This window comes from Cetorhinus maximus, chromosome 27 (assembly GCF_964194155.1).
Source record: "Cetorhinus maximus chromosome 27, sCetMax3.hap1.1, whole genome shotgun sequence".
Taxonomy (NCBI): domain Eukaryota; kingdom Metazoa; phylum Chordata; class Chondrichthyes; order Lamniformes; family Cetorhinidae; genus Cetorhinus; species Cetorhinus maximus.
In genome coordinates, this window is record NC_135905.1 from 7,170,511 (window position 1) to 7,311,361 (window position 140,851).

At 47.1% G+C, this 140,851-nt stretch overlaps 1 protein-coding gene across 2 annotated transcripts; it reads right to left on the bottom strand.

Annotated features, from left to right (window-relative positions):
• Positions 1 to 29,874: 29,874 nt before the first annotated feature.
• On the bottom strand, positions 29,875 to 93,480 carry LOC144668517 (uncharacterized). Of its 2 annotated transcripts, XM_078530611.1 has the most exons (7): positions 93,414 to 93,480; positions 59,545 to 59,595; positions 46,116 to 46,195; positions 44,385 to 45,218; positions 38,691 to 38,871; positions 35,696 to 35,843; positions 29,875 to 32,288 (listed from the first exon to the last, which is right to left on the bottom strand). In XM_078530611.1, exons 1-7 carry the CDS (start codon positions 93,441 to 93,443, stop codon positions 31,984 to 31,986), a joined length of 1,629 nt encoding a protein of 542 aa, XP_078386737.1. In that variant the 5' UTR covers positions 93,444 to 93,480; the 3' UTR covers positions 29,875 to 31,983. The 2 variants fall into 2 exon arrangements, with proteins under 2 accessions (XP_078386737.1, XP_078386738.1); XM_078530612.1 differs by lacking the exon at positions 59,545 to 59,595.
• Between the last annotated feature and the right edge of the window lie 47,371 nt (positions 93,481 to 140,851).

Consider the following 140,851-nt stretch of genomic DNA (forward strand, 5'->3'; position numbering starts at 1 on the left):
AATTTACCCCACAAACAGCATCACTAAAAAATAGATTATCTGTTCATTGCTGTTTGTGGGAGCTTGCTGTGCGCAAATTGGCTGCCAGCCGTGGCTACACTTCAAAAGTGCGTTCGTTGGCTGGCAAATGCTTTGAGACGTCCTGGAGGTTGGGAACAGCGCTATCGAAATGCAAGTTCACTCTAGCAAACCAACACCTTCCCTTTCAAACCTTCTATTCAAGTACAGGAAAGGTCACCACGTAGCCAGATTTGCAAGGATGCAGCCAAAGAAAACACCAACTCCTTCCAGGATTGGACCTTATCTCTTCCCCCTGGTCATGTGCAGGGCTCCTGCCCTCGGAGCTCAGCATTGCAGAGGGTGGGGTTGTCAATATCCAGCCGCCATTGGAAGCCTAGGCCCCACCACTGTTTGCTCATCATACCTGGCCGCACCCCAAGGAAACCTGCCCTTGTAGAAACCACAAGTAGGAAAGGATTTTTTTTGGGTGCAGTTTTCTCTACAGATAATGCATCAACCACAAGGTGCTGTAACTTGTTTCCTTTGTACTAAAATAATATTTATAAACCAATTTGATATTTAGCCCTTATGGCCGTGAGCGAGTTAGTCAGTCAACTGTTGTAAGTGGTTTCCATAGTGATCAGAAATCAGACCTCTAGGCCAAGCAGATTTGAGGCCTGTCACCATGTCCTAGGCCTGTGACCAGTCATAGAATCATAGAATGAGGCAGCACAGAATGAGGCTGTTCAGCCCATTTAGAAGTGTAATCCAATTAGCCCCACTCCCCTGCTCAATCGCCATGTTTTTTTTTTCAACTTTTGCTTTACTTGGCCGACTCCCTTTTGAAAGTTATCACCGGATCTGCTTCCACCCATCCTCACAGGCAGCGCATTCCAGATCGTAACAAGCCGCTGGGTTTTAAAAAAAAAAGATTCTCGGGTCTCGTTTGTATTCCCCGAGACTGGTTCCAACCTGTCGTCATCGGGAGTGAAGCCAATCCCTGTGGAGAATGGCAGGAGGTTATGCTGCTTCCGGTGAGAGGGGTAGCGGGGAGCCAGATTTGAGAGGCCAGGATGGGGGGGTAAAAGGTGGGGTGTAGCCTGCCCACCACCTTCCCCCCTCATGACCTGCCTCCTGTTTTATGCAGGGGGGGTGCGGGGAGCAAGGCATTGGGCAGCCCCCCTGCCCTTGGATAATTTGAGGCCTTTAAGTTACCAATTACTAGCCACTTAAGTGCTTCATCCTGTCCCATTGCTATTTGACCAGGGGAGGCCCACACTAAACGGGCAGCCTGGCAGCTGTTACTGGGCTAGCTGGTGTCAGCCAAGGGGAGGGGACACCTCTGTTGGGGGTCCCCTACGCCCAAGATCATACCCCCCACCCCCAACTACTTTTAACCATCCTACACTGGCCCTCTCAAAACCTGCCCAGCCGCCACCCCTCCTCACCCCCCCACCAGCTCTCTGGGGTTTGCCATCCAGGTCCTGCCTATACCCCAGACTTACCTTCACTCCAGCCTCCATAACCTCCTCTTCTTCAGGGATCAGCTGCAGTCCCAGCAGTGACCACCCGGCCAGCAGTTCTTTGAGGTGGAGCTTCATCCCTGAGCCAAGGGGCACCTTGCTGAGCGTGAAATAGCTGCGGTGTAGCCAGCTTTGCCGTGGGCCTGCTCCCAGCTGACCTTTTAGTCAGCGTGGGAGAAAGGGGCCTCTGAAAATCCAGCGCATGGATTCAACGCCCACCCCAGTAGCTGGGGGAATTTAACTTCCATCAAATAAACCCGGAATTAAAACACTAGCCTCAGTAATGGTGACCATGAAACTACTGGATTTTATTGTATCACCGAATCGCAGAATCTTAACAGCACAGAAGGAGGCCATTCGGCCCATCATGTCTGCACCGGCTCTCCAAATGAGCATTATGACCTAGTGCCATTGCCCTGCCTTTTCCCCGTACCCCTGCACATTGTCTCTATTCAAATAATCATCTAATGCCCTCTTGAATGCCTCGATTGAACCTGCCTCCACCACACTTCCAGGCAGTGCATCCCAGACCCGAACCACTCATGTGGAAAAGTTTTTTCTCACGTCACACTTGTTTCTTTTGCAAATCACTTCAAATCTGTGCCCTCTCGTTCTTGATCCTTTTACAGGTGGGAACAGCTTCTCCCTATCTGCTCTGTCCAGCCCCCTTGTGATTTTGAACATGTCTATCAAATCTCCTCTTAGCCTTCTTCTCTCCAAGGAGAACGGTCCCAACCTCTCCAATCTATCCTCAGCTGAAGTTTCTCATCCCTGGAACCATTCTTGTAAACCCCTTCCGCACTCTCTCCAATGTGTTCACATTCTTCCTATGATGTGGCACCCAGAACTGTACACAACATTCCAGCTGAGATCTAACAAGTGTCTTATATAAATTCAGTATAACCTCCCTACTCTTGTACTCTATGCCCCTGTTAATAAAGCCCAGGGTACAAACACTTTATTAACTGCTCTCTCCACCTGTCCTGCCACTTTCAATGATCTATGCACATATACACCCAGGTCTTTCTGCTCCTGCACCCCCTTCAAAATTTCACTCCTTATTTTGTACTGTATCCTTTCTATCAAAATGCATCACCTCACACTTCTCCACATTGAACTTCCTCTGCCACCTATCTGCCCACTCCACCAACTTGTCTCTGTCTGCTTGAAGTTCCTCACCGTCCTCCTCAGAGTTCACAAAACTCCAAAGCTTCATATTATCTGCAAACTTTAAAATTGTCCATTACTCTCTGTTTCCTATTTTTCAGTCAATTTTGTATCCACATTGCTATTGTCCCTTTTAAAAGCAATAACTTTTCTCACCAGTCTGTTGTGTGGCACTGTGTCAAATGCCTTTTGAAAGCCCATGTACACAACATCAACAGCATTACCCTTATCGACCTTTTCTGTTACCTCTTCAAAAAAACTCCAGCAAGTTAGTTAAACAAGATTTCCCCTTTAGAAATCTGTGCTGGCTCTTCCTTATCAACCCATATTTTTCCATGTGACTACTAACTCTGTCCCGAATAATTGTTGTTGGAATCTTGCCCATCACTGAAGTTAAACTGACTAATCTGTAATTATTGAGCTTATCTTTACAATCTTGTTTGATCAAGGACATAATGTTTACAATTCACCAGTCCTCTGGCACCACACCCAAGTCTAAGGAAGACTAAAAGATTATGGCCAGCACCCCTGCAATTTCTAATCTCGCTTCCTCTGCTATCCTTGGATGCACCTCATCCGGTCCCGGTGCCTTGTCAGCTTTAAGTACCGACAGTCTGTTCAACACTTCCTCCTTATCAATTTTGAACAATTTTGACAGAGTTTCCTTGTCTGTCACCATGGCCTGGGCAGCATCTACCTCCTTGGTAAAGACAGATGCAAAGTATTCACTTAATACCTCAGCCATGGCCCCTTCGTCCATGTGTAAATTCCCTTTTAGGCCCCTAATCAGCCCTACTCCTCCTTTTACCACCTTTTTACTATTTATATGCCTATAGAAGACTTTGGGATTCCCCTTTATGTTGGCTGCCAGTCTTTTCTCATAATCCCTCTTCACTTCTCTAATATGCTTTTTCACCTCCCCTCTGAACCTTCTGTATATCTCTCGGTTCTCAATTGTATTTTCTACCTTACACCTGTCGATAAGCGCACTTTTTCTTCTTTATCTTAACTTCAATCTCCTTTTTCATCCAGGGGGTTCTGGATTTGTTTGCCCTGCCTTTCCCTTTCAATGGAATGTACCTTGACTGTGCCCGAACCAATTCTTTGTTGAAGGTAGCCCATTGTTCAGTTACAGTCTTTCCTGCCAATCTTGCATTCCAGCCTATTTGGCCCAGCTCCGTTCTTGCCCAATCAAAGTCAGCACTTGCCCAGTTAATTATTCTTAACTCTTTTCTATCATCATCTTAAAACATACAATACAATGATCACTGTCTCCTAAATATTCCCCCATTGACACTTGACCTACTTGGCCCACCTCATTTCCAAGAACCAGGGAGAATGGGGTTGAGAAACTTATCAGCCATGATCGAATGGCGGAGCAGACTCGATGGGCCGAATGGCCTAATTTCTGCTCCCATGTCTTATGGTCTTATGGTCCAACAGTGCGTCTTTTCTTGTTAGGTTGGATTTGGATTGGATTCATAAAAGGCCACCTGTTTCACTAATGCTCCTAAGGGAAGGAAACCTGCCGTCCTGACCTGGTCTGGCCTACATGTGACTCCAGACCCACAACAATGTGGTTGGCTGCTCCTAACAAGGTTGGCTCCCCCATCATCTTCTCAAGGGCAATTAAGGACGGATAAAAAAATGCTGACCCTGCCCGGTGATGCCCAAATCCCAGTAAACTTTGTGTTAGCTGGCACTCTACCAACCAGACTTCTCCGCTAAATGGAATTTCTGATGCTCCCCTAATTCTTTACAAACTGGAAGCAATTCCAAAGTTACCTGGAACCTGTACTTGTATACTTTAGTTTATGTCTCAATGTGCAGTTGAAGATTAGAAGTAAAAATGATGCTGTTCTCTACTCCCTGAGTAATTGCATGTTAGTTCATGCTACAAGTATTGTGCTGTGTCCCACTGGTAAACGGAACTCACCGGGAAGGATTTTCGGTTCGGTGAGCAGGGGGCGGGGCCTGCCGCTGACGTGTAAAATGACGCGGGGTGATGTCGGGCGGGCGTCACCGTGCGTCATGTAGATTTTCGGCACGCCCGCCAAACTGTCAAAGGCCTATTAAGGTCTGTTAAAAACTAATTGAATGAATAAAACGAGCTGCCTGTCCAACCTGAAGGTTGGCCGGGGTTGGGGGGGATGGTGGGGGGGGCAGGCGAGGAGCCCAGGCGGCCTTCGCATTTTTCATGGAACCTCATCTATGGGCGGGATGAGGTTTCGTGGAGCGTTTAAAAATTCAATAACAAATTTTTTTTAATTCATTCGCCATGTCCCAACTCACGTGACACATGTTTTAAAAGTTTTTAATTTCTTTATTTCGATGTTGGTCAGAAAGCGAGAAAGCGCAGGCCACGACACAGGGAATACCCGCACCCACACAGGGAGCGCTCAGCACTTCCGGGCACGGGACACCCTGGGCAAGCCTTAATTGGCCCGCCCCACGTAAAATGGCAGCGTGGACCCGATCGGGGAGGCCAATCAGGTTTGTGCCCACTCCTTGGGGGTAAAATTCTGCCCACCATTTTTTAAAATTCTATCACAGGATGCGGACATCACTGGCTAGGCAATGATGCCCATCCCTAATTGCCCTTGAGAAGGTGGTGGTGAGCCGCATTGTTGAACCGCTGCAGTCCATGTGGTGTAGGTACACCCACCGTGCTGGGAGTTCCAGGATTTTGACCCAGTGACAGTGAAGGAACAGCCGATATATTTCCAAGTCAGGTTGGTCAGTGTCTTGGAGGGGAACTTCCAGGTGGTGGTGTTCCCATGTGTCTGCTAACCTTATCCTTCTAGATGGTAGAGATCATGGGTTTGGAAGGTGCTGTCGAAGGAGCCTTGGTGAGTTGCTGCAGTGCATCTTGTAGATGGTACACACTGCTGCTACTGTGTGTCGGTGGTGGAGGGAGTGGATGTTGAAGGTGGTGGATGGGGTGCCAATCAAGCAGGCTGCTTGGCCTTCATTGACGTCAAGCTTCTTGAGTGTTGTTGGAGCTGCACTCATCCAGGCAAGTGGGGAGTGTTCCATCACACTCCTGACTTGTGCCTTGTAGATGGTGGACAGGCTTTGGGGGGTCAGGACAGGAGTTACTCATTTCAGAATTCCCAGCCTCTGACCTGCTCTTGTAGTCACTGCATTTATATGGCTGGGCCAGTTCAGTGGTTGGTCAATGGTAACCCCCAGGATGTTGACAGTGAGGGATTCAGTGATGGTAATGCCATTAAGCGTCAATGTTAACCGGCATTTTTGATTAACCGGCACCACTCATTCCCCACACATACCGGATAATAAATATTTTACTGTATTTTTTTTTAAATCCGTTTTTGGGAGTCAAGACTCAGCTCATTGTCTGGTAGTTATTAGTTTGGCTCTGTCCTTACAGCCAGATGAGATGGGAGAACTTAATCCCAGCGTTGTGAACTGGATTCGAACCCTCTGGTTGGAAAGCCAGCATCAAACACAATCTTGTTTAATCTGAGGGTCATAGGGCTCAGAATGGAGTACACAGTAAACAGATTTACAACACCAAAGTTAATTCAAGCCTTTAACCTCCTAAACATCCACCTTATCATCATCAATAAAGCTGTACATTGATTAAAATCTAGCACGTTCATCTAGCAGTGCAGAGGTACAAAGTAACACAGTGCACACGGGACATGCGTTTTGAACATTGTTTAATCACCCAGAATTATTTAAAGGCTCCGCTTCTACAGCAACAGAACAGCAAACTCACCAATTCAGTTTTAGCTTCTGCTTTTTTTTAATAAAATAGGCTTACCGTGCAATAAAGGGTGGTGAACGCAGATTTAATAGTGACATCAAAATGGGCTTTGACAGAAGAATAGGGACGTTCAATCATGCCTGAGTTGGCAGCACTCTGCCCTCTGAGTCAGAAGGTTCCAGGTTCAAGCCCCACCCTTCTCACTTGAAGTCAAAACCAGCCCTGGTTGACCATCCGGTGCAGTACTGAGGGAGTGCTGCACTGTGAAAGGCGTTGCCTCTCAGATGAGATTTTTAACGAAGACCCATCACATCCTCTTTGGTTGAATGTAAAAAATCCCAAGGGCATTCCACTAAACAAGAGCAGGGGAGTTAACCCTAGCGCCCTGGCTAACGCTTACCCCTGAGTCAACATCGCAACAACAGGTTATCTGGTCATTGCTGTTTGTGGGAGCTTGCTGTGCACAAATTGGCTACTGCATTTCCTACATTACAACATTGATTACACCTTAAAAGTACTTCATTGGCTGAACCTGGTTACTGTAGCCGCAGTTCAGTTTACCATAAATTCAGGGTTCTTGAATGCAGCCAAGGCAAAGAGAATGCAGCTGACTAACTGAGTGAAGACTTGGAGTTTGGTGAGAGGGGGAGTTCGGTGAAGGTGGGGGGGAAGGAGGTGCTGGTTTCCTTTTCCTATCTTTCTCACCCCATAGGAATTGCTTCTTGCTCTACTACAGGGAAAGTATGTACAGGTGAGTTTCTGGTAAGTGGGTAAGTTCTATTCTATCCCTAAGGTTTAAAATAGTACATAAATTGGTGGCAAAGTTAATAAAATATATAAGAAAGCAACATAAATAAGTGATTAATATAAGTGAGCAATTATTTCAAACACATTAAGGATGGCAGAGCAAGTGATGTGTCAAGGCTGCAGCGTATGGGAGCTCCTGGATAACATGGTGATCCAGGGCAAACCCATCTGCAGTAAGTGTCTGTGGCTTGAGGAACTGCGGCTCAGAGTCATTGAGCTGGAGGCTGAGCTGCAGACACTGCGACACATCAGGGAGGGGGAAAGCTATCTGGACACTTTATTCCAGGAGGCAGTCACACCACTTAGGATGGGGTTTTCAGATTTGGTCAGTGGTTAGGGACAGGTGGGTGTGACTGAGAGTAAGGCAGGTAAGGGGACCCAGAGGGCAGGAGTGTGAGCCTCTGCAATCGTCCAATAGATTTGAAGGTCTCTCAGGTTGTTTGGGTGAGAGTGGGGGCTGCAGGGTGGATGAGCAAGCTGACCATGACACCGAGGTACAGGAAGCCATCCAAGTGGGGAGAGAAAAAGGAATGTGGTGATTGTAGGGGACAGTATTGACACTGTTCTCTTTAGCAAAGAGCGAGAGTCCAGGTGGCTGCGTTGCCTGTCCGGTGCCAGGATTCAGGACATCGGCTCAGGGCTGGAGAGGAACTTGCAGTGGGAGGGGAAGGACCCAGTGGTCCTGGTCCATTTAAGTGCCAACAACATAGGCAGGATGAGGAAGGAGGCTATGCATAGTCAATATGAGGAGTTAGACACCAAATTAAGAAGCAGAACCTCAAAGGTAATAATTTCTGGATTATTATCTGAGCCAGCTGCAAAATGACAAAGGACAAATAAGATTGGGGAAATGAATGCATGGCTCAAAGACTGGCGTGGGAGAAATGGGTTCTGGTTTGTGGGGCACCAGCACCAGTATTGGGCAAAGTGGGATCTGTACTGTTGGGATGGTCTACACCTGAACTGTGCTGGGGCTGGTGTCCTCACGAGCTGCCTAACCAGGGAAGTAGAGAGGGTTTTAAACTGAATAGTGGGGGAAAGGGATCAAATTTGGGAAAAGGTGATAAACCAAAGAGTAGAGAGATGGCAAGAGAGAAAGATATTAATATGGGGAATGATAAACAGACCATGACAGGAAGGGACAGAGAGAACAAATCTAAGAGTAAATCAGCAGGTAAGGCTAGGAACTACAAAAATAATAAAAGGACAAAACTAAAAACTCTGTATCTAAATGCACGTAGCATTCAAAACAAGGCAGAAATAAATAAGTACAATCTGATAGCCATTAGAGGGACATGGCTGCAGGATGACATAGATTGGAACCTGAATATTGAAGGGTATGTGACATTTAGGAAGGACAGGAAGTTAGAAAAAGGTGGAGGGGTGGCCCTGATGATTACTGATGGTATTAGCACATTAGAGAGGGATGAGCTAAGATCAGGAAACCAGGATAGAAGCAGTTTGGAATTGAGATGAGAAATGATAAAGGCAAGAAGTCACTTGTGAGAGAGGTGTACAAGCCCCCTAACTGTAACTACACAGTAGGACAGAGTATAAAAGAAGAGGTAAAGGGAGCTTGTCAGAAAGGTACAGGAATAATCATGGGCGGTTTTAACCTACATATAGACTGGAAAAATCAGATGGGCAAAGGTAGTATAGATGAGGAGTTCATAGAATGTTTTCAGGATAGTTTCTTAGAACAGCACGTTCTGGAGCCAACCAGAGAGCAGGCTGGTATTGAGCAACAAGATAGGATTAATTGATAACCTCATAGTGAAGGCTGCCCTAGGTAGCAGCGATCATAATATGATTGAATTTTTCATTCATTTTGAGGGAGAAACGAGTGTGTCCAAGACTAGTATTTTAAACTTAAATAAGGGCAATTATGAGGGCATGAAAGCAAAGCTATCTGAAGTGGACTGGCAAATGAGGTTAAGGGATATGTCAATAGAAGTTCAGCGGCAGACATTTAAAGGGATATTTCGGAATATACAGAATATATACATTCCAATGAGAAAGAAAAATTCCTAGTGGAGGGCCGACCATCCGTGGTTAACTAAAAAATTTAAAGACAGTATCAAACTTAAAGAAAAAGCATATGATTACGCAAAGACGGGTGACAGGTCAGAAGATTGGAAAGAATATAAACAACAACAAAGAAGGACAAAAAGATTAATAAGGAGGGAAAAACTAGAATATGAGAGAAAGCTAGCTAGTAATATACAGACAGATAGTAAGAGTTTCTATAGGCATTTAAATAAGAAAAGAGTTAACAAAGTGAGCGTTGGTCCTATAGAAAGTGTGTCTGGGGAATTGATAATTTAGCGTAGGGAGATGGCAGATGAATTAAACAGATATTTAGCTTCGGTCTGCACTATAGAGGACACAAGTAACATCCTGGAAATAGCTGTAAATCAGGGAATGGAAGGGAGGGAGGAACTCGGGAAAATTGCAATCACCAGGGAAGTGGTACTGAGCAAATTGTTAGGGCTGTGGGCCTGACAAATCCCCAGGTCCAGATGGACTTCACCCTAAAGTTTTGAGAGAAGTGGCTAGTGAGTTAGTTGATGCATTGGTTTTAATTTTCCAAACTTCTCTACATTCAGGGAAAGTTCCATTAGATTTAACAAAATCAATACCAACATCAAAGTCTTTATTCAAAAAGGGAGGGAGACAGAAAGTAAGAAACTACAGGCCAATTAGCCTAACATTTGTCACAGGGAAAATGTTGGAAGCTATTATTAAAGATGCTATGGCAGGGCATTTCGAAAAATCCAAGGCAATCAGGCAGAGTCAACATGGTTTTGTGAAAGGGAAATCATGTTTAACCAATTTATTGGAGTTCTTTGAAGGAGTCACATGTGCTGTGGATAAAGGGGAACCAGTGGATGTACTGTACTTAGATTTCCAGAAGGCGTTTGATAAAGTGCCACATCAAAGGTTATTGCGGAAAATAAAAGCTCATGGTGTAGGGGGTATTATATTGGCATGGATAGAACATTGGCCGGCTAATAGGAAACAGGGAGTAGGCATAAATGGGTCTTTTTCTGGTTGGCAGGATGTGCCCCAGGGATCAGTGCTGGGGTCTCAACTTTTTACAATTCATTCCTTCGGCCCCTTGGATGAAGGGATCAAAGGAATGGTGGCTAAATTTGCTGATGACACAAAGATATATAGGAAAGTAAATTGCGAAGAGGATGTATGGAGGCTACAAAGTGGTATAGAAAGGTTAAGTGAGTGGGCAAAGATCTGGGGAATGGAGTATAATGTGGGCCAAAGTGAAATTGTTCATTTTGGCCAGAAAAATAAAAAAGAAGCTTATTATTTAAATGGTGAGAGATTGCAGAGCTCTGAGATTCAGAGGGGTTGGGATGTCCTAGTGCATGAATCACAAAAGGCTAATATGCAGGTACAGCAAGTAATTAGGAGAGCTATTAGAATATTATAATTTATTGTGAGGGGAACTGATTACAAAAGTCGGGAGGTTACGCTTAAATTATACAGGGCATTGGTGAGGCCACATCTGGAGTACTGTGTACAGTATTGGTCTCCTTATTTAAGGAAAGATGTAAATGCTTCAGAAGCAGTTCAGAGAATATTTACTAGACTATTAGCAGGAATGGGCAGATTGTCTTATGATGAAATGTTAGACAGGTTAGGCTTGTATCCACTGGAGTTTAGAAGAGTAAGAGGCGACTTGATTGAAACCTTTAAGATCCTGAGGGGTCTTGACAGGGTGGATGTGGAGAGGATGTTTCCTCTCGTGGGAGAATCTAGAACTAGAACTGTTTAAAAATAAGGGGTCACTCATTTAAGACAGAGATGAGGAGAAAGTTTTTCTCACAGAGGGTGGTGAGTCTTTGGAACTCTCTTCCTCAAAAGGCAGTGGAAGCAGAGCTTGAATATTTTTAAGGCAGAGCTAGATAGTTTTTTGTTTAACAAGGTTATTGGGGGTGGGCAGGAATGTGGGGTCGAGGTTACAATCAGATCTTATTGAATGGTGGAGCAGGCTTGAGGGGCCGAGTGGTCTACTCCTGCTCCTAATTCGTATGTTCCTATATATTGGCTGTAAAGTACTTCGAGATGTCTAGCGATTAAGAAAAGGGCTATATAAATGCAAGTTTTTCTTTACTAATTGGACAGCTCTTTCATGATGGGCTGAATGGCCTCATTCCATGCTGTAAATTCCTATAATTTCATGTGAAAATCAGGGCCTGCTAAATCCAGGATATAAGAGGGCGATGGGTGTGGTACTGGGTGAATAATCCAGAGATTGAGAATTCAAATCATACCAGGATAACTATGGAAGTTGAATTCAATAAACCTGGTCACTTGTGAGCCAATGAGAGGTGCCATATTGTGGTAGTGGACATCACTGCCCTCCTTCAGAGGTACCCCTTACCTGGTCTGGTCTATACGTGAGTGCAGTCTGTGTTCAGTGTTTGGTTGCTAGTTGCGCTCTGCTGAATCGCTCAATTGTGGGATCAGTCACTGAGGGTGAAGGCTTGCCCGCACATTCCCCAGGTAACTAGGCCTGGACAATAAACGTAGCCGTGCTGGAAAACTGGGAACAAAATTAAAAATGTGTCAGGGATGTCGCTGTGCGTTTCATCCCAGTCATGAACGCTCCTGCAGTTCACATTCCCACTGGGATCTCCCTAAGCGGCTGCCTGCATGGGGACAGCAGGCCATGGGGCACAAAACGGCTGCCTCTAGTTACCCTGCTGGGAGCGGGATGCCAAATGGGGACTGAGGCCTCCTTTTCTGTCAGGTGCAACTTTGAATCTGATGGCAAGGGAGCTGCCAGAGGCAGTTTTCCAGTGCAAATGACCTGGGACCAGTGTTTGTAAAAAGGGCGGACAACTGCTATCTGCACACGTAAGTGCCGTCAGCGTTGGCAGTGCAGGCAATTAAGGAATGATCTAACTGAGGTGTTTAAGATGATTAATGGAGCTGAAAGGATAGCTGGGGAGCCCAGGACAAGGAGGCATAACCTTAAAATTAGTGCCACGCCATTTAGGATGATGTCAGGAAGCAATTCTTCACGCAAATGGTGGTGAAAACCTTAAACTCTTAAACTGGAAATCTTCAAAACGGAGATTGTTAGGCAAGGATATTAAGGATTATGAAACCAAAATGGCATTAAGGTACAGACCAACCGGGGGTCTGATTGAATGGCTGAACGGGTTGGTGGGGCTTAATGGTCTCCTCATGTTCCTGCATCAACTCTGCACTTGGATCGTGTTATCTATCTTGATGCTGTGTGAGGATGTGCGTAGCTCACCAGTGCTGGGTCAAGGGAAGGGGAGGGGGAGGGGGGAGGGTCAGGAAATTCACAGCATGAATTGCAAAGATAGAAATTACACTTTGCAACAGCTGCTCAGGTGTAATCTACTTGAAGATAACAGGGACAAGGGAGATACTAGAAGGTAGAGGTAGCCCCATTATAAAATTTACGAACATTGTGGCAGACTGCAATGTTTCTTCAGTCACACATCTCATTAAATTTCTTCAAATGGAGATCAGTATTTAACCACACCTTGAAACTGATGATCCACTCGATGACTCCTTAACCCAATTATAAATTAAACAGTCATTTTTACCTTAACAGTAACCATGTAACTCCCATAACGATCAAATTGCATCGAATGGAAGCGCATTGTGATTGGAACACAGGGAAGTGAGAATGAAACAGAAATATATAGGGCTGAATTTAGTGTGGGGTGACCGGCAGCTCCCTGGTCCCAGCAGCGCCACCAGGAGCTGTGGCCGCTGCCGGGACTGCAGCAAGTCCCAGAGGGAAGCAAGCCGCGATGGAGCCGGGTTTGAAAGTAAGTCCCCGGGTCTCACCAGAGCCGGGCTGACCCGCCCCGGTGAGGGGGCGATGGGGCCGTGGTGAATAGGGGGAAGGGGAAATTCATGGCCGTTGGGGATACGGTGCGGGGGAGGGTGCCTCTGATTGGCACAGAGGGCCTGAAAAGGAGACACCCGCCCCTTGCCTGACCACTTGGCACCGGCCGCCCTCCCCACGACAGGTGTGGTGGAAGAAGGCCCTTAAGTGGACATGAATTAAAGGCTCTCAATTGTCCCAACATCTCCCCCGATGCTGGTAAAATCGCAGTGGGGGATGGCAGAGGCGGGTAGGGGTGGCAATGGCACCGCTGGCCTGGTGCCCAGTTTTACAGAATATCCCCATCTGCCCTCCCACCCATGGGTGTTGGGGGAGGGGGGCCACAAAATTCCAGCCATAGTAAGACTGACATCATTGAGGAGGCCGTATGGCACACTTCATGCCCATAAAGAGCATCCAGCCTCAGCCCATTTTCCAACTCTTAATCCACAGCCCTGTAGGATACAGCACCTCAAACGCATATCCAAGTAGTTTTTAAATGCGATGAGGGTTTCTGCCTCTACCGCCCCCTTCAGGCAGGGAGTTCCAGATCCCCACCACCCTCCGGGTGAAAAGATTTCTCCCCTAATCCTTCCAGTGATTACTTTAAACCCCTGCCGCCCGGTTTATTGACCTCTCCTCTAAGGGAAATAGGTCCTCATCCACACTATCTAGGCGCCTCACAGTTTTATACGCCACAATTAAATCTCACCGCCCCCCACCCCCCCACCCCAGCCTCCGCTGTTCCAAATAAACCCACCCCAGCCTCTCCAACCTTTCCTCATCGCTAAAAGTCACCATTCCTGCCAACATCCTGTGTCAATCTCTTCCGTACCCTCTCTAGCGCGATCATGTCCTTCCTGTAACGCGGTGACCAGACATGTGCGCAGTACTCCAGCTGTGCCTGACTCTTATTTTATACAGTTCCAACGTAACCTCCCTGCTCTTATATTCAGTGCCCCAGCTCGTAAAGGAAATTATCCACCTTACCGACCTGTCCTGTTACATTCAGGGGTCTGTGGGCATTTACTCCAAGCTCTGTCTGTTCCTCTGCACTTCACAGTCTACTTGTTTGGGAGTACAGAACTTGAGTATTGCTGAAAAAAGAGAGATGTTGAAGCTTTCCATCTTGCACTCATCAGGTATTTTGGTAATTGTTGCAAAGTGTCCTGATGAGTGCCAAGTGAAAAGCTTCAACATGTCTCTCCTTTCAGCAATACTTCCCAGTCTCCTACCACAGAACGATTCCAGCAAAGTAGGAGGCCATTCAGCCCTGTGCTGGCTCTCCAAAGGAGCCATTCACCTAGTGCCATCCCCCTGCCTTCTCCCCGTAACCCTGCCCATTCTTCCTTTTCAGGTGATAATCCAACTCCCTCTTGAAACGCCGCGATTGAATCAGCCTCCACCACACTCTCAGGCAGCGTATACCCAACCCAAACCACTGGCAATTTCTCCTCACGTCGCCGTTGCTTCTTTTACCAATTGCTTTAAGTCTGTGCCCTCTTGTTCATGATCGTTCCGCCAGTGGGAACTCTGCCCCGACCCCTCATGGTTTGAAACCCCTCTGTCAAATCTGCTCTCAGCCTTCTCTTCTCCAAGGAGAACAGACACTCTGTTCACTCTGAAGAAGGGTCATACGGACTAGAAACGTTAAGTCTGTTTCTCTCCCCACAGCTGCTGCCAGACCTGCTGAGTTTTTCTGTTTTTGTTTGAAAACAGTCACTTATTTTGTGTCCCCTTGCCATGTCTGCCCCTTCCAAACGCATTATCTCAGACTTGTCCAAATGATATCCCATTGGCTACTTTTCTGCTGGGCTGATCAGTCCATTTATACCTTTCTTCAGTCTCCAGCTTCCTTCCCCATTATCAACCACGCGGCCAATTTTTGTATCATCTGCAAACTTAAAAATCACGCCCCTCGCGTTTTAGTCTAAATCACTGAGACAAACCATGAAAGCGAGAGACCCGGTACGGAGTCTTGCAGGACCCCCACTGGGAAATGAAGGCAGGCCAACTGACCGATCCCCACGCTGAACAACATTGAGCAGGCAGGATGGGGCGTGTGTGAGGCAGGGATTGTGGGCAGGGGGCAGCATGAGGGCATGGAGTGTGGGCAAGGGGCAGGCTGTGGAGAGGGTGGGAGGTCTGCCCGTCTGTTAATGAATTTACGTCCTTCGGTGTCTGTTGTTTGTTTCAGGTGGAAACATCTTGTGCTGCAGAATGAAGCATGACCGTTGCCTCCGATGCCCAAACCCACTGAAGAATGGAGGTAATGGTGAAAACCAATAGGAACCATCTCAGGGTAGTGTCCTCGGCCCAACCATCTTCAGCTGCTTCATCAATGATCTTCCTTTCATCATAAGGTCAGAATTGGGGACGTTCGTTAATGATTGCACAATGTTCAGCGCCATTCACTCCTCAGATACTGAAGCAGTCCATGTCCAACTGTAGCAAGACCTGGACAATATCCAGGCTTGGGCTGACAAGTGGTAAGTATCATTCATGCCGCACAAGTGTCAGGCATTGGCCATCTCCAATAAGAAAGAATCCAACCATCACCCCTTGGCATTCAATGGCATTACCATCACTGAATCCCCCGCTATCAACATCCTGGGGGTTACCATTGACCAGAAGCTGAACTGGACTAGCCATATAAATACTGTGGCTACAAGAGCAGGTCAGAGGCTGGGGATCCTGCGGGGAGTAACTCACTTCATGACTCCCCAAAGCCTGTCCACCATCTACAAGGTACAAGTCAAGAGTGTGATGGAATACTCTCCACTTGCCTGGATGAGTGCAGCTCCAACAACATTTGAGAAGTTTGACACTGTCCAGGACAAAGCAGCCCACTTGATTAGCACCCCATCCACAAACATTCACTCCCCCCACCACCAATGCACAATGCAGCAGAGTGTACCATCTACAAGATGCACTGCAGGAATTCACCAAGGCTCCTTAGACAGCACCTTCCAAACCCACAACCACTACCATCTAGAAGGACAAGGGCAGCAGATAGATGGGAACACCACCACCTGGAAATTCCCCTCCAAGTCACTCACCATCCTGAGTTGGAAATATATCATCATTCCTTCACTGTCACTGGGTCATAATCCTGGAACTCCCTCCGTAACAGCACTGTGGGTGTACCTACACCACATGGACTGCAGCAGTTCAAGAAGGCAGCTCACTACCACCTTCTCAAAGGCAATTAGGGATGGGCAATAAATGATGGCCTAGCCAGCAGCACCCACATCCCGTGAATTAATTTTTACATAATTATGCACAGCCTGGACTCTGCGAGAACCAATGGTAAGCCAGTTCAATGATTTGTTGAGACTGACACATTCCGTTTCCTTGACAAGTTAGAGGGCTGGTAGATGGGGCGAGGGGGTCAGGGGCCAATACATTGGGGGTTGGGGGTCAAAGATTAGACATGTGAGGGGGTCAGATGCCAACCACCTCAGAAGTCAGATCCCAGTGGGAATGTGAACTGCATTTGGACATGGACTGCTTCAGTATCTGAGGAGTCGCGAATGGTGCTGAACATTGTGCAATCATCAGCGAACATCCCCACTTCTGAGCTTATGATGGAGGGAAGGTCATTGATGAAGCAGCTGAAGATGGTTTTGCCAAGGACACTACCCTAAGGAACTGTTGCAGTGATGTCCGGATTTACAACCAGCTGACCAAATATTAAGAGAAAGAGAGAGAGGCTTCACTCCAATGCAGGATGTTAATGAGCCAGTTGAGTAACCTGATTTTTTCAAATTTAAGCCTATCTCTTGCAGAGTTGGGATTCCAACTCCTAATTGTTGAATTACTAATCTGGTGGAGCAGCCACTCGAGCCTTGAGCACTCACTTCCCTCCCCCCCCCCACCTCCACCCCCCCCCCCAACCCCCTCCACCCGCCCCCCCCTCCTCCTCCACCCCCTCCCCCCCCTCCTCCTCCACCCCCTCCCCCCCCCACCCCCCCTCCTCCACCCCCACCCCCCCCACCCCCACCCCGCCCACCACCCCCCTCCTCCACCCCCACCACCCCCCCCTCCTCCACCCCCACCACCCCCCCCCCACCCCCCCACTCCCCCCCAATCCCCCCACCCCCCCACCCCCCCCACCCCCCCCTCCACCCCCTCCCCCCCCACCCCCTCTCCCCCCCCCACCCCCCCGCCCCCTCCCCCACCCCCACCCCCCCTCCCCCCCCCACCCCCCCTCCCCCCCCCCCCACCCCCCCTTCCCCCCCCCCCCCCCACCCCCACCCCCACCCCCTGTACCCTCCCCAAGGCATTGACGTACATCTTCCCTGAAAGGATAGGGAGGTGTCAGCTGTGGCTCAGTTCATAGCACCCTCGCCTTTGAATCGGAGGGTTGTGGGTTCATGTCCCACTCCCGGAAAACCAAGAACTGTGATTGTACTCGAAAGAGTTGCAATCTGTGACTGTTGGTAACTCGAAAGAGTTTCCCTGAAAGGATGTCCAAACTCAACAGGCTGATTCCTGCATTTCGTACCCAAGCCAGCAGATGGAGCACTTTGCAAACTCTTCACCCACGAATGCAATTTTCCCCCCCCCCCAACGATTGAGTCTGATTTTATATGCAGTCATTCATTTAAGTACGTGAAGGAGATTAAGCTTTTAAGGATAACAAAGCACTCAGGACATTAGGAGATAAGATGCCTCTCCCCGTGAATCCTATGCGCTTGTCATCTTGGCTCATTTCCTGGCTCCTAAGTAGAATCAAGAATGTTTGCGATGCCACTTGGATCCGGCCTAGTGCCGCTGACAAAGACCATTGGCTCCGACTCAGCAGCACCACCACCAGTCACTCCTCAGTACTGCGGCCACGTCACCAACATATTAAAAAAAAAGCAGCCAAGAATGATTCGAAAAGCTTACAATTAAAAAGATCATCAAAGCCTCGGTGTTTTAATAACCGGTTTCTGTTTCCCTCACTTTTAAAATTCTCATGACTCTCACGATGAAATCCCTCCATAACTTCGCCACTCCCTTTCTCTGCATTATCCCTTTTTCCCAGTTTCCAATCCTCTGAGAGCTCTGTGTTTACATATTGTATAGGGTTACGTAGGATATGTAGCACAGAAACAGAACATTCAGCGCAGCCGGTGTTTATGTTCCACTCAAGCCTCCTCCCATCTTTCCTCATCCAAACCTATCGTTGTAACCCTCTACTCCCTTCTCCCTCGCTTGCTTGTCTACGTTTCCCTTAAATGCACCCATACTATTCACTTCAACGACACCCTGCAGTAACGAGTTTTGTGTATTATGCCTTGGAGATATGCGGAGATGATACCCTGGTTTCTATCTGTGCAGGGGTTTTATTCAATGCCTTTCAAAGTCTGCGTTGTCATGTTTACAGCTGCTTGCCTCATCTTATTTTCTTTTCCTAAGTCTTCCACACCCAGTCTTAAATAATCATACACAGCGCAAATAAGAGTCAACAGACACACAGAATCAAACACCAAACAATTGAACACTACATTGAGTTACACGTTCTCGCCACTCTTTGGCTAAAGCAGTTTCTTCTGAATTCCTCGTTGGATTTCTTGAGCATCTTATACTGATGGCCTCTATAACATCCCTCCAATTTTGGCCATTGTCCATCCCCCAATTTCCTTCACCCCTGATCCCATGCCTTCAGCGGTCTGGACCCTAAATCCATCCCTAAATCACTCAACCTCACCAATCTCTTTCTTCCACCCCTGTTCCTTGAAAACTAGCTGTATCCTAATACCTCCATCTTTAGTTCGGTGTCCACTCATGTCTGATAATGCCCCTTCAGAAGTGTCCAGGGATGCTTGAAGCTGTTAAAGGCGCTATATAAATGCAAGTTTTTATTCAACAGTCTGTGTTTGAAATATGGACAAAAATACTTCAATGAAACACTGTAAAGAAAATCAGTTTGAGTACACTAACACTTGAGTCCTTAAATGAAATGCCAGAAGGCACTTTACACAGATTGAATTGTGTTTGAAGTGCTGTTAAAATGAACAAATACAACAGCTGATACATGTTTGTATATTAGTTAACAGCGGGATGCATAGAGCCACAGAGCTGTAGCGAGGCTGTGTCAAATCCAATTGCTGGCAAGTACAGAATGCACTACAAAACTGTACTAGGCTACAAGCAGGAGATCATAGGTGTCACAATGTTCAAGTCCCATTAGTTCGGCCACAGACGGGTGGAAGTGGATTTCTATGTCACTGGCATTTTTTTTAACACACCATCCCACATTGGAGGTTAGGATGGAGACAAGGTCCATTTGCACCCACAGTGCTATTAGGTTGGAAGCTCCAGGATTTTGGCCCAGTGACAGTGAAGGAACGGCGATATATTTCCAAGTCAGGTTGGTGAGTGGCTCGGAGGGGAACTTGCAGGTGGTGGTGTTCCCATGTGTCTGCTGCCCTTGTCCTTCTAGGTGGTAGAGTTCATGGGGTTGGAAGGTGCAGTCTAAGGAGGCCGGGTGAGTTTCTGCAGTGCATCTTGTAGACGGTACACTTTGCTGTCACTCTGCACCGGCAGTGGGAGGGAGTGAATGTTTAAGGTGGTGGATGTGGTGCCAATCAAACGGGGCTGCTTTGTTCTGGATTGTGTCGAGCTCCTTGACTTCTTGTTCGAGCTGCACTGGGTGGGAGGGGGGAGGGAGCAGGGGTGTGAAATTTTGTTTAAAATGTTACTAGCAGCCCCCAAACAGGGATTGTGACCCTATGGGCAGCCTCACACCCTTTTGAGCGGGGAAAGGGCGAGTGGGAGGATGAAGGCAAGTGCCCTCACCATCCACTGCTAGTCAATTTGCAACAAACTTTGCAACCATTTTCAAAAAGGGGGTCCTTCCCCCTCCTCCCAATCCTTGCCGCTCTCACGCACACTCCAGCAATTTTGGGGCCTATTTCTCAGAGTTAGCAATGCAACGATTGGCAAGAAGTCAAAAACAGCAGATGTGACCACCGCTGCATCACCCATTGGTTTCAATGGTGCGATGGGTGTAAGAGTAGCTTTGATTCCAAGCTAAGCCTCCCAGTACAGGGAAGGCTCAAGCTTAGGTCCCAGGCCCATTCTACAGCCGATCCAACTTTATGCTTCAGTTGTGTGTGAAATTGGACAGGGTGTAAGAAAGGAGTGCAGGGTAGGTGAAAATCAGGGCTACTGTGCCAACTGGAGGTAGATCATTGCTAAACCCATATGGCAAGGCTCACATTATGTGGGTCCAAGGTTGAAAAGAGCAGGAAGGAAGCCAAAGCAAAGACCAAAGTAAGGACTGGATGTTAAACTCTGGACTGCAGGGGTAGTCTGAAGACTACCTCAAGACTGAAAGAAATAATAACAGTTTTGAAGCCCTGTTAAATAAGAATTCAAGGGCAACCAATTGTTTTATTCTTTATCCTGTGTTAGATTCTTCAGTCACTGTCTTGAGTAGAGGAGGGGCTGCAACATCCCAGGGGGCAAAGTTTCTTTCCTGACCTCTCTCTTGCTTCTCTTGCAGTAAAGTCTCCAAGGCACAAGAAGTTGTTGCAAAGGTGCAAGCAGTGTTTGAACGGGAAAGGTCACGAAGCGCCCTCAAAGACGTGGTCCCCAATGATACCGCTGCCTGGAGTTTAGGGTGGAGGGCACTTGGAAATCAGCACGAATAACCCGCTGAAGAAAAGCTCACAAATCGTTCCAAGTAAACACCCACTGTCAGAAATATATCTCTATTTTTTATAACACTGCAAACTTAATCCCTAACTCAACACCATGCTTTGCAAGCAGATAGCAAGTCTCACTTTAACAGTTGGTGTTCATTATTCTCAATCCATAGCATCATCGCCATTTGCCTGGATGACCTGTCCATCCTGCTTTCCGTGGGAACTGTTACATCTGATAATTGGACAGTTTGAACAAATGACCTATTCGCAGCCCAGAAACTCGTTCTAAAGGCTCTGTGTGGACGTCTATGCTCCACACGGCTCTCCTCCCGCCCCTATTTCATCTCACCCCATCCACATACCCCTTCCATTCATCTTTTTCTTTCCCCTCGTGAACTTCCTGCTTCTCCTGGTTTGTGATTCATCTTCCGACATTACAAGGGACTGCGGGGGAGGGAGCGTGAATTCAGAATTGTCCATCGTAACCAATTCAGTGTTTCACCAGGTTTACTCGAGGGTTAGCTGCCGGGGACATCTGCCCAGCAATGGAGTAAAGGCCTGGAAACTTCACAAATGTGAAGAGGGTGGCAAAATTGAGACCTAATTCCCCCGCTCACTTTGGACCTCCTGAAATGCAGATGTTAAATCATGACAGTTTTTTAATGAATCTACCATTGCTGGCAAAGCAAAAACCAAAACTTAAACCATGTCCTTCTCCTGATCTATCTGGATTCCGCTTCACCCTCCCTTGCCAGTTGCCCATTTACGTTGGTGGTTGTGGTCGTGAAATGATTACGTCTACCAGTCCAGTGGAAGAGCGAGTCCGATCCTGGTAGGAATCTTCCATCATTCCTTTCATGATCCGCTGGTCAAGCGGCTGCATTCTGCTGACCTCCATTACAGACCAGAAAGGGAGCTGTGGCGATCCCGAGTGATCTTGGGTTGAAAGCTCTGTGATGGGGGCTCCCCGTGACCCTGTGGGGAGGGGGTGTGGTGGGGGGGTGGGGGTGGGCTGGGTGGTCAGATTCCAGGCCAGGGAGTGTGTCCGATTCCCCATATCAGGCAGAACTGAGGAGCCCCGTGACTGGGCCTGAAATGCTCATCTCCCTGGGGGCTTATCATCCTATCGCCAGGGCTTAAACGCCCAGAACATTAGCTCCACAGCTTGCCCATGAACGTAACAAGACGCGCTCATTTCCACATCCTCTGGGAACACATTCCGATCTCGAGAACAAACTGCACTGGTGATTCCACAAAGCAAGCAGGGGGCACAGGCACAACAATGTAACAATGCCATAGCAATGATATATTTCCATTCTGAATGGGTCTGTTTCTGTAGCTGCAGTGTGCATCTGTGATTAATGGCTGTGTATGTGCTTTCAAACTGAGTGTTTGATTCTTTAATTAAATACATTTACCCTTCGCATGTTGCCCTTTCTGACAAGTTGCGTCTTTTCAAGGGAAATCGCTCGCAACAAAGTGCCTCAAAGTTTGAGCGACTCTCTCAGCCTCTGCCAAGGGCAAACTCCAGCTCCAATAACCAGTAGGAAACCCACTGTATCAGCCTCCAGTCAAGTTACATGTTAGGAGTGAAGAAGGGGGTGGGGCGGCACATCATCTAAAGGGCAGATGCGCTGTGGAGTGGGTTACTAAGGACAATCATTGAAATTCAGGTTCAATGGACCCAGCTACTTATGCAAGAAAAGAAAATATATTCTTTTCTTCATTCTTGTCACTGGCTGGACCAGCATTCATTGCCCATCCCTAACTGCCCTTGAGAAGGTGAACTGCCTTCTTGAACTACTACAGTCCATTTGGTACAGGTACACCCAGTGTCTTTTATTCCTGTAATGGTTTGATACAATTGAATGGCTTGCTAGGCCATTTCAGAATCAACCGTATAGATGTGGATATCATGTATAGGCCAGACCAGTTAAGGGCAGCAGGTTCCCTCCCCTAAAGGTCATTATGACAACCTAGAGTAGTATGTATTCCAGATTTAGTAATTGAATTTAAACTTCCACAGTGCGGTGGTGAGATTTGAACTCATGGCTTCAGTTCAGGCCTTTGGGCTATTAACACAGTAGCATTACTGCCACGCTACCATCCCCTTCAAGGGGTTATAGAATTGACCAGTTTATTACAAGGGTTAGCTTTTCCTAGACAGGTATATTGACATGAAGGTGGGTGGGAGTTAGGGCCTCAGGAGAAGGGCTCACAATGTCCCAGCTAAGAGTGTGAGGAATCTTTATTAGAACAGCGGTTTTATATGTTCGCTTATGTATGAGGAGATGTAAAGATCAAGTTGAAACACAACAATGACTTGTTGGGGCTAATAAACTTTCTCTATCAATCCTTCCAGCAGGGGTCTTGTGGGTAGCACTCCCAGCTAGAAGCTCCAGCGTCAAGTCCCACTCCCAGGGCTTGATGAGCACAGAAGTGCCCGCTCAAATGTGGCCAAACAGGTTGAGTATTAACCTGAAAATCAAGCCAATGGCAGGCAGTAAGATCAGGAGAGATTCAGCTGGTCAACCATGTGATGGAAAGAAATTTGGAGCCTCTACCACAATGGTGGACAGCACATGGCCCTTCAGGGCTCTGAGTACAGCCCATGAGACATGTTGATGACTGTTGCCCACACGTGCAGGTTTGCCAGATTCTGCTGCTTTCCATCTGCATAGTTCTTGCCCTACCAGTATTACTAAAGTGTTACACACACAAAGCAAGGGTACATGAAGTGAGGGGCGTGCTGATCGCACACAACATTGACTGTGAGAGCCGTGCACTCCCTCTGTGTCCAATCAAAGCGCTGCTATGGTTCAATTGACACACCGGGCAAGAAAGCTTGTGGAGGACAGATCCAACCAGAAGTCACACTAAGTATGATGTAAGGGAATCGTAAATATTTCTTTTGTTTTTACCATTTGAAGTTGATGACGGTTCTATTAATATACGAAGGATTAAGCATTTTCTATAACTCCTTACGAAATATTCGGCGTGTATTAAATGTACTTAATCTTATTCATGGGGTCATGGTTAGTGCACATGCCCGATTTCAGTCTTGCGGCCCACTGAGGTGAAGGAGAGGGGCCACTCAAGCGGCCGAATCACTGGCCTAGGTTGTCCATCACTGCTCCACCATCATGACCCATAACTGCAGGTTACAAAACGAATGTAAAAGTGCATCAGGCACAGCAAGGAGCTCTTCCTGTGTGGTCTGTAACACACCACCACCACCACCAATCTCTCTATCATTTTCTTACCCCAACCTTGAGGTTTGTGCGCACAAATAGCCCTTCAACTATCAAGAGGAAATCCAGGTGAGAAGCGTGGGTTTTATTTGCAAGTACAGGAAGACATTAGTAAACTTAGCAGAAAGGGCATCTCATTGGCAAATAAATGTCAATACAAGTGTATGTGAGGTGGCACATTTAGGTAGGCGGGACATACTGCTTAGAGAATGTGTCAAAATAAGGAAAGCGAGATAAAGAAACACAGGGATATAGATACACAGGTCACTAAAAATAGAAACAGGTTAAATAGGTCATTTACAAAAGGAAACAAGCCAAGCACTGACGTTAATCCCTAAAATGGATAGCACTGAAAAACAGAAAAGTTATTAAACTTCTAGAGGACCTCGGTTAGACCACACTTGGCGTACTATGCACAGTTCTGGTCTCCAAGGAGCAACACTGAAGAATCTGCAGACGAGATTCACAAGAGCTAAGAGATTATACTAATCGGGGGAAATTAAACAGGCGGGGTTTATTTCCTCCAGAAAAGACAAGGCTGGCGGGCGAGCTGATCGAGGCCGAGGTCTCTTAAGATTTTGAGAAGGATTTGAGGGGACAGACATCGGGAAGATGGGGTGAAATTGGCCTAGGTAGACCCCCTACTTTGGGTGCTCTGAATGCCCTTAAGGTTCCAAAACGGCATCCACAGCCCAACGTACACTTCCAATGCGAAGCCAGCTAGGCCCACCTTAGTAAAGCGATTAGCACACACGCACTGACCACCCTCCAGAATTACGCAGAGCCGGCAGATCTGGTAAAGTTAATCAGCAGCAATCGGCCACGAAACGTACACAAAGGAAATGCATGAGGGTGATTAGTTTCATCTCGTACTCAATGGCCTAGATTTTCGCTCCAGGATCGGGAGCGCAGAGTCGAGACATTTTCCGGCTCCATAAACCCGACCCAGGAGGAGGTACCCGGGGAAGGCCGGATCTCCGTTTCCGGGGTGGGCAGGCTTCTCTGGGAGTCAGGCCGGATTCCCCCGGGACGGGTGTAGAGGTTGCCGGGTGCGAAGGCAGGCTGGGTGGAAGGCCTGTCTCTGTGCTCCAGCACTGAGTCCAAGATTTTTTAAAAGTAATAAAACAAAAAACAGCCCTCCAGCTCTCTCACTCTCCTGCCCCCACACATTCCCCATTCATGCCAACTCATGCCCTCTAATCACCCCATGGCCCCCATGCCATCTATGCCAACCTATGCCCACCCTCCATGGACCCTCACACCTATGCTCCTTTACTCAATCCCCATGGCCCTCTATAGCCCCTATGCCAATTTAGTGCCAACTCATCCTCCCCCCCCACCCATCACTCTTTGCCCTTACACCTACCATGCCAACTCACCCAGTCTTCACCATGGGAAGACCTCAGGACCCATTCTGAGATTAAAAATAAAGCGTCAAGTGTCTACTGCAGAGTTTATTTAAAAAAAAACACTGATAAAACCCATTCACTACATTTACATTCCTTCAACTACATCCTTATAAAAACAAACATTGAAATTCATAATCCCACTTTAAAGAGTCTATATTTGCTTGGACCTGTCAATCAAACTGTGAAATGGAAGGCACCCTACTGTGATAAGCAAAGGTTGTGAAATCAGTCACACAGCACTAAGCTTATGTCAATAGACAGAGTGAAATAACAAGCAGGGAGTTTTTTTTAAACACTCCAGACATTTTTATTTTCAAATAGTTAAAGGGCAGGAGTTTAAAATGCCTTGACATCTTTATAGTTACCTTTTGACAGTTCATTTTGACACTTTAGACGGTACCAATGAGCTTGACAGTTAATGAGGTTATGTACTTTTTATATACATTCATGCCTATTTTCAACAACCCCAAGGGGCACCTTACCACTCCCAAGGGCCACCTGACTTCACTCAAAGGGCACCTGAACTACCCCAAAGGTATCCTGGGACTACATTCAAAGGGGTACTTCACCTCTCCAAAAGGACTCCACAAAGTTCAGGCCTGGTCCGAGCAGGTCTAACCTGTGCACTTTATATTTCACACACCTGGGTCACCAAACTTTAGACATGAGTGGAGGTTGCTGCTGATCCATATAGGCTGCTGCCACCACAAAACTCTTATGCACCCATCCCAACCCAGGCCCATTCCAGCTCCCTGCAAAAATTGGGGGGGATGGTGCAGTGTGCGGGGGCGGGATTTCTGATTTCCAACCTCTTCTGCCATTTTTGCAATGATGGAGAGCCTCTATATGGCTGTGAAAATCAAGGCCAATGTTTTAGTTTATAAATTTGGTTTGGAACGTGTGTTTTGTATTGACCATAATTAATGCATTGTGGCCAATATGATGGTCAGTGACAGAGCGAGGGTAAGAGGTGTGGGGCTATTGGGGAATGGGGAATTGGAGTTGAGGTCACTGATATTGCAGTCCTCACATTCAGCCTGGAGGAAAGGGACTGGTTAGGTTCATCTTCCTCCTTCCGCTCATGCGCCTGCTCCTCAGTTTCTCACCTGATAGGTGGTGGCAAGGAGTGTTCCCTCATAGTGGACAGTTTGTGCGGTGTGCACAATATGACCAGAAACCCTGAGACACGCTTAGCTGTGGCCCCTGTTCCAGAGCAGCGCCAGGCAGTGGAAGTGTTGCTTCAAGGTGCCAAGGCTTGCTCTGTTAGACCTTTTTGTGTGCCAGGGTGGTCCTTATTGTCGGCCTGCTGTGTTTGCCTTGCGAGTAATGAGCCATATCAACAGCAGGTAGCCCTTTAACCACCTTTGCTGTGGTGTCTGAAAAACAGATGAAACAGTGAACTACCACAGGATTAAGGCATTCTGATTTCTAGGTTGCCAGGCATTGACCCACATGGCCCACTACCTATAGCCACATAGTTGATGGAGTAGAATCCCTTTCAGTTCCGGTTGACGTGCAGAAACGCCAGAGCAAGTGGACTCTAACTGGTAGGGGCATTCTTCATGGCAATGTCCCTACCAATCAGAGACCACTTGCCAACCAATCAGCACTCTCTTCTCCAACAGTATACAGTTGTTGCTTTCTCTGGCGTTGGTATTCTTGAGGCTGTCCTGATGAGTGCAAGACAAAAAGCTTCAACAAAATGTGTTTTTTCAGCAATAATCCAGAGGGCCAAGTTAACGCTCTGGGGGCATGGGTTCAAATCCCACCACAGCAGTTGGTGGAATTTAAATTTAATTAATAAAACCTGGGGTTAAAAGCTAACCTCAACAATGGTAACAATGGAACCATTGTCGACTGCTGTAAAAACCATCTGGTTTTCCAATGCCCTTTAGGGAAGGAAGGAAATCTGCCTGGTCTGGTCTACATATCCACAGCAATGTGGTTGACTCTTAACTGCCCTCTGAAATGGCCTAGCAAACCACTCAGTTCAAGGGCAGTGAGGGATGGGAAATAAATGTTGGTCTTGACAGTGATGCTCACATCCCATGAAAAGAATAAATTTTTTTAAATACCAGTAATTTTTGGTGAACTCCTATTTCTAACACTTTTATTTCATTTCTTTGGTCCGGTTTTTTTTTACATTATTCATTCTCAGGGTGTGGGTTTTACTGGAAACCTTGGCATTTTCTTCACATACACTTCTTTCCGTCTGGGGAATGGTGGGGGTTGGAAGGATTCCTGGGCCAATTATCAGCCCATTGAACCGTGTCACAAACGCTCCTTCCTTGGCCAACAAGTCCTGGTGCCGGACTTGAGCCCAGAGCTTCTGGCTCAGAGGTAGAAACGCTACCACTGATCAACAAGACCTCCTACATCCTGGCTTTTTTTGCCCATATTGCTTTGACAAGGTGATGGTGGCCACCTTCTTGAACCAATCATAGTGGGTTGTATGACTGAGTGGATTAATGGGCCATTTTAGAGGACAAATTAAGAATCAACCACACTGGGTTTGGCCTAGGGTCACTATTTTTGGTTGGATCTATTCCAGGAGACACCTGTCCTCATGCCATCCAACCCTGTGACATATATGCCCATATATCCGATCACATTGGGCAGGAATTTTATGGCTCCAGGGTGGTGGACTGGGAAGCAGCGGGCCAAGAAAATAGCCGGGACCCGCGTGGGGACAGCATCCCAGCGCAGTCCCACTACTGGGCAAGTATCCTAGAGGTGGGTCCTTAATGTCTTCAGCGAAGGCAATCCTGCCAACCTTAGCCGATCATGCCTATTATGAATCCTGACCCACACCAACATGCTCTCAGTTGCTCTCTGCAATGGCCTAACAAAAGCAGGGGAACCTGGGATGGACAATAAATGTCGGTCTTGACAGTGACACCCACATCCCAAAAAACGGGAGAGGGCGCTTGCTTACTCTGGGTGTGTGTAGCATAACATCCACTCCACAATATCCACTCCACAATAGTCCCAGTACCAATACCAAAAGCGCCTGTACAAACTGCTAGCCCTAACTCAGTTCCCCTTCACCAAATCGTCAATGACTTGGGGGTAAGAGCAGCTTCTTCAAGCCCATCCCCCATATAAACAAATTACCCTCATCCTGACCATAAATGTGGCCAAAGCGATTGGTACAGTTTTAATGAGGCTGCAACAAGAGGCCTGAGGATGTACGTACACAAGTAAACAAGGTGGCAGGACAAGTTGAGAAAACTGCTATAAAAACCATACGGGGTTTATTCAAAGGTACTAGAGTACAAAGGCAAAGTTGTGTCAAACCTTTATAAAACACTGGTTAGGTTTCAGGTGGAGTGTTTAATTTTTAGCGTTGCACTCTAGGAAGGGATGTCAAAGCCATGGAGAGGGTGAAGAGGAGATTTACTAGAGGGGGTAGCAGGAATGAGGGGGAATCGAGCTACGTGGAGAGATTGGGATTATTCTCCTTAGAGCAGATTTGGTAGCGATGTTCAAATTTTTGAACATTTTTGATAGTCAATAAGGAGCTTCCAGTGGCAAGTAGGTCAGTAACCACAGTGGACAGATTTAAGGTGATTGGCAAAAGAACCAGAAGCAACATGAGGAAACCTTTTTCCTTAAGAATGTTGCGATCTGGAATGCACTGCCTGAAAGGGTGATGGAAGCAGAGTCAATAATAACTTTCAAAAGAGACTTGGACAAATTCTTGAAAGGGAAATAATTCCAGGGGTAGAGCAGGGGGAGTGGGATTAATGGATAGATTTAGCAAAGGGTCAGCACATTTTTTTTTAAATTCTTTCATGGGATGTGGGTGTCATTTTTATTACACATCCCTCATTGCCCTTGAGAAGGTGGTAGTGAGCTGCAGTCCATGTGGTGTAGGTACACCCACAGTGCTGTTAGGGAGGGAGTTCCAGGACTTTGGCCCAGCGACAGTGAAGGAATGACGATATAGTTTCAGGATGGTGGCTGACTTGGAGGGGAAATTCGAGGCTGTGGTGTTCCCATGTGTCTGCTACCCTTGTCCTTCTAGATGGCAGCAGTCTTGGGTTTGGAAGGTGCTGCCTAAGGAGCCTGCATCCTGGGCCAAAATGCCTCTTTCTGTGCTGTATGATTCTATGATGATCTCTCCTCGCCCCATCGGATTGGTTAGCGATTGGCCAACCAATGAGGGCACAGGGATAGACCACCTTAGTGTGATACAGGATAGCTGCAGTGTAGCACTATCCTCAGGGCCCTTCCACTGGGTGGGGAGGGGGAAGGAACGTGGAAGCCAATTTCCAATCACCATCCACTGACTTGTACCAGAAAGTGAACATATCGATGTCAGGGTGAGCACAGGATGGTGATGCCAACCCCCCAACTATGAAGGCAGCCCCCTCCTTATTCCACACTGATTTCTTCAGCCATCTCGATTCAGAACATCAACTCGAATTCTCCAACCAAGACCTTGGATTAATCACTCACGTACAAAGTCAAAGTTTATTGGGAAACTATGCAACAATGTAGTAGGCTATACATTTAATACTGTACTGTGAAAAAAACACAATGAAATACAAAACTATACATTTTAAATACAGTATGAGTGACTGTACCAAGAAATTCCTTTCACCCAACTAATTAACTAGGGGGAGTCTCTGATCCCTATGTGGCACTGACCACTCCTCGAACAGCCGTGGGTATCCACTCACAAAGAGTCTCAAATTTAAACTTCTTTTTTGAAAAAAGAAAATGAACACAGAATTGCCAAGTGCAGGCTAGTGCCATTTGTGATGTTCCCAAAAAGACAAGATTGTCGTTTGGTCTCTGGACAATAGTCACAGTTAAACTTAAAAACAAAAAAGAAACAAAATGTTAAGAATATTTTTTTGACGAGTATTTTCTCCATTGTAACAAGAGCAGGTTATTTTTGCCCTGTTAAAAATGTATCATTTTCTTTTAAAAAGTAAATTTTGTTGTGTGTTCGTGAGAAAAGGGGGTTCGCTAACCAACAGGACCACTAACTCACGGTCGTCATGGCAAAACCCAATCCCTGCTTTAAAAAAATATATAAATAAACCACACGCGGTCATAATTCCAGGAACCCCCGGCAACAAAACGGAGTTTGGCTTTCGTCACCAGAGCAAAGCGGGCCTGGCGATAACGTGGCCATTTTGGATGCACGGCCTGCCCGACGGGTGCTGGGCCTCGAGTTCAAAGGTCAGTGGTAACGTGGCCATTTTGGATGCACGGCCTGCCCGACGGGTGCTGGGCCTCGAGTTCAAAGGTCAGTGGTAACGTGGCCATTTTGGATGCACGGCCTGCCCGACGGGTGCTAGGCCTCGAGTTCAAAGGTCAGTGGTAACGTGGCCATTTTGGATGCACAGCCTGCCCGACAGGTACTGGGCCTCGAGTTCAAAGGTCAGTGGTAAGTGGCCATACTGTGCCCTCTATTTTAAAGATTGGTAGGGAGCAGGAATACAAATTTAGAAACTTTAGGTCAAAAAAGCTCCTACGTTTGTAAACAAATAGAAATAAATGATATCTTAAAATTTATATTAATAACTTATAGAAGTAGTAATTGTTTCCCTTCCTCTGCTGCTTAAACAATAACTAAATAACAAACCTGCATATAAAAGGAAAGATTCTGGTCCCAGACTTTCCAAGTGCATCATTTTATACATTTATTTTTCCAATAAATAATTATCCAAAAAAACAAAGGAAAGAAAAAAAAAAAGAGCTAGTTTCTAAAAACAGAAACATCGGAAAATTAGGGGGAAGAAAAAAAAACAATTTAACAAAAAAACAGGGAATAATTGCACTTCGAGATATAGCCAGTGAGACTATCTTGGTAAAATCTTTGTCAAGGACCCTCTGAAAGAATAACCGAAAATAATAAATCCTGACTGACTTGTGGCTTAATTGTCCTGGTCCGAAGATATTGCAACTTTCTTCGAAAACTTTTCGTTAAAATTTCTTCGAGTGTGAAATAAAAATATCGGGACGGCAATTTTCATATAACCAGATTTACACTTAAAACATATTTTACTGTCACAGAACACATAACTTCGGAACAAAACAAAAAACCTGTTCAAAGTGCTGATTTGCTACTAAACTTGGTATTTCTGGGGTTTTGGGGGGTAGGGGGGAGTTTTTTGCGAAGTCACTGGCAAAATGGAGTCTTTGTCTGAGATTTGCAGCGCTGCAATCAAGCAACCACCTCAGTAGTTCATGCGCTCTTGAAGTCTCAATCTAAAGAATGTGTTTACAAATATCAGAAGCCCGTCTCGCCCTGTGCCACTGGCAGTAACAAGACTTTACGGGGGTCACAGAGAAAAAAGAGAGAGAGAGAGACAGAGACAAAGAGAGAGAGAGAGAGTGTGGGGGACAATTTTAACCTATTATGTCAGGAGAGACGCCCCCAAGTACAGATTGGAACTGTGCACTCTGCCCAATATTCTTCTACACTTCCAGTGGAGGTTAAAAATCGGGCCCAGGTGTAAATCCGGTGTTGCACGTGATCTCAGCAGTTTCCTAATGGGCACGTTTGGTTAAAATTGCCCCCTTGTAGGAGAGTCCGTGTAGTGTAAACTCTAGACATTCAGTATCCCCACACCACAATCCTCAGACTCGGTGCAATGCAGAGAGTTAATCCCCAGCCGCTGAACTGAAGGGGGCTCCTTGTTCTCCAAATTCTGCTCGGTCAGCGGTGGCTTCTCCGCTACGCATTTCCTGCTGGTCTCTGGGCAGTTCTGTACGTAAATGACCCTGTTGTACGCCTTCAGTCTCTTCCACAGCTGCACGTACACTTTGCACTGCACGTACATGAACACAAGTCCCCCAGTGAACCCGATGGCCACAACCACCAGCTTAGTCCAAAACGGCCACTCCAAAATACCTGCAGAGACAGATTAAAAAGGCTTTATTAATACCCAGTCATCATTGTGCTTCTTAGAGTTGATAAGCAAATGTGTGGGGCGTTGGGGAAACATCAAATTATTCCTTCTGGTATGCGACATGCTTCTTTAGTACCACATTCCTCACCTCAGTATCTCAGTCGCTCAGCCCCCGCCTCACTGCCACTGCAATCGTGAGGCCTTAGCTAGGCTAATGGCACCTCCATATCCAATTTCTCAACCCCCATGTTACCCTCTTTGGCTCTCACTGGTGCCCCCTATCCTATCCGACACTTTGTCCCACTTACCCGGAGCCAATCCTGGGCAACTGAGGCCATCTCCCTCCTCCCGCTGAGCACCCCCAATCGCGAACTCCTGTAGGCCCTCAGGCCCACCCTACCTCCAGGACCTGCTACTGTCCTCTTCTGAGCACCTCACTCCTCCACTCCAGGCTTGCTTCTATTCCAATCCACCATCAGTAGCAAAAAGTCCAGCTCTGTCGGTCCCACACCTTTATAACCACTCCCTCTCTCATCATTTTCCCCTGCCTATCAGGCCACCCCTTTGGTCAAATCCCCAGTGTTATAGTGACAGACCTGCCCCCACCAGCACTGCACACTGGTGTTATACAGTGACAGGCCTGTCTCCACCAGTACTGTACCCCAGTGTTATACAGTGTCAGACCCGTCTCCACCAGTACTGTACCCCAGTGTTATACAGTGACAGACCTGTCCCCACCAGCACTGTACCCCAGTGTTATACAGTGACAGACCCGTCCCCACCAGTACTGTACCCCAGTGTTATACAGTGACAGACCTGTCCCCACCAGCACTGTACCCCAGTGTTATACAGTGTCAGACCCGTCTCCACCAGTACTGTACCCCAGTGTTATACAGTGACAGACCTGTCCCCACCAGCACTGTACCCCAGTGTTATACAGTGACAGACCTGTCCCCACCAGCACTGTACCCCAGTGTTATACAGTGACAGACCCGTCCCCACCAGTACTGTATCCCAGTGTTATACAGTGACAGACCCGTCCCCACCAGTACTGTACCCCAGTGTTATATAGTGACAGACCTGTCCCCACCAGTACTGCACCCCAGTGTTATACAGGGACAGACCTGTCCCCACCAGTACTGTACCCCAGTGTTATACAGTGACAGACCCGTCCCCACCAGTACTGTACCCCAGTGTTATACAGTGACAGACCTGTCCCCACCAGCACTGTACCCCAGTGTTATACAGTGACAGACCTGTCCCCACCAGCACTGTACCCAGTGTTATATAGTGACAGACCTGTCCCCACCAGTACTGTACCCCAGTGTTACAGTGACAGACCTGTCCCCACCAGCACTGTAACCAGTGTTATACAGAGACAGACCTGTCCTCACCAGCACTGTACCCAGTGTTATACAGCGACAGACCTGTCCCCACCAGTACTGTACCCCAGTGTTTCACAGTGACAGACCTGTCCCCACGAGTACTGTACCCCAGTGTTATACAGTGACAGACCCATCCCCACCAGTACTGCACCCCAGTGTTATACAGTGACAGACCCATCCCCACCAGTACTGCACCCCAGTGTTATACAGGGACAGACCTGTCCCCACCAGTACTGTACCCCAGTGTTATACAGTGACAGATCTGTCCCCACCAGTACTGTACCCCAGTGTTATACAGTGACAGACCTGTCCCCACCAGTACTGTACCCCAGTGTTATACAGTGACAGATCTGTCCCCACCTGTACAGTGCCCCAGTGTTATACAGTGACAGACCTGTCCCCACCAGTACTGCACCCCAGTGTTATACAGTGACAGACCCGTCCCCACCTGTACAGTGCCCCAGTGTTATACAGTGACAGACCTGTCCCCACCAGTACTGTACCCCAGTGTTATACAGTGACAGACCTGTCCCCACCAGTACTGTACCCCAGTGTTATACAGTGACAGACCCGTCCCCACCTGTACAGTGCCCCAGTGTTATACAGTGACAGACTTGTCCCCACCAGTACTGTACCCCAGTGTTATACAGTGACAGACCTGTCCCCACTAGCACTGCACACCGGTGTTATACAGTGACAGACCCGTCCCCACCAGCACTGTACCCCAGTGTTATACAGTGACAGACCTGTCCCCACCAGCACTGTACCCCAGTGTTATACAGTGACAGACCCGTCCCCACCAGCACTGTACCCCAGTGTTATACAGTGACAGACCCGTCCCCACCAGCACTGTACTCCAGTGTTATACAGTGACAGACCCGTCCCCACCAGCACTGTACCCCAGTGTTATACAGTGACAGACCCGTCCCCACCAGCACTGTACTCCAGTGTTATACAGTGACAGACCCGTCCCCACCAGCACTGTACTCCAGTGTTATACAGTGACAGACCCGTCCCCACCAGCACTGTACTCCAGTGTTATACAGTGACAGACCCGTCCCCACCAGCACTGTACTCCAGTGTTATACAGTGACAGACCCGTCCCCACCAGCACTGTACCCCAGTGTTATACAGTGACAGACCCGTCCCCACCAGTACTGTACTCCAGTGTTATACAGTGACAGACCTGTCCCCACCAGCACTGTACCCCAGTGTTATACAGTGACAGACCCGTCCTCACCAGCACTGTACTCCAGTGTTATACAGTGACAGACCCGTCCCCACCAGCACTGTACTCCAGTGTTATACAGTATTTACCCAGGTTTCTTATTTGGCCTGGAGGCACGAGGAACTGGCAGTTCCCAATTTTGGCAGTCCAACCGAGAAAGCAGCAAGAAAGCCACCGACAGCCAGTGGAGACCTTCCTCACAAGTGCAGCCAACTGCAGTTTAACTCAGCAGGTTAGATTTACTCCAGGTGCAGAAAGCAGAGAAAGTGGATCAGGGCCAGAAGCGGCCAAAATAAAAAAATACGCTTTCCAAAAAAAAAGCATTGCTATTAGGACTTGGAAGAGGAGGAATTCTACAACTGAACCCCTCAAGGAACGGGTCAAGACCTCCTCCGCTGGCTGAGTGCCACCCTCGTCTCTTCCTGAGTGCCAGGCCCAGGCCAGGCAGCTAGAGCAGCCGATTCTGTCTCCTTCCTGGTCTCAGCACCTCCTCCACCTCCCCCCTGGCCCAGAATGGGCAAGATGTTCAGCGGGTTGCTGGGGAGAGTGGGGTGGGGGGGAGGTGGGGACATATTAAAACACCCTGGGCCACGTCTCTGGGGCAGCAGGCGAGATTCTACCCCACACCCCCTTTACTCAGCCACTGAGAACAGGCCCAGAGTTGAATCTTCTGAGAGGAATTACTTTAAATTCATGCGCCTGGGGAGAGAGAGAGGTTTCTGAATGTTTAAAAAAAAAGAGACTGTGAGACAATCAGTTGTATGGGCCAAGAGGAGGAGGAGAGAGGTGGACGTACCACTGGTCTGGCCTTGTTTAATCTCCTCAGCTGTCCTATCAATCAGGACGTATAGTGACCACACCACACACGTAATGGCAATGATATGGAACGTCACCGAGCACAGTATCTTTCTCCTCTCGCTGGACGTCATCTGCAACTTCTCCCACTGTGTAAGGAAGGGGACATCCATTAGACTTTTAATACTAACCGGCCCTCAAAAAGCACACACTCCACCCAACTTCACATTTCTTCCCCTCAATACGGCGAGAGGGCACACGCTCCAACACCGACGGGCAGCCTGGTTCAGTCGGCAGCTCGCTTGCCTGCGCCCAGAAGCTCATGGGTTCAAGCCCGGCTCCCGGACTCGAACACAGAATCTAGGCTGACCCTTCAGGGCTGGCCTGGGCTGGGCCAGGGCTGGGGGGTCACATCAAGGCCCTACCGATCTGTTCAGGCTGATGCAAAAAGATCCCACCCTACTGTTACCAATCCCAGGCATCTTGGCCAATCTTTAACCTTCAACCATCACCGCCAAAACAGATTATCTGGCCGTTTGTCTCAGTTGTGCGCGGGATCCTGCTGTGCACAAATCGGCCGGTAGGTTTGCTTCGGATGTGCTTCATCAGCTCTGCAGCGCATTGAGCAGTCCTGAACATGCAGCTGACTGTAATTTACACTGAGCAGGTTATAGTCCCTCTGGGCTGTACAAAGCAGAGGGAGTGCAGCAAAAAACAAAAAAAGGTTCCTGATTAGGACCTGGAAGAGGGGGATGGGGGGAGGTGGTTGTTCTCCATTTGGAACCTACAAGGGATACCTAGGCCTCCCACCACAGGCTAACGGTGCGACAGACGGACGGAGGAAAGTCGATCCGATCCTTGACCCACTCGGTTCGGGACCCGAACTGCGGAAAGTGGGAGGTACTGTCGGGTACGCGATGCAACGTTTGCCTGTCCCTGTGGCCAGAACGATTCTCCCTGTTCCAAGGGCAGGGATTCCTCCCACACACTGTGCAGGAGAAAACTAAAAGAACAGAAGTGAACCAAGGCAAAAAGGAAAGAAGTTACATTTGTGTGGCGCCTTCCACAGCGTCAGGGCTTCCCAAAGGGCTGCACGGCCAATCAGTACTTTTGGAAGGGCAGCCCGTTGCTGCGGTGCAGGGGCGTGCAGCCAATTTGCACACAGCAAGATCCCACAATGTGATAACGTGCGGGGAATCTGTGTCTTAGAGGTGTTGGTTGAGGGATGAATATTGGCCTTGCCACGGGGCCGAACTCCCCTGTTCTTCTTCAAAATCATGCCAGGGGCCCTTCCCCTGCTCAGGACATTACCAGGGCCAACCAAGGCAGAGATTAGGGCAGTGCCCAGTTGCTGTGGGTTGTTACCCTGTTGGCCCTGTGCCAGCTGGAGTGGCCGGTGTTTCTTGTGCCCACACCCTTTCATGGTGGTGCCAAAATACAGAGGTAAGACTGGCAGGACAATGCCCCCCTAGAATTCCTGAGAGTGCACATTCTGATTCACCCTGCTTCATGCAGACATACATTAATGTGGGAGTTTGGGAAGTGGGGCTGCGGGAAGGGGTGGTGGGGGCAGAATTAGGGAGGAAAAGACTCTTTCTTTCTGGAGAAGGCCCATTTTCTTCCCCAACATCCTTCAGCCTCTGACCAGACCTATGGACATCGACCCCAGCAACTGTCTAACGCTGCTATTTTCACACTCCCCTCCCTGATCCAACAGGCCCCTCCCCTGCCCATTACCCCCACCCCAATGCCTTAATGGCATGAGCACCTACTGAATTTATAGCCTGACCCCCATGAACTCTGATAGGGTCAAGTGCTCGAAGGTTAGCAGAGAGGAAACCCCGCTCCGTGATCAAGCCCCCAGTATGGAGTAGGTTCAGCCCCTGTTTAAATAAACACCTTCGACAGCATTTGCCATCTTCGTAGAGGTTTTTCAAATGACAGCCCTTTATTGAGTAAGCTTATATTAATCTTCTCTACTTAACATTCTGGGATAAACTTTTGGATGATAAAGAGATTGCATCAAGTTGACAGACACCCTGGGACAGGCCATTGGGCCCATCAGGCCCCTGCGCTAAATGAACCTTCTCCCACCCCTCTTCATCTCACCCTATCAGCATATACTTCTATTCCTTTCTCCCTCGGACACTTATCTATCTTCCCCTTAATACGTCTAGGCTAATTGACTCCACCAATTCGGGGGAGATGGTGGTGTAGTGGTAACACTACAGAGCACAGCAGATCACCACAATATGCGAGAACTAGCTGGGGTGTAGTGAAGGGATCCACCAGACCTCTCCAGGTATCTGAACCTCATCTTCAGAAGCACTATGGTCTGCTCAATGGATGATCACATTGTCCTTTGGCTGTGGCTGGTGTTGTATCCCTCCTCTGCATCTGTATTTGGCTGCTGTACAGGTGTAAGTAGTCACATCTTCAGTGAGTATCCCTTATCACCTAGTACTCAGCCTTGAGGGCTATCCAGAGGCCCAGACTAATCCTCTGGGGACACGAGTTCAAATCCCACCAAGGCAGCTGGTGGAATTTAAATTCAATTAACAAAAAGTCCGGAACTGAAAACTCCTTTCGGTAATGGTAACCATGAAACTATGGTTAATGGTTGTAAAAACTCATGTTTGTTTTAATTAATGTCCTTCAGAGAAGGAAATCCGCCATCCTTACCCAGTCTGGCCTACATGTGACTCCAGACCCACAGCAATGGGGGGTTGACCCTTAACTGCCCTTTAAAATGGCCTACTCAGTTCAAAGGGCAATTAGGGATGGGCAACAAATGCTGGCCTTGCCAGCGACGCCCACATCCCAGGAAGGAGTAAATTTTTAGAACCATCTTCTGAATTTCCCTATTCAGTTTCTTGTTGACTATCTTATGTTAATGGTCCCCATATTTGGACTGCAAGTGGAAGATATGGTGGAGATCTAGCTACCTCTGATTAGCTCCCCCATTTACTCAGCAATGTGCTTCATTTCATACATACTTTCCTCAGTGGTTTTAATTTGGTTTCCATGATGAACTCATATTTGCAGAGCTCACAACAGCGGGTATCTGAACTCTTGATCCACTGCTGCAGACAGGTTTGGTGTACATATCGGAGGCTCCCAGTGCAGTGACAGGGCGTAATGAGGGGGCCTTCATCATCTCCTTCACAGTGACATATTCTGAATAAAAATAAAGCCAATTAGTCACAATCTGCAGCAAGCCAAAGATGCACCAGAATTAAAATTGGCTTCACTAATTAACCAAAGTAGCAGCTTCTCAGGTCAGCCAGCACTACACATCGATTTCCCCTAAACATAGCTTCATCTATCTCGGCTATAACAGGAGCACAAACTATAACCTGCAGGGATAGCATAGTGGCAAGTACTGGGCAATCTTTATCTACAAGAGCTTTTGGGAAAAGTGGTCAATTTTTCAAAATGAATATTCCACGGTCTCGTTACACGGTCTCCAAATTGGTTTCGTACAAGTTTTGGAAACGGACTTAAAGCAAGAGTTGAGTCATTGTTTTTTGCGGAACTGAACTCACTGAGGAATATGGTGTAGTTGCAACTTACGGTGGAAGAGATTGAGATCGGGAGGGAAGAATAAAGGGAGGGGGTGTGTGAAAAGGGGGAAGGGGGCTTCCCTCAGAACAAATCAAATGGCCTCACCCAAAAGTGCAGGCCAGGGGGTTCAAAGCACACAGCCAACCCACGACTACCACATGCTACATCACGGTTTTCCTGTCCCACTGTTCCGATTTCCCTGGAGGACTTCCTTTCTGGGTGAAGTCGTATTTAAATCGACAAAATAAAAAGGAGAATGACTTACAAGAATTCCCAACTGATGCCCATGGCCTTGGCATTTCCCTTCCCAGGTCCTCTTGGACACAATTCCCTTGGAAAATGCCAGGATCGCTTTAAGTTGGGGCGAGATGCCCCATTCCGGCTTGAGTTTTGGGACCCGACGTCAGGAGGTTTCTAAAAACTCAACCCATGCCTCGATTTGCAGGCAGTTCAAAAACATTGAGGGGAAAAGTGCACCTCCCGGTCCTCCTAAAATGTACTTCCCGGCTCTCATTTGCCCCTCCCTATTCTTCCGGGCAACAAAGCCATCCATCACCACACGCCTGACTGCACGGGTGACAAGAGGAGGATGAGGCTTCACAGGGCCATTTCCCGCCTTCACCCAGCTAGCTCAATTCCTGTATCGCCTGGAGGCTTTATCCGGTTGGAGTCAGTTCGGTTTAAGACTTTCTTCAGGCTCCTCATTGTTTCTGCTAATGCCCCTCCCTGTCATAATGACCGTCTGAAGTAGAACTTGGCGTTTGGACAAGTCTCCATTACTGCACGGAGTGAAACGCTGCCCTGACACACGAAACCCCCCCATTCCGGTGACGAGCACCCAATGTGAAGACACACACACAGTGCCCGGGGAGGGGCCTGCAACGAACACTTAACCATATTAAAAATCTTAAGCTGGTCACTCCTTTTAAATATTTACACTGGGCTCCAGCCCAGAAACAAAAATAGTGAATTAAAAATAAACAACTTTGGTCAGGATTAGAAACAAACTCAAACATGTGCAATAACAATATTCAAACTTCTGTGCCTAACCGTACAGCATTCTTTTGGAAATTTCGAATCTGCACCATGGGGTAAGAAGGGGCTTTTGGGCATCAGCACCGGGAACATCAGTGAGACTATGTGCATAAAACCCATCAAATGGGACAGTGGCATCGGACTATCAGCAGCAGGATGTCAAGTCCTGTCTCTCCCCTCCCCACTTCTGAGGGGACCTCAGGGCTACATTGCATGTATGTGAATGCACGGAGTCTAGTTAATAAAACTGGGGAGTTACAGGCGCAGGTTGCCCTATGGGATTATGATGTTGTGGCGCTAACAGAGGCCTGGCTTAAGGAAGGGCAGATCTGGGTGTTAAATATTCCTGGTTACAAGATGTTCAGAAAAGATAGGAAAGGGAAAAAAGTCAGAGGGGTGGCATTTTTGGTTAAGGAGACTATCGCAGAACTAGAAAGAGGATGTGTCAGAGCATTCAAGGACAGAATCTATTTGGCCAGAGCTAAGGAGTAAGAAAGGTACAATTCCATTGCTCGGTGTAATATATAGATCACCAGGAAGGATATAGAGGAACAAATCTGCAAGGAAATTACAGACAGGTGTAAACACCATAGCGTCATTAGAATAGGGGACTTCAATTACCTGTATGTAGACTGGGATAGTGGTAGTGTAAGGGGCAGTGAGGGACAAGCATTCCTAGATTGTGTTCAGGAGAATTTCCTACAGCAGTCTGTGTCCAGTCCAACAAGAAAGGAGGGCTGATAGAGCTGGGTTCTTGGGAATGAGGTGGGCCAAGTAGATCAAGTGACGGGAACATTTACAGGGCAGCGGTCATTATATCACAAGTGTTGACAGAGGAGGAAGCTCAGTCACTGGAAGGATTTCAAATTGATAAGGAGGAGGTATTGGATAAACTCTCGGTACTTAAAGTTGATAAGGCACCGGGACTGGATGAGATGCATCCAAGAATATTGACGGAAGTGAGAGTGGAAATTCCAGAGGCACTGGCAATAATCTTTCAATGTTCCCTGGATTCGGGGGAGATGCTAAAGGACTGGAGAATTGCAAACATTACGCCCTTGTTCAGAAAAGGTTGTAAAGATCTGCCCTGCAGTTACAGACCAGTCAGTTTAACTTCAGTGATGGGAAACTTCTAGAAACAATTATTCGGGGTAGAATTAATAGCCACGTGGAAAAATATGGATTGATTTGGAAGAGCCAGCATGGATTTGTTAAAGGAAAACCGTGTCTAACCAACTTGCTGGAGTTTTTTGAAGAGGTAACAGAGATGGTTGGTAAGGGCAAGGCCATTGATGTGGTGTATATGGACTTCCAGAAGGCATTTGATACAGTGCCACACAACAGACTTGAGGAAAGTTAGAAGGTCATGGAATAAAAGGGACAGTAGCAACGTAGATACAAAATTGGCTGAGGAATAGGAAACAGACAGAAATGGTTAATGGCTATTTTTCCAACTGAAAGGAGGTTTGTAGTGGAGTTCACCAGGTGTCAATATTGGGACATGATATAGACCTTGTTGTGCAGGGGACAATTTCAAAGTTTGCAGGTGACACAAAACTTGGGAGAATTGTAAATAGTGAGGAGGACAGTGTAGAACTTCAAAAGGACATTGACACATTGGTGGAATGGGCAGATAGGTGGCAGATGAAGTTTAATGCGGAGAAGTGTGAGGTAATACACTTTGATACAAAGAATGTGGGGAGACAGTATAAAATAAAGGATACTATTCTAAAGAGTGTGCAGGGGCAGAGTCACTTGCGTGTATATGTACAAAAGTCATTAAAGGTGGCAGGACAGGTAGAGAGAGCTGTTTCTAAAGCATACAGTATTCTAGGCTTCATTAATAGGGGCATAGAGTATAAGAGCAGGGAGGTTATGATGAACTTATATAAGACACTGGTTAGACCTCAGCTGAAGTATTGTGTACAGTTCTGGGTGCCACACTATAGGAAGGATGTGAACACATTGGAGAGAGTGCAGAAGAGGTTTACGAGAATGGTTCCAGGGATGAGACACTTCAGTCATGAGGAAAGATTGGAGAAGTTGGGCCTGTTTTCCTTGGAGAGGGGAAGGCTAAGAGGAGACTTGATAGAAGTTTTCAAAATCATGAGGGGTCTGGACAGAGTAATTAGGGAGAGACTGTTACCGCTCGTAAACAAATTGAGAACCAGAGGGCACAGTTTTAAAGTGTTTTGCAAAAGAAGCAAACGCGAGGTGAGAAAAAACATTTTCACACAGCGAGTATTTAGGGTTTGGAATGCACTGCCTGGAAGTGTGGTGGAGGCAGGTTCGATCGAGGCATTCAAGAGGGCTTTGGATGATTATTTAAATAGAAACAATGTGCAGGGCTACGGGGAAAAGGCAGGAGTTTGGCACTAAGTTAAAATGCTCAGAGAGCCGGTACAGACACGATGGGCCGAATGGCCTCCTCCTACACCATAACAATCCTGTGATTCCACTGATGTGGAAGATCCAAACCTAAGGGAAGAAGTGTGACCTCTTCAAAACAGGAGGTGGGCGGACGCCATGGTGATCGTTTGGTTATTACCGCCAATGTCGACTCTATCCAGCAAAGCAAATGTGAGTCGAACTATGACCCCACCCCCATCCTCTTTACCTGACTCAGGGCCTTTGCAATCCTGCTTACAACTGCATTGAGTGTACAGCACAGAAACAGGCCATTCCACCTAACAGATCCATTCCGGGTACTTATGCTCCACAACAGCCTGTCAGCGTGTCCTATTCCCCTCTCCTGCACGTTTCTATCTAGATCACCCTTAAATGCTTCGAAACCATTCAGCTCAACTACTTCCTGTGCTAGCGAGTTCCACATTCCCACCAATCTCTGGGTAAAGAGTTCATCTTGACTTCTCTATTGGATTTATCGGTGACTGTCTTAATATTTATGGCCCCTAGTTTTAGCCTCCCCCCATCTGGCTCTACCTCATCAACTAAGAGCCCATTTCGGGTTGGGTATGGTTGCAGCACAGGCCATGGGGGGGGGTCGATAGACTTTGTGAGGTCTCCATTCTTCCCTCAGATCTGACGCTAGCTGTGCTGAAAATTTAGTAAACACTTATCCACCTCATTTGTCCTGGTGTGAGTTATTTTCTTCAGGGAGTCATTAGCACTTTGTCACGCTGCTGCTTCTACTGAACAAAGGCTGAAAAAACAGCCTCAAACACAGGTGACGAGGCCAATGTTGTCCTCATTGAACAAGGTCTCGGACTTGACCTTGACATTGTGCCCGAGTGAAACAGGGCAGTGATGCAGCTGCCCATTACACATCTCGACGACACAGGAAATAAAAATCCACAGGAGATATAAAGTGGTGGCGTCACTGAACAATCACTAGTTTAACACATTGGCACAAGGTTGACATTTCCCATATCCCCCTCCACACCCCACCCCCATCACCCTCTCCAAAGCAGAAATAAACAACCTGAAAAAAGCCAAAGAAAAGTAGGTCAAAACTGTTGAGGCCCCTGAGGTGTAGGAGGGAAAAGAAATATGGGAGGCCTCAACTCACAAACACTGACGGTCAAAGGTCAGAAAACCCTGACCTTCAAATTGGAGGCAGTGATTGGTGCACAAAGGGATGGTCGTATTAAAATGCAAAAATATCTCAATTCATCGAGGCAAAACTCCTGCTACGTCTGATCGATTATCTTCATTCTCTTAAGATGCACAGAACCACCAACTAAACCTTTATCACCTTCTGTAGGGACACGGCAAAGGATATTAACAAAGTGCCAGCAGTCTCAAATCACCTGAAGACAGTTCCCTTAAATATTGAGGCATTTACATGTTGGATTCCGGATATGTGCTTAATTTGATTCTCAGGTTTCTTTCTTTCTTTGTAAAATCTAAAACTTTTAAAGATCTAGAAGAGTGTCTTAATTTCATAAGTAAAGGGGCACCAGTCAGTCAGCACTTGCAAAAGCAAACTTCTACAAAGCAATATGTAATGGTGCAGCAAATCACTGACAGGAACAGGGTAGCACAGGGAGAGACGCAGAGGGTTTACAACTTACGGAGACACTAAGAGAATCAAGGGGGCAATGGGAGGGGCTATTATTTGAAGAACCAACCTGCACACTTCCCAGGATGGTGATAGAGGGGACGAGGGGCACCATTTTAAAGACGTTAAAGAAGGCTGTTCAAGATCACTGTCTCCTTCAAATGAGCAAAGGGGAGCGCGTTGGTCTTCATCATTTACTTCCAAGTGAAGAGCTTTGGTTGCAGAATCTTCTTCAAAGACATCATCATCCCCAATGTCCTCGGAGCAGAAGGAATCGCTAGATAATTTTGTGACAGGCAAACGAGCACCGCTCTCCTCTGGTTCATGAAGGGTCTTTAGAGTGCAAACACTTGAGGCATGCGATGAAGGGAAGAACAAGCGATACAGGTATGACATCCTACTGCTTTGCTCACCTTCACTCACTGCGACCTCAACAACACAGAGACCATCTCTAGTCCCAGGGCTGTTTGAGGGACCAGAGGCAAAGGGCAGCATCTGCGAACTTAGGCTATATCTCCTCGGCTTGTAATAATGCTCTCGCTTTTTACTGGGCTGCAGTTTCCTTGATCTGGAGCTCTTCCCTAGGAGCGGAGTTAGCTTTCCATCAGAGCACGTCCTGTCAACAAAACTCAGGCCGCTCCCTGACCGGTCAGGCTTCACATGCACATCGTTGAGGGACTTGGAGTGTTTGACCTCTCCATTGTCTGCGGTGCGCCTCCCAGGCCAAAGGAGTTGCGCCAATTCCTCTCCGAATGAGCTCCTCTTCCTTGGTCTTGGTGTCGCGTCTTGACATATGGTGGTGGCCCCGAGAGTCAGCGAGGAGCTGCTTTTGGGGCTATTCAGAAGGACAACTGCAGTCTGCACTGGACTGTGTGCCACACGCCCACAAGGAATTGCATCTGAACTGCATGCAGGGAAAGCAGGGATCGTGAACAAATAGGAGAGGTAGGAAAAGAAGAAATGAAGATAACTCAGGACATATCATATTTACACTTAAGAGGCCAGCTGGGCCAAAGTCACTCGTGGAACTTTTAATCAACCGTTGGCAACACAAGAATGGGGAGAAGCACCACTATACATTATGCAAAAATAAAACACACACAGTTTGAAAGGGATTACCCAAAAAAAAACATCGGTACGCCCGCCAACGGACTCCACCCTTCTCACGGGGGTGCCGAGACACGTTATGGTACAGTCCAGGCCGTAGGGGCGCGAGCGATTGTCATCTTACTTACTTACCGGTGAGCTGGGGCTTTGAGACTATTCAGCTGTTGAAGCACCACTGCCAATGCTGATATCTGCACAGGTATAACTTCTAACTTCTGGATTAATGAGAGAGGAACGTTGTTTTCTAATCACCCATCTCCCACTACCACCCCCCCCCCCCCACTTCCAATCTCATTGAGGCCAATTGGAAAGCCCCTAATAATATCATGATTGAGTATAATTAGACCCAGGTCAGGTGAGGTGTCAGCTGTGGCTCAGTTCATAGCACCCTCGCCTTTGAATCAGAAGCTTGTGGGTTCATGTCCCACTCCCGGAAACCAAGAACTGTGAATGTACTCGAAAGAGTTACAATCTGTGACTGTTGATAACTCGAAAGAGTTACTGAGTCTGGAATGATTACGGCCTACACAGCATCAGTGGGTACTTCAAACAGCAACTCATCCAGTGGACGCTCAGATGTGGTGGGGGCTGGGGAGGTGGGGGGCAGGAGACGAACCCCAGAATATTAACGGGGTTAACTTGACGAAGGAAGGAGCAAGTCTCATAGAAAAAGGTTTTCTCGCGCACGTATTACCTGCAGATATCCTGATCCGAGGGACTGACCGAGGTCTGGGAGAAACTGCGAGGAGTCGTCACTGAGGTCGGGCTGCCAACCTGTCATCACACCATACAAATCACGTTACCAAAGCTACGGCAGTCGCTCTCATCACTGCAGCACAGTCAAGACGCACAACAGGGCAATCGCCCAGCACCCCCGTTAATAAAGATCATCAAGCTGTACCCAAGCTACCCCGGCGTTCTGGATTAAAGCACGGTTGCCAATTCTTCACGGACGTATTGCTGATGGTTTGATCACAATCCTCCACCTCCGGCCTACTTGGTCAACCAGCCATTGAACCCACCCAGAAGGAAAAAAAAACAGTAAAAACTGGGAATTTAGAATACTGGTCCAAACTGTTTTTGTTTTTTCCTTCTGGGCCATCTCCAGTACTTTTATCATGGAAATGTTCAAAGAAAATTTGAATTTAATAAAAGGAAGCAAATTTAAAAGTAATTTTCAACAGGGAATTGGATAACTATTTGAAAAAGGCCCAACTTGCCGGGTCAATGGAGTGTGGCAGCGGTGGGGAGGTTGGGAATGGGGCTAATTGAATAGCTCTATCAAAGAGCTAGCATGGGCACAATGGGCTGAATAGCCTCTGCGTTGTTAAAATTCTATAAAAACCCGAGGAAAACAACATTTTTAATACTCCTCCGATTTTTTTCTCCTGGGTGCTGCCTGCGGCTGTGTCCTGAAGATTAATCTTTGAAGTCCTGAAGCACATTAGCGAGAGGCCTCGCAATCTTGGTTCAGGAAAATTAAAAACATGAGCTGGGTGGAAATCGGATGTGAGCAAATGCTGGCAAAAAAAATAGGGCCGATAGGGCTTGTGATCAGAAAACCTCAATTGCATTTAATCAGAAATATCTAATACTCTAATATATAAGCACGTAACCGTCTCTACAAAATATCATTCCAAATAAGACCAGCTTATATTATACTCACACACACACTCCTTCCTGTTCAACTCGTAACAAGATAGAGATTAAACCGTGTGCTTCAAGCAGTGGGGTCCATTGAGAAAATATAGACTCAGGGAGGATTCAGATGCCCCTCCTAAATAATATTTCACCTCTTGTTGGCAGAGGCCCTCAACCCAGCAGCCAGATGCCCTTGGATCAAATGGGCAATCACCAAACAATTCCCCGGCACACGGCTGCCTCTTACTGGCAACCACCTTTCTCAGGTCCAGCAGCTTGACAGTATCTCTCAAGGTCCAGCCTGCACAGGGCACAGGACTCATGATCCACCAGTTCTTGTAGACTCCCCCAAGTCATCAGTGTTCTTGGCACACTCGCACCCCACCAAAATATGAACCACCTTTTTTTTTAAACGTCTTACCGTGGCTCTAGTGCTGTAGGAATCACACTGCACCACACACACTGCACAACACGCATTCACCACGCAACACTCAAGTTTCCATCACACCATCCAATTTATTCATTCTCGGGATACGGGCATCGCTGGCATGTTAATATTTGTTGCCCTTCCCTATTGTGCCAAGGGGGGTGATGGTTGGTCACCTTCTACTTGGACTGTTGCAGTTTGGTTTTTTTTTAATATATTCATTCATGGGATGTGAGCATTGCCTTTGAGAAGGCGGTGGTGAGCTGCCTTCTTGAGCCGCTGCAGTCCATGTGGTGTAGGTACACCCACAGTGCTGTTAGGAAGGGAGTTCCAGGATTTTGACCCAGCGACAGTGAAGGAACGGCCGATATGTTTCCAAGTCAGGATGGTGTGTGAATTGGAGGGAAAGTTTCAGGTGGTGGTGACTGGGAGTAGCTCAACTGGGGCCAGTTCCAATTCCCACTTAAAACTGGACCTATTGACAACTGATTTTTCCACATGCACCTGCTGCCTTTATCTTTCTCACTGGTAGAGGTTGTGGGTTTGGAAGGTGCTGTCGAAGGAGCCTTGGTGAGTTGCTGCAGTGCATCTGGTAGTCGGTACACACTGCTGCCATTTGGTGTGGGAGTGAATGTTTTAAGGTGGTGAATGCTGCTTTGTCCTGGATGGTGTCAAGCTTCTCAAGTTCTGTTGGAGCTGCACTCACCCAGGCAAGTGGAGAGTATTCCTGACTTGTGCCTTGTAGACGGTGGGCAAGCCTTAGGGGTCTGGAGGCGAGTTACTCACTGCAGAATTCTCAGGCTCTGACCTGCTGTTGTAGCCACAGTATTTATATGGCTGGACCAGTTCAGTTTCTGGTCAACGGTAACCCAGGGATGCTTGATAGTGGGGTGTTCAGCAATGGTAATGCAGTGCAGCAGTCAGATACAATTGAGTGGTTTGCTTCAACAGGCAATTAAGTCCACATTAGTGTGGGACTGGAGTCACATACGGACCCAGACTAGGTAAGAGCTGCGGCTTTTCTTCTCCGAAGGATACTGGTGAACCAGTTGGATTTTAATGACAGCTTCACGGTGGCTTTTACTGATACTCGCTTTCTATTTCCAGCCTGTACTGTAGAACTGAGTTCAAATTCTCAACAGTCATGGAGAGATCTGAACTGCAGTTCTCTGGATTACTAGCCAAGTAACACAGCCATGATACAACGCCCCTTTCTACCACATTGCAATGTTAGTTCAACCTACAAAGTTCTTCTATAGCAACAAGCTGCCTTTTTAAAATCCTAATTATTAACTAAACAGTTTCACTTTTTAAACAGCACATTGATTGAGACAGGAACAGGTTGGGCTGCCTTACACCATTAGGCAGTGAATAACTACAATACCACCTCCTCACATCTCTTGACACCACCCCCCCACCATCCAAAATTCAGCCGTATTTTCTTTTAACTTTTTTACTTGTTCATGGGATGTGGGTGTCATTGGTTAGGCCAGTATTTATTGCCCATCCCTAATTGCCCTTGAGAAGGTGGTGGTGAGCTGCCTTCTTGAACCGCTGCAGTCCATGTGGTGTAGGTGCCGTTAATGGAGGGAGTTCCAGATTTTGACCAAGCGACAATGAAGGAACGGCGATATATTTCCAAGTCAGGATGGTGAATGACTTAGAGGGGAACTTGAAGGTGGTGATTGTTCCCATCTGTCTGAGCCTTAATTATACAAAAGCAAAATACTGCAGATGCTGGAAATCTGAAATAGAAGCAGGAAATGCTGGAAATATTCAACACTTCTGGCAGCATTTGTGGAGAGAGAAAACATCGTTCTTCTAGGTGGTAGAGGTTGTGTGTTTGGATGGTGCTGTTGGTGGCGCCTTGAGTTGCTAAGTGCATCTTGTAGATGGTACACAGCTGCCACTGTGAGTCAGTGGTGGAGGGAGTGAATGTTGAAGGTGGTGGATAGGGCAACTTATCTGCAACTTGAGGCATACCAGGAGGCTTGGAAAGGGCTGTTTGTTGGGGTGATTCTGTCACAACCTCAAGAGCCGTTAGCATCAACAACTCGCTACATCAGTATATCAAGCACAACACAACCCCAGATTCACCACTGCAGGCTCCTTAAAGGAAGGAGGGACAGAGGGAACATAACAAGGCAGCAGTAAATGATATGGCCCCTCAAACCTACTCCGCCATTCAATATGATCATGGCTGATTTGGGCTTCAATTCCACTTTTCCCACCCGTGCCCCATATCCCTGGATTCCGTGAAAGATCAAAAATCTCTACCAGCATTGAATATATTCAATGGAGCATTCACACCTCTCTCTGGCTAGACCATTCCAAAGATTCACAACCCTCAGAGTGAAGACATTTCCTCTCATCTTAGTCCTAAGCGGTCAACTCCTTCTCCTGAGGCTGTGCCACCCTGATTCTCTCAGTGCCTATGCTGAGAGTATTGTGGAGGCAGATTCAATCGAGGCCTTCAAGAGAAAAACTTGCAGGGCGATGGGAGAGCGGGATGAGGCGAGTTGCTCTTGCGGAGAGCCGACAGAGACATGACAGGCCAGACAGCCTCCTCCTGTGCTGTAACCATTCTCTCATTCTACCAAGTCCCTTCAGAATCTTGAATGAGATCTCATTCATCTAAACTTGAGAGAGTATAGGCCCAATTTACGCCGCATCTCGTCATTAAAGAACCCTCTCATCGCAGAGGCCAATCTAGTGATCGTTCTCTTACTGCCTCCAAGGCAAGTATATCCTTCCTTAAATATAGAAAAATATGCAAACCTGCACACAGTGCTCTAGGTGTGGTCTCACCAAATCCCTGTACAATTGTAGCAAGACTTCTTTATTCCCATACTCCAATCCCCTTGCAATAAAGGTCAACATGCCACTTGCCCTCCTAACTGCTTGTTGTACCTGCTAACTTCTGTACCTTGAACGAGTACATTCCAGTCTCTCTGAATATCATTTACAAGTTTCACGTCTTTTTAAAAATATTCTGCTTTGCTATTCTTACGACCAAACTGAATAACCTCACGCTCACCTACATTATACAGCACCTGCTGCCTTGTTCCACACTCACTTAACTTGCCCATATTTCTTTGCAGCCTCTTTGTGTCCTCCTCACACCTAGCTTTGTATCATCAGCAAACTTGGATGCATTACTCTCGGTCTCTTTCTAGGTGGTAAATAGCTGAGGCCCCAGCACTGATCCTCGCAGCACTCCACTAGTCACCGCCTGCCAACTTGAAAATGTCACGTTTATCCCATGCTCTCTGCTTCCTGCTGATTAACCAACCCTCTACCCATGTTAATATATTACTGCCAGCTCCATGAGCCCTTACCTTGGATTTCAAGGTTTTGTGTGGGACCTTATAAAATGTCTTCTGGAAATACAAGTGCACTACATCTACCGGTTCCCCTTTATCTATCCGACATCCTCAAAAGTCTCTAATAAATTTGCCAAGCACTATTTCCCCTTCGTAAAACCATGCTGATTTTTGTCTGATCTCACACTGCTTTTCTAAGTTAAGGCTTCCTTCACAACAGATTCCAGCATTTTGCCCCAACGGTTGATGTCAGGCTACCTGGCCTGTAATTCCCCGTTATCTCTCTCCCTCCTTGTTACGTTTGCCGACCATTCAAGAATCTAGGGAATTTTGCGAGATTAAAGCCAGCGCACCCGCTATCGCTGGAGCCACCTCTTTTATAATGCTGGGGTGTTAGCCATCAGCCCAAGGGGCCTGGTTGGCTTTTAGATCTCATGTTTCTCCAATACTTTTTCTCTGCTGATATTAATTACTTTTAAGTTCCTTAACTCTTATTAGTCTCTTGATTACCTAATCTCACCCGTTTAGTTTCCTTTCATTCAGTATCTGCACAGAAAATATTTTTGGAACAGTTGATGTTGGAAACATTACTACTGGAATTTCTGCTCAGACATTGTGCTTAACACATTCCCGGAACATGCATGATTAGGGGAGAACATCGGTGCATTACGAGGTGCTTCAAAGTGCTGCCCTCGGGTTGAAGCCCATTATGTCGATTAGATCAGAACCCAACTTTCCTTCCAGCAGCTGATGATTGGGCGATGATCCTATCGATGATACTTTGATATTCTATGTGGGAAGGGTGGGGACGTTAGAGTTGTCAACCCCCCCAGGATTGCCCTGGAGTAGAACCATAGAACACTACAGCACAGAAAACAGGCCATTCAGCCCTTCTAGTCTGTGCCGAAATATTATTCCACAAGTCCCATTGACCTGCACCTAGTCCATAACCCTCCAGACCTCTCCCATCCATGTATCTATCTAATTTATTCTTAAAACTTAAGAGTGAGCCCGCATTTACCACGTCAGATGGTAGCTCGTTCCACACTCTCACCACTCTCTGAGTGAAGAAGTTCCCCCTAATGTTCCCCCTAAACCTTTCCCCTTTCACCCTAAAGCCATGTCCTCTCATGTTTATCTCTCCTAATCTAAGTGGAAAGAGCCTACTCGCATTTACTCTGTCTATACCCCTCATAATTTTGTAAACTTCTATCAAATCTCCCTTCATTCTTCTACGCTCCAAGGAATAAAGTCCTAACCTATTTAATCTTTCCCTGTAACTCAACTCCTGAAGACCCGGCAACATCCTAGTAAATCTTCTCTGCACTCTCTCAATCTTACTGATATCCTTCCTGTAGTTAGGCGACCAGAACTGCACACAATACACCAAAGTTGGCCTCACCAATGTCTTATACAACCTCACCATAATATCCCAACTCCTATACTCAATACTTTGATTTATGAAGGCCAGTATGCCAAAAGCTTTCTTTACAACCTTGTCTACCTGTGACGCCACTTTCAGGGAATTATGTATCTGAACTCCCAGATCCCTTTGTTCCTCCGCACTCCTCAGTGCCCTACCATTTACTGCGTATGTCCTACCTTGGATGTAGTGTCCAGGAATTGAAAGTTAATCTGCAGAACACCACGGCTAGCTAACCCCGAGAGAAAAATCATAGCGGCGTCAATAAATGTCGTGTTTACTTTGAATGTTGTTAATTAAATATAAAAATATTGGAGGAGGTGGGGAGGGAAGAGGCCATTTTGACTGACAGCAAGAATCATCCAATCAGGTAAGGAAGAGGTTGTCCGCATTCCTGCCATTGGCTGCGCGCCACGAAGAAACGGCATGATCAGCCAATGGCAGGAGTGGGAGAACAGGGCAGTTGGAGGCGGGAGATCACGTGTTGATACCTCCTGGAAAACATTCAACTACAGATGGTAACTCTAGTGCGCACTGGCCTAGTACAATGGCATCCCATTTACTGCCCCTGAGCCCCTGTCACTCCAGTCAACACAGCTCTATAAGATAGTATTTCTTAATGTTCGGTTTGTCCTGTTTGAATTTTGGGAGCCTGGAACTGCTCTTAGGAGCGGAATTTTACACCAGTGGGATTTTACAGTCTCGCAAAAGTCAATGACCTGAAGAAGTCATACGGGTTCAAAACATTAACTCTGTCTCTCTCTCTCCACAAATGCCGTCAGGCCTGCTGAGTTTTTCCAGCATTTTCTGTTTTTATTCCAATGGACTTTTGAACGGCTTCCTGCATTTTCAGGCCTCGACGAGGCTGTAAAATTCCGCCCTAGTGGAATTTATTCCCACCAGTGGATAAAAAGAAAATTCTGATGGAGTTTTGTTTTTGTTGCCGTTTTGGTCCCCTTACCCTAGGAAGGAGATTATTGTCACGGTGGGGAGGGGAGTGCAACGACAGTTCACCAGACTTGTTCCCGGGATGGCGGGACTGTCCTGTGAAGAGAGATTGGGGAAACTGGGCCTGTGTTCTCTAGAGTTTCGAAGAACGAGAGGAGATCTCATTGAAACCTACAAAATACCTAAAGGGATAGACAGGGTAGATGCAGGTAAGATGTTTGCCCTGGTTGGGGAGTATAGAACGAGGGGACACAATTTCAAAACTGGGGGGAAGCCGCTTAGGGCCGAGATGAGGAGAGATTTTTTTTTTACTCAGGATTGTGAATCTTTGGGATTGTCTATCCCAGAGGGCCATGGAAGCTCAATCATTGAGTATGTTCAAAGCAGAGATTAACAGATTTCTAAATACCATTGACATAAAGGGATAGTGTGGAGAAAAAGGCATTGAAGTGGATGATCAGCCCTAATCATACTGAATGGCGGAGCAGGCTCGATGGGCTGAATGGCCTACTCCTGCTCCTATGTTCTTAGGGCACTAAGAGTTATCAGAAGCAGTGAGTTGAGAGATTATGCAAATTAACAGGAACAAAGGTTTAACTTTGATACAAGTCCTCCCACCTAAATCTCCATAGAAAATCCCCCGGTCCATGGAGATGAAAGAGTTAGATACCCATGGCCCAATGGAGTAATAGGGTAGAGCAGTGTAACGGTCATGTTAATAGGGATATTGTGGTAGTTTAGGGAGTAGGTACTGGTCTAGTAACTCGGACCTGAATGATTCCAGCGAGAAAGAGATCAAATCCCACCATGCCAGTGAGAGAATTCAAATTCAGGGTTAAATAAATGCAAAAATGTTTTAAAAGGCCCAGGTATCAGTAAACCTGTTAGGTCATCATTAAGACCAATCACCTGATTGCTCGGTCCAGCCAACGTGCGACTCCAGTCTCTCACCAATGTGACTGAATCATAGCGACCTCCCCCACAGGATCCTACTAATCATCCAGGACACAAGCAATGGGCAATAAATGGCACCCTTGACCACGATGCCCACATCCTGAACACGAATGAAAATACTTGAAGCCAGGAAGTCCCAAAGTCGGCCAAACTACAGCAATTGTTCATGTGTCAGGTCAATTATTGGACCAACCAAAGGCCTCAGGATTCAGGGTCAAGCTGAAGCTGGAGCTATGTTCGAGTTATAATTTTACTGGATGAGAAATTCAGTTGTGTAGTGTTATATCTGGTGGGTTACAAAGGCCTGCGTCAGTTTCTTGGGCCAGGCCGCACTGCTCGCCTCTTCCTGTGCTACCCACACGGTGCTGCTGGAGGATACCGGCACCCACAGAGTCCCTTCCCTGTGCTGAAAGACTTCAATTTGCTGCTCTCCTGACAGTGCACTGCCCAACTGGCCAATGTGGCGCCAAGATCCCAAATTTGGGCAACGACTGGGCACTGCTCAGGAACAAAAACCAAAGTGGGAATTTGCAACGTGGGTTCTGCAGTCGCGTTACTTAAAAGGACCAGGCATATTGAGGGCCGGGCAAGCTACGTTTTTGATATTGCAAATTTCTTGGGAGTGCTTCGGAGGGGCTTTGGTGCATTCTGCATTTGCACGGTGAGCGTTGCCTCTTCCTCACAGGCATGGCAGAAGACCAGGTGACCAGTGCAAACAAAAGGTGGAAATGGTTGTGGGGGCGGCAGTAGCTGTGCCTCGGTTGTTTGCAGCAGAGACTGTAGAGAGGACAAGATCTGCCCAAAACCCTCTGGAGCCAGGTTCCTCCATGCTCCTGGTCAGTGACAGGAGACTGTCTGACAGACCGGCCAATACACACAGAATTTCGCTGTGTATGCTCATCAGTGTTCTCCTGTATACCACCCGATCAAGATCCTCACCCGAGTCCTCTACAGAACTCATTTGCGGTCTTGACCTCTGGTGAGCTGGTAAATAGGTAAACCCCGGTCTGGCTGCAGCTGATTCATACCTGGTAATTCACCATGTGCTGATACTAACTCTCCAAGGTAAGAGCACTGCCAGTGTCTGAACTGGTGACTGCGCGGGGTCAGGTCGAGTGCAGGGTCTCTTCAGCAGTGCTGTGCTGTTGTTCCCTCCTCACCCGGGGCCTCCAGTGTCTGGGCAGGCGACAGCTCCTGGGTATCTGAAGGCAGGAACTCTGAAGGGGAAGGTTGTTGTGAGGGTAAGTGGATGGGATGGGAACCAAGAGGTCCGTGGTCACACCATTGGCAGCTGGGTCATCTTGCCAGATAGCAGGATGAGGGTGAGCTGGGAGTTGAGAAAGGGTACAAGGCAGGTCCATACCATCATCCTCAATGTTCGCAATGACCTTGGACGCTGCAGACCCCATCTCAGTCGCTCCCACGATATAGAGAATCATCTCCTCTGTCAGGTTCAGGAGACGGAGACTTCCTTGCCCCTGCTCGTTCTGCTCTGCTTTGCTCCCTTCTATTGTGTGCAGCCTGGCCCTGCAAGAGAGAAAGAGGGCAGAAGGGCAGTGGTTGGGTAACACTGGGCGATGTGCTGCCATGGCTGAATAACCACAGGCAAGCACAGGCAGCAAGAGGTGAGTGCGAGGCTGGCATCAGCGTATGGGTGAGGTGGAATATCTGGATGTCAAGCATGAGTCCCGAGTGCCAGGGAATGCTGGTGGGTGGGTGATGGGGATGAGGTGCATTGGGCATCTCGAGAGGTTGGTAATGTTCTTACCAATAATTGTATGTTGGGGAAGAATGAGCCTGACACTCGCCTGCACCTTAAATTAGGTTCATTTCCAAAGCAGCAAAGCAAAAGTCAGACTCTCCCAGATCCTCCTAGACACCCAGTGAACTGGTTTATATACTCTCGCAATGATTCCCTAATCATTCCCCAACTGGGGGCAGCCGTGCTTAATTACCAACTTAAAGGGGTATTCTATTGCAGCACAATTTCAACAGGTAGAGCAGCGGCTAGGAGATATCACGTCAAGATGCATTCATTGATATTGACCAGCCTTGTAATATCATTAGAATTCTTGTGGCACAGCTACCTCTGAACCAGGCACCAGGAGTTCATCAACCGCTCCAATTCCCTTGAGAACGGTCCTTGAGGATGTTCCTGCTTGGCCCATTGGTGTCTCTCCTCTGGCCCGCCTGCACGTCTCATGCCTCCAGCGGCAACATCCCATCACTCCGGATCCTTGTTGTGCAGTTTGCAAAAACTGACATTGCAGCAATCCTTTTGTGCAGCTTCCCCTGAAGAGGCAGCCTGCCTTCGAGAGCAGGTTACCTGTACCGGGTGGTCTGCAAACAATACAGCCGGACCTCCTGCTGAGCGCGGAGCTCACCAGCAGCATTAAATGGCAGAGGGCAGTGCCGGAGCCGCACCAGCTGGCACCAAAATCATTCAGATGAGGCTGGTACACAAATTTTGCACATTGCCCACCTTGATCTGAATGGACACAGACACCAGGGGGGGAGAAAGAATTGCGGAAACCCAATTACTGATGTTTAATCATTATTAGCCTACATGTTTAATCATTCATTCAAATTTATTTGTATCGCATGTTTATAATGAAGGAAACTTCCCAAAACACTTCACAGAAATGGGGTCAAGCTGAAGGAGGGAATATTAGCTTTATGCAAAGCTCAATCAAATTGTTTACAAAAACAAAAATAGCTGGAAAAAGTCAACAGGTCTGACAGCATCTGCGGAGAGGAACACAGTTAACGTTTCGAGTCCGTATGACTCTTCATCAGGACTCAACATACAAGTCATACAGACTCGAAACGTTAACCGTGTTCCTCTCCGCAGATGCTGTCAGACCTGCTGAGCTTTTTCCAGCTATTTTTGGTTTTGTTTCAGATTTCCAGCATCCGCAGTATTTTGCTTTTAATCAAACTGGTGGTGGGTTATGAAGGAGGAGAGAGTGGATGAAGAGTTGGAGGGGGTTTGAGCAGTGGATTCCACGCCATGGGGAATCTGGGCAGGTGAAGACGTGACTGCCCCTGGTGGGGCAAACAAAGTGGGGGATGCACCCAAGAGGCCAGAGTCAGAGGAATGGAGATTTTGGGGTGGGGCGGGGGGGGGGAAGGGTGCAAGGATTGGCAGACTGTAAGGCATCACTTTGAAGACTGTGCAGTCTTTAGATGGGGATTCACAGCGTAAGGAAGAATAGGCACGACATCCTGTGAGAGGAGGAGGAGAGATCTCCACCCCTCTGCCCTTCTCTCTCATGACTGCCGCTTGAAGTCAACAACATGCTAGCGTTGTAACCCAATTGGTTCAAAGTTCACTGCTTCCCTGCAGTTTCCTACTGGGAGAATGAAGCATTGGGATTAAAAAGAAAACACAATGCACTTCAAATACAGCGCATTTCGCTGCAGGCATTTGAACATCTGAGTATGGGAGAAAATCAGAACTAAGGTGTCAGGCGCTGTCTTCCACACTGATCTGACACAAGTTTTAAGAAGCATCTTTAAAGGAGAAGACGGAGGCGGAAAGGTTTAGAAAGGGAATCCTTTAGGGCCTAGGCAGCTGAGGGCATGGAGGAATGCATAGGCAGAGAGTGGGGCAGGGTGCACATCGGGAGATGGGGGTGGGGGTGGGAAATGGTAAAGGAAACCAAACTAAAAGGAAAATACCTCTTACAAACGTAAGACTCCTGATTGAACCACGTAGGCACCATTCTGTTCGTGGCCAATCCCATTAGCTACGGGGACTGTGTGACACGGTGCACAAGAGATTCTGAGCAGTAGCTCCTCCAAATCAATCTAAAAGTCGGATCTATTGATGCACAAGCTCAAGGTCCACCTACACAAGGCAGTTAGAGAATAGGTGATGACGTATTTCTCTGTGACATTCAAAACAAAATTATTTTTAAAGTGATTATGGTTCGAATGTGTGGAGGATATGAGGCCCTTGAGCTGAACAATGCTTGGACTCAATTCATAGATACAAATCTCAAATCCCTAGGGATTTTTCACCAGGTTTCGAGACCTTTTATTAATGAAGTATAATAGTTGGTTGGTTCTCTCACTGAATACAATAGTAATATGACCTTTAAAACGGATGCAGAAGGGGCTGCCGGTTTAACTCCCTTAGCTCTTCTGAACCATTTACCCAGCTTCCAGGAAATTCTGGGCAAATAGTCGGTGAGTTTATCTTCAGGTATTTAGGGGGCCTGGGAATGTAATGGTTGGGGTTTTTAGGCTGTGCCGGAAGTGGTCAGGCCCCCAGGCAAGGCTAGGCCCCAGGTTGCAGTCAGGCCTCAGGCCTCGATGTGGGTTCCGTGCTGTGCATGGTTAAACTCCAGACCACACACAGAAGAAAACCAGCAGGGTACAATGGTGTTGAGGTAATGTCACCGTCAGCTGATAAGCATGAGTTCATCAGCTTAGAATAAATCTGGAAATTATTTTTAAAGGAGCTGGTGTTGACACTGTTGCATAGTTGCGAACCTGATCGGTTCAGTAATGGCCTCCAAACTCACGTTCCTTAGCCAATCTGCCCTATCCATGACTCCACTCTCACACCGACTCTTTAACCGTGCCTGAAGTGAACAGCTAGACATGGGCAATAAATGCTGACCTTGCTTTGTGAGACCCAAATCCCAAGAGCGAATTAAAAAAAAGTTAATATCAACATCAAATCTGCTTTGGAAAGAAGATCAGAACAGAACGATCAAGTGTGTCAGGACAAGTGAACAAGCAGCTGTGTCTCCACAATGATTAATGCCCCATTTTAAACCAGTGGATGATAGGGAGCCCTGAGGAATCAGGGTATTAAATGGATTTCAGAACAAGGCAGGTGAATGGAGCTCAGATACAGGTCAGGCATGATCGAACTGGATACTGGAACAGGCTCTTTGATATCCCTGTGGAGGTTTTGGAAATAAATCCCCAGAATCGGCTGCCAGTGTGGGATTCGCGAGTTAGATTTACAGTGCGGGATCTGTCAAATCTAAAACTGAGAGCTGTAATTTATGCAAATTTCAGAAGTTGCACCTTTTCTGGTGTCACATCCCCACTTGCGACAGCAGTGATTAAATGGCCCTCTCTTAATTGTTTTAAATGCCACGGACAGTATTAATCAGCAATTATCTTTAATCCTCGGGAAGACCGCGGCAATCTGTGTGTCATGTCAATTAATCAGTGGAATTTTAACAAGCGGCTTCCATGCTGATGAGGATTGAGCCTTTTAATCCAAGGGAATAACAAACAGGAATCCAGCACAAGCGAAGCAGCTCAAGGCTGTACCAGCAACAACGATTTACAATAAAGTGACCTTAACTATCATCTTAGCAGCCTGAAAATGATCATTTCAACAGCAAGTACAAAGACCGGACTTCATCGGAAATTCTGGACGTACCTTTGAGATGTTGCTCGAGCGACTGGCAGAATGGCCCAGAGGCTTCTCATTCTGTAAGGGAAACGTGAGCCACATTATTCTTCTTAAAACGCTCCCGAGCTAAAACAACACTGGCAGCAACAGAAACAGACACAGACACTCTCTGCGAGGCAAGATTACCCGAACTTAAGGAAGGCCACCGTGAAGCCAATGATCTCCCCGGCTTGTGAGACGAAAGAGGACCCGCATTTGTGTGGCGCCTACCAGAACCTCAGGATGTCCCAAAAACAATTTCATTGCCAAGGAAGGTCCTTTGAAATGAGGTCACTTGTGATGCAAGAGATGCAGCAGCCAATTTGTGAAAGCAAACAGCAATATGATAATGATCAGGTAACCTGGTTTAGTGATCTTGCGTGAGGCATAACTATTGGCCAGAACACAAGGGAAACCACCCTCTCCCACCTTTTTTTTTTAAATTAGTACCGTGTATCCTTTACATCTACTCGGGGGAACATACAGTTATACATCACAGCTGGAAAGGCATCACCTCTGGCAGTGCAGCACTCCCTCAGTACTGGCACTGGGGTAACAGCTTAGGTTCTGTGCTGAAGTCTCTGGGGTGGGACTTGAACCCACGACCTTCTGGCCCAAGAGGTAAGATTGCTATCCGCTGATCTGTGGCTGATGAGTCAGGCTAAACCTGGGAATATTCATCCCCACTAATGGTGAGCCCTATGTGACAGGAGGGGTGGGGAGCATGAATCAATCGCGTATTCATCAGAGGATGAAAACTAAAATGAGCCTCAGCGCCACTGTCCAGTGGAATCCTATGAAGTCGAGCCCACTCACGAGCTGTGTAGCAAATCCCCTCCCCCCCCCATTCATTCATTGATAGCTGGGGGTGGATCACACTGATGGTCTGACAGTCAGCAGAGCAGAATGGCTGGGGTCCAGTGGACTGAGACGAGAGGAGGTGACAATGGATCAACATGGATGTATTCTGCTTGATAACCCACAGGGAACGAAGAGGACAGTCTAAGAGGTGGGATTTATTACTTTTTGGTACTACTCCAAGAACGACCCGAATTTATATCGCACCATTAATATATTAAAACATCCCATCCCACTCCTAGGAGCATTATCCCTCAAAGTTTAACACCGAGCCAAAGGAGGGGACATTAAACATGTGACCAAACTCTCGTCAGAGAAGTGGGGCTGAATTTAATGCCCCCCCACCCCCTCTGCTGGCCAGAAAGCCAGTGGCAACCCTCCCACCACCATTTCCAATGGGATTAAATGCCTAATAGGCAGTGAACTGCCTCCCATCGGGGCTTCTGAGCCCTGAAAAGGTGAGTATCCAGCCTCTAAGAGCTGCTGGCCTATCGGAGAGTCGGCACTTCTTCAGTCCCAGCAGCACCGCCAAGGGCGGTGGCCACTACTGGAACTGCAGCCAGTCTCCGCACCAGCAACAATGGAGCCAAGCCTGGAGTACAGGCGTGTGGGGCGGCCTCGCTGAGGTCAGTTCAGCAGGCCCTGGTGAAGGGGGGTGGGGTTGAAGTCAAGTGTGGAAGACATTGGGGACTCTCACTGCAGGTGGTGCCCTCCAAGCATTGCCTAATCAGGAGAGGATCCCCACCCTCCACGACACCAAAGCTGCAGGGAGGCTGCCAGCGTATACCTGGTGGTCTGCCCACATGGCATGGCACCCCACCCACTGGGGTAAGGCCTTTAAGTGGCCCGTAATTGGCCACTGAAAGGTCTCCATATGGGAGGAACCAAATCAGGGGGTGGGGGTGAGTCAGGAAGGTGACTGGCTGTCCCCACTGTGCCTTCCCACACCCCTTAGCCCCGCTCCCCAAGGACATTAAATCCCACCCATCGGTTTTAAGGGATCTAATTATTAGTAAACAGAGCTAGCAAAGTGTAGGGACGGGACTCTAGAGCTTAAGGCATGGGCAGCTGATGGTGTGGACACCGATGGTGGGGCAAAAGGAGAGTTGGAGGTGAACAACGGAGAAGCACGAGACCCCGGGCAGGACTAGGCATGGGGGTGTCGTTCAATACCACGAGTCCCTTCTGTTCCAGTCCTGCACCTAATTCCAGCCAGGGTTGCCAACCTTCGTTGGACATATTCCTGGAAGGCCTGACCATGTGACACCTGCGTGCGAACGTTGTTACATTTACCAGGGTTCCCAGTAATCGAGTGCCTTTATTCACAGTTTTGACCGAGGACTTCCGAGAACTGGGAAGCAAAGGAAATCCACAGGCACAAAGCTCTATGTTTGTCCTGTGTTGCTGACAGCAATACCTGAATGAGTCATCTCCTAGTCCGGAAGGCTCCCAGACATTCTAGGATGTGGTGACCCAATCTGTACCTTGCTCTTGGTTTTTTTTCTTTCCCTGAAATTTTCTGTTTTAAATCAGTTGATGTTGCCACATTCCTCAAGAACGATACAGCTCCATATTCAGCGAGAGCTAATAGAATACCCTACTCTAACAATAATGCAAAGGCGTCAAGAAAAAATAGTTAATTTTGTTTTTAAATAAAGCTGTTGCTGATTAAAGAGACAGGGGGCAGAATTCTTACCTTGTCGGGCGGGCGTGCAATAGTCTGCCTCCCGCGATCGGGCCCAGACTGCGATTTCATACTCTCTGGCTAATTAACGGCCAGACAGCGCGAAATGCGCACTGGTAACCTCAGCTCTGCCCGGCTGGGGGCAGGAGGAGCGCGAGCGCTGAAGTGTGCGGATGCGCTCGGTGAAAGCTCCCTGAAGGCACGGAGGAAAACAGGTCCCCTCATGTCCCTGTTCATGTGACAGAATCACACGTTAAAAATGAGTTTAAAAGATTTTTATTGTTTTTTGTTTTTAAACTCACCGTTTGAAACCTCATCCCGCCCGTGGATGAGGTTTCGCAAAAAAATGCAAAGGCCACTTGGCCTATTCGCCAAGCGAATTTTCATGCTGAAAATTTCACGTTCGTTAATTTATTAATGGGCTTAACAGCCCACTTAATTGTCGGCGGGCGCGCAGCCGACTCCCACGCTGACCGAAATATCGCGTGAGCGCGCGATGGTGTCGTGACGCTCGCCCAACATCATCGCGCACATGCCCACACACCGAGCTGAAAACCCTGCCCGTGCTATCAAAGCTTTTCATCCTGCACTCATCAGGATAGCTTGCAAGTTAAACCGCTAGTAAAAGGGAACAACAATTTATACTGCATGAGAAGATAGTGCTGATTCATAGGCAAATGGACTCTGTATTCTCCATGGCAATGCCTCTACCAATCAGAGTCCAACTTGCCAACCAATTAGCACTCTCTTCTCATGCAGTATAAGTTGTTGATCCCTTTGTTGTTGGTTTGTCTTGCTAGCGGAAGACAAAAGCATGTCTTTTTTTTCAGCAACACAAGTTCTGTGCACCAAACAAATAAATGTTGTTGCTACAAATTAAGGTTCCACCGCCAGGGACATTGCTGCATCCCAGCAAGCTAAAATATAACATGGGGATATAAAAAAAAACATTGATTTTGTGCCCAAATTCAAAATACTGATGTGTTAAAATTGCAAGTTTTCAAAATTAATTGTGCACCAAAAGGCGATTGGAGGCTGTCCCTGGCTTGTCTAATGAATTGAGGAAAGAAAACCTCAGGTGAGGCTGTTGAAAATTTAACTATTGACTTTTCAGGAGGATTCAACTGCCAGTGAGGGAAATCACAGACAGAGGGTATGCTCACGGGGCCCATAGTGACTTACATCAGCTCTGCTGGCCACAGCTGATTAGCCCAGTGTTACAACCAGGTTCACAGGGGTGAACTGACTCCTCTCTTTGTCCCACTCCTCAGTTGGTTGTAACAGGCGTTGAATTTAACGGGGAGGTGATATTGCCAATTTAATATATATCTGGTTCAAGAAATAAGCTAGTTTCCTTAAGTGAATAAGAGTTTTATCACTAAAACTCACTCAGGTAAAGATGTAGAATGGATTTAGAATGTACAAATATGTCCAACTATCCACTAATGCAAAAGCAACACACACACACACACACACACACAAGACACCCTAAGCATACAAATAATGTAAAACTATGCAATGTATCAGACTTTAAAAAACTTGGCCAAGTAACAAATAAAATCAGAAACAAAATTCATGGATTGCCCAGAGGCTTGCTTACAGCTTAAGGATCCCTTTCCACAGTGGAGCAGTCAGTCTGCAGCTGTGGCCGAGTGATTTGGAATTCTACTTTAAGAACTCTCGGTTTGCAGCAATGAGGTCTTCTGATGGTTTTCTCAAATCGCAAACAGCTCAACTTTGAGCAGAGGGGTTTCAGAAGAGAGAGGGAGACGGGGTAAGGTTGTTGTCCCTCTGGCAGTCTCATTATTCTAAATCCAGTATTTTTTTTTTTACACACCCAAGAGCTGGATCATGTGACATCTCAAGAGCTCTATAGGCTATCCATAAAGCAGCTTGTATCCACCGCAAATGCAACATAGTGTCCTTTGATTGGGAAAAGTGTTCTTTTCAAAAATTCAATACATATATGTGTCCAACCGACAACACTATAAAGTGATATTTTATATAACACATCTTCATAACACCAGTAACACAGAAGCTAAACCTGACACAATTGCTTCAATACTCTTACTGTTCCAGCACAAGTAATGTCAATGATGTTGGCAATAACATTTAACGTTAACCACCATCTCCTAACCCTAACCCCTGTGCCTAACCATTAACCCCCAACCCTCACCCCTGACCACTAACCCATATATTACATAATATCAACAGCCATTGTAATATCATCGATGACTAGTGACACCAGAGGCAACTTGCCTCATGTGTCAGATTACTCAGTGACAACATGCTGAGTGACTGAAGTGAAGACAAATGGAATTAGCATTGGAAATTTTTTTTGAGTAGAGTTACATTAAGGCCCGAGGTCCAGGTATGGCCAGCGAGTGTTTCACAACCTTTCACTGCTGACTTAGAGATCAACAGCAACTTAGCAACTGGGGGTGAACAGAGCAGTGTGATTCGGGAGGAAGTGGTGACAAGTCGGCAAACTGCAATATCACCGTCCCGTCTGAAAAGACCACTGGGTGGGTCGGGGGGGGGTCCTAGTGAGATTGAGGATCATAGACATCTGGTGAGAGGGAGGGGAAGGGTGCAGATTGCTGGTGGGAACCTCTTGATGGAACTCCATTTATACAACACCTCATTACATCCAAATCTAGGCTAAACACCCCAGTGCAGTGCTGAGGCAGTGCGATGTTGTCAGAGGTGTCGTCTTTTTGGCCAAGACATTAAATCGAGGCTGTGCAATGGACACAATTTTGAAGAAGAGCAGGAAAGTTCTCCCTGGTGTTCTGGTCAATTTTTATCTCTCCAGCAAAAAAAAAATCACTAAAACTGTCATTATCAGATTGTCAGTTTATAGGATCTTTCTGTGCACAAATTGGATGCTGCGTTCCTTACATCACAACAGTGACTAAACCGCAAAATGGCTTCATTGGCTGAAAGCGCTTTGGGACATCATGAGGCGATTGCAAGTCTTTCTCTCGGGATTAGCAAGCGGCTAGGGAAATCGATACTGAGGTAGCCACACAAGGGGTCATTTACCCTGACTCTGTATCGCCTCCATTTAAAGTGCAGGCACACGATGCACGACTTTATAACCATGTCTTGCTCTGATTTCCTCACGTGCCCAGGATTCACTTGCTGACAAATACCAATCGCAAGGGGACGTACAACACCGGAAAAGGCCATTGGTCATGCTGTTTTTGTGCTCTACACCAATCTCCTCCCACCCACACTTCATTCCACCTTACCAACATATCCAATCTCTTTCTCCCCCATACACTTACCATGAAAAGCATCCAATGCTATATGTTGTTGGAGAGCCAAAACTGTGGTTCTACCCTTCTGCTGAAGAAAATATTAATGTAGAAAGACTTGTGCCTGATGGCACTTGAGGACGATGGTGTTTGAGGGGGAAAAACTGGGAGTAGGGTTGCCAATCCTCCAAGACTGGCCTGGAGTCTTCAAGAATTTAAGATCAATCTCCAGGACACTACAGTATGCAGCCCTGGAGAAAATTCATCAGGACATTTAAAAAGATTTTTCTTTTAATTTGCTCTGAACATTACTCTTTACCAGCTATAAAAATATTGAAAATGGGAAATAAAGGCTGTTTGGCTGACAGTCAAGCATCAGCCACTTGGGTAATGAGTCCTTTTGCTTTCCAGTTGGCGTAGGAAGGCCGTACGTCACAAGGATGGATGTGTTGGCCGACTAATGGCTGGAGCGTGGGAGGTAAGCCACGGGATGAAATCTCCAGGAATACATTCAATCATAGTTGGCAACCCTAACTGGGAGTGGATAGTGTGGTCTCAAAGAAAACATATAGTAAAAAACTAGGTTCTCCTACATTTCAATTGGCAGGAGGCAGGGCGTGGATAAATAAGATTGATACAAAAATTGGTGGGGTGGTAAATAGTGAGGAGGATAGCCTTAGATTACAGGAGGATATAAATGGGCTGGTCAGATGGGCTGATCAGTGGCAAATGGAATTTAATCCGGATAAGTGTGAAGTGATGCACTTGGGCAGGACAAACAAGGCACGGGAATACACGATGAATGGTAGGACCCTGGGAAGTACCGAGGATCAGAGGGACCTTGGCGTGCAAGTCCACCGGTCCCTTAAGGTAGCGGGACAGGTAGATAAGGTGGTTGAGAAGGCATATGGTATACTTGCCTTATTAGCCGAGGCATAGAATATAAGAGCGGGGAGGTTATGCTGGAACTGTAGAAAACGCTGGTTAGGCCACAGCTAGAGTATTGTTTGCAGTTCTGGAATCCACATTATAGGAAGGATGTAATTGCACTAGAGAGAGTGCAGAAGAGATTTACCAGGATGTTGCCTGGGCTGGAGAGTTTTAGTTATGAGGAGAGATTGGATAGACTGGGGTTATTTTCCCTGGAGCAGAGGAGATGAGGGGGGACAACTGAGGTGTATAAAATTATGAGGGGCATAGATGGGACTGTTTTACAAAGTAACACTCCTTCAGTACAGACACAACAAAGGACCAAGTATTTATAGAGTCGTGGATCATAGTCACAGAGGTCCACAGCACAGAAAAAGGCCCTTCGGCCCATCGAGTCTGTGCCAGTCAAACGAGTACCGAACTATTCTAATCCTATTTTCCAGCACTAGGCCCATAGCCTTGTATGCCATGGCATCGCAAGTGGTCATCCTCATCCAAGGAACTTTTCCCCTTGGTGGAGGGATCAATAACCAGGGGGCATAGATTTAAAGTAAGGGGCAGGAGGTTTAGAGGGAATGTGAGGAAGAATTTTTCAACCAGAGTGTGGTGGGAATCTGGAACTCTCTGCCTGAAAGGGTGATAGAGGCAGAAACCCTCATAACATTTAAGAAGTATTTGGATGAGCCAAAGGGCCTTTTTCTGTGCTGTAGACCTCTGTGACTGTGACTCTATAAATACTTGGTCCTTTGTTGTGTCTGTACTGAAGGAGTGTTACTTTGCAAAACAGTCCCATTTTCCCAATAAAGAATCATTCAGGAATTGTTTACAAAGCAATGTACTACAGATTCTGGAAATCTGAACAAAACAGAAAATGCTGGAAATAATCAGCAGGTCTGACGAAAGGTCACCGACTTGAAACGCTAACTCAGTTTCTCTCTTCAGAGATTCCACCAGACCTGCCGATCACATCCAGCACTGTTACTGTTTATAAAGGAGTTTGTTCGTGGATCATTGTCAACCCTCCAGGATTGTCCCAGAGTCTCCAGGAACTAAAGATCAATCTCCAGGACAAAACTGCGAGAAAATCGGGGACAAGTTTAGCAGCATTAAAAAATATTCTGTTTTTTACAAAAAATTATTTGAACACGTTTGATTTTTAATTATGAAAGTACTGAATGCGTAAAATTCTGCTTGACCCAGAGGGATCATCCAATTGGATAACAGCACACCGAGGGGAGGGGTTGTCAGGTGACCAATGGTGGGGGGGGTGCAGGGGGTGGGGTGGTTGTCGGGACAAGGTCACGTGATGACACCTCCAGGAATATGTTCAACCAGAGTTGACAACCCTAACGTGAATAGAGGCGTGTGAGGTAGAGGGTGAAAATTGCTAAAGGTTGCACATAATGTGCGTTGACCTTCTCATTAGCATGAGGGCATCATGACACGAATATAAAATCGAGGAGATGGTGACGTAGTGGTAATGTCACTGGACTAGTAATCCAGGGGCCCAGGTTAATGCCCAAGGAACATGGATTCAAATCTCAAAATGGCAGTTGGTGGAATTTAATCAATTAATAAACCTGGAATTGAAAGCTAATGGTGACCATGACAACTATCATCGATTGTTTAAAAACCTATCTGGTTCACTATTGCCCCTTTAGGGAAGGAAATCTGCCATCCTTACCTGGTCTAGCCTACACGTGACTCCTGACCCACAGCAATGTAGTTGACTCTTAACTGCCCTCTGAAATGGCCTAGCAAGCCACTCAGTTCAAGGGCAATTAGGGATGGGCAACAAATGCTGGCCTTGCCCATAGCGCCCACATCCCATGAAAGAATAAAGAAAAACAGGAACCTTCTCCCAAGCTCACAAGGGGAATTATAGAGGTTTTCAGACCAGCCATCCAGAAAAAAAAACAAATTTAGCAGCAGCTCCTCCCCTCATGTCCACTGACTAAGGTTTATTCCTCCATGATTCAACCTTACATAGCATTTACCACAATAACAAGCTCAACAGGTCTCTGCTGGTGTTTATGCTCCACATGAACCTCCTCCCACTCTACTTCATCTCACCCTATCAGCATATCCTTCTATTCCTTTCTTCCTCATGTGTTTATTTAGCTTCCCCTTACAATGCCATTGACCTCAACTACTCCTTGTGGTAGCAAGTTCCGCATTCAGGAAAGCATAGGTTGGTACAGCATAAAAGGAAGTCAATTCAGCCCATCACATCTGTGCCAGCCCTTTCGAAGAGCACCACACTTTGCGCAGAGAAAGAAGTTTCTCCTAAATTCCTTATTGGATTTATTAGTGACTATCTTATATTTACGTCCCCCTAGTTCTGGTCTCACCGACATCATCTCTAAGGTTATGAAGGAGTTTGACAGGGTAGATGTAAAGACCTCTAACAAGGCAGCCCTCAGTCTTTTCTTTTCAAGGGAGGAGAGGCCTGGCCTGTGCAATCTTTCCTGCTGAATATAAGCTTTCAGTTCTGATATGGAGTTTTTTTTTCACCTTATTCAGTGTCTCTGTGTCCTTTCTATAATACGGAGATTAGACTGTCCAGTATTCAAAGTGTGGGCTAACCAAGGCTCTACAAAAAGTCTAACATAACTTCCCTGTTTTCAAGTCTGTCCCTCCAGAAACAGACCCCAGTGCTTTGTTTCTGACATTATTAACCTGCAATACTACTTTAGTGATTTATGTACTGGCACCCCCCAGATCCTTCTGTTCCCCTACCCATTTAGACCCCATTTTCCAATGATTATGTGGCGTCCCTGATATACCACTTCACACTCACCTACACTGAAGATGATTTATCAATCACGTGCCCATTGTCCCTATTTGGTCTCGCAGTCCTCCATTGCATTAACTACACCCCACAATTTGGTGTCGCCTGCAAATTTTGAAATTGTAATTCCCGATTCCCGAGTGGGTAAATGGTCCCAGCACCAATCCTTGAGAAACGGCACTTCCCACTGTTTGCCTTGAAAATCACTCCTGGATCAAGCACCGTGTGTGAAGCCTACCCTGCGATTTGTGCCAAATTGGTCTTTTAGGCGTTTTAGCCATGCCTCCTGCTTTAAATATTTTTAAAATTTGTCTCTTGCACATCCCAGATTTTCATCCCTGCACCATTAGCCACTGTGTCTTCAGCTCTGGAATTCCTAGCCGAAACTTCTCTGCCCATCTCTCCGCCTTTAAGATGCTCCTTAAAACCAACCTCTTCGGGCAAGTTTTTTAGTCACCAGTCCTAGTATCCCTTTACGTGACTCAGTGTTGTTTAGTAAAGCTCCTTGGAATGTTTTACTACGTTAAAGGCGTTACATAAATGCAAGTTGTTGTTGTTGTTGTTGTTGTTGATTGAATTTGACGTGGTGCTTTAGATAACCATTACCTATACTTGTACACTTAGTCGCTGGGCAGTACAGAACTTGAATCTTGCTGAAATGAGAGACATGTTGCCAAAGCTTTTCACCTTGCATTCATCAGGACAAACACAAGAATGGCAAATTTCAAACTATCACAACAATTTATACTACAGAAGAAAAAGGTGCTGATTGGTTGGCAAGTCGACACCGATTGGCTGAGATTTTGCCATGGAGAAAGTATCAGGCTTCTCAAGATCCGGCAATTCAAAAAGGCAGGAAGCTGGAACGTATTGCTATTGTTTGCAGAGAATAGGTCTGTGTATTTGAATATGTATAGCAAGCATAAATGAGCCATGTAACGAGCTCAACTGATTCTCTTCAATTAGTTGTTAGTGTAGCTATTAGCACATTCAGGGTTGTTCACCTATAGTTTCCCATTGCTCTCTCCATGGCAACGCTTATAGCATAAAATTGTTGTGGTCGTTTGACATTTGGCATTTTTGCATTTGTGCACTCCCATTAGGGTCCCTCTCGGTCAAATTCTTCCCCATCTAATAGTTCTGATTTAATGATTCCTCCGAGCTTAGAATCATAGAATAATTACAGCACAGAAGGGGCCATTTGGCCCATCGGGTTCGTGGCAGCAAGAGCGCCACAGCTGGTCCCACCCTTTCACCATGATCCTGCAATTTTTTTTTTTAAAAACATCAGATAATTATCCAATTCTCTTTTAAAAGCCACAATTGACTCTGCCTCCACCACACTCTCCGACGGTGCATTCCAGGTCCTAACTATTGTGTAAAAAAAAAGTTCTCACGCTGCATTTAGTTGTTTTGCCAATCACCTTAAATCGGTGTCCTCTGGTTCTTAACCCTTCGGTCAATGGAAATTTTCTTTCCTCATCTACTCTGTCCCGATCCCTCATGGTTCTAAGCACCGCTATCAAAATCTCCTCTCAGCTTTCTCTTGTCTAAGGAGAACAGCCCCAGCTTGGCCAATCTATCCGTGCAACTGAAGTCCCTCAGGCCTAGAACCATTGTTGCAAATCTTTTCTACACCCTTTCCAACGCCTTCAAATCCTCCCTAAAGTGCGGTGCCCAGGATTGGACACAATACTCCAGTTGAGGCTGAACCAGGGTTTTATAAAGGTTTACCATAACCTCCTTGGTTTTGTACTCTATGCCTCTATGTATAAAACCCAGGATCCTGTACGACTTTACAACCATTTTCTCAGCCTGCCCTGCCACCATTTTCTTCAAAGGAATTAACAACTTGCTTTCCTTGTCATGTTTTTGATGCAAACACTATCCCAAGGGCACTTAACAAGTAAGAAAAGGGGAACAGACCCTGGAGGTTGAACAGGAGGTGGTGGGGTGAGGGACAGGGTGAGGGCATGGTTGGTGGAGGGAAGGACAAAGAAACATGGTTGAACAAGTTCAGAAAGGCCAACTTCTAAAAAAGTTAGTTGACGGTTGGCAACTTGCGTGAAATCCACCCCTCAACAATGGGGGAAGGCATTGACTGAAGGCAATATCCTGCCCCAATATCAGGAAGCACAGCATCACATTCAGCATGTCCTTCCAAAGTTAGCAAATTCACACAAGCCATAGTCAGCCATCCATATACAGAAAAGCCCATACATAGAAAAATCTAGACAGCTTCCTGTCTCCGTGGGTAGCGCTCTTGCCTTGGGGTCAGTGGGTTGCACGTAAACCAGCCTGACACTTCAGCGCATTACTGAGGGAGGACGTAATTATGCCTCTGAAGTGGACTTTAAAAATCCTCGGCACTACTTTGAAGAGAAGCAGGGGAGATCTCTCCAGAGTTCTAGACAACGTTCACCTCTCACCCAACATTACAAAAGCAGATTACCTGGTTATTGTAATATTACTTTCAGCTGCATGGGTCCGAAGCTCCGAAGTCCCCTCCCTAAACCCCTTTGTCTCTCTCTGTCTCCCTCCCTCCCTCTCTCTCGCTCTGTCCCTTCCTGTAAGACACTCCTTAAGACACATCTCATTGACCAAGCTTTTAGTCACCTGTCTGAATATCTCAAGTGGCTCAGCATCAAATTTTGTTTGATGGCACTCTTGTGAAGCATCTTGGGATGTTTTACTGCATTTTTTTTAATAAGGTGCTACATAAATGCAAGATGTTGTTGTTGTATTGTTGTTTGTGGGAGCTTGCTGTGCACAAATTGGCTGCTACACTCTCCACACTACAACAGTGGCTATAATTCAAAAGCTGCTTCATTGAGTGTAAAACATGTTGGGATAGCCTGAGATCATGAAAAAGGTGCCTTTAGAAATGCAAGTTTTTTCTTAGGGAGAGATACACACACACACAGCTCCCTTACTGGGAAAGTATCCCAAGTGGCTATATTTGTGGATATCTACACCCTATAGTGTCTCTAACAGTGCCTAAACCAGGTAACCCAACATTCCAGGCAAAGACAATGATTTCGCAACTAAGGCTGTGCTGTGTACAGGATACATGCAGATATTTGACATGAAGGAGCTGAGCCCTTAACATTCAGCACGTTCAGTGTGAACACTGGGTTTCTCCGGTTTGGCAATCTGAATCTGGAACAAGTCACAAAGGAAATCACCTGTGCAACAGTTGCTAGGCGACCATACATCCCAGGAGCATGTATGAGTGATCACTGCATACCACAAAGCTGATTACAGGTTTTGAAGTTACCTTTGCAAGTAAAATGAAACCCAAGGTCTCATTGCGAGCCAACACAAACATCGTTTTTGCCTACAAATCTCTCCGGTCCAGCCTCGCGTCAGTTCTGACCTGTACAAGGGAGTTTTCAAGGAGAGTTAGACACCTTCTACACGTGGTCTAATTGCTCAGGCTTTGTGTACGTGCCTAGACAAGCTGTTTGACCATGGGTCACTGCGTAGTTAAGCCACTTCCTTCCTGCCCAACATCCACCAGTTTTAGCTACCAAACTCCATCCCAGTGTGGACAATTTAATACAACAATGACGAGGAACAGAAAGCTGGGATCCTCCTCATTCATACAATTCATTCCCACATCACGTGCAACAGTTGCCCATCGAGCCACTGCACTGCAGAAAGATTTGCATTTGTACAGCGCCTCTCGTGACCTCAGGGTGCTTCCAAAGTGCTTTACAACCAATTGAGTACCTTTCAATGATAAAAACAGAAAACTCTGGAAAAACTCAGCAGATCTGTGAAGAAACAGAGTTAACGTTTCGAGTCCGTATGACTCTTCATCAGAGCTAAAGAGAAGTAGAAATGTGATGAAATTTGTACTGTTTGAGGGGGGTGGAGCAGGTAATGCAGGAGAGAAGGTCAGCGATAGGTGGGGGCTAAGGAGAGACAAAGATGTCATGGGCACAAGACAGTGTTAATGGTAGTGGTGAAGACTAAAAAAGATGCTGATAGTGGTATAAAGGCAAGTAAGCAGAATGTGTGAATAGCAGAACAAGGGTCAGCACTCTGTGAAGACCATAAGACATAGGAGCAGAAATTAGGCCATTCGGCCCATCGAGTCTGCTCCGCCATTCAATCATGGCTGATAAGTTTCTCAACCCCATTCTCCCGCCTTCTCCCCGATAAGACCATAAGGAAAGAACAACGTAGAACAAGTGACAGATTGCACTTTTGGGGGTGGGGAGAAAGGATAGAAAAAGGGATAAAACAATGAATAAAAATAAAAATAAGCAAATAAAAAAAGAATGTTTTTAAAAAGGAGTAAAAAAAAAGGTGAAGATGGAAAGAGTTCATGGTCTGAAGTTATTGAACTCAATGTTAAGTCCGGAAGGCTGTAAAGAGCCTAATCGGAAGATGAGGTGCTGTTCCTCCAGTTTGCGTTGGGCTTCACTGGAACATTGCAGCAGGCCAAGGACGGACATGTGGGCATGAGAGCAGGGTGGAGTGTTGAAATGGCAAGCGACAGGGAGGTCTGGGTCATGCTTGCAGACAGACCGAAGGTGTTCCGCAAAGCGATCACCCAGTCTGTGTTTGGTCTCTCCAATGTAGTGATCATCACACTGGGAGTAGCGAATGCAGTAGACCAAACTGAAGGATGTGCAAGTGAAGTGTTGCTTCACCTGAAAGGAGTGTTTGGACCCTTGGACGGTGAGGAGGAAGGAGGTAAAGGGGCAGGTGTTGCACCTTCTGCGATTGCATGTGAAGGTGCTGTGGGGAGCGGATGAGGGGCTGGGGGTGATGGAGTAGTGGACCAGGGTGTCCCAGAGGGAACAGTCCCTATGGAATGCCGACAGGGGTGGGTGAGGGGAAGATGTGTTTGGCGGTGGCATCATGCTGGAGTTGGCGGACGATGATCCTTTGAATGCAGAGGCTGGTCAGGTGAAAAGTGAGGACAAGGGGGACCCTGTCATGGTTCTGGGAGGAAGAGGAAGGTGTGAGGGCAGAGGCGCGGGAGATGGGTCAGACAGGGTTGAGGGTCCTGTCAACCACAGTTGGTGGGGATGGGGAAACCTCGGTTAAGGAAGAGGGAAGACTTTTTTTTTTTATATTCTTTTACAGGATGTGGGTGTTGTTGGCAAGGCCAGAATTTGTTGCCCATCCATAATTGCCCTTGAACTGAGTGGCTTGCCACAACATTGCAGAGGGCAGTTAAGAATCAACCACATGCCAGAGGCGCTGTTTTAGAAAGTGGCATCAACAGAACAGATGCGACGGAGGTGAAGGAGCTGAGAGGATGGGATGGAGCCCTTACAGGAAGCGGTGTGTGAGGCGCTGTAGTCGAGGTAGCTGTGGGAGTCGGTAAGCTTGTAATGAATATTGGTGGACAGTCTATCAACCAGAAATGGAACAGAGAGGTCAAAGGAGGGAAGGGAAGTGTCGGAGATGGACCATGTGAGGGTGATAGAGGGGTGGAAATTGGAAGCAAAATTGATAAATTTTTTGAGGTCCAGACGAGAGCACGAAGCAGCACCGAAACACTCATCCATGTACCGAAAAAAGAGTTGTGGGAGGGGGCCGGAGTAGGACAGAACAAGGAGTGTTCACGTACCCCATAAAGAGACAGTCATAGCTGGGGCCCATGCAGGGTGCCCATAGCCACACCTTTTATTTAGAGGAAGTGAAACAAATTAAAGGAGAAATTGTTCAGGGAGAGAACAAGTTCAGCCAGGCTGAGGAGAGTGATGGTCGATGGGGATTGTTCGGGCCTCTGTTCGAGGAAGAAGCAGAGAGCCCTCAGACCATCCCGGTGGGGGAGGGCGGTCCATGGTGAAGAGAAAGCGGCTGGGGCCAGGGAGCTGGAAATTGTTGATATGACGTAGGTCAGAGTTATTGCAGATGTAGGTGGGAAGAGACTGGTAAGGGGGAGAGAGAATGGAGTCAAGATAGGAAGAAATGAGTTCCATGGGGCAGGAACAGGCTGACACAATGGGTTTGTGGATTTTGGGGAGGAGGTAGAAGCGGGCTGTCCGGGTTTGGGAGACTATGAGGTTGGAAGCGGTGGAGGGAAGATCTCCAGAGGAGATGAGGTCAGTGACAGTCCTGGAAATAATGGCTTGATGATCGGTGGTGGGGTCATGGCCCAGGGGGAGGTAGGAAGAAGTGTCTGAGAATTGGCGCTCAGCCTCTGTGAAGTAGAGGTCAGTACGACAGACAACAACAGCACCAACCTTGTCATCTTTTAAAGTCAGGGTTGGACCTAAGAGAACTGTCATCATTGGTGCAATGTAGGAAACCCAGCAGCCAATTTGTGCACAGCAAGCTCCCACAAACAGCAATGAGATAAAGACCAGATAATCTGTTCGAGTGCTGTTGGTTGAGGGATAACATTGGGCAGGACACAGCGAGAACTCTTCTTTCATCTTTCAATAGTGCTGTGGGATCATTTCCATCTACCCGAAAGGATACCTAGAACCTTTCAACATCTCATCTGACAGGCAGCATCTCTGACAGGGCAGCACACCCTCGGAACAACGCTGGAGTGCCAGTTTAAGCTCAAATCTTGAGAATGGAATTTGAACCCATGAACCTCTGTCGCTGAGGCTACCGACTGAGGTAAAGGTTGACATCTTAGGGTTAGCTGTAGCCTCTGCACTGCTACCCTGGTTGAAGTCAGTGTGTGCAGGGGCGGTGCAGGGGGGAATATGGCTACAGACCCATCATCGGCCTTGAGACCTTTTCTTTGTCAGTCAGTTTTGAACCAGAGCCTGTTTGTATTCTCAGTCCAGTTAAATGTCCATGGATTCTCAAAACTGCAATTCCGAGCTCTCCTGCAAAATTGTGGCTGTAGCTCTCAAACTAGCGAAGGACAGCGTTGGCATGTGCTCCTTTTGAAACGATGTCTCACCCGTTCATTAAACAGCAATTCATGTTTAGACTTGCTCCTTTAAGCTGTACGCTAGCCTTCTGAGATCCAGACCAAGTTCCAAGACAGAAATCACATTGTCCAGGAGACTGGGGTGGGCAAAGGTTCAGGCCCTTTCACTACCTGATGGCAAGAGTCCAGCACAGACTGGTGAGTTAAGAGTTCCTCCTTTCGCTGACTGCAGCTACCCGCTATATGAAATAAATTCACTGATCTCACTTGCAAAGGTCAAGGTGGCTTTCTGACAGAAATGGAAAATAGTTGCAGAGCTGGAGTTCCAGCCTTGTCCAATCTGTCACTAAGCACCTGCAGCAGGAATTCAAAACACACAACAGGAATGTCCCTTCCGCAGGCCCTTGACATGGGCAACTAGCATTTTAAAGATTCACTCTTTGAATGTGGGTGTCGCTAGGAAGCACATGAGAAATGGAAGTGGGAATAGGCCATTCAGCCCCATCAAGCCTGCTCTGCCATTCATTAAGATCATGGCAGATCTGATTGTGGCCTGAACAGCACTTCCTCGTCTGTGCCCCATAACTCTTGACTCCCTTGTCAATCAAAAATCAGTGTAACTCAGCCTCGAATATATTCAGTGACCCGGCCTCCACTGCTGTCTGGGAAAGAGAATTCCAAACACTAATGACCCTCAGAGAGAAGTAATTCCTTAAACCCTGCGCCTTAGTTCTAGGTTCCCCCATGAGAGGAAACATCCTCTCTGCATCTACCCTGTCAAGACCCTTCAGAATTGTATCTGTTTAAACAAAATCGCCTCTCATTCTTCTAAACTCCAATGGGTATAGACCCAGCCTGCTCAACCTTTCGTCATAAGACAAACCTTTCATCCCAGGAAATCAGCCTAGTGAACCTTCTCTGTACTGTCTCCAATGAAAGTATATCCTTTCTTCAATGGGGAGATCAAAACTATTCCAGGTGTAAACACACCAATGCCCAATACAGTTGCAGCAAGACTTCTCTATCCACCTTTCAATAAAGGCCAACATTCCACTTGCCTTCCCAATACCTGCATGCTAACAAGGTTGACATTTATAGCCCATCCCAATAACCCTTTGAGAAGATTCTGGTGAGCTGCAGCCCTTAGGGTGAAGGTACAGCTCCAACATAGTTTAGGTAGGGAGTTCCAGGATTTTGACCATGCGACAATGAGAAAAAAGCAATAGATTTCTACATGGGGATCGTGTAGAACCTGCAGGTGGTGGTGTTCCCAGGGGCCTGCAGCCCTTGTCCTTCGAGGACGCAGATTTAGAAGGTACAGTCAAAGAAGCCATGGCTAAATGTGGCAGTGCATTCCCGGGGATAGTGCACAGTACAGCCATGGTGTGATGGTGGTGGTGGAGGGAATGGACATTTAAACAGATAGATGGGCTGCTGATCAAGCAGAGAGCTTTTCACTGGATGGTGTTAAACTTCGTGTGTTGTTGCATCTTCACCCTGGCAACACTCTTAACTTGTGCCTTGCAGATTGTGGACAGGCTTTGGGGATCAATAGGTGAGTTACTCAATACAGAATTCCCAACCTCTGACCTGCTCTTATAGCCACAGCATTTATAATGGGTTGGTCTAACTAAGCTTCTGGTCAATGGTAACCCCAGGATGTTGCTGGTAAGGGATTCAGTGATGGTAATGACAGTGAACATAAAAAATAGGAGCATGAGTAGGTCATTAGGCCCTTCGAGCCTGCTCCGCCATTCAATATGGTCATGGCTGACCCTTTATCTCAACGCCTTACTCCCGCTCTCCCACTCCCAATACCCCTTGACACCTTTAGATCCAGAAATCTATTTCCTTCTAAAATATATTCAGTGACTTGGCCTCCACATCCTTCTGTGGTAGAGAATTCCACAGTTTCACCACACTGGTTTCTCCTCATCTCAGTCCTAAATGGCCGATCCCGTACCCTGAGATCGCGACCCCTTGTTCTAGACCCCCCCAGCCAGAGGAAACATCATCCCTGCATCCAGTCTGTCCATCACTGTCAGAATTTTATATGTTTCAATGAGATCCCCTCTCATTCTTCTAAACTCCAACTCCCAATCTCTCCTCTTACGACAATCCTGCCATCCCAGGAATCGGTCTGGTGAACATTTGCTGCACTCCCTTTATGGCAAATCTATCCTTTCTTAGGTAAGGAAACCAAAACTGCACACAATACTCCAGTTGTGGTCTCACCAAGGCCCTGTACAGCTGCAGTAAGACATCCTTGCTCCTGTACTCAAATCCTCTTGCAACGAAGGCTAACATACCATTTGCCTTCCTAACTGCTTGCTGCACCCTGCATGCTTGCTTTCAATGATTGGTGTACAAGGACACCCAGCTCCCTTTATGCATCAACATTTCCCAATCTATCACCATGTAACTAATACTCTGCCATTCTGTTTTTCCTATGGAAATGGATAACTTCACACTTATCCACGTTATACTGCATCTGCCATGTATTTGCCCACTCACTCAACTTGTCTAAATCGCCTTGAAGCCTCTTAACATTCTCCTCACCGCTCACATTCCCACTTAATTTTGTGTCGTCGGCAGACTTGAAAATATTACATTTGGCTTCTTCATCCAAATCATTGATATATATTGTGAATAGCTGGGGCCCAAGCACTGACCCCTGCAGTACCCCAACTAGTCACCACCTACCACTCCGAAACAGACTCATTTATTCTTACTCAGTTAATGGACTAGGAAACAAATTCTCAATTCATGCCAGTATATTACCCCCAATCCCATGTGCTTTAATTTTGCACACCAACCTCTTATGTGGGACTTTATCAAAAGCGTTCTGAAAATCCAAATACGCCACATCCAGTGGTTCTCCCTCATCTATTCTACTAGGTCTGGCCTCAAAATTTCCAGGAGGTTTGTCAAACATGATTTCTCCTTCATAAATCCATGTTGACTTTGCCTAATCCTGTTGATACTTTCTAAGGGCAGAATTTTACATCCCCCTGGGCAGACGCAAACCCACCCCGATCGGGCATAAAATAGGACATGATGATGTCGGGCAAGCGTCCCGATGTCATCGCGCGCTTGCATAATATTTCGGTCGGTGGGCACGCACAAGAGTTGGCAGCGCGCCCACCGACAATGAAGAGGCCGATTAAGGTCATTAATGTATTAAGAGCGAGTGATTTTTTGGCCTTGGGATTTTTGAGGAAACCTCACCCATGGGTCTCTGCCTTCAGGCACTGACTTCAGCGCCAGCCCTCCTCCCACCTCAGCGCGCGTTTCACTCTGGCTTGCCATTAATTAGCCAGCCAGCATGAAATTGCAGTTGGGAGACAATTGCAGATGTGGCCCATTTCCTGGCCGCTCCCAGACCCGCTCACCGTGCCCACCCAACGACCTGAAAATCCTCCCCTGTGCCCAGTTCTCTCATCCTTTATAAATAGACTCTAGCATTTGCCCTACTACTGATGTTAGGCTAACCGGTCTGTACTTCATTGTTTTCTCCCTCCCTCCTTTTTCAAATGTCAGGGTTACATTTGCCATCCTCCAATCTGTTCCAGAATCTACAGAATGTTGGAAAATGACAACCAGCGCATCCACTATTTCCATGGCCACTTGCTTTAGTACCCTGGGATGCAGGTTATCAGGCCCTGGGGATTTATTGGCTTTCAGTCTCACTAATTTCTCCAACATTATTGTTTCAGTAATACTAATTTCCTTCAATTCCTCCTTCTCACTAGACCCTTGGTTCCCTAGCATTTCTGGGAAGTTATTTGTGTCTTGCTCTGTGAAGACAGAGCTAAAGAAGTTGTTTAATTACTCTGCCATTTCCTTGCTCTCTATTATAAATTCTCCCATTTCAGACTGTAAGGGACCTACATTTGTCTTCACCAATTCTTTTTCTTTTTACATACTTATAGAAGCTTTTACAGTCTGCTTTTATGTTCCTTGCGAGTTTACTCTCTTACTCTATTTTTAGCCTCTTAATCAATGTCTTGGTCCTCCTTTGCAGAATTCTAAATGTTAAGGGAGGTAGTTAAACTCTTTTTTTAAAAATTTGTTCTTGGAATGTGATGTCGCCAGCAAAGTCAACATTTATTGCCCATCCTTAGGCACAGAAGCCATCTTCTTTAACTGCTGCAGCCCTTGTGGTGTGGGTCTTGTTAGTGATGATGTGCAATTGATCTTTACTCATGGTATTCAACTCAGATGTCTGCAATATAAGGGTGTCTGGTACCTGCCAAAGTAGCACTGTAGGTAGACGTCACTGACGAGAAAACAAAGGCTTGGAAAAGCAGTTGCTGGAAGTTATTAACAAAGGGTCTTGTGTGAAAACACATATCCGTGTATTCAAGGTTTGGTGTCCATCAAGTCTGGTTCACAGAGATAAGCAACCACTGTTGAAGCTCCATAAATCCAATGGTGAGATCATTAAGCTGTGGTCTGTTCTGTTGCGTTGATGATGGTACCAACGGCCTTGGATGTTTCACGAAAGTTACCCTACTGCCGTGCCATTTGCCAGGAGCTCCAGGCTCCCTGTTTAACAACAAAGGTTCAAGCACACAATTCTCAGTTGTCTGATCACCAAATAATGGCTCTCCTCTGTGACAGGAAATGAAGAGATGGTTCCAAGGTGGTATGTATGGTGATGCAAGCCTGGAGTAGAGTGTGACCTCTGTGACAGGCTCAGTGAGCTGAGGCAGCTAGGTCCATAGTCGCAGCTCATAATAGGCTAGTCAACCTGGTTCATTAGTCGGCCTTGGACTGGTAGACTTCTCATGGAGACGGAGATCTTTCCCACTCAGCTCCTGATAACTATGCAGGCTTGACCATGAGGTGTTAGCCTTTAGTGATCTCGTCTCCGAGCCAGAAGGCCATCAGGCCAACATAGCCTCAAGTCTCACTCCAGAGTCTTCAGCACAAAACCTGGGTGTACACTGCCATTGCCAGTACTGAGAGAGTGCTACACAGTCAGGGGCGCTGACTGTTGGATGAAATGTTAAACTGAGTGCCCCATCAGCCCTCTCAAGTGGGTGTGAAAGAGCCCATGGTACTATTTTAAAGAATAGTGGAGACCTCCCTAGTGCCCTGGCAAACATTTTGTCCTTCAACTGGCACCAAAAACAGGTTATCCGGTCATGATCACATTGCTGTTGGTGGGAGCTTGCTGTGCACAAATCGGTTGCCACCTTTCCTACATTACAATAGTGACTACACTTCTCAAAGAACTTCGTTGGCTGTAAAGTGCGTTATTCCATTTTGAAGGATGTTATAGAGATGCAAGTCTTTCTTTCTTCAGGGTGATTCTGGCTGGATAAGATCTGGGACATTCCCAGTTCTCCACCCTGGTAAATGGTGTGCTTTTAGCTGAGGGAGTGGGGATTGTAAATCAGGTGAATAACTACATTCCCTTGGTTACAGTGACAACGCCAAGTCAAGTCATGTTGGTTACAGACTGGCAAACGTAAGTATCAACTGTGGGGGACCACCCATGAAGATGTGAGGTTAGAGGGTACTCCAATCCAAGTTCTGGACAAGCAGCAGTGTCCAGGATAGGGTGTCTCATTTGGCACTAGGCACAGGAGGCTCCAACTAGCTGACCACCTCTTGTCAAACTGGAACAAGGGGTGCGTTTCTTGGAGCAGGTGGGAGGGCAGTGTCAGGGGAGGTTGTAGTTCGTAGAAACTTCTCTGAACTTTTGCTTTAGAAACACTTTTAATATGAGTCAACTGGCAACCAAAAAAAGGAAGAGGAAAATAAACAGGCCTCTGTGAAACCAAAACCCACCCTGTCTATGTTAGCTTTTTCATTTTAGAAAGTTCCTAAAGTTGGCTGGTCTGAAGTTGGGGGTCTCTCTCATGAGATTGGAACATTTCTTGTTGGAGTGGAGTAGACAGTGCTTTATTTGGGATTTAACCCTTCCCTGGGAATGCTTGGTGCAAACCTGGCATCTCTGAAGGGAGATCTGTTCCATTATCTAATGGTGCCCTCCCTCAGATTAATTAGCGCAGAATCACAACTGACAAAAAAGACATTCAAGATTACATGTTGAAAGTGATAAACATACAGATAAAGTGACTCCCTTAACCTTAGAAATGCCCCTCGCACCACCCTCGAACCCCACCCCCTCCAAAAGGACCTGTTCCTCATTCTCAAGGGCTTTGGATCCGCTTCAACCATTTATGTGGAAACTTCTACTCCTATTGAGGAGCGGGCAAGCTCAACATGCCAGTCAAAGGGGCACGGCGGTGTAGTGGTAGTGGCACAGGCCTAGTAGTCCAGAAGCCCAGACTGATATCCTGGGAGACATGGGTTCAAATCCCACCAAGGCATTCAATTAATAAAGTCTAGAATTGAAAGCTGGTCTTAGTAATGGTGACCGTTAAACGATTATCGATTGTTGTATAAACCTAATCTGGGTCACTAATGTCCTTTAGGGAAGGACCACAGGCCCACAGCAACATGGCTGTCTCTTAACTGCCTTCTGAAATGACCTAACAAACCACTCAGTTAAAGGGCAATTAGGGATGGGCAATAAACACTGACCTTGTCAGCGACGCCCACATCCCATGAAAGAATATCGGGGAAAAAACGCTTTAATTTTCACACTCCCTAAGACTGTACTGTGACACAGATGAGAATCAGGCAGAAAATTTACGGGTGGGGGTGGGGGTGGGGAGGGATTTTTTCCAGCATAAGCTTAAATGTTATAGTTTACGATATATAAAATTCTAAGCCAAAAGTTGTTGTTTGGGTTGTTCCCGTTGCTAAGGGGAATTTATGTTCGTCAATTACATTGATAGAGTTCCTATGTTTCAGTCAAACTAACCTCATGCCTGATCACCACTTCCCTACAGTGGGACAAACCTTCCCATGCTCACTATGAACTGCAGGAGCGTGAATTCTGCCACTATGGCCAAGTCATTCCTTCGGTGTCCTGACCGACATTCAGCCCTCAACCAACACCTAAAATAGATCAACTGGTCATTATCTCACTGGTCATCAGTGGGAGCTTACTGTGCACAAAATGGCTACCGCATTTCCTACATCACAACAGAGACTTCAGGAGACTCTGGGGCCTCCAGAAGTCGTAAAAGATGTTTTTACAAAAGTCAAGTCTGTCTTTCTTTTCTTCATCATTTGTGCACTTCACCAGACCAATGACTTGCAATAACGAAAGACCATTCGAAAATCTTCTCAAATAAGCTCAAACACTGAACGGGTTATTGAAAAGGTTAAAAGTCCCATTTCTTACATGCATTCCCCACTGTTTCTCACTAATAGAGGAACGCCATTTTAACCTCACGCAGGTTCAGTCAGGAGGAGGCCATTCATCCCTCTCCATCCAACCTTGCTCACAATCACCCACATGCCTTTCTAAATCTAACAGCCCAGGAACTTGCTGGGAAGGGATTAGTTTACAAGCCTAGAGGGTCTGGGGTCCCCAGCAGGATACAAAGCCCCCCTCCCCGCCCCCTGTAAAACTCATAACACAGAAATAGCACGCAAAATTTTGACAACAAAATATTCCAGCCTTTAAAAGTGCTGTAAAAAGGGATCGAATCACCGATTGGTTACAATATAAATGCTGACACTTGCCTGGCAGTTCACAGGTTCCATTAAGTTTTTTTCATTTGAATTGCAGTCACTGTACAGTGTAGAAAACACAGCAGCCAATTTGTAGGCAGCAAGCTCCCAGAAGCAGCATGAAGTAAACGACCAGATCACCCGTGTTAAGTTTCCGTTGAAAGGGCATTGACTTGTCACGATAACTTGGTTTCTCTCTCCGCAGCTGCTGAAAGACGTGCTGAGCATTTCCTGATTTTTCTGTTTTTATTTCAGGTTTCCAGCACCCGCAGTATTTCGCTTTTCCAAAACATTGGGTTTGTCGAGCGGTGATAAAGCTCAGGAGCAAAGGTAATATGAATCTCTGTGACATGGCTTGCTTCATTATTAATGAAGCGTGTAGACATTCTAGAGGCTGACTTCTTAGCGCGTTTTAGCCCGAGTCTGTGTTTTAATGGATTGGTGGGCGCAGGGAACCAAATGGTCGAGGACCAGGACCGAGAACTCCAGGAACTTGTCCAATCTCCGTCTGATCCTCGACTCCGAGCCCCATTCTCCCGTGGGTTGCCAACCCTCCTAGGTGGTCCTGGAGTTTAACTAAAGATTAATCTCTCGAACACTAAACATACTGGTAATGGGAAAACGGCCATTTGGTTCATCCAACCAGTAACAAAGAGTCTGTTTGGATGCCAATGGGGCACGAGGAGGGTGGACACATCAGACGGACAATAGCCAGAGTGCGGGGGCAGGATGGCTAGAGGTCATGTGATGAAACTTCCAGGACTACATCCAAACAAAATTGGCAACCCCAGTTCTACTCCCCCACCCTTGATGTTCTGCATGTTCCTTAATGTTTATTATAAAACCTGCCTGCATTGACCATTTTCTTCTGTTGTCCTCAGTTTGAAGCCTGTTGTCCTTGAACCTGAAATGGTGAAGAAGCTCCCATTGTTTTCATATTTTTAACATTCGAATGGGTCGAGGCTCATTTCAAGCTTCTTGCTCAGGCCGACAATCTGTTTTAACACCTGTTTCACTATTTCTCTTTGTCTTTCCCCTTCACTGGCCACTTCCCTTTACACTCTGTTATTGGCAGGGCAATGACACTCCTGAGAAGAGACCTAAAAAAAGGTCATCTGAACAAAGCCAGGCTCCAGGTGCAAAGTCAAACCGCAGGCCCCTTGTAAGTGTTAGGCCTGTGGGAGTGAAACTTGACAGAAACCACAGGACCTGAACAATTTTACAGATTGTTGTGCGAATGATTTAAGTTTCTGGGTGTTTGATATATTTTTGGTTTCATGTAATAAGTGTGTACAGGTTAGCTTGTAGATCATCAAAATGGATGTTCATGGTCAGGAAAAACGGTTTAACAGTTTGCTTAGTTGCTTTTTGTTGTCCTATAATTGGTAGCTTTTCCATTGTTTGCTGTAGTTCTTGTAGTTCCTGAGTAATGCATTGTTTGATGCCATGATTTCTCTCACAGTGTGTGTTTTGGTCCACGGGGGATTGGAACCAAGAATGATATTTTGTCTCAAACTGAATTTATGAGGTGTGACGTCCTTTGAACAAGTATTAGGCACTGCCTTAATTATATAGAAGGAAAAGTACCTTAAGTTTTATAACACACACTGAAAATTCTCATCCTGGTGTTCAAATCTCTCCATGGCCTCACCCCCTCCCTCTCTCAGCAACCTCCTCCAGCCCAACAACCCTCCCATATCATTGCACCTCTCCAGTTCTGGCCCCTTTCATCACCCCTTCCAATAACTCCACAAGACCAGGAGCCAATGTGGGGCAACAATCATAAGGGTGATGGGTAAATGGGACTTGCGTGATTTAGGATTGCCACTGGTGAAATCAAATTCCTAGGCAGGCCAGAGTGGACAGGGCACTCCTATCATACGCAGCAAGAGATAATGGCCACTAGCAAAACACTACATGCAAACGTGCCTACCTTGATGCCCTACTCAATGGCTGTGATCATGCTATTGGACAGAGCGCCATCTTTATGGACAAAGCCTTCAATAGTCACACAACAGGCACAACAAAATTAAATGGATAAGGTGCCCATGACTGCAGAAGTAAGTAAAGCCATCCAGACAGAAAAGAGCAGTAACGCTCATAGATCCAGGTAGGATCCCTGCAGAGGTCAACAACTGTGGCTCTAGAGTCCTCACTGACAGCCCCACAAACTCTTCAGAACCATCTGGTTTTGGCCCACAGCACCTAACACACACAACGGTTTAGAAAGCGCCTTTCCTGATCTCAGGCCTTCCAAAAAGCACTTTACAGCCAAAGAAGTGCTTTTTGATGTGTAGTCACTGTTGTAGTGTAAGGAAACACAGCAACCAATGTGCACACGACAAATACCATTGTGAGAAATGACCAAATAAGTTGCTTTTGTGATGCTGTTTGGGGGGGGGGACAAACATTAGCGCCTGCTCTTCTGCGAATGGTGCTGTAGGAGGGGGCAGTGGGGCATCTGTTGAACATTGCATCAGAAAGACGGCACCTCAGACAGTGTAGCACTCCCTCAGTACTGCACTGGAGTGTCAGGCTGGAGCAGAACGTAAAGCCTTTGACTCAGAGTTGAGACTGCTACCAATTCAGCCATGGTGATACTTAAAAGCTCAGGAAAGTAACAATTAATCCTGTTGCTGTCATGACTTTAGGCAGCTTGATAAAGTCCATCTGCAACACCCCAGAACCAACGTGCACATCAAGGGACTGCTCAGAATTAGCTATGGAAAAATCTGCAGATTACTGACATCAGCACAAACTCACAATGGCCTAACAGCAGTTGGCCGTGGATCAGTGGGGAGCACTCGTGCTTCAGATTCAGATGACTGTAGGTTCAAACCACGCTCCAGGGACTTAAGCAAATAACCCAGGCTGACGCTCCAGTGCAGTACTAAGGGAGAGCTGCACTGTCAGAGGTGCCATCTCTCGGATGAGACGTTAAACCGAAGCCCCGTCTGCCCTCTCAGGTGGATATAAAAAAAAACCCCAAGGATCTTTTCTGGATGACCTCCCCCTGCTCTCTTTTTGTACCCTGGCCAACAGTTATCCCTCGTGCAATACCTTAGAACAGATACTAAGAGCGGAAAATGCTAGAAACACTCAGCAGGTCTGGCACCATCTGCAGAGAGAGAAACAGAGTTAACGTTTCAGGTCGATGACCTTTCAGCACAACTTTAAAAACAGATTCTCTGGTCATTTATTTCATGCTGTTTTGGCAGCTTGCTGTGTGCAAATTATCAGCCATGTTACATTACAACCTCAGGACATCCCAAAGTGCTTTGCAGCCAAGAAAGCCTAATCACCGTTGCAATGTAGGAAATGGCGCAGCTAAGTTTTGCACAGCGAGCTCCCACAAACAGCCACGTGATAATGAGCCAATAATCTGTTTTTTTGCGATGTTGATTGATATTGGCCAGGATACCAGAGAGAATACCCTGCTCCTCTCCAGAATAGTGCCATGGGATCTTTTAATCAGAGTGGGCAGATGGGGCCTCAGTTTAACATCGTGCTCGAGAGACAGTACCTCCGACAGTGCAGCACTCCCTCAATGCTGCGCTGCAGCACCTGCAAGTCCCGGAATGGGATTTGAACCCAGAACATTGTAACTCAGAGGCAAGGCTGCTACTGACTGAGCCACAGCTGACACACATACCAACATACAAAATAGGAGCAGGAGTAGGCCACTCGGCCCCTCGAGCCTGCTCCGCCATTCAATAAGATCATGGCTGATCCGTGTATGTCAAGTTCCACGTTCCCATCTACCCCCGATGACCTTTGACTCCCTTGCCTAACTAGAATCTATCTACCTCTGCCTTAAAAATATTCAGTGACCCCGCCTTCTGAGGCGGAGGATTCCAAAGTCGCACAACCCTCAGAGAAAAACATTCCTCATCTCTGTCCTAAAAGGGTGACCCCTAATTTTAAAACAGTGCCCCCTAGTTCTGGACTCATCCACCAGAGGAAACATCCCTTCCACGTCCAATTTGTCGAGACCATTCAGGATCTTGTATACTTCAATCAGGTCACCCCTCACTCTTCTAAACTCCAGTGGAAACAAGCCCAGTCTGTCTAACCTTTCCTCATTCCAGATATCAATCTCGTGAACCTCCTCTGAACCACCTCCAACGTATAGATGTATACACCGATCACCAGTATACAACTAAGCTTGTGCTGATACTGCTCTTCATCCCTCCTACGGTTTGAACTCTTGTTGTTGTTAAGCTGTGCCACAGGGCCCTGCTTACTTAAACCTGCCTCCTCTTCAATAAGACAATGGACCCTTACAATTGCCAGAAAACAGAAAAAAAAAATGACCATTTTGGAGACTGAACTCAGAGACCTCACCAAAGCAGGTTACCAGCATAGAAATGCGATTACAATTAATGAACGCCCTATGAGTAACTATAGTACCCATTAGTTACAGGGGGGGTTAGTAACTACACTATAGGTTAGTTAGTCTTGTACAAGTAGAATCATATAGAACGGTCTACATCTGTGTTGTAACCATCTGGCCCATTGTACCCATGTTGGCTCTCTCAGAGCAATGTAACTAATCCCATTCCCATCCTTTCCCTGTAGCCTTGCCATTTTTTTCCCTTCAGTTGCTTACCCAATTCCCTACTGATTGAAGATTCAATTGGGCAGATTGAGACTGCGTCCACCACCCTCTCAGGTGCCTTCAGCAGCCTAGCCACTCACTGAATAAAAAGGTTTTTCCCTTTTCTTTAGACAAATCACCACAAACATGCATCCTCTGGTTCTCCACCCTGTTCAATGGCAACTGTTTCTCTCTATCGGGCCTGTCCAGACCCCTCATGATTTTGAACGCCTCTATCAAATCTCCCCTCAACCTTCCCATGTCCAAGGAGAACAGCCCCAACCTCTCCAATCTATTTACATAACTGAAGTTCCTCATCCCTGACACCGTTCTCATCAATCTTTTCTGCACCCTCCCAAAAACTATCACATACTTCCTAAAGTGCGGTGACCAAAATCTCACACAATACTCCAGCTGAGGCTGATCCAGTGTTTTATGAAGATTCATCGTATCTTCCCTGCTTCCTATGAGACGAATATATGAATCTGGAGCAGGAGTAGGCCATTCGGCCCCTTCACAGAATCACAGAGCAGAAGAGGCCCTTCGGCCCATCGAGTCTGCACCGACACCCTCGAACCTGCTCTGCCACTCATCAGACCATGGCTGATCTGATTATGGCCTCAACTCCACATTCCCACCTACACCCGATAAACGTGGCTCAGTTCATAGCACCCTCGCCTTTGAGTCAGAAGGTTGTGGGTTCATGTCCCACTCCTGGAAACCAAGAACTGTGAATGTACTCGAAAGAGTTACATGCGATCTGTTGATAACTCGAAAGAGTTACACCTGATAAACTGACGTCCTTGTTAGTCAAGAACCTGTCTAACTCTGGACTTAAAATATTCAATGACCCTGCCTCCACTGCTCTCTGGGAAAGAGTTCCACAGTCACGAACCTCAGAAAAAATTTCACCTCATTTCTGTCTTAAATGGGAGACCCTTTATTTTTAAACTGTGTCCCCTAGTTCTAGTCTCCCCCACAAGGGGAAACATCCTTTCAGCATCCACCCTGTCAAGTCCCCTCAGGATCTTATATGTTTCAATAAGATCACCTCTCATTCTTCTAAACTCCAATGGGTACAAACCTGTCCAACTTTTCCTCATAAGATAACCCCCCCCCTCCCAGCCCCCCACCCCCACCGCCATCCCAGGTATCAGTCACGTGAACCTTCTCTGAATTGTTTCAAACACATTTGTATCCTTTCTTAACTAAGACCAAAACTGTACACAGTACTCCAGATGTGGTCTCACCAATGTCCTATACAACCGTAGCAAAACAGCCCTACTTTTATATTTCATTCTCCTTGCAATAAATGACTACATTCCATTTGCCTTCCTAATCACTTGCTGACCTTGCAGACTGATATTTTTGTGATTCATGTACCAGGACACCCAGGTCCCTCTGTACCTCAGAGTTCTGCACTCTCTCTCCATTTAGATCATTTGCTGCTTTTCTATTCTTCCTGCCAAAGTGGACAAGTTCACATTTTCCCACATTATACTCCATCAGCCAAATTTCTGCCCACTCACTCAATCTATGTCCCTTTGCAGACTCCTTACATGCTCTTCAAAACTTACTTTTCCACCTATCTTTGTATCATCAGCAAATTTAGCAACCATACCTTGGGTCCCTTCTTCCAAGTCATTGATATAAATTATAAAACAGTTGAGGCCTCAACACAGATCCCCATGACACTCCACTCGTCACATGTTGCCAACTGGAAAATGACCCATTTATGCCTACTCTCCATGTCCTGTTAGCTAATCAATCCTCTATCCATGTCAATGTGTGTTACCACCTACACTGTGAGCTCTTATTTTTGCATAGTAACCTTTGATGTGGCAGCAGGTCAAACGCCTTCTGGAAACCCACATCCACAGGTTCCCCTTTATCCACACCTATGCCTCTATTTATAAAGCCCAAGATCCTGTGTGCTTTTTAACCACTTTCTCAACCTGCCCTGCCACCTTCAAAGATTTGTGTACATACACCCCCCAGGTATCTCTACTCCTGCAGCCCTTTCCAAATTAAAGCTGTGCAATGATTAGTTAATGCTGTACCAGACACTATAATACAGTCACTGGTACAGCACTACATAACCTATGTAATGAATTAGCTCAAAGGATATCTGTAACAATTGTACAGATTAGGTTCATGCTGTACAAGTACAGTTTAGTTAATGCTGCACTAGTAACTGTGCTCCAGGTTAGTTATTGCATTACCTGCAAACAGTTAAGCTCCACTCCCCATTTTGAAGCATATTAGAGAATAAACAGTTCCCATTAGGCCCCAGCTATTTCCAAAGGATATCTACTGTCATGAATTTAATATATATTTTCAATTTTATAACTGTAATTCCTAAACTTTTACAACGACTCTGGTTAGAAATATCCAGGGAAGGTTCTCTTTATTTCCCCCTCTCTCTTGGCTAGTTAGTTAAGGCTTAGCTGGTAACAGTACAATGACTGGTAAGGTTACCAAGAATAAACAAGAGTGCAGATTAAACACTGACATCACTTAAAACACCAGCTGCCTGACTCCACATCCCTGTTAGGTTTTGACAGCTCTGGAGTGTAACCTTGCTGAGACAAGGCCGCATCCCAGGGTCCAGATTTAAGCAGTTAGAAAGATGGAGGCGGTTTTGTGGTGCGCCTCTGTCCCCTTACTGCCAACCCACCCCAGCTGCAAAGCGAGTGCTTCAAAGTTGGTGCTGGAGGGTGGAAGAGGGAGGGAGGGGGTCCGAACAAGTAGGCCTTCATGGGCAGGCTCGGCCTAAGCCCAGGTGGCAAAACTGATTCAAGTGCTGCTCGTGGCAACAATAACTTGAATTTAACTAGTGCCTTTAACATAATAAACCGTTGCGCAGCACTTCACTGGAGCATTATGAAATAAAATTGGATACCAAGCCATATAAGGCACTGGTAGCCAAAAGCTTAATTAAAGAGCTTAGGTTTAAGGAGCGTCTTAAAAGGGGGAAAAAGGCTTAGAAAGGAAATTCCAGAGCTTAGGGCCTGGGCAGCTGATGGAACTGCCACCAATGGTGAAGCGATTAAAATCAGGGATGCTCAAGAAGCCAGGGTCAGACGAGAACAGAAAGGACTGGAAAAAAACTCAGCAGGTCTGGCAGCATCTCCAGAGAGAAAAACAGAGTTAACATTTCAAATCCAAAATGACTTCTTCAGAACAGAGTCCTATTCGACGCAAACCATTAACTCTTTCCCCCGCCACAGATGCTGCCAGGCCTGAGTTTTTGCAGCCCTTTCTGTTTTTACTTCAAGTCTCCAGCACCCGCAGCATTTGGCTTTGCGAATTGGATGAGCGCAGATACCTCTGGGGGGGCAGGGGGGGTTGTGGGCCCGGAGGAGATCCCAGGAGTCGGGGAGGGATATGAATTTTAAAATCGAGGCATTGCCTGACCTGGGGGCAATGTAGGTCGGCGAGCACATGGGGTGTGAAGGGAAGGGCACTCGGTGCGAGTGAGGACACAGGCGGCAGAGCTTTGGATGAGCTGAAGATTATGTGGGCCCTTATCCCACAGGCAAACCTAAGGGAATCCCTGAAGGACTGGCTCAGAGCTCTTCCTGCTGTCCCATACCCTGTCAGGAGTAGCCAAAGTAAATCACTAGTTATCCACTCATTATCTCCGCTGGCTTGTGGGAGCTTGCCATGCAACGTTTTGACAACTGCATTGGAAAAGTGGCTGGCTTTGAAGGCGCTATATAAATGCAAGTATTTCCATTTATTCCTTCTCCATCTTGTATTGGATTTCACTGCTTTGGGGAGCGGGGGGGTGGTGGGGGAGTAAAGAGGCTGTTCGACCTGAAGGAAGATTTACAATCCACTCCCAGGAAAGAAAGCAGAACTCCAGATCCTAAAATGGTCTCATTAAATGTTGAGTTTGTGGCAAACACTTCGGAAATTCGCTTGAAATTGCTGTGCCTTGAGTGACCGACGTCTTGACAGCACCAGCCATGAATAATGGAGGAGGAGGAGTGGAGGTTTTACCTCTCTCTCTCTCGCCACTGTCAGTATCCTAGGTTTCAATGGGTTACAGACAGAAAGATGTCTTGTCCATTAAAACCCAGGGTCACTCATCTGCTAAGGAACCCAGGCACCTGCCAGTCACAAAGCGTAGGAGCTCCGCCCAGCCTCTGTTGAAGCCAAATATGCAACATTCAAAACAAAAAAGGCTTTTGAGGGAAGGGAGGGAGGGAGAAGAAAAACACAAGAGCTAAACCAGGCTCAAGGTCAGGATTTCCCCTGTAGATTCACTCAGCCAAGACTCAAATGACAGGTCCATGTTGAAGGAACTGGAAGCAGAGATAGAGAGAGAGACAGGCTCAAGTCTAAACCTTCAACACCCCCCCACCCCCACCCCCCCAACCCATAGCCCCAGCATCCAGGTTTGATTAAGGCTCAGGAATCCCTCCCCTCTTCGGATGGAGTGTGGGGTAATCCAGCTCCCACCCCACCCAGGGACAAGCCACAGAAGCTGCATTTTTCACAGAGACAGAGAGAGAGAGAGAGAGAGACAGGGAGGGGGAGAAAGGAGGAGGAGGGGGTGGTTGTGGTGGCACAGAGACAGAGAGAGAGAGAGAGAGGGGGAGAAAGGAGGAGGGGGGTGGTTGTGGTGGCACAGAGACAGAGAGAGAGAGAGAGAGAGAGAGGGAGAAAGGAGGAGGGGGGTGGTTTTGGTGGCACAGAGACAGAGAGAGAGAGGGAGGGGGAGAAAGGAGGAGGGGGGTGGTTGTGGTGACACAGAGACAGAGAGAGAGAGAGGGAGGGGGAGAAAGGAGGAGGAGGGGGTGGTGGTGGGGGGTGAAAAACGCCAAACGAATGAATTGCATTCAAGAGAGATCAGCATCTAACACACCGCAAACCCGGGGGTTTTAAGAATAAGATTAGGACTGTGCGTGTGATAATAACACAGGCAGGAGATTAATAATGCATTCGACTCGTAGTTCAGTAAAAAAAAAAAATTACAAGCACATCAGAAAAGCCCAACCAGAATAAATAGAAGCGAAGCAAGATCATCAGACTGGGTCTCAGTAACAGGAAGAGGAGGCTGGAACTTCATCAAAGCAAAAAATCACACACACACACACAAAAAAACCCACTAAATTATAAAGATGCGAAGCTTGCACGTCAAGTCTGTCTCTTTGTGCAGCCACAGGGTAATTCTACAGCACCGCACTCACTGTAAGAGGCTGTTTTCCCCTCTTTGTGCCGAGCTATCTGCTGGTACACGAGGAAATCCCACAGACAAAGAGAAATTGCATTACCTGCAGTTTCATTTTCCAACAGGGCTGCATCTGCGTCCTGATGTGGAGGGAGGCTCGAAAGAGTTGTTTGTCCTTTTTTTTTTTCCCCCCACCCCTCTCTACCTTTCAGTAATCACATGCTTCAATGATGTTGTTGTTGTTGTTGTTGGGTGGGTTGGGGGGGGTTTGGTGGTGGTAGAGAGAGGCAGAGACACTACCGAACTAGTCTGCATTTGTCTGCAGCCGGGCTGCCGAGGGGAGAAGATGCCCGAACATGTTTCAGAAAGCCATGGCCAGTCTTGTCATCACCACACAGGACACAGCTACTTCCTCCAGCTGATTGCCAGGCGAGTGTCGTGAATTATTCATGAGCCTCCAACGCCTTCCCTCCCTCCCTCTCTCTCTCTCTCTCTCCCTCCCTCCCTCTCTCTCTTCTCTCTCCCTCCCTCCCTCTCTCTCTCTCTCTCTCTCTCTCCTCCTCCTCCTCCTCCTCCTGCCCCCCTCCTTGACAAACCCAGGACTTGTCCTGTTGTTTCTCCACTTGGAGAACAGATTTTAATAATTAAAAAAACAGTCCCTCAACAGAGGAAGCTCAGCACTGTGAACAAGCAGCAACACCCAGTTCTCTCTCTCTCTCTCCTCTCTCTCTCTCTCTCCAAAGCCTGCTACAGATTGAGCTGGGTGCAGGCCAGATTTTAACCCTGATCGACTGATTAGCGGTTGCCAGCTCTCCGGGATTGGCCTGGAGTCTCCAGGAATTGACAATTCCTTTCCAGGGGTCTGCTGCGAGCAACAATTCCTGGAGAAAAACACCCATGGAGGGGGCAAAAAAGAAAACAGTTTTTTTTTCCCTTTTTTTTTCGAACACTGTGAATTATTAACTATAAAAGTATCCCACGCGCAGGGTATAAAGGACTGAGAGCCAAGCGGGTTATCGAAGATACCAATTGGCAGGCCACCCCAAAGATGGACGTGCCAGGTGGCCAATGGCAAGAGGAGGTGGGAAGTCACGTGATCAAACCTGCAGGATTTCATCCCGCCAGAGTTGGCAACCCGACGCCCGATGGAAATTCGGGCAAGATTGGTCGCTCAACTGCTGCCTGTAGCTGCCCTGCCGGTTGTGATTTTAATCCCTTCAGCGAGTGGGTGAGGTCGATGTAATCTGCGGTTAAATATTATTTATTCTTTCGTGGGATGTGGGCGTCGCTGGCAAGGTCAACATTTGTTGCCCGTCCCTAATTGCCCTTGGACTGAGTGGCTTGCGAGGCCATTTCACGGGGCAGTTAAGAGTCAACCACGTCGCTTTGGGTCTGTAGGCCAGACCAGGTAAGGACAGCAGATTTCCTTCCCTAAAGGGCATTAGTGGGCTGGATGGGTTGTGACAACAATCGATGATAGTTTCGTCACTGAGGCCGGTTTTATAGTCCAGATTTAATAATTGAATTTAAGTTCCACCAGCTGCCGTGGTGGGATTTGAACCCTTGACCCCAGAGCTTCTGGATTAGGAGGCCAGTGACATTACCACGACAACACCAATAAGCGTATCAGGTTCTAAGGACATGAGGAGTTGCGACCAGAAAAGTAGGGTAATTTTCTCCCCCCGCCCCCTCCTCCCCAGTTGCTGTGTGCTCCTCTGGGCCCCCTTGAGCCCAGACCGTCTTCCCAAGTCCCTCCCCTCTCCACCCTTTACCTGAGTGCACAACACCACAAAACCTTGCTCCCACCCAACCAGCCAGGTAGCAGAGGTTAGAACAGGAGATCGACGGGGCCTACGCAGATCAAGCCCAAGGGTTAAGGTGTCGCAGGCTCTGCACTGAGGATGGCCAGAGTTCGACATCTCCCTGGGCTCCCCAGTTGACTGAACTCACACCATGGGGTTAAAATCAGGATACAGTGACTGTACCTACAGGAAATGACCAGGTCCCTTGAGGTGACTTTTCACTTCTGGGGGGGCAGGAAACAGGAACCGGGTCTACTTCCTGGCCTCAAATCAGCCTCCGGAGGGGAAATAGACACTGACTGTTAAAATTGTTGTATTATTTGAAAACAGTTAGGAACTATATTGTTATGCGCATATATGCATAAATATCCAGGATGCCACATCAGTCACGACTGAGAACCACATGGCATAACATGGTGACAGCAGGTGTTTGTCAGTAAAACCCAAGCATTATAAAGCAAATAAATGTTGAATTAGATTGCGAAATGTCAAGCTGAATTAGTGCCAGAGAGAAAAATGGAGGGAATGGTGTGAAAACAAAATGGCCACCCAACAACAATCAACGCTCAGCTCCAGCTCAGGATGAGTTGGGAGGCCGATCATGTCATAGAGGCATTTGAGAAGTTTAAACAAAAGTGCAGACTGACACTCAATAGCTTTTTAAAAGACACTCCAGTGAAAAGAAAAGAGTCAGCTACATCCTTTTGTGGGTAGGAGAGGCGGGTCTAGATCGTCAATAGCTGGAAAATGAATGAGGATGATTCATTTGTAAAATTCCAGTCAAAGCTTTTGAGAAATTCAGCACACATCACCAACCAGAGTCAAACCACCTGATCCACCGATATGAATTTCAAAGTCTGAGGCAGGAACCAGGTGAGCCTGTTGACAGTTTCTTCATGAGATTGACAATGGTAGCCAACAAATATACATTCAAAGAAATAGATGAAAGAGTGGTAGATCAGCTCATTTGGGGCTCTGCACAGTCTGATATACGGAAAAGCTCTGATTGGACGGGACAAGTTCACAATATCACAAGCTGTGGGCACTGCCAGGGCACATGAAGCCACAAGTAGACAGATGAAGGTGCTGACCACTCAAACGGCTAACTTTCACTTAAGTCAAGGGAAACGGAGTCGGGTTGATGCAGTGAAATGGTAACAAAAGAATGCAGGCCAGACAGAGGAAAAGAGGGCAAGAGTGCAAGAGCTGTGGGTGACCACATGAGTTCACAGACAGAAGGAAATGGCCTACCTATGGTTCAAACTGCAGAGCTTGTCCCAAGCCCAATCACTGGGAGAAGGTGTGCAGAACAAAGAAAGAAGATAATAAAGGAGTTACCAGACATCGAGCAGAAGGGTGAATGAGAAAGAAAAGAAACTAAAGCATCCACACCCTGGAACATGACGATGAGTTTGACAACACAATACGCACAGGAACCATACAACCACATGAAATGTCTGGGTGCAACATTTCCCCGAAATTCACACAACCATTGAGATCAGGAAGAGAGTGAGAAATTAAGCCCACAACTATGAACCTGAAGCTTGATACTGGAGTACAGAGTAACATCAACCCACTCAGTGTATACCAGGAGATCTTTCCTGAAAATTTGAAAAAAAAAAATGGTTATTGGAGGAGAGATGTAAACAAGGTGATGCTAGGGGCATGTGGCGGAACTGAGATTTGACACCCAGGATTGGCCCAAATCAGAGGGACACACAAAGGAAAAGACATTAACTGCATGTTCTATGTCACTGAGACAGATGGTCCTGCTACCCTTGGGTTGAGCAGTTAGAAAGAGCTTGAGGAAGGCATTGGCTTAGTGGTATTGTCACTTGACCAGTAATCCAGCAACCAAGCATAATGCTCTGGGGGACCTGGGTTCAAATCCCACTATGAATTTGAATTCAATAAAAATCTGGAACTAAAAGTCTAATGGTGACCATGAAACCATTGTCAATTGTCGTAAAAACCCATCTGGTTCACTAATGTCCTTTAGGGAAGGAAATTTTCTGGCCTACACATGACTCCAGACCCACAACAATGTAGTTGACTCTTACCAGCCCTCTGAAATGGCCTAGCAAGCCACTCAGTTGTGTCAATCTGCTACAGAAAACTGGATAAGGAATGAAACCGGATGGACCACCCGACATCGACCTAGGCACCAAAAGTGACAACGGCAATCTCAGCCCTGGTGACCCTGCAAAGTCCTCCTTACTGAAATCTGGGTGCTTGTGCCAAAATTGGGAGAGCTGTCTCACAGACTAGTCAAGAACAGCCTGACATAGTCATACTCACGGAATCATACCTTACAGATAATGTCCCAAACACCACCATCACCATCCCTGGGTATGTCCTGTCCCACCAGCAGGACAGGCCCAGCAGAGGTGGTGGCACAGTGATATACAGTCAGGAGGAAGTTGCCCTGAGAGTCCTCAACATCAATTCTGGACCCCATGAGGTCTCATAGCGTCAGGTCAAACATGGGCAAGGAAACATCCTGCTGATTACCACATACCTCCCTCCCTCAGCTGATGAATCAGTGCTCCTCCATATTGAACACCACTTGGAGGAAGCACTGAGGGCGGCAAGGGCGCAGAATATACTCTGGGTGGGGGTCTTCAATGTCCATCACCAAGACCGACTAGGTAACACAACTACTGACCAAGCTGGCTGAGTCCTAAAGGACACAGCTGCTCAACTGGGTCTTTGGCAGGTGGTGAGGAAGCCAACAAGAGGGAAAAACTTGACCTCATCCTCACCAACCTGCCTGCCGCAGATGCATCTGTCCATGACAGTATCAGTAGGAGTGACCACCACACAGTGATTGTGGAGACAAAGTCCCGTCTTCATATTGAGGATACCCTCCATCGTGTTGTGTGGCACTACCACTGTGCTAAATAGGATTGATTTCAAACAGATCTCGAGTTGAGCCTGGGCATCCATGAGGCGCTGTGGGCCATCGGCAGCAGCAGAATTGTACTTGAACACAATCTGTAACCTCATGGCCCGGCCTATCCCCCACACAACCATTACCACCAAGCCAGGGGATCAACCCTGGTTCAATGAAGAGTGCAGGAGGGCATGCCAGGAGCAGCACCAGTGATACCTAAAAATGAGGTGTCAACCTGGTGATGCTATAACACAGGACTACTTGCATCCAAACAGCATAAGCAGCAAGTGATAGACAGAGCTAAGTAATCCCACAACCAATGGATCATATCTAAGCTCTGCTGTCCTGCCACATCCAGTTGTGAATGGTGGTGGACAATTAAACAACTCACTGGAGGAGGAGGAGGCTCCATAAATATCCCCATCCTCAATGGTGGAGGAGCCCAGCACATCAGTGCAAAAGTTAAGGCTGAAGCATTTGCAACAATCTTCAGCCAGAAGTGCCGAGTGGATGATCCATCTTGACCTCCTCCAGAGGTCCCCAGCATCACAGATGCCAGTCTTCAGCATTTCAGCCAATTCGATTCAGTCCACGTGATATAAAGAAACAGCTGAAGGCACTGGATACTGCAAAGGTTATGGGCCATGCCAATATTCCAGCAATAGTACCCAATGGTACCCTAGCCAATCTGTTCCAGTACAGCTATAATCCTACCATCTACCCGGCAATGTGGAAAATTGCCCGGGTATGTCCTGTACACAAAAATCAGGACAAATCCAACCTGGCCGATTACTGCCCCATCAGTCTACTCCCGATCATCAGTAAAGTGATGGAAGGAGTCATCAACAGGGCTAACAAGCAGCACTTGCTTAGCAATAACCTGCTCACTGATGCTCAGTTTGGGTCCTGCCAGGGCCACTCAGCTGCTGGCCTCATTACAGCCTTGGTTCAAACATGGACAAAAGAGCTGAACTCCCAAGGTGAGGTGAGAGTGACTGCCCTTGACATCAAGGCAGCACTTGACCAAGTGTGGCATCAAGGAGCCCTAGCAAAACTGGAGTCAATGGGAAACAGGGGGAGAACTCTCAGCTGGTTGGAGTCATACTTAGCACAAAGGAAGATGGTTGTGATTGTTGAAGGTCAGTCATCTCAGCTCCAGGACATCACTGCAGGAGTTCCTCAGGGTAGTGTCCTCAACCCAACTATCTTCAGCTGCTTCATCATGACCTTCCTTCCATCATAAGATCAGAAGTGGGAATGTTCGCTGATGATTGCACAATGTTCAGCACCATTCGCGACTACTCGGACACTGAAGCAGTCCATGTCCAAATGCAGCAAGACCTGGACAATATCCAGGCTTGGGCTGACAAGTGGCAAGTAACATTTATGCCACACAAGTGGCAGGCAATGACCATCTCCAATAAGAGAGAATCTAACCATCGCCCTTTGACATTCAGGGGCATTACCATCGCTGAATCCCCCACTATCAACATCCTGGGGGTTACCAAGATTTTGAGTGTTAAATCACCGTTGACCCAGTGAGGAAACCAGTGATCGATCCCTCACATAAAGTACCAATACAAAAGTAAAAGCTTGAAAAAGAGCTTCAATGGATGGCAGGAAAGAAAGTGATCACCCGAGTCACAGAGCCTACAGATTGTGCAAATTCCATTGTGGGTGAGAGAGAGAAGCCAATTGGACAGCTACTAATTTGCCTGGATCCCAAAGATCTTACTCCAGCAATGAAGAGAAATCACTGCCCCATTCCAACACCAGAAGAAATCATGTCAGCACTGGCAGGGGCAAAAGTTTTCAGCCAGAAATGGCTATTGGGACGTGAAGCTTGATGAGGAATCTTCGCTAGTGACAACACTCATCAAACACTTTGGATGGTACAAATTCCTGTGTCTATCTTTTGGCCAGGATATGTTCCGGCAGAAAGTAGATGAGATATACAGCAGATGCAAAGGAGCAGTCAGCATAGCTGATGATATCCAGATCTATGGTGTAGATGATTTTTTTAAACCACCTTCTACATGAAGCAATGGAGGGAACCAGGAAAGTTGGGATCAAGCTAAATATGGACCAATAGATTGTGAAGGTGATAGAATGCCACTTCTTCGGAATGGTGTACACCCTTGACGGAGTCAAGCCAAGTCCTGTAAATCTCACAGCTATCTCTGAGATGGAAGATCCGAGAGACAAGAAAGAGTTGAGAAGTTTCCTTGGCTTGGTCCAGTACATGAGTTCTTTCATACCTCACACGTCCAAACACACAGCAAACCTACCAGGTCTAATGAGAGAAGATATTGAGTGCCAGTAATCAGAGTCACATGAAAGGAGTTTCAACAAACTCAAAGAAATAGTAAGCAAGGGGATAAGTCTTGTCATACAGAGAGAAACCTGTCCTTTGACAGGTGGATGCTTCTACAAAAGGACAGAGAGTGATGAATACCAAATCAACAAGATAGACCACCTAAGCAATACCATGAATAATATTTTTGAGAAAGGAAAATACGCAAAGAAAGACTCTTAAGGAGTTCAGTTTAATTCTAAAAGTTGTTGTTAATCTTCTTTAGACATAATATTTTAAAGAAGTTAATGATTGGGACGCTGGGATGGTTATATTGCTATACAAAGGCCCTATATTTTTTTAAAAGAAAGAGGCATGTTATATTGTTACATTATTCAAAAAGAGTTAGGAACTATGTTTTTTTGCATATATATATCATAATTATCCAGGATGCTGCATCACTCAGTACTCAACTACAGTCAGTGTGCCAAAGCAACAATATATTGTTTCACCTCGCATGGTGAGATGTGAGAAATATGTTTGATGAAAGCGCCAGTGTTTGTGAAAAAAATGTGCTTACATCTCAGACTTCAAAGAACGACAAGACACAACATTGATCTGGGATTTGATCAGGGCGCGAGCTTAACCAGCATGGAGACAGTTTCCCTGTCTGATTGAGAGGGGGGGAGGGCAGGTGGGTGCTTGAAGCTGGAGAGCCAATCAGAGGTCTCCCAGCTTTAGAGAAGCAGCCAGTTGCAGGAAAGGGTAAGTAACTGGGAGTGGGGGGGGGCTTCAACATGAAGATGCCCCCTCAGCAACTTCTTAAAAAATTCAGATTAGGAATAGAAAAAGCAGACAGGCCACATCTGTGGGGTGTGGGGTGTGGAATTTCTCAACAGGAATTCCCCACACCCAGGCAGGCAGGCAGACAGGGAGGGAGGGCCTGTAGGCCTGTCCGGAGTGCTGGCACCCTGGCCTGCCGCTGAGTGGCCGCTTCCCGGCAGTTAAATTGTCGCCATTATGTCAAGGAAACTTGAGGCCAACTGAAAACCCCCAGTCAGTCTCCTATAACTAACTGCCTTTAATGTCTTAATGAGCCTCAACTTATGCAGGGGGAGGGACCTTGCCAGGCCCCAACCCACCTCAGCCAAATTGACTGTTGCCAAGAACAGAGTCGGGGACACGCCAGGTGGCATTTTCGATCCCGGTTTGCCTCCGATCCTCACCCTCGGCTGGGTCAGGAAACCCTGGCCCCTACAAGTCAAATCCGGAAAGTTCAGGACGGGAGTTCCTTTAGGCCCATTTTGGGCCTGCGAGGAGCACTGTCGGCCTGGGGACCAGTGGGCCGGAGCGGCCTTAGCCATTTGCAACCACATGTACATCTCAGACACATCCAGATTGGAATGTCTGAGGGCACGTGACCCACCCCCCCCCCACCCCTCCATCTGATGGGCAACCGAGGAATCCATGTCGACTGGCAGAGTCCCACCTGCAAACAACTCTGACCATAGCAATAAGGTGGCTGCACTGGCACTGCACATGTAGGCCTCTGGCTCCTTCCAAGCCACCTCAGGGAACTCCAGTCAACCTGCGGCGCACACATGCATATCGATCACCGGGGCAAGCACCTGCATCAAACAGCAGAACCTTGAGTGGGCAGGGTAAGTTATAACTACCCCCACCCCCACCCCGGGCCCATGGTGTTATGTACGGCATCAGTGAGTGGGTAACAACATGGTAGATGGAATATAAGGCGGAAAATATGAGATTATTCACGTTGGTAGGAGGAACGGATGTGCAGGGTATTTCCTAAATGGTGAGAGATTAGAAAGTGTAGATGTACAAAGGGACCTGGGTGTCCTCGTCCATAAGTCACTGAAAGCTAACAGCAGCAAGCAGTTAGGAAGGCTAATGGAATGTTAGCCTTTATCGCAAGAGGATTTGAGTACAGGAGTAGCAACGTCTTGCTTCATTTGTATAGCACCTTGGTTAGGCCGCACCTGGAGTACTGTGTGCAGTTTTGGTCCCCCTACCTAAGAAGGATATTATTGCCACAGAGGGAGAGCAATGAAGGTTCACCAGACTTGTTCCCGGGATGGCGGGACTGTCCTGTGAAGAGAGATTGGGGAAACTGGGCCTGTGTTCTCTAGAGTTTCGAAGAATGAGGGGTGATCTTATTGAAACCTACAAAATACTTAAAGGGATAGACAGGGTAGATGCAGGTAAGATGTTTCCCCTGGTTGGGGAGTCTAGGGCCAGGGGACACAATTTCAAAACTGGGGGGAAACCGCCTAGGACTAAGATGAGAGATTTTTTTTTTACTCAGAGGGTTGTGAATCTTTGGGATTGTCTACCCCAGAGAGCTTTGGAAGCTCAATCATTGAGTATGTTTATAGCAGAGATTAACAGATTTCTATATACCATTGACATAAAGGGATATGGGGTTAGTGTGGGGGAAAGGCATTGAAGTGGATGCTCAGCCCTAATCATACTGACTGACGGAGCAGGCTTGATGGGCTGAATGGCCTACTCCTACTCCTATTCCTCTATAGGTTTTTCCTCTGGCAGCCATTGGTTCTTTTGCCAATCTGTGCCCTCTGTTTCTCAACCCTTCCACCAAAGGGAGCAGTTTCTCTCTATCTACTCTGTCTGGGACCCCTCATGATTTTGAACCCCTCTGTCAAATGTCTACTCAACCATGTCTCAAAGGGGAACAGCCCCAACTTCTCCAACCTATTCACCGAACTGAAGTCTCTCATCCCAGGAACCATATCGAAAATCTTTTCCGCGCCCTCTCGAAAGATTTCAAATCCTTCCCAAAGTGCGGTGCCCAGAATTGGACGCAATACTCCAGATGAGGATGAACCGCTGTTTTATAAATGCTTATCATAATTTCCTTCCTTTGGTGCTCAATGGCTCCTTCTGACCTCCTTTCTCAATGTTTTGCATTCATATACTCCCAGATTTCCCTGTTCCTGCACCCCCTTTGGATTTGTGCCTGTTAGATCATATTGCCCTTATTGCGTTTATTTAGTTTATTGCATTGCTTGGATGTCCCTGTGTCAGGCTCAATACAATCCACTGCACCATAGACTGATGGGAAACCAGTGACCCCCCCAAGAGAATACGTGTTTGCATTTATAATGCACTTTTACGACATTAAAGGCACTATATAAATACAAATTATTGCTGTTTCCAACCGCGGATCTGCTGGGAGCTGCCCATTGGAGAGCAGTCACATCCTTCCCTGGGCAAAAGGTTCTGTTAACTGGCCGCGTGTGACAGAGATATCCCTCACTCCTGGCAGTATTCTGCTGTCTTATTCCATCCTGTAGTATGAGCCAAGGCTCACGCTCTGAGTCATGAGGGGATGAAAGGAAGGAGCGATGGGCTGCAAGTGGTTCCCGAGCCTCTCGTTGAATACTATCGCGTTATCAGACTCTGGTATATAATTGACCTGAGAGTTGCAGCTTCAGCCTGCCTCTAAATTAATTTTCCTTGCTCGAATTCAGTTGGGAGCAGATTCTGGAGTACTCTGTGCTAACAGGGGAAAAGGCAGATTAATACCGATGATTTTCTGTGGGCTGCATGTTACTGTGGGATGTGAGTTAATGATACATTTCTACTCACATCCCGACGGTTTGGATTCTGGCCAATTTTGTCAACCCAAGCAGACATTCCATACATTTGAATTCTGAAAATTTTTGTAAGTGAATAATTGATGTACAAGAGGCAATAAATATTTATTATCGGCCAGACAGAAGTCTGTGTGAAGTTCTATGGAGTGTCCTCACTGCATGTCATCATCATCCTCCCGCAATCGAGCAACTATTAGGGCCCCCATTGCGTCTCCATGACAGGAGCATTCTCACAGAGGGTATTCGCGCTGCCATAAGCCAGACTGGAGTCAAACGTTCACAGGTGCAATGTGAGGATCTTATGGTGTCTCCTCACTGCATGTCGTCATCAACCTCCACAAATCTAGCAGCTATGAGGGCCTCCCAAGCACATCTGCCTCATCTGGCCAGTGCGAGGGCCTCATCGCTGTCATAGTCACCTTCGAGGACCTCCTCACCCTCATCCCCATTGATGTCCTCCTCATCGGAGGAGACCTCCAGCTCCTGCATCTCCTCCTCAGCCAGCTCCTCTCCCCATTGCAGCGCCAGGTTATAAAGGGTGCAGCAGACAATGACGATGTGTGACACCCTCTGTGGACTGTATTGCAGGGCTCCACCAGACAGGTCCAGACACCGGAACCTCATCTTCAGCAGCCCGACGGTTTGCTCCACCAGGTTGCGAGTTGCAGCATGAGCCTCGTTATACCTTCACTCTGCTGCAGTCTGAGGCCGCCACACGGGTGTCATCAGCCACGGCCTCTGTGGGTAGCCCTTGTCCCCGGGAGACAACCCTGCAGCCTCTGTGGACCCTGGAAGATGTCAGGGATCTGTGACCAACTGAGAATGTAGGAGTCATGGAAATTCCCTGGAAACCGTGCACAGACCTGCAGGAATTGCGTTTCTGGTGGTCACACACCAGCTGCACGCTCAGCGAATGGAATCCCTTGCAGTTGACACAGTTGACCGCGTGTTCCGACGGAGATCAGAGCGCTACGTGGGTGCAGTCAGTCGCACCCTGCACCTATGGGAAACCCGAGATCTGGGCAAATCCAATCGTTCTTGCTTCCCAGCTCTCCTGGTCCTGGGCGAAATGCACAAAGTTGTGTTGCCCTCGTGAAGATGGTATCCGTGACCTCACGGATGCATTTGTGGGTGGAGGCTTGTGAAATCCCACAGAGGTCACCTGTGGAGCCCTGAAAGGAGCCACTGCCATCGAAATTGAGCATCGCTGTCACTTTCACGGCCACTGGCAGTGGATGCCCTCCATGTCCCCGTGGCATCAAATCCTGCAGCAGGTGGCAGATATGACCAACCAGTTCCCTAGACATGCGCAGTCTTCAGCTACACTGGTTCTCAGTCATTTGCAGGTTTGCTGTGTCCCTTCGGTGGTGTGTGCGGGAGTCCCAGCTGCCCCTTCTTCCTGAGGGTGCTGCTTCTCCCTCTGTGTGGCCAGGCACCTCAGTCGCTCTCTTCTCCATCGTCTTCACTCTCTGTACGCCACGAGGCATACAGCTAGGTCACCAGGCTCCGTGATCCTGATGTACTCCTCCTGCAGGGTGAAATAAAGAGATGTGCGGGTTAGTATGGGTGCACTAAGAACCTCTCTTGGTTAAGTCTGAAGGTCCCTTAACACACCTTGGAGAGTGCTGGCCACCACTTGGATGGCCAGAGTTCAGTGCGCTGCATGGCTGCCCGAAACCCCACCCACCTCCGCCCCACTCCACCTGACCGATTGACAGCAGCTTTGCCCATTGGACTGCAGGCTGTGCTCTCAGCTCAGGCACAGGCATTCTCCTAACCCGCACTGCAAGGCTGCCCTGTTAGCTTGAACCATGGGGGAGACTGGTCCAAACCGGGATGATGACATTGCACAGGGGCTGTGAGTGTCTCCACCAGTGACTGCTCCATAGACAGTTTTAGCAAGGATGTTGTACAATGTGCCCAGTCGTCCAACTGTTTTGCAGTTCACTAAAAAGCTCATTAGTTTGCAGTCTGTGCCCGGGGGTGAAAAGCTCTGGAGCACGTGCTGGCACTTTCATGCCTCTGCTTTACTTGAGTGGGCTAGAGTCCTGACTCCAATCAATGTGGCTGCGCCTGAACTGTCTCAGCTGCAGAGGAATGGTCACTTTATACAAGGTGTCCCTACTGCATGGCCGCTTCTCTCACCCACCCCCCCTACCCTGCACGTGCTGGTGCGCTACCTTCAATGCAGGGGCAGCCTTTGCCCCCTGCACCCCCCCCTCACAACGTGCCTCAACCCTGAAGCCCAACAGGCGACCTGGGCGAGCGCTCCACAACGTTACTGTGCACCCACCTCCGAGTTCCCCTCAAACAGTGCACGCCTTATAGATGCTGTTGTGAAACACGTGGGTGTGCGGTCCGGCGCGAGGGGATGATTCCGGCGGGTTGGGCTTATATGATATGCAGATGTATTACAACAAGGTTCCCAACGTCTAGAGGCGGGAAACACAACCCGCCATCGATGGGCTGAGCGGCCAATCGCAAACTGGTTTCACCACGCCGCAAGACCGATGTTGGGCCCTCTCGCCATATTGTCCGCTCACGCCACTGAACACGCCTGATGCCAGCGGGCACGGAAAATCCCGCCATCAATTTGGTAACGCTTCTGAATTTAAAGTTCGTGCAGCTTTGGTGATTCTTCCCAATCATCGTCGACGGCTATTGCACTGCCAGGTGAGGCATATAAAATTCCCACGGGGCGAGACAGGGTAGATGCAGGGAGGATGTTTCCCCCTGGCCAGGGGGTGGGGTCCAGAACCAGGGGGCACAAGTCTCAGAATAAGGGGTTAGGCCATTTAGGACTGAGATGAGGGGGAATTTCTTCACTCAGTGGGTGGTGAATCTTTGGAATTCTCTACCTCAGAGGCCTGTGGAAGCTCAATCATTGAGTGTGTTCAAGACAGAAATGGATAGTTCTCTAGATATTAAAGGTATCAAGGGATATGGGGATAGTGCGTGAAAATGGTTGAATCGCGGAGTAGGCTTGAGGAGCTGAATGGCCTTCTGTTCCTCTTTCCTACGTACTAGGCCCGTTAGTGGGAAATGGATTAGACAAAACAAGTTATGGCTTGAGCAGCCAAAAGAGTTTCATGTATCTGAGGCCTTGGCGCAACCTCTATAACTTGTTTGAGCTTCACCTGAGTTGAAGTGGGGGGGGTTGAGGCACAACCTAGAATGAAAGTGGGAGGGGGCCAATAAGTTTAGAAAAGAGGTAAGTTGGTTCTCCCGTCGAATTGGGTAGAAATTAGAGGACAGAAACGGCCCAGTTTGTCTGTCCTGGGCCCGGATTTTTACCAAGTCAAGGCAACTTGGGAGCCCTTTAAAAATGGTGGGTGGGACCCGATTCCAGGATTTCCACCCCCATTCCCGTATCCGGCAATCTTCACCAGTATGCAATAAGGGTGAAGGCAGCTCACCCACTGCATTCCCCACCCTTGCTGGCTCCGTTCTGGGAGGGGCAGCTTAAAACCCAATAACTTGTGGGGAGATGGTGGTGTATTGGTATTGTCACTGGGCTAGTAATCCAAAGGCCCAGGCGAATACTCTGTGGTCATGGGTTCAAATCCCACCATGACAGTTGGTGGAATTTAAATTCAATTAATAAAATCTGGAATTGAAAGCTAGTCTCAGTAATGGTGACCATGAAGCGATTATTGATTGTTGTAAAAACCCATCTGGTTCACTAACGTCCTTTAGGGGAAGGGAATCTGCCGTCCTTACCTGGTCTGACCTACATGTGACTCCAAACCCGCAGCAGTGTGGTTGACTCTGAACTGCCCGTCTGAGATGGCCAAGCAAGCCATTCAGTTCAAGGGCAATTAGAGATGGGCAACAAATGCTGGCCTTGCCAGCGACACCCACATCCCATGAACGAGTATTTTTAAAATTAGCGGAGATGGACCACTTTAGTCAGTAGATGTGCTTCACAGCTTCTTATAGGAGGTGTGAACCACGTGGGGTGGGCGGGAGTGAAAGGGTTGGAGGGGTGATGGTGAGGGTTTGAGGGCCTGATATTCATCAATAAAAACGATGCCCCAGTGAACAGATTTGGGCATTCCAGCCTGTCGGCCTTGTCATCCACCAATGCTGCCTTGGGCCTACCTCCAGAGTCCACAGAATCACACAGTGCAGAAGAGGCCCTTCGGCCCATCGAGTCTGCACCGACACGTGAGAAACACCTGACCTACCTACCTAATCCCATTTACCAGCACTTGAATGTTATGACGTGCCAAGTGCTCATCCAGGTACTTTTTAAAGGATGTGAGGCAACCCGCCTCCACCACCCTCTCAGGCAGCACATTCCAGACTGTCACCACCCTCTGGGTAAAAAAGTTCTTCCTCACATCCCACCTAAACCTCCTGCCCCTCACCTTGAACTTATGTCCCCTTGTAATTGACCTTTCAACTAAGGGGAACAGCTGCTCCCTATCCACCCTGTCCACGCCCCTCATAATCTTGTACACCTCGATCAGGTCGCCTCTCAGTCTTCTCTGCTCCAACAAAAACAACCCAAGCCTATCCAGGCCAGACTCCATCTCACCCTTGCCTCCCCAACACAAAAATATGGGAGACGGGGACCTTTTTAAAAAAGACAGGTCAGAAAGTTTCCCAACTCAACCTTCCCGACAAAAACCCGACCCCTGGAATATCCTTAGCATGGACTATCCTTAATTGGGATAGATTATGCACCTCTTGGGCTTCCTTCCCTTGAAGTCTAAAAGCTGGGCCCTCTTTTGCCAAGTTCAGCAGTAACACCTTAACCGAGAAGGCCTCAACATCCTGAAGAAATGGTACATTGAGGCAAATGGATACATACACAAAATCACCACTCAGTTGGTCTTGACCTCTGCTTTACCTTTGCAGAACCCTATCTCTGGGAGAGGGGAATAAAGGGGGAAAATTAGTTGACTGCTCAGAGAGAGCTAAGATTGTAGGCACAGATGAGAATGGTCAGCTTGAATCAGGTAGGTAATTAAAGGGAAACAGCCACGTAAGGTTAGTGTCTGAGGGGACATTTAACTGAGGTGTATAAAACTATGAGACACCTAGACAGAGTATAGGAAGGGCTAATTCCCTTAGCAGAGAGGTCAATAACCAGGGGGCAGAGATTTAAAGTAATGGGCAGAATGATTAGAGATGAGTTGAGGAGTCATAGCTTCATCCAAAGGGTGGTAGGGATCTGGAACTCAGTGCCTGAAAGGGTGATAGAGGCAGAAACCCTCATCGCCCTTAAAAACCACCTGAATATGCACTTGAAGTTCTGTAACCTACAGAGCTATGGACCAAGAGCTGGGAAAGGGGATCAGTTGAGAGAGCTCTTTTTTGACCAGCGCAGATACGACAGGCTGAATGAACTCCTTCTGTACCATAAATTTTCTGTTTGTGAGGGGCCCTAGGAGAGGGGCGGGGGGAAATCAGCGAGGATATGCAGTCATTGTTGGATTTAGACAGGAGTCAAAGCTTTACAGATGGCCAAGAGGAAATGTTGGTGCATGAAGTGTATGTCAGGAGGGGAATTCCCCATTTGACATTCTAGGGCTCCGATTCCAGAGGCGGGGGCTAAGGAGAAGGAGCAGCCGGCATCAAGACTGGCTCTAGCACTTGCAGAACTTGCCTTCAGACTCAGAAGATGGCAGTGGGAATGGCGCAAGGATATATTCCACAAAAGGGATGCCCAGTCAAAACTCTTCCCCCAAATAAAGCATACAGACAAAAGCACAACTCACTCATTACTAATCATATGTGGTTATGCTTCACTTTCAAGTTGCAACTTACAATACTTAACCCAAAAGAGCCCCATATAAACTGTCCTTATGCAAGCCAACTGCATGATGCTTGTATATTTATGGACACAGACAGGGATCCAGAATATGCACTGTGAGAGTTCCTTAATAATAAGACAGGGTAGGGGTATACAATCTGGCTTTGACTTATTTTGTTTTTTTATTCATCATCAAGCAATTGAAAAGAGCCTCAAATTTACTGTAAAATTGGTGCCGTTAAAATAAAGAGCTGTATCCCTGCGCCCTAGGCCATGTGTACGCATGTGGCTTGCTTTTCACACCCAGTCAAACATTAAATCTGAAGTTGATAGGTTTTCATTTTGTTTTATTCTTTCATGGGATGTGGGTGTCACTGGCAAGGCCAGCACTTGTTACCCATCCCTAATTGCCCTTGAACTGAGTGGCTTACTTAGGCCATTTGAAAGGCCTTAGTGACCACATTGCTGTGGATCTGGAGTCACAGAGGCCAGACCAAGAAAGGATGGCAGATTTCCTTCCCTGAAGGATATTATTAAAACAAGATGGAGTTTTTTTTAAACAACAATCAATCGTGGTCACCGTTACTGAGGCTATCTTTGTATTCCAGCTTTTATTAATTGAGTTTAAATTCCACCAGCTGCCCCCAAAGCATTATAAAAACAGAAATGCTGGGAAAACTCAGCGGATTTAACAGCATCTGTGGAGAGAGAAACAGAATTAACATTTTGAGTCTGACTCTTCTTCAGAGCTAAAGAGAAGTAGAAATGTGATGATATTTATACTGTTTAAGGGGGGGTGGAGCAGGTGGAGCTGGATAGAAGGTGGGGGCTAAGGAGAGATTGACAAAGATGTCATGGACACAAGCCAAAGGGAGTGTTAATGGAAGTGGTGAAGACTAAAGAAGATGCTGATAGTGGCAGAAAGGTAAGAAAGCAGAATGTGTGAATAGCAGAACAATGGTCAGCACTCTGTGAAAGAACAACATGGAACAAGTAACAGATGGTCCTATTGTTTGAGGGGGCCGGAGTTGGGGATAAAGGGTAAAAAATGGGATTTAAAAAAGGGGGGAATACAGCAATGAATAAAAATGAAAATAAGTAAATAAAAAATAAATTTTAAAAAGGGATTTAAAAAGTGGTGAGGATGGAGAAGAGAGTTCATGGTCTGAAGTTGTTGAACTCAACGTTAAGTCCGGAAGGCTGCAAAGTGCCTAATCAGAAGATAAGGTATTGTTCCTCTAGTTTGCGTTTGGCTTCATCTGTCACTTGTTTCTATGTTGTTCTTTCACAACAGAGCTGAAGAAGAATCTTACGGACTCGAAACGTTAACTCTGTTTCTCTCTCCACAGATGCTGTCAGACCTGCTGAGTTTTTTCTAGCATTTTCTGTTTTTTATTTCAGATTTCCAGCATCCGCGGCCTTTTGCTTTTATCCCCAAAGCATTAGCCTGTGTCCCTAGATTATGAGTCCAGTGATATCACCACTACTTAAGGGGATATGATCACAGATCAGCCATGATCTCATTGAATGGCAGGACAGGCTCAAGGGGCCAAATGGCCTCCTCCTGATCCTGTGAGTGTGTGTGTGTGTGTGTGTGTGTGGCCTGACCCTGGAACTCAGAAAAAAGGGCTCAGTGTTACTACCCTTCACTTAAATGGATACTGGAGTCACAGTGAAGTCTGCGACTGCTAGTAGGAATTGAGAACTGAATATTCATTGGAGCGCTCAGAACAATGACCCAGCGAGGCCACCGCATGAATTAAGTTCCAAACTAGGAGAACTGTTCTTGTGTCCAGGATTTCTACCCTTGCATTACGGTGAGAGGCTGGTGAAAACTTCAGATAATGTGAAAAGTTGGCTTTGTCCAACTTATGCAACTGGTGATGGACCCAAGTTATTTCCGTATGCAGTGAAGAAACTGCCAGTTTGTCAATAGTTTGCACATCCTGTACCACATGGTGAAAGTAGCTGAGACTGTGTTCACTAAAGACACAAACAGGTGGGTCCCTTGATTTAAACGCATAATCCAGACTGCCCCAACTTTACTTTGGAGAGTTTAACAGTTAGCTCACTCAGAAGGAAAAAAAACAGTAAAAACTGGGAAATAAGTGTACTAAAGTTATACTTTGTTCTTGTCTATAAAAGTGGTTATTTGTGGGGGGAAAAAAAAAGAATACTGGTCCAAACTGTTTTTTCCTTCTGGGCACGCGGTAGATACTGAACTTCCTGAAGCCAGCAAAGCTAATGGCGAAATATAAACACTCCTAACCCTGGCTAAGTGTGTAGCATTTTCAATCTGAGTCAGCGGTTCCCTCTCCAGAGACATGAGCGTATAATCTCGCCCAACGGTGCCAGTGCTCAGGAAATGCTGCACAATCGGAAGTGCCTGGGGTCCAGTCTGCCCTCTCAGGTCATTGTAAAAGACCCAAAAGGCACTGTTGCTGAAGAAGAATGAGGGAGTTCTCCCTGGGGCCCCGGTCAATATCTACCCCTTGATCAGCGTGATTACCTGGTTGTTAGCACGGTGCCATTTGTGGGATCTTCCTGTGCAAAAACAAATCGCCCTACCGTGTTGGCTACACTGCAGCGGTGACCACGCTTCAGAGGTTGGTCGTGAAATGGGTGGAACCTCCTGAGACGGTGAGAGGCGTTATATAAATGCACGTCTTTCCTTGTTATTCCACGGGTCTGGATTGCAGCTGCAGATTCTCACTAAGCAGCTTAATTCAGGGTTACCTTCAGGTCTTTTTTTGATACGTCAGTGCTTAATTTCCTTACCTATTATGAGCATGTTCCCTTTAAAGTTTAACCGTTGTGCTCGGCTGGTGTTGTCAGCGTGCATTGCCTTTAATTTCTTTGCATAGTACACGCATGATTTATCACACCGGGGCTGTACCTTCCAGGCTGCTGCACCCACACAGTTCAGCACGAACATTCATTATCACAGCTTAGTCCCTCACAATTTCTTATCCTCCTGTTGACGATGACCTGTGTCGGCCTAGAGTTCCACAGGCCGCAGACACCCTCGGCGCCTCACCCCATTGGTCACCCATTGACTTACGAACAGTTAGGCAGGCTGCTCGGCTGTGAATGGCTTCATTACTGACTCCCCCCCAAGGCAGTTCCAGTCCACGGGCACTCCCTGACAGCAGTCACTGGTGGATCGTGATGGGGAGCACTGACACGTAGGCCCGTTGCAACCCCCCCCCCACTGAACCTCCACCATACCACTCCCACCCACCCAAACCCCCAACCCCACCCTCTCCTCCCCACTCCCCCACTACCCTCCTCACTGCTGCCCAAGGCCAGGTAACTGAGCACACATAGCACATTGAATCTGTAACCTTCCACTCATCGCAGTAATTTTAGCAGATCTTCCAGTACTGCCAGTCTTAATGACACTTGGAATTTCTGCATTTAGCCTGTATTGGGATTATTCCCTCCTCATCCTTTCAACCTTAAGCATTCACTCCCTCCACCACCGACCCACAGTAGCAGCAGTGTGTACCATCTACAAGATGCACTGCAGCAACTGACCAAGGCTCCTTTGGCAGCACCTTCCAAACCCACAAACTCTACCATCTAGAAGGACAAGGGCAGCAGATAGATGGGAACACCACCACCACCTGGAAGTTCCCCTCCAAGCCACTCACCACCCTGACTTGGAAATATATCGGCCGTTCCTTCACTGTCATTGGGTCAAAATCCTGGAATTCCCTCCCTAACAGTACTGTGGGTGTACCTACACCACAAGGACTGCAGCGGCTCAAGAAGGCAGCTCACCACCATCTTCTCAAGGGCAACTAGGGATGGGCAATAAATGCTGTCCTAACCAGTGACACCCAGGGCCCAGGAACAAATAGAAATAATAACAGATATATAAACTTAGAGGCAGTAATATGTCTGAGAATTAAATTCTTCTGCTCCAAAACATTCATGGTTCAATATTTCATACAGAATATTCCATCTGTGAGGGGAACTCCGAGGAGTTACGCATGAATCTTGCTTATCTAAGGCTATTCATATACTTGGCCTTGAGGGTTGAATAAGCAAAGTTCTAACTGAGCCAAGTGTTGAATTCCTCTTTCCTAACATTTCCTATGTCCTCCTGGATGCCGTCCCATTGGGGCGTTATATAACCCTCCCAACTACCCCCTCCCCGCCAAACACCACCCCCGCCAAGTTCTTTGAACACATCGCCAGATCAGGACAAAGGGTCTCTCATTACTTTATAACGTACAGTTACTCCCTTTCACTGCTTTTCACGAGCTTTATTGTACAAAACCTCTGATGTACGCTCTATAGCAACCTATTGCCATTTAATTACCTTTTTATCATGCATTCGAGTGATCAAAGGCCTGTGCTTTAATAATCTATGGGGGTTATATTGGTGAAAGGGCGGAAACAGGTGTTAAGTGGGTGCTGTGCTAATAAGGCATATCTGTTTGAAATTCTGATTTTAGCACAATTTTAGTCGTAATTGCTGATTACTATAATTTGAACTTGCCTGGAGGTGTGAAAACAGAGTCTTCCAGGTTCAGCTCTTAAACACTGATTAGTTTCAATTTTTGTACAACTGCATATGTGGGCACGATGTACCCACGTCCACCGGAGGTATTGAGTACGCTCAGGGACGGAAGGGAGAGAGCTGCATGGGTTCTCAGACGCTGCACTGGAGAGCTTGATGGAGCAGGTCCAGTGGAGGAGGGATGTCCTGGACCCGCGGATGGACAAGGGGTCCACTCGGCCCATCTATCCCGCAGCGGTTGGTGCTGCTCTGTCCTCCCCCCAGAGCAAGGCAGCCCCCAGCCACAACCCCATGACCCCCGCACTCCTGGGGCCTTGCATAAGGCGGAGTGACGGCAACATTTCCTCTTTTTAGGCGAAATCCTCAGGGAGTTTGCAGAATAAAGGCCGAGGGAACGTTGGTCAAGTGTTGACAAACTGACCCAAAAAGTATCCCGATGCATTTGCAGAAGTCCTCTTTGAACTTCCAGCGGTCAGCGAATAGTGATAGGCGATGTATCGCTCAAAACCTTTACTCCCAATCAAGCTGGTCGCTGATACGAGAGGATCTTAACCAAGCCGTGCAAGCCTTAACAGTGAGCAGAAGCGGGCAGCCACGCCTGAACAATTATCGGGGTGGCCATTCCCAGCATGCATCAGCTTCTTTACCAAGATGTCACCTCGCACTAAACACGGCCTAAACCGACCCTCCAGGGCGCCATTTTGAGCACCTCGGAGGCTCTTTAGCGCCTCAAGGATCGTCAAACATCACCCTCCCCCACCGCAAACCCCCTGGAGTATTTTAATGCGGGCAACACTTTGAGCTCAATATTATCCCATTAGCTTATTTATTTTATTTAATTAATCGTCCCTAAGTGCCTATTCGTGCAGCCGCGTGTCACCGTGGCTACACTTCCTTGGCTGTAAAGTGCTTTGGGATGTCCTGTGAAAGGTGCTAAATAAATGCAAGCCTTTCTTCATGTTGTCAGTCCAATGAATTTGCCCCTGAAATCCATTCCGTCTCTACTCAGTGGTCACTGAGGGGGAAAATACGGCATTTGCAAGGACGCAGTTTAAACCAATTCTGTGTTCAGTGTTTTGCTGTATTCGAACGATATAAAGACATATCTAGACTCTTACAGTGTCATCCAGGGACACGGGGATCCAATTTTAGCCACAGAAACTATGACTAGATGATAGCAACTGGAAGCTAAGGGACTTACAGGCAGCACAAGACTGTGCAGTTGTCATGCTTTATTCATTGTAACACTGAGAGATAATGGGCGTCCCTGGGGCCTAGCGTCGAGTTGGATGTAAGGGGGACATGCCCCTTTTTTGGTAGCCCAAGCTGCTGTCAACCAGGTGAGTTAAAGGTCCAGCCAAGTTTAAAGGTCCCTGACGGGCCAAGGAGAAGGTAAGTGTATAAGGTGAGTGGGTAGGATTTGAGGTTTTGGGGGTGTGGGGTGGGGGGATTGTGTGGGGTTCAGGTCGGGCCAGGTCTTGGGATGGGGGGGGCGGGTGTTGGGAAGGCTCAAGCCTTGAAGGGGGGTGGATCAGGCCGAGCAAACGAGCTTCAGGTGGTCATTTTGGGGCGGGTACCCCAAAGGTGTACAAGAGAAACCTCCCCCCTCCCCAACCAACTAAAGTTCCCAGTTAACATTTGCACAGCAACTGCCCAGAATTGCAAACTTCCCCTGGGTAATTGCCCTGTACTGGGAACCATCCGAAAATGCAATTTAATTCCTAACCTTCAGCTGGTTCCGACTGGGTTAAAAACTCTTCAAACTTCTGGGGAACTATTGCACTGACCCAGAATGGCCACCCCCACCCCCAAGGATCAACCCCAAGGGACTACATCCCCTCCCCCGATGGGAACTCCCCAACTCACGGGATTCCCCCCACCCCCACTGGAACTCTTCATAACCCCCCACCCCCTCCACCCAGGCCTGACTCTCACCCCCACACCCCCAAGGCCCAAACTGACCCGAAAAACCCCCACCCCATGGCCTGACCTGACCCGACACCCCCCACCTCCCGGCCACCCCCGCAAAGCCCAAACTGACCAGATTCATTCCCCCCCCAAGAGTCGAGCCCCCCCCACAAGGCCTGACCTTATCCAACCCCCCCAAGGCCCGACACGACCCCTCACCCGAGACCGGACCCCCCTCCCGCCAAGTCCTGATCCCCTCCTCCCCCCAGGGCCCAACCCGATCCACCCACGCCACTCAACACCTGACTCGACCCCTCCCCTCCCCAAGGCCCAATACCCCTCCCCCCCAAGACCTGGCCCGACCTAAACCCCACACAACCCCTCCCACCCCACACCCCCAAAACCTCAAATCCTACCCACTCACCTTATACACTTACCTTCTCCTTGGCCTGTCAGGGGCCTTTAAACTTGGCTGGACCTTTAACTCACTCGGTTGACAGCAGCTAGGGCTACATAAAAAGGGGGCGTGGCCTCCTTACATCCAACTCGACACTAGGCCCCAGGGACGCACTGCGCTGCCCCGATCTTGCCCAGCCTGAGTTAGAAGGTCGGGCGAGACAGGATGGAATAAAAGTTTAAGCTAAAAATAAATTGGAGCGGAGTGACAATCTGACTCTGGCTGCCACTCCGAAGATGGTCAGGCCCATTAACAATTTCCAATGCAGTACTGAGGCAGTGTTGGACGCGCCATCTTTTGGCCGAGGTGTTAAATCAGGGCTTTATCTTGCCCACTCAGACAGATGTAAACCATTTCACGGCGCAATTTTCACAGAAGAAGCAGGGACTCTTCTCCCCAATATCCTGCCCAATATTTATCCCTCAACCAACATCATTTCAAAACAGATTATCTGATCATTTTCACATTGCTGTGCACAAATTGTATCTCACAATTGTTTCTCACATTACGGCAGTGACCACACTTCACCTTATCGCCTGTCCTAAGATTGTGTAAGGTGCCTAATTAATGCAAAGCTCTTTTCTTTCCCGTGTATATGTTGAAACCCTTCACTCGCTTGGACAAGTGCCAATTACTCAGGCATGAGGCCAGACCATGGGCGGACTTACTGTGAGATGCGCTCGAGAAAGACATCACATCCCAGCCTGACCTTGTGACTCACCCATTGTCCACCAACATCCACGGCATTCCGGCAGAAGCCATGAAGACTGCCAGTCAGGACTAGGAACTTGGCATATTTCCATTGATCAAGTCCAGCTCGAAGCACTGAGGCTATTTGTATGGTTCTACATACTGTGAGCTGCTATTGTAGCACTAACCTGGGATCCTACTGCCCTCACTGACCCAGTGCGGCACTGGTCTGTCCATTTATCACCAACTGAGGCATTAACAGCAGCTGTTAAGAACTCTTCCCTTATCTCCCACCTCCTCATTTCCCACCGAGGCATTCGTTTTAAAGGCAAACGTTTCATTTTATGTTTGGAAAGTGTCACGGAAACTCAGGCCTTTCCCAGTCAATCCCACATCCTCCCTGCCTGATTCCATACCACATCCTGTTGGGGAGGTTTCCTTGTCCATCTGGCTATGTCGTTGCCCGGGTAACCGAGCCAGCCTGGGACAAGCTGGCGATGAAGCTTGGTGATCCGTTCGTTGGGTGGGGGCGGAGTCAGTGGGTATCTCGTTCGATGCCAGTCAGCAAGAGGAGGAAGGCTCTGTTTGGGGAGGGAAAGAGCGATTTTTTTTATTTTAACACACACGAGCTAACGTGGTTCAGTTACCAGATGCAACAGGATCCTTTTTGTTTTCCGTGACCCTCCCAGTGACTGACTGTTAGAACGATTGAATATTATTCACATCAGGCCCCAAACATCAAACTAGTTCCGGCTACAGACCAGGCATTTCCTCTTTCCACACACACACAGCCAAAGCTACCCACAAGACACAGAACCCAGTCCCCAGTCTTCTGCCATGGATGTGGTTTCACAGTAGAAGTTTATTCTCTTGATCCAAACTCACCCTCCCTCTGTTTATGCTGGATTCAACGAACTGGGACAAGTATGAGTGGAATGCGACTACACATGCGGTGTGGAGTAACAATCTCATCGTCCCATACAGTAGTCAGCAGCACTCCAGGAATGGCCTGGAGTCTCCAGAGATTGAAGATTAAGCTCCTAGAAGCGGTTGCCAGCAAATACCCAAGCGAAAGATCGCTGGGCCTTGAAAGGAATTGTGTGTCTTTTTCAAATTGACAGTGGCTGTCCACCTGACAATAAGTATCATCCAATGGTGAGAGCTGCCAATGTCCACCTCATACCCACTGGGATAAGTGCTGCCACCGAAGGGAGGCTCTGGGGTTTCAATGGGAGATAACATAAACCCTATCCTCAGAAATATCTGCTCTTCTCCAATTCCAGCCTCATCAGCATCCCCAATTCTTATTAACTCGATCATTGCCTTCAGCTGCCCTAAGCTCTGGAATTCCTTCTCTAAAAATCTCTCCAAATCTCTACCTCTATCGCCTTTAAGACGCTTGTTAAAACTTAACTCTTTGTCCATCAGCTTTTGGTCACCTGTCCCAAAATCTCCTTATGTGGCTCAGTGTCATAGTTGATAACCATCTTAAGAGGCGCCTGGGAGTACTTTACTACCGTGAAGGTGCTATACAATACGATAAATATAAATACATACTGTAAATATAAATAAATACTATATTATAAGCACCATATAAATACTATAAGTCACTGCCACCACAATCCATATCATTCACATTGCACCCACAGCTCCCATTTCACCTCACAACATAATAGATTTACTGGGGTCCCCGAGGAGTGGGTCAGTAATTAAAGGGGGTCCCAGGTGTGTGTCAGCATTTACAGGGGGTCTCTGGGAGTGTGTCAGAATTTACAGAGGGTCCTCAGGGAGTGTGTCAGTATTTACATGGAGGTCTCTGCAAGTGTGTCAGTATTTACAGGGGGTCCTCGGGGAGTGTGTCAGTATTTACAGGGGTCTCAGTGAGTGTGCCAGTGTTTCCAGGGGGTCCACGGGGAGTGTGTCAGTATTTACAGAGGGTCCCCAGGGAGTGTGTCAGTATTTACAGGGGGGTCTCCGGGGTTAACTTGCAGGTTGACGCGATAGTAAGGAAGGCAAATGCAATGTTGGCATTTATTGCAAGAGGACTAGAATATAAAAGCAGGGATGTGTTGCTGAGGCTTTATAAGGCTCTGGTCAGACCACATTTAGAATATTGTGAGCAAATTTGGGCCCCGTATCTCAGGAAGGATGTGCTGGCCCTGGAGAGGGTCCAGAGGAGGTTCACGAGAACAATCCCAGGAATGAAAGGCTTAACATATGAGGAACGTTTGAGGACTCTGGGTCTATACTCGATGGAGTTTAGAAGGATGAGGGGGGATCTGATTGAAACTTACAGAATACTGAAAGGCCTGGATAGAGTGGACGTGGGGAAGATGTTTCCATTAGTGGGAGAGACTAGGACCCGAGGGCACAGCCTCAGAGTAAAGGGAAGACCTTTTAGAACTGAGATGAGGAGAAACTTCTTTAGCCAGAGAGTGGTGAATCAATGGAATTCATTGCCAAAGAAGGCTGTGGAGGCCAAGTCATTGAGTGTATTTAAGACCGAGATAGATAGGTTCTTGATTGGATCAAAGGTTACGGGGAGAAGGCGGGAGAATGGGGTTGAGAAACTTATCAGCCATGATTGAATGGCAGAGCAGACTCGATGGGCCGAATGGCCTAATTTCTGCTCCTATGTCTTATGGTCTTATGGTCTTATGGAGTGTGTCAGTATTGACTGGTAGTCCCAGGGGAGTGCATCAGTATTTACAGGGGGTCACCGGGGAGTGTGTCAGTATTTACAGGGGGTCCCCAGGGAGTGTGTCAGTGTTTACAGGGGGTTCCCCGGGGAGTGTGTCAGTATTTACAGGGGGTCCCCAGGGAGTGTGTCAGTGTTTACAGGGAGTCCCCGGGGAGTGTGTCAGTATTTACAGGGGGTTCCCCGGGGAGTGTGTCAGTATTTACAGTGGGGTCCCCGGGGAGTGTGTCAGTGTTTACAGGGGGTCCCCGGGGAGTGTGTCAGTATTTACAGGGGGTCCGCGGGGAGTGTGTCAGTATTTACAGGGGGGTCTCCGGAGTTAACTTGCAGGTTGAGTCGGTAGTTAGGAAGGCAAATGCAATGTTGGCATTTATTTCGAGAGGACTAGAATATAAAAGCAGGGATGTGTTGCTAAGGCTTTATAAGGCTCTGGTCAGACCACATTTAGAATATTGTGAGCAATTTTGGGCCCTGTATCTCAGGAAGGATGCGCTGGCCCTGGAGAGGGTCCAGAGGAGGTTCACGAGAACGATCCCAGGAATGAAAGGCTTAACATATGAGGAACTTTTGAGGACTTTGGGTCTATACTCGATGGAGTTTAGAAGGATGAGGGGGGATCTGATTAAAACTTACAGAATACTGAAAGGCCTGGATAGAGTGGACGTGGGGAAGATGTTTCCATTAGTAGGAGAGACTAGGACCCGAGGGCACAGCCTCAGAGTAAAGGGAAGACCTTTTAGAACTGAGATGAGGAGAAACTTCTTTAGCCAGAGAGTGGTGAATCAATGGAATTCATTGCCACAGAAGGCTGTGGAGGCCAGGTCATTGAGTGTATTTAAGACCGAGATAGATAGGTTCTTGATTGGATCAAAGGTTACGAGGAGAAGGCGGGAGAATGGGGTTGAGAAACTTATCAGCCATGATTGAATGGCGGAGCAGACTCGATGGGCCGAATGGCCTAATTTCTGCTCCAATGTCTAATGGTCTTATGGTCTTATGGAGTGTGTCAGTATTTACAGGGGGTCACCGGGGAGTGTGTCTGTATTTACAGGGGGGTTCCCGGGGAGTGTGTCAGTATTTACAGGGGGGTTCCCGGGGAGTGTGTCAGTATTCACAGGGGGTCCCCGGGGAGTGTGTCAGTGTTTACAGGAGAGTCCCCAGGGAGTGTGTCAGTATTTACAGGGGATCCCCGGGGAGTGTGTCAGTATTTACAGGGGGTCCCCGGGGAGTGTGTCAGTATTTACAGGGGGTCCCCGGGGAGTGTGTCAGTATTTACGGAGGGGTCCCCAGTCGGTGTGTCAGTATTTACAGGGGGGTTCCCGGGGAGTGTGTCAGTATTTACAGGGGGTCCCCGGGGAGTGTGTCAGTATTTACAGGGGGTCCCCGGGGATTGTGTCAGTATTTACAGGGGGTCCCTGGGGAGTGTGTCAGTATTTACAGGAGGGTCCCCGGGGAGTGTGTCAGTATTTACAGCGGGGTCCCCGTGAATGTGTGTCAGTATTTACAGGGGGTCTCCGGGGAGTGTGTCAGTATTTACAGGGGGTCCCCGGGGAGTGTGTCAGTGTTTACAGGGGGTCCCCAGGGAGTGTGTCAGTATTTACAGGGTGTCCGGGGGAGTGTGTCAGTATTTACAGGGAGTCCCCGGGGAGTGTGTCAGTATTTACAGGGTGTCCGGGGGAGTGTGTCAGTATTTACAGGGGGTTCCCGGGGAGTGTGTCAGTATTTACAGGGTGTCCGGGGTGTGTGTCAGTATTTACAGGGGGGAATCCCCGGGGAGTGTGTCAGTATTTACAGGGGGTCCCCGGGGAGTGTGTCAGTATTTACAGGGGGTCCCCGGGGAGTGTGTCAGTATTTACAGGGTGTCCGGGGTGTGTGTCAGTATTTACAGGGGGGAATCCCCGGGGAGTGTGTCAGTATTTACAGGGGGTCCCCGGGGAGTGTGTCAGTATTTACAGGGGGTTCCCGAGGAGTGTGTCAGTATTTACAGGGGGTCCCCGGGGAGTGTGTCAGTATTTACAGGGAGGCACTAGGGAGTGTGTCAGTATTTACAGGGGGATCTCCGGGGTTAACTTGCAGGTTGAGTCGGTAGTTAGGAAGGCAAATGCAATGTTGGCATTTATTTCGAGAGGACTAGAATATAAAAGCAGGGATGTGTTGCTGAGGCTTTATAAGGCTCTGGTCAGACCACATTTAGAATATTGTGAGCAATTTTGGGCCCTGTATCTCAGGAAGGATGCGCTGGCCCTGGAGAGGGTCCAGAGGAGGTTCACGAGAACAATCCCAGGAATGAAAGGCTTAACATATGAGGAACGTTTGAGGACTCTGGGTCTATACTCGATGGAGTTTAGAAGGATGAGGGGGGATCTGATTGAAACTTACAGAATACTGAAAGGCCTGGATAGAGTGGACGTGGGGAAGATGTTTCCATTAGTAGGAGAGACTGGGACCTGAGGGCACAGCCTCAGAGTAAAGGGAAGACCTTTTAGAACAAAGATGAGGAGAAACTTCTTTAGCCAGAGAGTGGTGAATCTATGGAATTCATTGCCAAGGAAGGCTGTGGAGGCCAGGTCATTGAGTGTATTTAAGACCGAAATAGATAGGTTCTTGATTGGATCAAAGGTTACGAGGAGAAGGAGGGAGAATGGAGTTGAGAAACTTATCAGCCATGATTGAATGGCGGAGCAGACTCAATGGGCTGAATGGCCTAATTTCTGCTCCTATGTCTTATGGTCTTATGGTCTTATGGAGTGTGTCAGTATTGACTGGTAGTCCCAGGGGAGTGTGTCAGTATTTACAGGGGGGTCCCCGGGGAGTGTGTCAGTATTTACAGGGGTGTCCCCGGGGTGTGTGTCAGTATTTACAGGGGTGTCCCCGGGGAGTGTGTCAGTATTTACAGGGGGGTCCCCGGGGAGCGTGTCAGTGTTTACAGGGTGTCCCCGGGGAGTGTGTCAGTATTTACAGGGGTGTCCCCGGGGAGTGTGTCAGTATTTACAGGGGGGTCCCCGGGGATTGTGTCAGTGTTTATAGGGAGGCCCCAGGGAGTGTGTCAGGATGAACATGAGAACGCACACAGTAGTTTGTCAAAGGCAGAGTCTCTGGTGATCGGAGTCTGTTGTAGAATTCAGTCAGCAGTGTGCAAATCTGAGCCATTGCAATCACTGGATTACTGGTTCCTCACTGATTGGCTCCTCCCCCACTCCATCTGCCCACAAGATCATCCCTTCAGCAGCTACTTCACATCAGTGACGATCTTAAGCTCCATCTGCCAAGTGTAAATCCCCAGCCCTTGACGATCAGACACACTCTGTGTCTCTGCCTTAACCATCCCAATCAGTTCAATCCGTCACTGTTTATGACAAGTGTAAGCACATCCTGATTCAGCATGAAGAGGTACAGTTTAAGCCAGTGCATCCAGCCCAGCACTCAATGACGCAGCCTAGATACTGTGTTTAATGCAGAGCTATGAACCAGCGCGCTTAAAAAATTAGTCAAATCACAAGCTCAGTGAACAATGCACCATCTCACATGCACACCATCCCCTACACAGACTCACATTTTGTTTTATTCTTTCATGGGATGTGGGCATCGCTGGCAAGACCAGCATTTATTGTCCATCCCTAATTTTGCCCTTGAACTGAGTGGCTTGCTTGGCCATTTCAGAGGGCAGTTAAAAGTCAACCACATTTTGTGGGTCTGGAGTCACATGTAGACCAGACCAGGTAAAGGATGGCAGATTCCCCTCCCTAAAGGGGCATCAGTGAACCAGATAGGCTTTCACAAAAACCAGCGATAGTTGTCATGGTCACCATTACTGAGACTAGCTTTACATTCCAGATTTATTAACTGAATGCAAATTCCACCAGCTGCCGTGGTGGGATTTGAACCCGTGTCCTAGGCATTTGCCTGGACTTAAGAATATAGGACTTAGGAGCAGGAGTCGGCCATGTGACCCTTCGAGCCTGCTCCGCCATTCAATAAGATCATGGCTGAACTGACTGTGGTCTCAGCTCCACTTTCCTGTCTGCCCTCCATAACCCTTGACCCCCTTGTCTATCAAAAATCTGTCTAACTCAGCCTTGAATAAATTCAGTGACCCAGCCTCCACTTCTCTGTGGGAGGAGAGTTCCACAAACTAACCACCCTCTGAGAGAAACAATTTCTCCTCACCTCCATCTTAAAAGGAAGACTTCTTATTCTTAATGTTCCCTGGTTCTAGTCTCCCTGACAAGGGGAAACATCCTCCCAGTATCTATCCTGGCAAGTCCCCTCTGGATCTTTTATGTTTCAATAAAAATCACCCCTCATTCTTCTAAACTCCATTGGGTATAGGCCCAAACTGTTCAACCTTTCTTCATAACGCTGTGTTGCCTGCCCAGTGCCAGGGTTGAGGACATCTCCTCAGGGCTGGAGAGGAACTTGGAGTGGGAGGGGAGGGATCCAATTGTCCATAAGACCTAAGGCTTAGGAACAGAAGTAGACCATTTGGCCCATCGAGTCTGCTCTGCCATTTAATGAGATCATGGCTGATCTGATAATCCTCAACTCCACTTTCCTGCCTTTTCCCCATAACCCTTGATTCCCTTACTGATTAAAAATCTATCTCAGCCATGAATATACTTAACGACCCAGTCTCTACAGCCCTCTGCGGTAAAGAATTCCACAGATTGACTGCCCTCTGAGAGAAGAAATTCCTCCTCATCTCTGTCTTAAATGAGAGACGCCTTACTCTGAGATTATGCCCTCTGGTCCTAGACTCTCCCACAAGGGGAAACAACCTCTCGGCATCTGCCCTGTCAAGCCCCCTAAGAATCTTATATGTTTCAATAAGGTCGCCTCTCATTCTTCTAAACTCCAATGAGTACAGGCCCAACCTACTCAACCTCTCCTGATAAGAAAATTCAAAAGGACAGACAGGAAGGAAAGGTGGGGTAGCTTTGTTAGTGCAAGATTGAAAAAGTATGATAGCAAGAAAGGATCTTGGATCGGAAGATGTAGAATCCATATGGATGGAGGTAAGAAATAACAAGGGGAAGATGACACTGGTGGGAGTAGTCTATAGGTCCACTAACAGTAGCTAGACTGTAGGACAGAGAATAAATCAAGAGATAATGAGGGCATGTAAAAAAATGAAGTACATTAATCATGGGTGACTTTAATCTTCATGTAGATTGGGAAAAATGAAACTGGCAGGTAGCAAGAATTCATAGAGTGTATTCGGGACAGTTTCCTAGAACCATATATTGTGGATCCAACCAGTGAGCAGGCTATTTGGATCTGGTAATGTGTAATGAGGCAGGTTTAATAATCTCCTGTTTCCTATTTCCTCCCCCCACTTGAATGTCTCCCTGTACCACGGGGCCCTGCTCAGTTCGTTCATCCTCCCTGCAGCCCCCACTCTCGTCCACGCAACTTGCAATTACCTCGTAACTGTCGGACAATTGCAGGGGCCAAGGCTCCTTGAGCACTACCCTCTGGGCCCCCATACCTGCTTCGCCTGCAGTCACACCCTCCTGTCCCTGATCACAGATCAAATTTGAATAACCTAATCTGAGGGGTGTGACCACCTCTTGGAGCAACGTGTCCAGGTAACTTTCCCCCTCCCTGATGTGGCACAATGTCTGCAGCTCGGTCTCCAGCTCCTCAGCTTATATCCGGAGCTCCTCAAGCTGCAAAGACTTACTACATATGCGTTCGCTTTGGATCACCTTGGTGTCCAGCAGCCCCTACATGCTGCAGCAGCAACATTTATTAGATTTAATAAATGATCTCAGAGTAAAAGATCCCCTAGGAACCAGTGACCATAACATGGCAGAATTTAGCATTCAGTTTGAAAGTGAGAAACTTGGGTCAGAAACAACTGTACTAAACTTACATAAGGGTAATTACAAAGGAATGAGGGCAGAGTTGGCTGGAGTGGACTGGGAAAAGAGTTCAACAGAAAAGGCAGTTGATGAACAATGGAAAACCTTTAAGAAAATAGTTCATGACTCACAACAAAGATATATCCCAGTGAGGAAGAAGGATTCTAGGAAGGGGATAAACCAACCATGGTTAACCAAGGAAGTTGTGGATTGTAGCAAATCGAAAGAAAAAAACATACAATGTGGCAAAGATTAGTGGTAAACCAAAGGATGGGGAAATTTTTTTTAAAATAACAAAATATTACCAAAAAAAAGAGGGAGAAAATAAACTTTGAGGGTAAACTAGCAGATAATATAAAAATGGACAGTAAGAGCTTCTTTAGCTATATAACAGGGAAGAGAGAGGCCAATGTGAACATAGGCCCCTTAGAGAATGAGGCTGGGAAAATAATAAGGGGGAACCAGGAAATGGCAGAGGAGTTGAATAATTACTTTGCATCAGTCTTCACAGTAGAAGACACCAATAGCATTCCAAAAATACTAAATAATCAAGGGGCAAAAGGCGGGAGGAAATAAATACAATAACTATCACTAGAGAAAAAGTACTAGGGAAACTAATGGGGCTAAAGGCCGATAAGTTCCCTGGACCTGATGGGTTGCATCCTAGGATATTAAAGGAAGTAGCTACAGAGATAGTGGATGCACTGGTAGTAATCTTCCAAGACTCCTTAGATTCTGGAACAGTCCCAGAGGATTGGAAAACTGACAATGTAACACCCTTATTCAAAAAGGGAGGGAGACAAAAAGGAGGTCACTATAGGCCAGTTAGCTTAACATCTGTCATTGGGAAAATATTATAAAGAATGTAATAGCAGAGCATTTAGAAATACATGATATAATCGAGCAGAGTCAGCAAGGCTTCATGAAGGAGAAATCATACCTGACAAATTTATTAGAATTCTTTGAGGAATCGGTGGGGTGGACTAATGGAATTTAAGTGAATTTCCAATATTGAGAACATCCCAAGCACCAATGTGCGGCTGCTGATGGTGCATTGACCGCACCACCTTCCCCCTCCCTCACCTCTTCTTGGAATCGTTTCATCTGAAAGACGGCACTTCTGACAGTGCAGCACTGCCTCAGTCCTGCATGAGGGAGGTTTTTTAAATTGTGTGGGTGTCGCTGGCTGGGCCAGCATTTATTGCCCATTCCTAATTGCCCTTGAGAAGGTGGTGCTAAGCCGCCTTCTTGAACCGCTGCATGTATGGAGATACAAGTGCGAATGTTCATAAGTATAGATGCAGACTAGCGCATCCCGCTCTCCAGTAGAGTATTTGTGTTTAGTTTCTGACAACAGATAAGCGATTGGTCATTCAGTCCTTCAGAGTACAGCTCCAATCGCATTTCCTGACGCATCTATTGTGACATACGTTTCCGCATGTGGATTGAGATGCACAAGCACTGGCGGAGATGCTATCTTCACTTTTAACATGTCAAGAGCTGTTTGCTGTGCGACTGTCCAATCCCATTGTACATCATTGTGCAGTAGCTTTTGAAGTGGGTCCATGATCTCTGTGTACATAGGAATGGGTGTGATAGACGTTGGTAATATTGAGGAGCGACACCAACTTTCACGTTAGACAGGGTCGAAAGTGCATGAATGGCTTTGATGTTGCCACGTGTAGGCTCTGCTCCAGCTGCTGTCACTCTGCATCCTAGAAAGTCAATCTCAGATGCCACGAATGTGCATTTGTCCTTGTTGATCATTAAATTGTGTTGTGCGAGTTGAGTGAGCATCTCTGATAATCATTGATTGTGGATCATGTTCTGCTTTGGCCCTCCCAGGGACAACAATGTTGACAAGTAGGTTAAATATCTGCTCAACTTCTGGCAAGACTGAAGAAATGATCCTCTGGAAGGCACTATAGGTGCTAAATGTAGTCCGTGGGGTATTCTGCGGCACTGAAGCATAACTTTGTGGGTAATAAAAGCTATAAGATATCAGCTTTGCTCCACTGGTGATATCTGAAGATACCTTCATCATGTGTCGAGCTTTGTGGAGTCATGGAATGAGGCCAATAGTTCTTGGATCATAGGAAGTGGATACTTACCTGGAACTATAGCTATGTTGACCTCCTTAAGGTCAGTAAATAGCCTAAATTCACCATTTTTGTGTCGTGCAATGACTAGGTTTGATATGCATGGTGCCGAGTCGATTTGCTCAGTCATACCTTCTGCTTCAAGTCATCTCAGTTTTTGTGATGCTTCACCACAGGTCACATCTCAAATTCCACAAAACTGGCAGAATTGTTGCGTCAATGCAAGAAGCATGATAGTATTTCTTAATCTCCCCGAATCCAGTACTTAAGGAAGGATACCATTGTGTGTAGTCTGCGTCATTGATCACATTAATGTTTGCTCTGGTAGGGTCTTCAAGTTTGAAGCCAAGCTTATCAAACAGGTTAGGTTTACCCCTGACCAGTCTTCAGCCTTTGGCTATGTAGAATGTGAACCTGGCTATGGTGACATTTTTGTGAAACTGTGATCATTCCCAAAATCGGAATGATTGGGCCTTCATTAAAAGTGTCTGACATTGGAGCGAGAGAAAGTTGCAAAAAATGGTGGTAGAGTTTGCCGCTCAATATAGAACTTTTGTGCCAGCATCTATGAGAAGCAACACAGGAGTGCTCACAATCTTGACCGATCCTTCCTTAAAATAACCTGGTGCTTTACCATCCATGATGGTGCTCACATGCCACACCTCACTCTCACGGATAGATCCCTGCCCCTGTCAAACCAATGAAATTCCTTGTCTTTGACAACCTGCATACCTTTGCAAAGTTAATCCGCTTTAAGCACGAGTTATATTTTTCCCTTGAGCCGCACATGGCATTGTCCATTGGTGATTACCTCCACAATTTGGGCATGTTTTTGAGGATATCTGACCAGGATGGGCTCTCCGGCAGAATGTATATCACTCAATCATTGCACTTTACTTTGGCCTGAAGTATTTTTCGAGCTCATAGTGCCGCATCAAACATAGATGCTCAAAGATTCACTGGCCTTCTGCTCCAAGACAATGTACGAGTACTGCCTTATTGCGAGTCACTACTACATCTGGATTGTCTGACCCCATAGCGAGCAAGAACCCCAAAATCCATCAATCCCACAGCATGCCTGTCTGTCCTGACAAGGTAAGGAAAGGCGCAGGAGCCTGTTAATTTAAACTATTCTCCATCTTGCCACCAACTGTTGTGTTTTATGCTTTAAAGATACGCAGAGATGACACACCAGTTTCTATGCGTGTATGAGTTTTATTTACAAGTGTTTCTAAAATGTCTGCTCTCTCATGCCTAGACTTCTTGCTTTCAGTTTGATTTCTGTTTCTCAGTCACCACACCCAGGCTTGACAAACAGCACACAGAACAAAGAAGAGGCAACAGACGTACATAATCAAACACCGAACATTTGAGCAATTGATTACTACATGGGCATAATCTCAGCTCACCAGCCCCCACACATATGAGCAGACACACACACACATGCACACACACACATGCACACACACTCAACTGCACATCATGCGCACATGCACACCTCTTTCTCACACCACCTCTTTGTGAACCTCTGCTGTCACACACTAAACAAGAGCACCCAGAATAGACACCTTCTGACTCTTGTACACACTAGGAAACAGTTCCCAGTTCAGTTAGCTCCATAGTTGATACAAATAACCAGAGTTGGAGCTCTGAGCACCAGGGCGGCAGTGGAGACAAGCACACTCCCCAACCTGAAAGTCCGGGTCTGTCAGCACATTCATTTACCAAACCAAATTCTAATGAAGTGACATTGTCTCATTCAGGATTACACAGATGTAAAGCACAGATCACATTTTAATTTGCTTATGATGCCCGAGTGACATGATTCATTCAGAGCACCTGTTGGTCTCATCTCCTGCCAACTGGAGAATTTTGAGTAGAGCCTACTCACTCCAGTGCTCCTGACATAGTAATGAATCTGCATCCAGTCTGAAACAGCCCTTTCTGTCTGCGCTTTGGTTAGGCTGATTCACAGCAGACATGATAAATGACTTTCAGTTGCCCCAATTAACCAACCACTGTCTCCATTAAACCCCCACCATCAGCTGTTGCATGCTTAACCCTTGACCGTCTGTATTAACCCTTGATTGTCTGCATTACTTCTCATTTGTCCATTTTAACTTTTGGTTGTTTGTATTAACCCTTGATTATCTGTATTAACCCTCGACTGTCTGTGTTAACCCGCGATTGTCTGTGTTAACCCTCGATTGTGTGTCTTAACCCACGGTTGCCTGCATTAACCCTCGATTGTTTATGTCAACCCTCAGTTGTCTGTGTTAACCCTCGACTGCCTGTGTTAACCCTCAATTGCCTGCATTAACCCTGAATTGTCTGCATTAACCCTCGGTCGTCTGCATTAACCCTCCGTCGTCTGTATTAACCTTCGATTGTCTGTGTTAACCTTCAGTTGTTGGCATTAACCCTCGATTGTCTGTATTAAACCGCAATTTTTGTATTAACCCTTGGTTGTCTACGTTAATTTTCGATTGTCTGTGTTAATGCTCGATTGTCTGTATTAACCTTCGATTGTCTGTGTTAACCTTCAGTTGTTGGCATTAACCCTCGATTGTCTGTATTAACCCGCATTAACCATTGGTTGTCTGCGTTAATTTTCAATTGTCTGTGTTAACCCTCGATTGTCTGCATTAACCTTCGATTGTCTGCGTTAACCCTCAGTTGCCTGTGTTAACCCTCGATTGTCTGCATTAATTCTCGATTGTCTGCATTAACCCTCGATTGTCTGCATTAATTCTCGATTGTCTGCATTAACCCTCGATTGTCTGCATTAACCCTCGATTGTCTGCATTAACCCTCGATTGTCTGCATTAACCCTCGATTGTCTGCATTAACCCTCGATTGTCTGCATTAATTCTCGATTGTCTGCATTAATTCTCGATTGTCTGCATTAACCCTCGATTGTCTGCATTAACCCTCGATTGTCTGCATTAACCCTCAGTTATCTGCATTCACCGTCAATTGTTTGCATTTACCCTCAGTTGTCTGTATTAACCCTCAATTGTCTGCATTAACCCGCGATTGTCTACATTAACCCTCGATTTTCTGCATTAACCCTCGATTGTTTGTATTTACCCTCAGTTGTCTGTACTTACCCTCGGTTGTCTGTATTTACCCTCGATTGTCTGCATTAACTCTAAATTGTCTGCATTAACCCTTGATGTCTGTATTAACCCTTGATTATCTGTATTAACCCTTGATTATCTGTATTAATCACCTATCCTGATGTTATTGCCAATGACTAAATATTACAAAGTGGTATTGTTTCATCTTGTGTTGAGTCATTTTGTTGTTCACTAACAACCCACACTCCCCACATCCCTCTCTCCACACTTCCTCACATCCTTCCCCCACATCCCTCTCCCCACATCCCTCTCCCCACACTCCCCCACATCCCTGCCTTCCTGTCACCCCACTGAAAAAACTGACTCAACAGGGGGGGCTAACAGCTCTCACACAGAGACAGTTCTTCACCTGTTAACTTAAGCAATGAACATTGGCAAACTATTCCACATCATAGCTGTTCTCCTCCGACATCCAAGGATGGACAGTGATCCAAAGCAGGAAACCCGGCTGAATTTCTAGCCTGAGTTCCCCAGTTACAGAAGCTCCAACTCGGTTTTTACCAGGCGACACAAGTCCGGACTCTTGGTTTAGGAGCACTCTGAGCCATTGAGGCACTGCTATCTTGGAATGACACCGTCAATGCAGATATCATCAGCTAGACCGTGCTCACGAACCAAGATGTTGCTGCGGTTAAGGCCAAAAAACCCTCAGGATCCATAGAGGCCCAGATCTGGGATATCAAGTCAGCAAAAGGATTAGTCGGTAGTGGAACTCTCCTAAGGCATTAGCTTCAGGAGAAGCGGCAACCAGCTTGAATACTGCTTGCACTAACCTTCCAAATGCCATATAGGTTAACCCTCCGAGTGCCACACAAGTTAACCTTCCAAGCGTCACTCATGTTATCCCACCGAATGTCACTCAAATGCCTATTGGATAAGTTGAGTCAGTAGAAGAGTGGGGTGCATTTTCTGCTGTGTTTATAACACATGCAAGCTTTAACTGCTGACTTGAACTGCCACTTCTGCCAACTGGAGGCGATGGCATAGTGGTATTGTCACTGGTCTAGTATTCCAGAGACCCAGGGTAATGCTCTGGGGGCCTGGGTTCGAATTTTACTAGATGGTGGAATTTGAATTCAATAAAGATCTGGAATCAAAAGTCTGATGATGACCTTGAAACCATTGTCGATTGTTGTAAAAACCCATTCGGTTCACTAATGTCCTTTAGTCATTTCCTACATGTGACACTGAAATGACCAAGCAAGGCACAAAGTGTCAAAAAAGGAATGAAACCGGACTGACCACCCGGGCATCAACCTAGGCACCGGAAATGACAATAGCAAACTCAGCCCTGTCAACCCTGCAAAGTCCTCCTTATTAACATCTTGGGACTAGTACCAAAATTGAGAGAGCTGTCTCACTACTCTCACGGACTAGTCAAGCAACAGCCTGCCATAATCATCCTCATGGAATGATATCTTAAAGATACCAGACACCACTATCACCAGCAGGACAGGCCCAGCAGAGGTGGCGGCACAGTGGTATACAGTCAGGAGGGAGTTGCCCTGGGAGTCCTGAACATCGACTCTGGACCCCATGAAGTCTTATTGCATCAGGTCAAACATGGGCAAGGAAACCTCCTGCTGATTACCATGTACTGCCCTCCCTCAGCTGATGAATCAGTGCTCCTCCATGTTGAACACCACTTGGAGGAAGCACTGAGGGTGGCAAGGGCACAGAATATACGCTGAGTGGGGGACTTCAATGTCCATCACCAAGAGTAGCTCGGTAGCACCACTACTGACCGAGCTGGCCGAGTCCTAATTGACATAGTTGCTAGACTGGGTCTGCGGCAGGTGATGAGGGAACCAACAAGAGAGAAAAACATTCTTGACCTCATCCTCACCAACCTGCCTGTCGCAGATGCATCTGCCCATGACAGTATCAGTAGGAGTGACCACCGCAAAGTCATTGTGGAGATGAAGTCCCGCCTTCACATTGAGGATACCCTCCATCGAGTAGTGTGGCACTACCACTGTGCTAAATAGGATAGATTTCAAACAGATCTATGAACTCAAGACTGGGCATCCATGAGGTGCTGTGGGCCATCGGCAGCAGCAGAACTGTACTCAACCACAATCTGTAACCTCATGGCCTGGCATATCCCCCACTCTACCATTACCATCAAGCCAGGGGATCAACCCTGGTTCAATGAAGAGTGCAGGAGGGATGCCAGGAGCAGCACCAGGCATACCTAAAAATGAGGTGTCAACCTGGTGATGCTATAACACAGGATTACTTGCGTGCCAAAGAGCATAAGCAGCAAGTGATAGACAGAGCTAAGCGATCCCACAACCAACGGATCAGATCTAAGCTCTGCAGTCCGGTCACACCCAGTTGTGAATGGTGGTGGACAATTAAACAACTCACTGGAGGAGGAGGGTCCACTAATATTCCCATCCTCACAGATGGGGGAGACCAACACATCAGTGCAAAAGATAAGGCTGAAGTATTTGCTACAATGTTCAGCCAGAAGTGCCAAGTGGATGATTCCACTCGGCCTCCTCCAGAGGTCCCCAACATCACAGCTGCCAGTCTTCAACCAATTCAATTCACTCCACGTGATATCAAGAAACAGCTGAAGGTACTGGATAGTGCCAAGGCTATGGGCCCTGATAATATTCCAGCAATAGTACTGAAGACTTGTGCTCTAGAACTTGCCACGCCCCTAGCCAAGCTGTTCCAGTGCAGCTACAACACTGGCATCTACCCAGCTATGTGGAAAATTGCCTAAGTATTTCCTGTATACAAAAAGCAGTATAAATCCAACCCAGCCAATAGCCGTCCCATCAGTCTACTCTCCATCATTTGTAAAGTAAAGGAAGGGGTCATCAGCAGTGCTATCAAGTAATAACCTGCTCACTGACGCCCAGTTTGGGTTCCGCCAGGGCCACTCAGCTCCTGACCTCATTACAGCCTTGGTTCAAACATGGACAAAAAAGTTGAACTCCCGAGGTGAGGTGAGAGTGACTGCTCTTGACATCAGGGCCACATTTGACCGAGTGTGGCATCAAGGAGCCCTGGCAAAACTGGAGTCAATAGGAATCAGGGGAAAATTCTCCACTGGTTAGAGTCATACCTAGCAGAAAGGAAGATGGTTGTGGTTGTTGGAGGTCAGTCATCTCAGCTCCAGGACATCACTGCAGGAGTTCCTCAGGGTAGTGTCCTCAGCCCAGCCATCTTCAGCTGCTTCATCAATGACCTTCCTCCATCATAAGGTCAGAAGTGGGGAAGTTCGCTGATAATTGCACAATATTCAGCACCATTCGTGACTCCTCAGATACTGAAGCAGTCCATGTTCAAATGCAGCAAGACCTGGACTATATCCAGGCTTGGGCTGACAAGTGGCAAGTAACATTTGCGCCACACAAGTGTCAGGCAATGACTACTTCCAACAAAAGAGAATCCAACCATCGCCCCTTGATGTTCAATGGCATTACCATCACTGAATCCCCCACTATCAAAATCCTGGGGGTTACCATTGACCAGAAACTGAACTGGACTAGCCATATAAATACTGTGGCTACAAGAGCAGATCAGAGGCTAGGAATCCTGCAACAAGTAAACTGTCGCCTGACTCCCCAAAGTCTGTCCACCATCTACAAGGCACAAGTCAGGAGTGTGTCGGAATACTCTCCACTTGCCTGGATGAATGCAGCTCCCACAACACTCAAGAAGCTCGACACCGCCCAGGACAAAGCAGCCCGCTTGATTGGCACCACATCCACAAACATTCACTCCCTCCACCACCGTGGCACAGTAGCAGCAGTGTGTACCATCTACAAGATGCATTGCAGGAATTCACCAAGGCTCCTTAGACCAGCGCCTGCCAAACCCATGAAAACTACCATCTAGAAGGATAAGGGCAGCAGATAGATGGGAACACCACCACCTGGAAATTCCCCTCCAAGTCACTCACCATCCTGACTTGGAAATATATTGCAGTTTCTTCACTGTCGCTGGGTCAAAATCCTGTAATTCCCTCCCTAACAGCACTGTGGGTGTACCTACACATGGACTGCAGCAGTTCAAGAAGGCAGCTCACCACCACCTCCTCATCGGCAACTAGGGATGGGCAATAAATGCTGGCCCAGCCAGCGATGCCCACATCCCATGAATGAAAAAAAAAATTCTAAAGCACCCTAAGCCAGGGATGTAAGATGGGCAAAACATCAAGTACCTTAATACTTTAGAACTCCTCTGGCAGCACGTACACAACATCGCAGAGCAGTGGAATCGTAGCTGTCTGATTCTGCTATCAGGATAAGAGAGCTGATCTCAGTTCGATTGGTATAGGGTGCTAATGAAGTGTGTTTGCTCTCTGCTAAAGGCAGAGCCCAGCTCATACAGGCATGGGGCTCCCCAGCCAGGGTATAAAAATGGAACAGAAGGGCCAGGGAAGAGATGTGGTGATAGTGCAAGTGTAATTGTGGAAGTGTAAAAGTGCCTATTGCCTTGCCAACTCCACTGTCACCCTGTACCATTTAACGTCCCATAACATCTCAAACTGCACTTAGGCAAAATTCTCAGTGTTATACCAGAGAAAGCCAGACAGTGAAGGACAGAACTGGAGCCAATCTTTATACACTTTTGTAAGCTTTTATTTACAGTTATAAAAGAAAGACGTGCACTTACAAGGCATTTTTCATGACCAACAGACATCTCAAAGTTTCACAGCCAATGAAGTACTTTTAAGGTGTAGTCGCTGTTGTAATATAGGAAATACAGCAGCCACTTTGCACACAGCATGCTCCTACAAACAGCAATGTGATACTGACCCGATGATCTTTTTTTGTATTCATTCATGGGATGGGGGCATCACTGGCTGGGCCAGCATAATTGCCCACATTCAGAGGGCATTTAAGAGTCAGCCACACTGCTGTGGGTCTGGAGTCACATGTAGGCCAGACCAGGTAAGGACAGCAGGTTTCCTTCCCTGAAGGACAGATGGGTTTTATGACAATCAGCAATGGTTTCATGGTCATCATTAAACTTTAATTCCAGATTCCTATTGAATTCAAATTTCACCATCTGCCATGTTGGGATTCCTAAGAACCGGGGTTTTTAGGGCATTATCCTGGGTTCCCAGAATACTAGTCCAGTGACAATGCCACTGCCTCCCCATGTTTTTTTTAAGTGATGCTGATTGAGGGATAAATATTGGCCAGAACACCAGGGATAAAAATCCCTTGCTCTTTTTCAAAATAGTGCCATTGGATCTTTTACATCCACTTGAGCAGGCAGTTGGGGCCTCGGTTTAATACCTCATCTGAAAGATGACACCTCTGACGGTGCACTGTTCCCTTAGTATTGCACTGAAGTGTCAGCCTTGATTTTTGTGCTTAAGCACTTTATACAAATGATGTACATTGCAAACATGCACCTCCCACCCAATAACTACAGTTTCAGTCTGTCCCCATTATACCTCTTTCGCAGGACCCATAACCAATTAACTAACTACTCACCCACTGTAACCAGCAATGTGATAGATGACCGGATAATCTGTTTTAACAGTGCTGGTTGAGGGATGAATATTGACCCAGGGCACCAGGAATAACTCTCTTGTTCTTATTTGAATTATGCTATGGGATTTTTCCTTCCTCCTGAATGGGCAGACTGGTTAACATCTCATTGAAGATAATTTATTCTTTCATGGGATGTGGGCATCATTGGCAAGGCCAGCACTTGTTGCCCATCCCTAATTACTCTTCAGGAGGTGGTGGTGAGCCGCCTTCTTGAACCACTGCAGTCCATGTGGTGTAGGTACACCCACAATGCTGGTAGGAAGGGAGTTCCAGGATTTTGACCCAGCGACAGTGAAGGAACGGCGATATATTTCCAAGTCAGGATGGTGAGTGGCGTGGAGGGGAACTTCCAGGTGGTGGTGTTCCCATGTGTCTGCTATCCTTGTCCTTCTAGATGGTAGTGGTCGTTGGTTTGACAGGCACTGGTCTAAGGAGCCTTTATGAGTTTCTGCAGTGTATCTTGTACATAGCACGCACTGCTGCTACTATGCGTCGATGCTGGAGGGAGTGACTGTTTGTGGATGGGGTGCCAATCAAGCGGGGCTGCTTTGTCCTAGATAGTGTCAAGCTTCTTGAATGTTGTTGGAGCTGCACTCGTTCAGGTAAGTGGAGAGTATTCCATCACACTTCTGATTTGTGCCTTGTCGATGGTGGACAGGACTTGGGGAGTCAGGAGGTGAGTTACTCATTGCAGGGTCCCTAACCTCTGAAACAAAAACAGAAAATGCTGGAAAAACTCAGCAGGTCTGACAGCATCTGTGGAGAGAAAGACAGAGTTAACGTTTCGAATCCTTATGACTCTTCTTCAGAGCTAAAGAGATGTAAAAAAGTGACGAAATTTCTTTCTGTCTTTCTCTCCACAGATGCTGTTAGAGCTGCTGAGTTTTTCCAACATGTTCCATCTATGTTTCAGATTTCCAGCATCCGCAGTATTTTGCTTTTTTTCCCCTAGCCTCTGACCTGCTCTTGTAACCACAGTATTTATATGGCTGGTCCAGTATTTATATGGCTGGTCCAGTTCAGTTTCTGGTCAATGGTAACCCCCCAGGATGTTGACAGTGCAGGATTCAGTGATGGTAATGCCATTGAATGTCAAGGGGCCAGTGGCAGATTTAGTTAGTGGAGGCCCTGTGCTCAGCTTCATTTTTGGACCCACCCCACTCCGGGCAGCTCCCCGGGACCACTCACCCCCCTCCAACCCCCACAGACAGCCCGAAACTACGTTATTTCGCCGGCTTTTTCATAGTCAAGTAACTACCTCTGGCACACCATCATTGAGCCTCAGTTCTCACTACTCAATGGGGGGGAAAAAAAATACTTCGTGCCCCTTGATTACATTTTGCCTTGTAACTCTTTCGAGTTATCAACAGTCACAGATTGTAACTCTTTCGAGTACATTCACAGTTCTTGGTTTCCGGGAGTGGGACATGAACCCACAACCTTCTGATTCAAAGGCGAGGGTGCTATGAACTGAGTCACAGCTGACACCTCTACATTTTGCCTTGTAACTCTTTTGAGTTATCAACAGATTGCATGTAACTCTTTCGAGTACATTCACAGTTCTTGGTTTCAGGGAGTGGGACATGAACCCACAACCTTCTGATTCAAAGGCGAGGGTGCTATGAACTGAGCCACAGCTGACACCTCCAACATTTTGCCTTGTATCAGAATTGGTCAAATTGCCATGCTAATTAATACACAGGACTGGAACCCATGGTCCAATCACAGATACTATGTCACCGGCCAAACAAAGGTGTTGTGGGGATTTGCCCCCCCTCCCCAGTCGTTATCATTTCGGTAAACAAGCCGGGTTTTGCGGATCACCGTGTTTGGGAAAGTTCTGCTCGGTCATGGCAACCTGGGTCAGGAATAGGAAACCATGTCACAATATCACACAGCGTTTGTTGCGTCAAATACAATAGGGTCCAACTATTTCGCAGAAGCGCACTTCAACCTTTGTTTACGGCATTCTGCAAATTATTTACACTTTCTAACCTTTTATTCCAAAATATTGACAGGGAAATTCTACCTCAGTTCTCCAGCTGGAATTGCTGATAATATTCCAAGGCGGAAATCCCCTTTCGTTTCTCCATAATAGCATTTTTACTGGTCCTCACTGTGTTAATAATTCTCCAGCAAATTACCACTGTTCCTTTGATTTTTCAGCGATTGCATTAATTCCGGCCAACAGTGCTGTGCACAGAGGAACTGGCAAAGGTCTAAATAAATCATCGTTAAACGTATTCCAATTCCCACTCTAATAACCACTTTCTGGGAACTATGCATGAATCATATTATCACGCAAAAGATCAACCCAGAGACTTTAGGTTGCATTTCTTAGCTTAAAATAACTAAGATAACTTAGTTTAAAATAATTTTGATATTGATTTTTTTTTTAATTCAACACCAACACAGTTTAAATAAGGTAGAATTTCATATAATGCATTGCATAGATAGGGCAAGAAAGAGTTTGACTTTTAAAACTCCGGGCATGTCTGTTATTACATGGTCTCGACCCAGAGAATGGAGTGAGATAGAAGTGGATCATGTCCCAGACATCACCATCCTTGGTTATGTCCTGTCCCATCGGCCAATACCAACGTTGATATTGTTTTTTTTAAAACCAGTATCACCGATTTCATCCCTTCACACCTGACCGATTGATCTCTGGCAAGTTAAATACTGTAACAGCGAAGACAAAGTATGTTGATCCTTTTGCACGATGAAGATATTTTCCTTACACGCACCGTGAAAAAATATAATCGATTTTAAATTTTTTTAAAAACTTAATTTCAGTTGCATTGTTTAAATAAAAACATTCGTTGCTTTACCACACTGTAAAGTTCTTAATGAACGCCACAACAGTGACTGGGCAAGGGATAGGGGGGGGAAGAGAAAGTTTGCTTTAATTTAGTGGGTTTTCTTTCTGTAATTTTATAGCATTTTCAACTTTTGACCTCTTTTAGTACAGATGCTATTCATTTTTGGTGATGCCTTTTATCTTCTGATCGTAAACTGTCTTAAGACAAATCAAATCTTCCGGGGTCTTTGGCGTAAGGAAATTGGACCTGATAGACATCAGGGGTATGGAGCGTCTGTCTGCCCATGTTCGGCCACATAACCAGCGATTCCTTCCCCCCACACCCCCCCAAGGCGCCTGCACTTGGTTGGAGTTTTCCGGACTACACAAAGGCACCAATGTGGCCCCTGCCTGCACATCAAAGAACTTGGATACCAGAGTCTATTTGTTGGGAGTTCCTTCCACAAGGGAGAAGGAGCAACGACCAGAGGACACAGACAAAAATGTGGATCATACAGCTCAAGCTGGTCAGGGCCAAGTCATTTTTTTGGGGGGGGAAGAAAATATACTTTATTCATAAAATATCTGAAAGAACATTACAAAACTTATCTAAACGGCCATCACAAAAAGTGCAATCAGATTCAACTTTCCCACCTAGATCACGAGGTGCTTTGGTCAGGTCCAAGTCATTGGAAACATCTTTGACGAGTTCCAGGAAGAATTCTCCCTCATTGATAGTCGATTGCCATTGGCACTTATTGGGGGATGTTGACCGGAGATTCCAATAAGGAGCTCAAGATGGGAGTTGCGGTGGGTGGTGGACAGCTGGCTTCCCTGGGCAGAGTTCGGCTCCTCTTGCTGGAGAGGGGGTCCTTGCCTCTGGGGTTGACATGCTCGTCGCAAGTCTTGTTGATCACCTTAGATCTGGCAAAATGTTTCCTGAGCGCTCTCTCTCTCTCTCTCTCAGAGGATCCCCTCTCGCCGGGCAGACAGTTTAACATCTCAGCTGAAAAATGGCACTTCCAACAGTTCAGCACTCACTCATCATTTTGGGGCTCCCCTGCTGTTGGGGGGAGGGGGGGGTGATGCCACATCTCTTTTGGTGGAGATGGTCATTGCCTGGCACTTGTGTGGCGCAAGTATTACTTGCCACTTGTCAGCCCAAGCCTGGATATTGTCCAGGTCTTGCTGCATTTGGACATGGACTACTTCAGTATCTGAGGAGTTGAGAATGGTGCTGAACATTGTGCAATCATCGGCGTACATCCCCACTTCTGACCTTATGATGGAAGGATGGTCATTGATGAAGCAGCTGAAGGTGGTTGGGTCGAGGATACTACCCTGAGGAACTCCTGCAGTGATGTCCTGGAACTGAGATGATTGACCTCCTACAAACACAACCATCTTCCTTTGTGCTAGGTATGACTCCGACCAGCAGAGAGCTTCCC

Bases quoted from the DNA above. Each gene is read 5' to 3' on its own strand.
- LOC144668517 (XM_078530611.1), bottom strand. From the start codon at position 93,443: ATGCAGCCCTGTTGGAAAATGAAACTGCAG. The intron at 46,196-59,544 runs GTACGTCCAGAA...GTGTGATGACAG, and splicing joins GCTCGAGCAACATCTCAAAG to GTTGGCAGCCCGACCTCAGT. The intron at 45,219-46,115 runs GTAATACGTGCG...CCCTGCATGCAG, and splicing joins TCGGATCAGGATATCTGCAG to TTCAGATGCAATTCCTTGTG.